The 114208-nt window shown below is 36.3% G+C and overlaps 11 protein-coding genes, 1 long non-coding RNA gene and 1 pseudogene across 20 annotated transcripts; 6 read left to right on the top strand and 7 right to left on the bottom strand.

The window, feature by feature from the left end:
* The first annotated feature begins 11705 nt into the window (after positions 1–11705).
* LOC121741830 (protein DETOXIFICATION 40-like) lies at positions 11706–25210 on the top strand. Its single transcript, XM_042134757.1, has 8 exons — positions 11706–13319; positions 13460–13603; positions 19086–19570; positions 20034–20090; positions 20253–20491; positions 23019–23137; positions 23708–23794; positions 24952–25210. Exons 1-8 carry the CDS (start codon positions 12999–13001, stop codon positions 25015–25017), a joined length of 1518 nt encoding a protein of 505 aa, XP_041990691.1. The 5' UTR covers positions 11706–12998; the 3' UTR covers positions 25018–25210.
* On the bottom strand, positions 17896–18030 carry LOC121742754 (annotated as a pseudogene).
* A 22358-nt stretch (positions 25211–47568) lies between the features above and the next one.
* On the top strand, positions 47569–51657 carry LOC121742497 (transcription factor GTE4-like). 3 transcript variants are annotated; one of them, XM_042135646.1, is made up of 6 exons: positions 47569–47872; positions 48020–49586; positions 49671–49716; positions 49803–49925; positions 50059–50129; positions 51307–51657. In XM_042135646.1, the coding sequence occupies exons 2-5, from the start codon at positions 48108–48110 to the stop codon at positions 50118–50120; spliced, it is 1710 nt and encodes a 569-aa protein (XP_041991580.1). In that variant the 5' UTR covers positions 47569–47872; positions 48020–48107; the 3' UTR covers positions 50121–50129; positions 51307–51657. The 3 variants fall into 3 exon arrangements, with proteins under 3 accessions (XP_041991580.1, XP_041991579.1, XP_041991581.1); XM_042135645.1 differs by having other exon boundaries at positions 47569–49586; XM_042135647.1 differs by having other exon boundaries at positions 47573–49577.
* A 511-nt stretch (positions 51658–52168) lies between these two features.
* LOC121742498 (protein trichome birefringence-like 39) lies at positions 52169–56934 on the bottom strand. 2 transcript variants are annotated; one of them, XM_042135648.1, is made up of 5 exons: positions 56653–56934; positions 56387–56558; positions 53136–53311; positions 52802–52960; positions 52169–52381 (listed from the first exon to the last, which is right to left on the bottom strand). In XM_042135648.1, exons 1-5 carry the CDS (start codon positions 56919–56921, stop codon positions 52318–52320), a joined length of 840 nt encoding a protein of 279 aa, XP_041991582.1. In that variant the 5' UTR covers positions 56922–56934; the 3' UTR covers positions 52169–52317. The 2 variants fall into 2 exon arrangements, with proteins under 2 accessions (XP_041991582.1, XP_041991583.1); XM_042135649.1 differs by having other exon boundaries at positions 52233–52374.
* A 5736-nt stretch (positions 56935–62670) lies between these two features.
* Positions 62671–66350, bottom strand: LOC121740834 (uncharacterized protein At1g03900-like). 3 transcript variants are annotated; one of them, XM_042133461.1, is made up of 9 exons: positions 66230–66350; positions 66016–66132; positions 65130–65161; positions 64886–64986; positions 64716–64788; positions 64583–64614; positions 63542–63632; positions 63281–63389; positions 62671–63200 (listed from the first exon to the last, which is right to left on the bottom strand). In XM_042133461.1, exons 2-9 carry the CDS (start codon positions 66124–66126, stop codon positions 62883–62885), a joined length of 867 nt encoding a protein of 288 aa, XP_041989395.1. In that variant the 5' UTR covers positions 66127–66132; positions 66230–66350; the 3' UTR covers positions 62671–62882. The 3 variants fall into 3 exon arrangements, with proteins under 3 accessions (XP_041989395.1, XP_041989393.1, XP_041989396.1); XM_042133459.1 differs by having other exon boundaries at positions 66016–66329; XM_042133462.1 differs by lacking the exon at positions 65130–65161 and having other exon boundaries at positions 66016–66321.
* Positions 66351–68000: 1650 nt separating this feature from the next.
* On the top strand, positions 68001–71383 carry LOC121810235 (ketol-acid reductoisomerase, chloroplastic). Its single transcript, XM_042211001.1, has 10 exons — positions 68001–68350; positions 68671–68763; positions 68948–69013; positions 69112–69252; positions 69462–69689; positions 69797–69914; positions 69987–70126; positions 70269–70436; positions 70519–70674; positions 70841–71383. The coding sequence occupies exons 1-10, from the start codon at positions 68075–68077 to the stop codon at positions 71207–71209; spliced, it is 1755 nt and encodes a 584-aa protein (XP_042066935.1). The 5' UTR covers positions 68001–68074; the 3' UTR covers positions 71210–71383.
* Positions 71384–72399: 1016 nt separating this feature from the next.
* On the bottom strand, positions 72400–75969 carry LOC121811180 (bifunctional riboflavin kinase/FMN phosphatase-like). Of its 2 annotated transcripts, none has more exons than XM_042211981.1 (10): positions 75665–75969; positions 75411–75597; positions 74975–75105; positions 74257–74326; positions 73872–73937; positions 73549–73703; positions 73384–73461; positions 73177–73289; positions 72777–72869; positions 72400–72633 (listed from the first exon to the last, which is right to left on the bottom strand). In XM_042211981.1, exons 1-10 carry the CDS (start codon positions 75747–75749, stop codon positions 72523–72525), a joined length of 1089 nt encoding a protein of 362 aa, XP_042067915.1. In that variant the 5' UTR covers positions 75750–75969; the 3' UTR covers positions 72400–72522. The 2 variants fall into 2 exon arrangements, with proteins under 2 accessions (XP_042067915.1, XP_042067916.1); XM_042211982.1 differs by having other exon boundaries at positions 72400–72624.
* A 782-nt stretch (positions 75970–76751) lies between these two features.
* LOC121811397 (14-3-3 protein 9-like) lies at positions 76752–79634 on the bottom strand. Its single transcript, XM_042212249.1, has 7 exons — positions 79394–79634; positions 78618–78924; positions 78435–78522; positions 77924–78033; positions 77688–77836; positions 77063–77121; positions 76752–76959 (listed from the first exon to the last, which is right to left on the bottom strand). Exons 1-7 carry the CDS (start codon positions 79464–79466, stop codon positions 76957–76959), a joined length of 789 nt encoding a protein of 262 aa, XP_042068183.1. The 5' UTR covers positions 79467–79634; the 3' UTR covers positions 76752–76956.
* A 1661-nt stretch (positions 79635–81295) lies between these two features.
* On the top strand, positions 81296–81742 carry LOC121810807 (protein AGENET DOMAIN (AGD)-CONTAINING P1-like). The gene has a single exon (XM_042211531.1). It carries the CDS (start codon positions 81296–81298, stop codon positions 81740–81742), a length of 447 nt encoding a protein of 148 aa, XP_042067465.1.
* An 888-nt stretch (positions 81743–82630) lies between these two features.
* LOC121741783 (phosphoenolpyruvate carboxylase 2-like) lies at positions 82631–87581 on the bottom strand. The gene is made up of 10 exons (XM_042134689.1): positions 87123–87581; positions 85962–86353; positions 85799–85883; positions 85482–85704; positions 85290–85393; positions 85107–85194; positions 84872–85026; positions 83784–84782; positions 83302–83688; positions 82631–83192 (listed from the first exon to the last, which is right to left on the bottom strand). Exons 1-10 carry the CDS (start codon positions 87285–87287, stop codon positions 82890–82892), a joined length of 2901 nt encoding a protein of 966 aa, XP_041990623.1. The 5' UTR covers positions 87288–87581; the 3' UTR covers positions 82631–82889.
* A 6535-nt stretch (positions 87582–94116) lies between these two features.
* Positions 94117–95902, top strand: LOC121741264. 2 transcript variants are annotated; one of them, XR_006037817.1, is made up of 3 exons: positions 94117–94392; positions 94480–94581; positions 95612–95902. It is a non-coding gene; the product is annotated as an uncharacterized LOC121741264 (long non-coding RNA). The 2 variants fall into 2 exon arrangements; XR_006037816.1 differs by having other exon boundaries at positions 95596–95902.
* Positions 95903–101378: 5476 nt separating this feature from the next.
* On the top strand, positions 101379–103426 carry LOC121742618 (trihelix transcription factor ASIL2-like). Its single transcript, XM_042135815.1, has 2 exons — positions 101379–102403; positions 103137–103426. Coding segments are annotated over exons 1-2 (945 nt in total). The 5' UTR covers positions 101379–101459; the 3' UTR covers positions 103138–103426.
* Positions 103427–108655: 5229 nt separating this feature from the next.
* LOC121811188 (protein LIGHT-DEPENDENT SHORT HYPOCOTYLS 10-like) lies at positions 108656–109796 on the bottom strand. Of its 2 annotated transcripts, none has more exons than XM_042211991.1 (2): positions 109101–109795; positions 108656–108800 (listed from the first exon to the last, which is right to left on the bottom strand). In XM_042211991.1, the coding sequence occupies exon 1, from the start codon at positions 109593–109595 to the stop codon at positions 109116–109118; it is 480 nt and encodes a 159-aa protein (XP_042067925.1). In that variant the 5' UTR covers positions 109596–109795; the 3' UTR covers positions 108656–108800; positions 109101–109115. The 2 variants fall into 2 exon arrangements, with proteins under 2 accessions (XP_042067925.1, XP_042067926.1); XM_042211992.1 differs by lacking the exon at positions 108656–108800 and adding an exon at positions 108873–108968 and having other exon boundaries at positions 109101–109796.
* Between the last annotated feature and the right edge of the window lie 4412 nt (positions 109797–114208).

Genomic DNA, 114208 nt, shown 5'->3' with positions numbered 1-114208 from the left:
AAAACGGTAATATGACCGTTTAAAAAAAAATTATAAAAATATATTTTTTTAAAAAAAATTAATTATTGCGTCATCGCTGACGTGTCCCACTCGCGGGCCGGCGAGTGGGAAGCACGCACGAAGCGGGGAGCGACACGTCGCCCGAGCGCGTGGCGGCACAAGCCGTGCCGCGTTCCGTGCCGTCGGCACGCGGAACGGAATGGGAACGGAATGGGAGCGGAACGGTGCGCCGCAACGCGTTTCGCGGCGAAACCGTTCCGGCGGAACGGCACGCGGAACGCCGGCGGCACGCGTTGCGGGTGCCCTAATGCACACAAGATAGTAATGCAATGTATATAGAATCCGAATATATTAATTTAATAAATTCAACGCCGAAAAGCCGCCTACAAACACTTCCCTCCAAATTAAATATTTCATATTTTTTTTGCCAAACTCAAAAAATTGGTTACTAATAGTTCCCACCCGCCAATCGCCATTGTCCATTTCAACATTCTAAACTACTTAATTAATAATTTAATTACTAAGTTTAGTTCCCTCTACTGAAATATTAGTAGTATTTCATTTTTTTAACAAACTCAAAAAATTCGTTACAAATAGTACTCACCCGCCATTTTCCATTTCAACATTCCAAATTAATAATTTAATTACTAAGTCTACTTCCCTCCACTCTAAATTTTTCAAATTTTTCTCCCCAACTCAAAACATTTCAATTTTTTTCCAAATTCCCTCCAATTACCAATGCCTATAAATTCCCCTAAACTCTCACTTTCTCCACCATCATCAAATCAATGGAGGTGAAGATTATTTCTTCATTGGAGCATGACAACAAGGAAAACATCCCACCTTTTTCGACATTGAAAAAGCCCGGCCCGAATGAGGGAAAGCCCAAATGCACATCGGTGAAGAAGATGAAATGGATCAGAAGGCCTTTGAGGGATGTTACAAATTTTTACAGAGCATCTGAATTGAGGGGAGTGGATTTGAAGCTGCAATCCCCTGTTTCAGTCTCTGTTTTCTCGAGTAGTCGAAAACGAAAGCTTGTTGAAGATGATGATGAGGAGCAGAGGAATTGCTCCAATATTTTTAGAAGAAAATATGGATAGATGGATCATAGATGAATATATGATTAATATAGAGAGATAGATTAGCTTATATAATTATCATGTATTTAAACTGAATTATTGGTTTGTGATTGATAAAGTAGCATTTTTGATTGAATATGATGAAATTTAGATTCAATTGTTGCATGTTTTGATTCATTTATACTTTTATTCAAAAAAAAGTCTTATTTTGGTATTTTGAAATGTCCAAAAAAATAGTCTTATTTATTAAAATAGAAAGTTTTCTCTCGTACGCTTTATCTTTTTTTTCTTTTTCTATCTCTTACTTTACAAATTTCTCATTAAAACTCGTGTCATTTACAAATAAAACTAATTTTTTTGGACGGAGGGAGTAGTATAACATAATTATTTATTTTGATTGATTAATTTAATTTGAGTTTAGTTTATTAGCATTTTATATTTTAAATACTCATAACTAGTAGTACGTGTTATTATGTAATTTTACTCCTATGCCTATAACTTAAAGAAAATGCCTTCAATCGATTTCAAATGATTACTCATTTTTATTAAATACTATAGAGTTTTTTTGGAGTAGTTTTAATTTTCCTCTGTGAATTGGGAATTTAGGCGAAATGCCAATTATTCAATGTTCATATCCTATTCCTTTCTCTTCATAAGACTCATGTTGTTTTTATTTGTGGGTGTTTGGTTTGGTAAATATGGTTGATAAGAGTGATAGGATATAAAAGAATTAAATTATTAGTATTGTAGTATAGTTTTGTGTGTCAATTTTAACGGATTATATTAACACCCAACAGTTAGAATAATACTACTCCTACCACTCTTTTTAACAATCAAGCGACAATTCATGAATTTGAGACTTGAAGTCAAACAAAATAAATACACTAATAGTTTTTTATTTTAGTATTTTTTTTAAAATTATATTTTGGATTGAAATATAATGAAATGTAATAAACTCTAATTTCAAGCTTGATAAAAAAAATTATTCAATTTACTGATTTACTAGTACATTTATTCAATTTACTGATTTACTAGTACATACTGTATTCTATATTACCCTATAATATTTAATTTTTTTTAGTATTCAAGTCAAACTCCATAAACATTTCACTCCAAACAACACAATCGTACAAAAATGTGCTCTTTCAATAAATAACAAAATCTAATCGACGTAACACTCCATAGTAGTAATAAAGCATCTGAACTCAACACATTAAATTAAAGAATCCAGATTTTCGAAATAAAATCCAATGGAATATTTATTCAATAAATTTACACCGAAAAGGCACCACCATTTCGGTGTAAATTTAAAAACTTGGCACCCGCCCTTTTCCATTTTTAGATTCCTATAAATAGTTTAATTACTAATTCTAGTTCCCTCCACTCACATTTCAATTTTCCCCCAAAACTCAAATTATTTCAATTTTTTTCCAAACTCCAAAAGCCCTCCATCATCCCAAAATGCCCAATTTTCATTCACAATTTCACAATACAAACCATAAATTTTCAAACTTCCCTCCAATTTTCAATGCCTATAAAATACCCCAAAACCCTCACTTTCTCACCACCACCATCACCATTGAATCAATGGAGGTGAAGAGTGTTTCTCCATTGGAGCATGACAACAAGGAGAACATCCCCCCATTTTCGTTGTCAAAAAAGCCCGGCCCGAATGAGGAAAAGCCCAAATGCAATTTGGTGAAGAAGAAATGGATCAGGAGGCCTTTGAGGGATGTTACCAATTTTTACAGAGCAACTGAATTGTGGGGATTGGATCCGGAGGTGCAATCCCCTGTTTCAGTCTCTGTTTTTTCGAGTAGTCGAAAACGAAAGCTTGTTGATGATGACGACGGCGACGATGATGAAGATCAGAGGATTTGCTCCAAGATTTTGAGAAGAGAATTTAGATAGATTGATTGCTAATCAAATATTTTATGTGAATTTATGATTAATAAAGTAGAATTTGTGATTTGAATAGAATGAAGGTGTGATTCCTTCCATGGTTTCATGTACTAATTCAATTAGCTATCAGATTCAATAAAACAAGATTTTTTTTTATGGAATTGACTTAATTTTTATGAAGGTGGGATTGATGTTTCGATGGTGCAAAAATGTGGGTTCGTCGTTTAAAGATTTGCCCGATGGACTGGATCCTCGATATCATGTTGCCAACCCGTACCATCCAAATGGCACGCGATGCTTCGTGCCTTCGTTGGTGGATTTTGCAAAGATTGATTTAGGGGTTGGCAAATGAAACAAAAATAAATTGGTTTTAAGACGAAACCTTATAAATTTATATGTAGACTGAAATTAAATGACTGATCCAGAAGTATATCTCGGTTTTTAAATTTGAGTCTACACCAGCAGCCAGGCCTCTCCGCTGCCATCCTAGTGCTCGGCTGCTGCAGCTCCGGCCCGATGACGAGAGTCGAGAGGTAAGTATATTTAGAGAATCAGTTGTTACAATTTACAAACTTACATACTTATATGTTAAATGTTTCACTAAATCACCCGATTTAGGGCATCAGATTTTGACTATATGTTAAAAACAAATCACTTAATTGTGAATTTTGATATTTTGAATGATGATTATATTTTGAATGATATCTTGGTTTGTGCCCGTTCTAATAATATATTTATTCATTCGAATTATAAAAAGTAATACTAATTCTGTCTATTATTAATAGTTTTGTTTTTTTAATTATTATTTTGGGTTTATATATCTACTAAAATTAATTACTCATCTTTTATTTTTGATAAATTTTCTTTCTAATTTGGCGAGGGACAAATAAAAGATACTTGGATTGCTTATATTCTTCTATGTTTTGAAATATCCAGTCTGGCCCAACTATGATGGACCATGTCTTAAAAAAACAATGACGAAGTTAGGAAGTAGGAAATGAAAGTAGTGCAATCAAATATAGTGAGAAATGCAGCATCAATCTTAGAATATATATAGAAGAGATTGTGCATGATGAGTAGTCACTTGCAATAGATGGCGGGTGAAGAATGAAGGTGAAACTCGGCGCCGCATCATGAGATTGACTGCAATTTCGAAACCCAAATTTAATGAAGTTTTTCGGTCTTTATGGGTTTGTAGTGCAGTAGGTCTACCTCGGCATCTAGCTAAACCTTATGGCAATTTATCATAAATGTGGTCTTACATATTAACTATTGCGATTTTGAAATATTGCTTTGGTGTAACAATGGCAATCGAGATATGCGGTGTTAACTAGCTATTGTAACAATATCTATCATAGGTAAAAATAGAAACTGAATATTGTTAGTTATAACTAACTTTCAAAGAATATTTCAAACTTTGAACTCATATAACTATCACGATTTAAACTATTTTTTCACAATAAATATAATCAAACTAAGATAATTTTATAAGGATTATAACGAGATCCTAATTGCATATGTTCGCATGATATAATTATTTTATTTGAATTTTTAATATTTTCGATAATCAGGTTAATATCAACACATAATACAGATAATGTCAATCTAATGCATGTATAATATCAATCAAATTTAGTTGAAATACTGAAGTCATTGAGTCGACATTTTTACTATACCATGTTGACATCACGAGAATTACGAAAACTACCATGTATAAAAATGACAGTTTTTTCTACATGACAATTTTTTCTACATGTGCAAAAATGTCATTTGATAGTAACTCCTAGTTTTTTCTCTTTCTCCTATGTAGATATCTACAATTAAAAATACTATATTAACTTTTTTCTTCTCTTCTATTTAACTAATTTTACATGAAAACATATTTATTTGGATATCAAATTTATACTATATATAAAACCTTTTCTATGAAATGAATAACAACAGGAAAAACATTTGCAATTTTCTTTTCATTTTATTTCACTTCTTGGTTATTACTCTTTTTATGCCTGATACTACTCTGCTACTGCATTGATATTCTCTTCACGTTCTTTGGAGAGCAAGACACTTTTTCATAAACTAGGGTTTGATACTTCTACTCACGAAGAGCTCCAAATTGATGTAGGTTCGTCGTTTCGCTCCGTTCCCAGTGGTCCTGATCCAATCCATGATGCCGACCCCCCCTTTTGCAATTAACCCTCCGACTGGTCATTCCATTCACGAAGTGTCCAAAATTGATGTAGGTTCGTCGTTTCATTATGAATCCAATGGATCTGATCCTATCCATAAAGGTGCCCCCCATGTGCCCCAATCCTCTCATGCTCCCAATGCACCTAAACCTCTCCCATGATGAAACATATTGAGTAGACTAGAGTATGAATAAAGGTAGTTGCTATGTTTCGATACTTTATGAAGGTCTATGTACTCTAGATTTGAAATAAACATATTTATTAAACAAATATTGTGACAATTGTTTGAATTCATTTCTAATTAATTCGTACGACATTGTAACACCCTAACTTTTTCCTATTTTTGTTATTAACTTGTCGATTGTTTTGCTGATTGTTATCAAATAGCCCACAATCTTTTACGTTTCTTGTAGTCGATTATGCGACCAATGTGAAATGTACGAATAGAAGTAAAGAGCGAAGCATGTTACATATGGATTACGGAGACGGAATTTGTATTTGGGCCTAAGCAATTTATTATTTTTGCTAGTCCAATTCTTTTACTTGAGAAAGCCATTTATCATGAGCCCAAAACATTTTTATTTCTTTCTTGTTGAGCCCATTGGAAGTTCACGTTTTTCAGAGGAATTAAACGCAGAGAGAGAGATGACCGATGTTTGGAAATTGGATTTCTAAACCAGTTCTTTTTGTGTTGGAGTTTTAATTTGGGCCAACAAGTAGTGTTAGCATAGAGAGTAGGCTCGAACTTATAATTAGTGTAATGATATAAGTTGTAAATAAAATAATATGTACAGATATTATGTTGCTTTAACTATTCCACATGTACAAAGTTCATATTTTTCAGCGATGGACCAATAAAAAAATAATTCATACTTTTCATGAACGAATAAAGTATCTAATTGCCTACTTTCCTTTTCAGGACAATGCACCCTAAACCCTAAACTAGGGTTTGATGTTACCCTAGATGAAATCTTGCCCCAGAACGATGTACGTTCGTCGTTTAATGTTGTGCCCACTGGACCCAATCCGCTCCATAATAGTTCTCCCAATGCACCTAAACTTCTCGGTGATCATTCGAGTCATGAAGTGCCCCGAGTTGATGTAGGTTCGTCACTTAGAAGTGTGTCTAGTGGGCCCAATCCTCTCCATAATGGCAATCCAGTACCCTCTTCTCCTCCAAAGATGAGAGTATGATAATCACAGTTGCTATGTAATAATGATATGTTTCGAAGGATTATTATGCTGAATTTGATATATCCATAATTGAATGAATATTATGACGTATGAATCCATTTCTAGCGACATTATAATCGAGCTTTAATCGTTACTTCAATAGAAGTCGAATAACAATATAGGTGTTTTCAACATTTTTATGTTTTTATTAATAAATGAACAAAAATTTAAAGGATGTGCCATGACCGACTCAAACCCAAAACATTTGGGGGTCCATACATTTAACCATTATACAAGGGAGTGCTTTCAACTGTCATTCGATCAATATAATTATACTCCCTCCGTCCCCCAAAATTCGTCACCATTTGACCCGGCACGGATTTTAATAAATGTAATAGAAAGTGGATTGAAAAAGTTGGTGGCATGTGGATCCTACTTTTATATATTAGTTTTATAATAAAATGTGAGTGTGAATGAGTTAGTGGAATGTAGAGTCCACTACCAAAAATGGTAAAAGTGAAAAGCGACAAATTTTTAGGGACGGACGAAAAAGGAAATAGGTGACAAATTTTCAGGGACGGAGGGAGTATATATTTGTCATTTAGAAAAAATTACAATCATTCTTTCGACTTTAAACTTATTAGTATTTTTTTTATTTTAGGAAGTTAGCACATTTTTTTCTCTTAACTTCAATCTTATTTTTTTTATTTTATATTTAATTTATTAATAAAAATTGTAGAATTTAAGTTCGTATTATATTTAAATATACCAAAAGAGGGTTCGGCGAGTACTAAAATGTTCAATTTCCACTCGTACACTGACATGTTATAATTTCATTTTGAAAGAGAGACCGTGCAAGACTGCACATGCATGTGGTGTACATGTATATACAATAATACAATTATCAAACTACATTTAATATAATGTGTTAATTAATTTGCCATCTATGATCTATCTATATACATGCATATGGTCTAGTTTTAGAACCTTTAAAACCACATTTTCACCTTAGAAAAAAAACGATTTTGATTTATGATATTCCTTTCTATGTTATCCCACTAGAAGTGATAAATTTTTATTTTTAACAAAAATAACTAATTTATTCTTTTTTACTTTATTTTTTTCATTCTTTTCTACTTTATTCTGTTTCTATTAACACAATAAATACCATTTTTAAAATTTTGTACTTAAAAGAAATTAATCACTTAAAATTTCGGACTCTCTACAAACGTTAATCACTCTATATATAATATAGTCTTTGTGTGTTTTCTTTCTATGGACTATGGGGGGGTCTTTATCTGCCACTAAAAATAATGCAACCACTTTTTATCTATATCTTTTCTATTTTAATTTTTTGTCCATTAAATTTCGTACCGTTCATTGTAAACTTGATAATGGACAAAGGAATATATGAAGCCAATTTTGACATCCTTGGCTATCGTGTAATGGAATTTATGATTGATTGGACTTGACGTGGAATTTTAACCTTTTGTAGTTTGGCTGCTGGTCAATTATTATATATGTATGGAATAAACAAAGAGACTTGGATTTCCTGTTTCTAAATTTTCTAATAAACTATTATAGAGTACTATATTTTTTCTAATAAAGTATTATAGAGTACTATATTTAGGTGTTTCGGATGTGAGGTTGGACATAGTGAAAAAGATCATCGTCAATGTTAGATTCCAGTACGTTGCACCATATGTAAGATAGTTGCAATTTAATGAAATTCGAATTTAATGAAATTTTCGAACTAAACCGGTTGCGGGAGGTTGAAATCTGATCCCACCTCGATCTGCCATTTACCCTATGCTTATTGATCATAAACGTGGTCTCACAAATAATCAACTATTATGATTTTGAAATATCACACTGGCATACTGCACTGCTGCACATGTGTGCATTTTGTTTGGTTTAATTCATAAGTTTGCAATACATGTTGGAGACGGTGTTAGAGATAGATCACTTGACACTATTTTCGCCAAAGAAAATACTACCAACTTAATTATTTGAACTAATTAAATATAATGAAGCCTTTTTGTGATTATCCTTTTGAGGAAAACATATTTTTAGTATACAAAATTGGCAAAGTATGAGAGAGAAAAAAAAGTATTACTAATTAATGGCTAGTAAGACTCATATATATAGTTAATAGAATAACGTGTAGTGAAAAAGCTTTAAAAAATATAAATGGACTAATTTTGAGAGACCGACCGAAATAGTAAAAAAAAAAGAACTACTACTACTATATAGCCCTATCCGTAAAAAATAGTCTTAATTGTGAATTGTATGAATTTTAATACAAAATTGATAAAGTAAAAAAAATACACATAGAAAAAATTGTTGAAGTTTTATAGGGAGAGATAAGAATTATCGTAAATAGATATCGAATAATTTTGATGGATAATTCAAAATGGTTACTTCGATCAAAATGGTTACTTACTCGTGGACGCGAAGTAATACTATTTTTTAGGACATTAGAGTTTAAAAAGTATAGAACAACAAAGAGACGTGGATTACTTGTAATATTCTTCCAACTAAACTTTCCAAGATCTCATGTTGTCATTGCTTTCTTTATGAGCTGGCATGACAAGAATGTCTCAAAGAATTTATGCCCAATTTGATCTAGTGTAGCCGGATAGGTTCATATAATAATTGCTTACTCTCTATTCCATGTTAATCGTTTCTTAATCATATTTGGAATATTTCAAAGTACAATCTTGAATAATATATTTTGGAAATTTGAATTTGTTGAAATTCAGTGTTATAACAAACGCAATATGTTTGTGTTTTATAATATCATAATTTATAAATTGAATTTACTAATATTATATGTTAATTTTACATGTACTAAGTACTAACATTATTAAAGCCAATATATATATTTCATCGATTAAATAAATATTTATTTTTCAAAATAATCTAAATTTTCGTCTCACAAGATAAGTTAAGATAAAGTAAATATCTTATTTCATCATATTCTGTAGAAAATAGAAAATGTAAAACAAAAAATTAACTTATGTTAAAACATTGGGATCAGATGGAGAAAATAGAAAATACTCCGTATATACTAAGAATAATAATTTGCAGACAAGCAAACAGAAAACATTGATGTCAAAGAGTGAAATAATAAAATAGAATACACAAAATTTTAATTCTAGTCATAGAAGCTGGAATAAATATTTATAATGGCTCTGTCTTTGTTGTATAAAGCAAAGGCCCACATAATTAATTTATAATGATCTTTTTTTCATTTTATTTTATATACCCCTATATTTTTAATAAAAACATCGAAAAAAAATAAATTTCTAAGAAAAAAACAAAATATGCTTATCATTCATAATATTTGACCTTGACTATAACACACTAAGAGCACCCGCAACGCGTGCCGAAACCGTTCCGCGTGCCGTTCCGCCGGAACGGTTTCGCCGCGGAACGCGTTGCGGCGCTGCATTCCGCTCCCGTCTCGTTCCCATTCCGTGCCGGGTGCCGACGGCACGTAACGCGGCACGGAACAAGCCGCCACGCGCCTGGGCGACGTGGCCGATCCCCGTGCGTGCGTGCTTCCCACTCGCCGGCCCGCGAGTGGGACACGTGAGCAATGACGCAATAATTATTTTTTTTTTATAAAAATCGAATTTTTAAAATTTTTTTTTTTTAAACGGTAACATTACCGTTTTTTTTAACTTTTTCTTAATTTTTTTAATTTTTATTTTTATTTTCTTATTCTATAAATACACCTAATTCATTCATTTTATACACAACTACACATCTATTCTTCCTACATCAACATCAATTTCTCTCCAATTTTCATATTCTATCTCTTCAAAAAATGTCCGGCGACGGCAATTACGGTGGTGGCGGCGCCGGAGGGTGGGATCTCAACGCGTTCGGCGATTGGGAGACCATGTACAACACACTTGGTGGTTCTGGGTCATCGACGCCGGGCACGCAGGGGTCGGCGACGCCGGGTGGGTACCAACCACCCACTTTCGATGTGGATGCCTACGCTCGAGGCTCCGGCTCGCGGCTTTCCCAGGGTTTGTCCCAGATTCGGGAGGATATCCCCGTTGAACCCACTCAGGGAGGAGGCCGAGGCGGTGGAAGCTACAGGGCTGCGTCTGAGGCACCCGAGGAGGATGAGGAGGAGGAGCCGGAGGATCTGGGCCGGCATCCCTACACCAACGAAGAAACAAAGGCGGTGTACACCGCCTGGCTCACCGTCTCATATGATCCCATCGTCGGCAACCAACAAGCCGCCAAGTGCTTCTGGGAAAAGGTCCGTGATGTCTACCACGAGACTAAGCCGAAAGGGGCCCGGAAGCGCAAATATACAATGCTTCGTGCTCACTTTGGCCGAGTCGATTTACAGGTCAAAAAATTCTGCGGGATCTACTCCACCGAAGCGGCGCACTACCAAAGCGGAGCTTCGGGCGCCGACATACTGAGGGCGGCTATGCGCGCCTTCCACCAGGACACCGGTGTACAGTTCAAATATGTTGATATTTGGCAGCTCGTCAAGGACGAGGAAAGGTGGGCCGGTGGTGTCCGCTCCAGCTCGGGATCAACCTCAAAGCGGACGAAGCACACGACGAGCGGCCAGTACTCGTCTGGTGACACCGATGCGCCCAGTGATCGTGGCACGCAGGAGGTTGGGGTTACGGCCGCCGAGTACGAGGGATCTAGCCGTGGGCGCCGTCGTCCGCAAGGGACGAAGGCGGCGAAAGCGGCTAGAGCGAGGAAGGGCCGAGGAGAATCAAGCCAGTCGGCCTCGGGATCGGGCTCACAAGGAGGCTCGAACACACTTATGGTGGCGTACATAACCGCCACAATGGCGGACACTTCCCGCTTCTCGTACGCCCAATACACGGCCTGGTGGAACGGAATTGTGCATATGGCAGGACTACTTGGTCTTCCCCCTCCCCCTAAACCTCGACCGCCTCCGGAGGATGATTCGCCGGCGGAGTAGTTTTTTTTATTTTCCCACGTTTAAGTTGTAATTTTTTTTAATATTGTGTGTTTTTTAATGAAGTATGTTTGTTTTTTAATAAAGTATGTTTGTTTTTTAATAAAGTGTGTTTATTTAATTTAATTTAGTTGGAAATAAAAATAAAAATTGAAATAGAATGAATAGTAATTTAAGGAACGGTTAAGGAACGGAGGGTTGCAGGTTCCGTTCCTTAGTTAAGGAATGGAGTAAAAAAGTACAGTGGGGCCCTCAAATAGTGGTTTAAGGAACGGTATAGGAACGGTATAGGAACAGCGTTGTGGATGGCCTAATTCTTTGCAGCCACTAGCACTTTAGCCACGTCATCTATATATATCCCTTCACCAATTTTGTGACATACTCCACAAATATGGGACCCTTACAAAACCAAGCCATGAACGAACCTCTTCTCCGATCCAAGACGCCGCCGCCAGCGGCAGAGACGGAAGCCAGCTCGGAGCTCGAACACCCCCTTTGCTCCGCTACCAAAAAGCCCTCTTAATCGAGATGAGGTACCTTTTTCGCCTGGCCGGCCCGGGTGTCATAGTCTATTTACTAAACTTCGTTACTTCGATGTCCACGCAAGTATTCTGCGGCCACATCGGAAATATCGAGCACGCCGCCGCCTCTCTCGGCAACGAGGGCGTCCAGCTCCTCGCCTACGGCCTCATGGTAATTTTAATTGACCCAACTAACACTATTTTTTTCTCGAGAAATATAATTTCTCATATATATGTGTGCGTTACACTAATAGTAATTTATTTATTTTACGTGGCATGAGACCGTCTATGTATGCTGGCCAGACACAGATTAACAATCTGAAATCTTATCATCTTGTTTCCAAAAAAATTTCTTCGATATCTTTAATCAGAAACAAATACCCCATATGTTATATTATTAAAGTTAATGTTTATTCGATCAATTATGTATTAATTTTCATTTTTATAAGATAAGTTAAGATTTAGAATATCTTATTCCATCATATACTCTGAAATCTAATTACAGAAAATTGAAAATGTGAATTAATAATTTTAAAAAGAGCAAATAAAAACTACTGGGATCCTGAAAATATAAAACATACTTTATCAATAGTAATTTTTTATGCATAATAATTTACACACAAGCAAACACAGAACATTGATGTCAAAGGGCCACATTATTTATTTAAATGAACTTTTTCAGTTTATTATATACTCCCTACATCCAACATTAAGTTCTATTTGAGTTTGATACGGATTTTAAAAATGAAAGTGGGTGAAATAAGATATTGGAAAATCAGACCCATTTTTATATACTCCATTAGTTTTATATGTGAATGGGATGTATAATCTATCATTCATAATAAAAGTGAACTGAAACTCTTAATCACGGATTGACTAAAATGGTAAACCGAAACGCCTAAAGGCAGACAGAGGGAGTATATTAAAATACTCCTATATTTGTAATAAATCATCAAAAATTAAATTTAAAGAAAAAAACAAAAAATATAATTTTCAAGCATGGCGTTTGACCTAGACTACATAATACTGCCTCAGACACATCAAAATTTAATAGCTTTAAATATTGCAACACAAAAATCCTTGGCAGCCACTAGCTCCATAGCCACATCATCTATATATACCCCTTCACCCATTTTGTGACACACTCCGTACCTCACAATTCACAAATATGGGTTCCTTACAAAACCAATCCATGAACGAACCTCTTCTCCACTCCAAGACGCCGGGAGCGGCGGAGACGGAATCCAGCTCGGAGCTCGAACGAATTCTATCCGACCCCACCATGCCCCCTTCTCGCCGCTATCAAAAAGCCCTCCTAATCGAGATGATGTACCTTTTCCGGCTGGCCGGCCCCGCCGTCATAGTCTATTTGCTAAACAACATTACTTCAATGTCCACTCAAATATTTTGCGGCCACCTCGGAAATATCGAGCTCGCCGCCGTCTCCCTCGGCAACGAGGGCATCCAGCTCCTCTCCTACGGCCTCATGGTAATTTTAATCGACGTGACACTATTTCATATGTGCGTGTCACACTATTTATTTTATGTGGCAGGCACAGGCTGTTTGACCATAACAACTGTACCGTCTCATTCGTTGAAGCTTACCTGATTATATTAATTTAAATATAGCTGGGAATGGGGAGCGCGGTGGAGACCCTGTGCGGGCAGGCGTACGGGGCCCACCAGTACGGGATGCTGGGGATATATATGCAGAGATCGACGGTTCTACTGATGCTGACGGGGATTCCGCTGACGGTAGTTTACGTCTTCTCGGTGACAAGAATGGCCAAAGAACATAATGTGCAGCAAGATGTAAAAGAAGACATTGTAACTTGAGGAAGAAGAGAGTTTTTGCATTAAGCTTTCATTAAAAAAAAAACGACTGTTACACTTTTGTCTCTATATATACTATGCTAGAGAACAACCTAGAACATTGGTTCAAACCCTAAGTCCCTGACAAAACAAGCTGTAAAATCTGAACTACATGACAATGTTCATTAAGAGAATAAGGTGTGGTCCATCCTTTTCCAGGTGCTGCGATAAAGCTTGTACCTGGACCAATCAGCCGATGCCACCAAACAGCACTTCCTTCCATGTAGGAGCAGCTAGCCTCGGCTCCAACGTGGCACAACTAGATATTATCTTTGGCATTGGATATGTAGCATCACAACTTCCCTTAGCTGGCTTCTCTTTAGCAACATCAGTTTGGATCACCATGTTAACACTTCCCCTCAATTCGATCCCAGACATAGAACAAATGCCAAGCTTGTTTCGAAGTCGGGAGAAGAATTGGTAGCCTAAAGGCTTGGTCAAGAGGTCTGCAATCTGATCAGTAGAAGGGACATACCTCAACTCAATTTTCTTTTCTTTTACCTTGTCTCTTATGAAGTGTGCATCTATCTCTATATGTTTGGTGCGTGCATGCAGCACAGGATTGCTTGCTAAGGCGATTGTGCTCATGTTATCAACCCAAACAACTGGAGTCTTTCCACAATCCACTTTCAACTCATTAAGTAAAGATGTTACCCAACCAACTTCACAAACAGCTTGAGCAAGACTCCTATATTCAGCCTCTGTGCTTGATCTCGAAACAATAGCCTGCTTTTTAGAAGACCAAGATATTAAATTCTTCCCAAAGTATACACAGTAGCCAGTGACTGACCTTCTATCATCAAGATCAGCTGCCCAATCGGAGTCTGAAAAGGCAGTTAGAGTGAAATCTGACTTTTGCATATGTAGGCCATAATCCACAGAACCTGCTAAATATCTCAAAATCCTTTTTACTGCTTTCCAATGTGAATCAAGAGGTGCAGCCATAAACTGACTCACCTTATTAACACAAAAACTGATTTCTGGTCTGGTAATTGTAGCATATTGAAGTGCTCCAACAGTGCTTCTGTAAAGCTTGCCATCCATAAAAGGATCTCCATCATCTTTGGACAACTTGAGATTACTCAACATAGGAGTAGGATAGGGCTTGCAGTCTTGCATTTGTACCTTGTTCAAGAGCTCCTTGATGTAGGCTGCTTGGCAAAGATGAATGCCTTGTGCTGTGTGAGTGACTTCAACTCCAAGGAAATGCCTCACTTCCCCTAGATCCTTTAAAGAAAAATGATGGCTGAGCTTTGAAATGACATCTTTGACAACAATATTGGAGGAACCAGTGATGAGCATGTCATCAACATAGATAAGTAGATAGACCGTCTCCTTGCCAGAAATCATGAAAAATAGGGAAGTATCTGCTTTGGATTGGGAGAAACCAAGAGATAAAAGTACAGACTGAATAGTTAGGAACCAAGATCTGGAAGCCTGTTTTAAGCCATATAATGCCTTGTTAAGTTTGCAGACAAGAGAGGGGTCACCTTGCTCAAAACCTATAGGTTGTCTCATGTAAATGTCCTCTTCCAAATCACCATGTAGAAAAGCATTATTCACATCAAGATGTGAAATGCTCCAGCCAAGAGAGATAGCAATAGAAAGAATTAACCTGATAGTAGTAGGCTTGACCACCGGACTAAATGTTTCACCAAAGTCAAAACCAGGTTCCTGTGAGAAGCCTTGTGCCACTAATCTCGCTTTGTGTCTAGCAATACTGCCATCAGCATGTTTCTTCAGTCTAAAAACCCAAGTGTTACCAATTAAATTCTTGCCTGGAGGCAGCTTGGTCAGAATCCAAGTATTGTTTCGCAACAGAGCCAAAAATTCCTCTAACATGGCTGCTTTCCAAATAGGAATCAACAAGGCCTCAAGAGCGGATCTAGGTATACAATCAAGAGAAATAGTGAACACTTTAGGCTTAAAAATGCCAGCTTTACCCCGAGTTGTCATTTGGTGAGATGGTTTGGCAGAAACATCAACAGCTGGTAACTGAGAAGATGAATGAGTAGATGTATTGATTGGTTGAGTGGAAGAAGATGAGTTGTGAGAGTGATGATGACCAGATGGAGCAGATATTGCTGGAGGAGAATTATGGGGAGAAGATGAGTTACCATCAGCAGGAAGGACTGGAGCAGTAGGAGAATTTTGAGGAGAAGAAAAATCAGCATCAATAAATTCAGCTGGTGAAGGTGACTGAGAAGTAGGAGAATTGACATGAGCATGTCGAGAGCATGGAGAAGCAGGTTGAGAGGGATGTGAAGGGAAAACTTGAGGTGGGACTGGGGAAAGAGGAGGGGAGAAGGCATGAGATGAAGTAGCTTGAGCATTAGTAGTCACTGACTTAGGAAGATGTGAGAATGATAGTTCATCAAAAACAATATCTCGAGTTATGATGAGCTTTCCAGATGGCAGCAAGGCTTTGTATCCTTTATGAGTGTTACTGTATCCAAGAAAGGTGGATGGAAAGGATCTAGGTTCAAGCTTATGTTTATTATAAGGCCTCAAAAGTGGGTAACATAGGCAGCCAAAAGGCTTGAACTCTAGATAATTTGGTTTTGTTTTCAACAGCTTTTCAAGAGGAGAGATATTCTGCAGAAGTGAGGTAGGAATTCTATTGATAATGTAGGATGCAGTGACTACAGCATCATCCCAAAATTTGTAGGTTAAACCAGATTGAGAAAGCATAGCTAAAGCCATTTCTATAATGTGTCTATGCTTTCTCTCGGCCAATCCATTTTGTTGAGGGGTATGGGGACATGAGACTCTATGTGCAATACCAAATTCTTGCAAGAGAGTGGAGAGACCTTGAAACTCACCTCCCCAATCACTTTGCAAGGTTTTGATTTTAACATTGAGCTGATTTTCAGCAAGAGATTTGAATTGCTTGAAGGCAGAGTAGACATCACTTTTGGATTTTAGGAGAAAAAGCCAAGTAAAACGGCTATAGTGATCAATAAAGGTTACATAGTACTTGAAACCATTTCTTGAAAGTACAGGTGATGGACCCCACAAATCACTATGCACTAGTTCTAATGGATTATTGCAAACTGTAACAGAAGCTTCATAAGGTAATCTGTGAGCCTTAGCAACACAACAAGATATGCATAGAGAATTTGATTTTATTGAATTATAGGGAATATTACAGTGCAGTAAAGCTTTCTTGACAGTTTCAAATGCACAATGGCCTAGGCGCTTGTGCCACAAATCTAGGCTAACTACGACTGAATTAGAGGAAGGTAAAGTAGAAGCTGAACAAACAGGAACATCTAAAGACTTTGAGCTGGTAGCAGGGACACTGCACTTGCTCTTATGAAAGGAGAAAAGATCATCTGGTCTGGATGTCTTGGTGTTGGAAGTATATTTATGCAGGAAGAAATGGTAAAGTCCATGGTCAAGAGTTCCCTTGAGAATGATTTCCTTGGTGCCCTGGTCCCTCACAAAACAAAATGTAGGATGAAATTCAAAAAACACTCCATTGTCTTTAGCAAATTGGGAGACACTAAGAAGATTTCTAGATATTTGGGGAACATGAAGCAGATTATTAATAAAAAGAGATTTGGATAAAGGGTTAGAGTTTGGCTTGAAAACAGAATTACCAACATGTTTAATCTTAATGCCTTTACCATCACCAAGATGAAGAAGTTTACCTCCATTGTACTCAGAGGCTGAGTTGAGATTTCCAAAATCATTAGAGATATGATTAGTTGCCCCAGAATCCGGGTACCAAGATGTGGATGAGGAGGCATCAACATTATATTCTGATGGAGTATACTGAGGTGAAGCAGTGTGTTGAATAACATTATGGTTCCTGGCTTGGACAACATTAGCAATATGATTCATCCGATTGAACCCTCCTTGGCCTTGCAAATTTGGATTTCTCACTTGAGGAGAAGTTGGCACAAAGTTTTGCTCAAAACGATGCCAACATTTATCAGCACCATGGCCTGGCTTTTGGCAAAGTTGGCAGATGATTTTGCCACCAGATCTTCCTCCTCTGCCACCTGATCTGCCACCTCTTCCCCTGAAGTTGAAGGATCTGCCTCCATCTCCTCTATAGTTTTTGCTGCTGTCATTTCTGAAGTTGCTGTTTGAGTTGATCCTTTGATTTTCAGCTTGTACAAAATTTGCAGTTGGGATGGAGCCTTCTGTGTTGATTGAGCTATTCTTCACAGCTGAATCTAGCCTTGTCTCAAAGCTCGTCAAAAGTGCAGAAACTTCTCGCACAGTCATTTCTTCTGACTTTGAAGTGATTGTGACTACAGCTGGGTTGTAATCAGCTCCCAATCCAGCAAGAATGTGCAAGATTTGATCTCCTTCAGAAACTTTGCAGCCTGCTGCTCCCAACAAATCACAACAACTTTTTACTTTGTTCAAGTATGCTCTCATTGAGAGTGATTCCTTTCTTATGGATTGAAGCTGCAGCCGATACTGCATCACTTTTGCCTTTGATTGATGGGCAAAACTCGTTTCTATGGCCTCCCATATCTCCTGGCTGGTGCTTAGTCCCACAACCAAAATCATGATGCTTTCTGAAAGTGAAGATTGGATCCAGTAAGCTATCCTCTGGTCCTGCATATTCCAGTTTAAATAATCTGGATTCACTCTTTCTTGAGTGGAGTTTGTTGAGGTAATGACTCGTGGTGGAGGGATCTGCTCTCCTGTCAGAAACCCTTCAAGGCCATACCCTCTCACAGCTGATAATACATGTTGTTTCCATATGAGATAGTTATCCTCAGTGAGCTTGATAGAGACTGATGTATTTTGTGGGAAAGTTTGATTTGCAAATAGGCTATAGTTTGGTGAGGCAGAGTATTCATTATCATGCTCACTTGAGCTATGGGATTCTGCCATTGATATGAAGAAGCAAAAGAAAAGATAGGAAAGGGGTGGCCTAGGATCAGAGCCTAGGCTCTGATACCATGACAAGAATGGCCAAAGAACATAATGTGCAGCAAGATGTAAAAGAAGACATTGTAACTTGAGGAAGAAGAGAGTTTTTGCATTAAGCTTTCATTGAAAAAAAAACGACTGTTACACTTTTGTCTCTATATATACTATGCTAGAGAACAACCTAGAACATTGGTTCAAACCCTAAGTCCCTGACAAAACAAGCTGTAAAATCTGAACTACATGACAATGTTCATTAAGAGAATAAGGTGTGGTCCATCCTTTTCCAGGTGCTGCGATAAAGCTTGTACCTGGACCAATCAGCCGATGCCACCAAACAGCACTTCCTTCCATGTAGGAGCAGCTAGCCTCGGCTCCAACGTGGCACAACTAGATATTATCTTTGGCATTGGATATGTAGCATCACAACTTCCCTTAGCTGGCTTCTCTTTAGCAACATCAGTTTGGATCACCATGTTAACACTCGGAGCCGATCCTGCTCTTCCTGGGGCAGGCGCCGGAGCTGGCGGCGGCGGCGGCGCTGTTCGTGTACGGGCTGATCCCGCAGATCTTCGCGTACGCGGCCAACTTCGCGATACAGAAGTTCCTGCAGGCGCAGAGCATCGTGAACCCGAGCGCGTACATATCGGCGGCGGCGCTGGTGGCGCACGTCGTGCTGACGTGGGCGGCGCTTTTCGTGTTCGGGTGGGGCCTGCTGGGGGCGTCGCTGGTGCTGAGCTTCTCGTGGTGGGTGATCGCAGGGGCGCAGTTCGTGTACATCGTGAGGTCTGAGAGGTGCCGGATGACGTGGACCGGGTTCAGCCCGGCCGCGTTCACCGGCCTGTGGGATTTTTTTAAGCTGTCGGCCGCGTCGGCCGTCATGCTTTGCCTCGAGACGTGGTATTTTCAGGTGCTGGTGCTCATCGCCGGCCTGCTTCCCGACCCAGAAATCGCATTGGCCTCTCTGGCTATTTGGTAATGTTTTTAGTATCATGAAGGAAGTGACAGGGTCGAAAAACTCTATTAAATTTTATTTTTAATTTATACTGGCCAACTACTTTTAAGGATAATCATGTTGATTTTTAATTGTGAAAATACCAATTTTTGTGTTAAAAAAGTATTTTGGACAAAGGATAATTAGTCGATGGATTTTTCATATATCATCTACTTTTGAGATAATTTGATTTAATTTTTGTGATGGCTATTTGATTCGTGTAGCAATCAGACAGACATATGTCTCTTTTATGATGATGACAAAATTGCTGCATAGATATGCATAAGTTCAAATCAGAGTAATCTTAGTAAATGTCTAAAAATAACTTTTATTTATTTATTAGTATGATATATATATATATATTCAATGAAAAAAAAATATACTAGCATATTATATTTGTTTAAATTCAGTATTTATAATTTTGTTATGGTTTATTAAATGCAGTGGGACGCTTCTTGGATGGGTTTTCATGGTGTCAGTAGGGTTCAACGCCGCAGTAAGGTTTGTATGAGATTGCATTTTTTATTAGTGGTATTTTTTTAAAAAATAATTATATATATTGGTTTTTTTCAATGTTAATTTGTTAAAATGCGTTGTGTTGCTAATATGTTTCTCTATAGCTATATATTTATATGCTTGATTATGTTTACTTTTGTATAATAGTGTGAGGGTTAGCAATGAACTCGGCGCCGGGCACCCAAGATCCGCGGCTTTTAGCGTGGTGGTGGCAACTGGAACATCACTACTGGTGGCGGTAGTATTTGCCATTGTCACTTTTTTCCTCCGCCACAAAATCAGCTATGCATTCACCTCGGGCGAAGTTGTGTCCAACGCTGTCGCAGACCTTACGCCAATCCTCGCTGGCGCCATCGTGCTCAATGGAATCCAGCATGTTTTATCTGGTAAATATTTTTAAATCATCTTAGTCTTGGTCATGCATTGAAACATAGTACAATTTTGATCACAACTCGCTAGCTTTGTGATTTCTATAGATGAATTTTAGTCTCAATCGATAGTATATTATAAGATGGCTATATGCATAGAGAAAAACGTTGTGCAACCTATTTTATATGAGCTTTTAAGTAAGAATTTCCTAAATTTATTAATCTATGTAAATAATATTTTTTTGGTTTTATATTTTAGTTTGATTTTAAAACCATAAAAATATTATTGAATAATTAGTACTACTATATAAATCCAAGCTCAATTTTATCTGTTCTTTATTTATTTGAAGTTATAAAAAAATAATAAATCATAGTATTAATGTAATTTTATTAGGCTAATAATCTAGATAACTTTTTTGAGATATTAGAATGGAAATAAATGTGTAAAACTAACAATGTGCATCATAATATTTCTCAGTTCTCTTTCTCTCTATCTATGGCTAATGCTGGCAATTATTTTTCAATAATTGAGTTAAAAATGTCTATATATAGAACCCTAGATTTCATATTCAAGAAAATGGAATCTATGTAGAGATCTCAATAATTGACACTTACATCATTAAATCTTAGACACTGAATTTGTTACTGCATTATATTATGTGTCGTGTGTGAGTGTGGAACTGCTCTAGTTTTAATTAAAAAATATATAAGCTTTTTTTTTCGATAAAAATATATATATATATATATATAAGCTTCATCACCTAACACATGGAGTACTTTTTATAAATTTAAAAAATGTCGCTTTCATTTACATTTATATAGAATCCAGAATTTCAGAGTCATTAAATTTGTACTAATAAATAGCTGAACCGTTATATTTGTCGGGGAATATTAATATCTTACTTTTATTTTGAGTACCCAATCCAGTATCTTATTTAATACTCCCTCAGTCAGATAGCACACTCGGGGAATCACACAGGATTTTAGGAGATGTTATTTTGTGTGTTAGATGGAGAGAGTAAATAGTTATATTTATATTAATGTGAGAGGAAACTTTTTCCAAAAAAAAGGAAATGTGACATATTTTATGGGACAAACTAAAAAGGAAAGGTTGACATGTATTATTGGACGGAGGAAATACGTATTAAAGACTAAAGCCATTATTCACCCGTGTACTGGAGTATTTAGTTAATAAACATGTGTGACATCCGGAACATAGAATTCACTGATTTCAAATCATGTATGCCTAAATAGAGTAATCAATCAGTAATTGAAGTATTTGACATGCATTGAGGTATGATACCACAACCACTTTTATAAAAAAAATTAATCTATTAAAGTGATAAAATAAAATAAACCCAATTGTTTATCTTATTTTTGTTATTTTTTATAGTGATTTTGAGTATAATATTTTTTATTGTTTACATCTTGATTTCGTTTTTTTTTGTTTTTTTTTTCTATTTTGAGTACTACGTAAATGGTACATGATATTTCACTTTCGCACATAAATGGTACCTGATCTTTATTTTATATCGTTTTTGGTACCTATAAATCACATTTTTGGTACCTGATGCAATTTTCACTCCAAAATACCCTCTAAACAAATTCATTTTTCCATTTGTGTCATAAATGATATTTTGGGCGTTGACAAAACTAGTATCAAAAGTGATATTATAATATCTTTTGTCATTCTCCTCACTCTTTATACTATTATTTTAATCAATAGTAATATTATTATTTTGATGTTATAAATTAATAATTAATTATTTTTAATATCATTTAAATATATTTAATCATAATTATAGTTATAATTATATTTAATTATTATAATAATATTATTGTTATAATAGTAAAAACTAGTAGTAATTAATAAATAATTATTATTATTTTATATTAAATTAATAACTAATTAGTAGAGTCTTAATCAAAATTTAAAATTGTGAATTGTATTCATAATGATAAAGAGTTGAATATTATTAGTTAGGTGTTTCAACCCTAAAATGAGTATAAATAATTTAATTAAAAATATTCAATTGATTTAATTACTTTAGATAATTAATTTAATTAGGTGTTTTGATATTGATTTATATTATGAATGCAATTAGATGTATGTATAAAACACTAAAAAGAAAGAAGAAAAAGAAGAGAAAAGAAAGAAGATGAAACATAAACTAGGGAGAAAAAAGAAAGAAGAAATGAATATAAAATACTAAAAAGAAAGAAGAAAATGAAGAAACAAGAAACAAGAATAAACTAAAGAAGAAAAAAAGAAATAAGAAAGGAAGACATATTTGGTTCTATTTAATTGAATTTCCAAAAATATCCTCCATAACAAAATAATCACATGTTTGATACCTAGGGTTATTTTTGTCATGGATACTAAAAACGATATAAAATAAAGATCCGGTACTATTTATGTAGTTCACTCTTCTATTTTAAACTACTCTTGTACAACTATTTGTAGCACGTTTTATTTTTGAATCAAACATATTAATTTTATTGTACAAATATTAACATATATGGTTGTGTTCATATATTTACGAAGGGGTAGCCGTTGGATGTGGATGGCAAGCATTTGTTGCATATGTAAACGTGGGTTGTTACTATTTTGTCGGTATCCCTGTCGGTGCAGTTCTTGGCTTCACTTTCAACCTTGGTGCCAAGGTATTATTCTACTCCACTTTTTATTGTTAGAAAATTATATAGTTATATCAAGATTTCTGAATTATGGAGGATTGTATGAAAAAAATGGATTTAATTTCGGTAGTGTCTTAAGAGTAACAGAGTTGATGAAATCGCGTGAATGAAATATAATTATAAGCTAATATTACACGTGGGGTAGGGGTCGACCCATCTCAAAATTTCATTCAATTCGGTTTTTGGAGTTGCGGTTACTCCACCACAACCCTTCAGATTGAGATTTATTTTTGTTTTTTTGTCTGTCCTTAGTTGCTTGAAGTGTTCAGGGAGTTTGAGCGCCTACCAAACTTATTTTTTTAAAATTTTATTTTATATAGCTTTGAAATTGATCCAAATTATACATGAATTTTTATGCAAAAACCACTATAATTATTTAAATTTCCTATAAAAAAAATACTTTTTGAATAAAATTTAGATAGCATTGCCCATAGTATTTTTTTTTCTGTGTATGCCCATGTCAACGCCTCTACCTTCTAATGTCAGCGACCCATTTTCTTTTAATCCACGATAATACTAAAAAAATTGATTTTGCAGGGAATATGGTTAGGAATGCTAGGAGGCACGGTCATGCAGACATTGATTTTGATTTGGGTGACTGCTCGTACGGATTGGGTTAAGGAGGTAATTAATTTTATATCATTGCATTGTTCCAAATTCTTTATAAAATGAAATCCTCAATAATAATCCAGTATTTGTCACGGTTTACACAAACAAATTAATCTTGAGTAATTTCTCTTAGTCCTAATTTTGATTTTTAAAAAATTTTCCTCTAATTTGTTGATGTGCAAGAGTCATAAATCAAAATTCTTGTTGAAAAAGATTGATTATCAGATAATTTCGAGATTACTTTTCCACAAAATATTTTTTCCCAAGTTGGTGAGTTTCATTATTGTCCTATTCTTTCATATAAATACAGCTTATTTCGATTGAACCTTTTTTCAATCAAATCAATGAAGCAAAATAATTTCTCATTGTCGTTTCTACTATTGAGATAGAAATGTCGACGTCACTTCCAGTTTATAGATTTATGGAGTACTTTATTGAATTAGGACATTGATTTCAAACTTTTCAAAATAGTGTCAACACAGTGTAAAATTTTAAAATTTTGATGTCAATCCAATGTCAACACAATATCAATACAATGTCAACACAGTATCAACCGTTGACACTGTGTTGATATTTTCTGTTGCTATTATTTTGTACTAATCTATTGACATTTTTTAACGATCCAGATTATGGTTTGGAGTTTGTACAATATTTAGAGTTCGCATTTGATTGCATTCCTATTGAATTATTTGATGGTTTCATTAAATGAATGGCACATTTACTATTTAACATGAAATTTCCTTCGATTGGAAATCACTATTATTTTTGGGGAATAATTATTTGAGTGTGACTTCTAACAATACTCCCTCCTTTACAAGGTAGATATCACACCTTGAAATTGTTGTTTAAAATTTTGTACAATTGATAAATATTTAAATAGAACAATAAAATCGTTGTTCAATTTTTGCCTCTAAATTATTTTGGTGAGAAGAATGGAGAGAAATAAATCAATAATCAAAATCTTTAATCAGAATTAGTGGGAGATGATAAGTATGTAATGCATTTGAACATTAATTAGAATATTAATTCATTATTATTTTCATGAATATGTGCTTATAACTTTATGACTAGCTATAATGTGCCTGCATAGTTTTATTGATTGTTTATGGTATCTTAGTTAGGGTTGGTTAAACTAATTGTCAATTTTGTGTTGAATTTCCTGAAATTTTCAGGTGGAGAAAGCTAGCGATCGAATAGATAAATGGAATAATACGATGGAGAGATTTTCAGTTGAATGATTAGATATATGTGATATATATTTTATGGAATATTGAAATTGGCACGTCAATTTGTCCTGAGGAATTAATTTTTTATGTTATGTACCACATGTTTATATTTGTAGACATTAAATTCTATTTAGTGTGAGGTTTGAACTATAAATTAATATTCATTTCTTTCGTTCCACAAGAATATACATTTTTCTATTTTAAATCTGTCCCACTACAATATGTATTTTTTTTATTTTAAATATTCTTCTCTCTCAAATATAGCGTGGCCTATAAACACCGATATAATAAATAGGAGTAGCAAATATGAGAAAGAGTTCGACATAAACACCCATATAATAAATAATAGAACGCAACAAAAAGAAACCTCCTACGACGGCACAACAACATTAAAAGGGGGGCCTCCCCAAGCCGCAACCTTGTCGAAAAACATCTCCTAAGCTAATGAAATCAAGCACAAAAATCGACATGGTGAGTAACAACCATTCTCAATTTCAACAACATAGTGGGATTAATAAGTTGATCCATGTTTCCCCTTTGAGAATGATGTAAAGTACTTCCAAATACACACTTGTATCTTGGATTCAAGAAAAATCAACCCACAAAATTTTGAACTATAAGACATATATATAGTGTTACAAATTTAACGAGTAGCAGAGTCACAGTATTTTTTTAATTTTATTTTAATGAGGATCAACGATGATTCCCTATTTATCCATGTGATAACTCAACCCCTGACTTATTGGATAGAGGAAAAGTGTCTTACTAACTGACGGAGGTTTAAGTCTTCTCGGAGCAGATCCTGCTCCTCCTGCGGCAGGAGCCGCAGCTGGCGGCGTATGCGGCGCTGTTCGTGTACGGGCTGATCCCGCAGATCTTCGCGTACGCGGCCAACTTCGCGATGCAGAAGTTCCTGCAGGCGTAGAGCATCGTGAGCCCGAGCGCGTACATATCAGCGGCGACGCTGGCCGCGCACATTGCGCTGACGTGGGCGGCGCTTTACGTGTTCCGGTGGGGCCTTCAGGGGGCGGCGCTGGTGCTGAGCCTGTCGTGGGGGGCGCAGTTCGTGTACATCGTGAGGTCGGAGAGGTGCCGGAGGATGTGGACCGGGTTCAGCCCCGCTGCGTTTTCCGGGCTGTGGGGTTTTTTCAAGCTGTCGGCCTCGTCCGCGATCATGCTCTGCCTCGAGACGTGGTATTTTCAGGTGATTGTGCTCATCGCCGGCTTGCTTCCCGCCCCGGAAATCGCATTGGCCTCTTTAGCTATATGGTAATGTTCTTTTTATCCTGGTGTGATATGACCGAAAAACTCTGTGAAATTTTGTTTCAAACTTAACATAGATATGCATATAGAGATATTAGTGCAGCTTGCGATCTGTGGGCTCGCCTAGGAATTTCTAGGCCATAAAATTACAGCCCGATTAACTCGCATTCAATTAGCTTGCAGCATGAACAGGACTGACACTAAATCTGATGGATTAAACTTAGGTGCAACTATTCTCTATTGTTCCATATGATTGATACTTAGTTCAGCAGTTTATGATATAAATGTAAACAAAAAATAGAGCCTTAAATTTTATAGTATTAAATATACATATACTTTAGATTTTTATAAATATGAGTAATAGATAAATAAAATTAAAAAATCATATTCACTATAAAATAGTATATTTTATTTTCGAAAATATGCTTCAAAATTGTTGTGATATGTTAATGTTTTATTTGATTTATACTAATCTTAAATTAGTATTAATCATGTTTGAATTTAAGTATATATATGACTAATTTTTGTGTTGATTGATCACTTGTGAATATTTATCGGTTGCAATCTGACTAGTTTGTATTGGATGATCACATGTTAATTTTATCATATCAACCTGATTAGCTCGTTGAACTAGTCCGAAATCAAACCTTTATGTTAGGGTTGAATATTTAGAATATGATAAAAAAATACAATCCAATTAGCCCAAACATGTCTAAAATAAATTTTATTTATTTATTCATATGAAATATATACTATATATCCAACAGAAAAATATTTATATTTCTTTTGAATTCGGTATTACAATTTTGTTGTGGTTATGAATAATTAAATGCAGTGGGACGCTTCTTGGAATGGTTTTCACGGTGTCAGTTGGATTCAACGCCGCAGTAAGGTACGAGTATTTATATGTATTTTTCAAATAATCACATTACTTGTTTTTTATGTATATTTGTTAAACTGCAATTAATTGTAGTAGTACTATTATGTTACCTTCTTCTCTTTATTATTTATGTTTGCTTTTGTATAATAGTGTGAGGGTTAGCAATGAACTCGGCGCCGGGCACCCAAGATCCGTGGCTTTTAGCATGGTGGTGGCGACCGGAACATCACTACTGGTGGCAGCGGTATTTGCCATTGTCACTTTTTTCCTACGCCATAAAATCAGCTATGCATTCACCTCTGGCAAAGTTGTGTCCAACGCCGTCGTGGACCTTATACCCTTCCTCACAGGCGCCATCGTGCTCGACGGGATCCAGCCTGTTTTATCCGGTAAATATTACTCCATTCGTCCCTGAAAAATATGAACATTTGACTTCTCTACACTATTTTCTCTCTTATTTTACTTTTTCTCAACTTTAACTATTTATTACTCTTCCGTCCTCTAAAAATAGAAACTTTCCTTTTAAAAAAAATTCTTTCTTTCTAACAAAGAGGCTCATTTTCCACTAACACACTTTTCTATCTATCTCTCTTATTTTATCAATTTTGCATTAAAACCGGTGTTGTTTAAAATGTTCCTATATCTAGGGGACGGATGGAGTATTATTTTTCTAAATGAGTGCAGAAAATGAAACAGTTTCTATTAAGGCGGAATTGGGGGACTTATTTTTAAAAAACCAAAACTCAATTTAATATGTTCTTCATTCATTTAACGTTATAAAAAAATTAATGAATCATATTTATGTCTAATATTTTTTGAAATATTTTTCGATATTAGTTCTCTTTCTCCTATACATGGCTAATGCTGGCAATTATATTTCAATATTTGAGGAAAAGATATCTATATATAGAATCCTAGGTTTCACTTTCGCATTTCATGAAAATGGAATCTCTATGAAGAGATCTCAATGATTGACACTGGGATGTGATCTTACTTCATTAAATCTGAGATTGTAAATTTGTTTTTATATGTAAATGTGTCGTGTGTGCGTGTGGAACTATTGTATTTTTAATTTAAATGAGTACACTTTTTTATTGTAAAATCTCGCTTTCATTTACATTTATATAGAGCCCAATCCAGAATTTTAATTACAGTCATTATAGTAAACAGCTAATGTCGAGGAATATTACTAATATTACTTATATATTTGCTAAATTGATAAAAATATAATTTCAGTAATCAGTGTACTATTTAATCAACATGTGTGACAACCAGAACATAGAATCTGTCAAATACACCAAATCAAAGACTTACCAAACAAGGATGCATGATTAGAGGAGAAAGATCTTGAATTGATATGTAATAAATGTGTAATACATAGTCTAGGAATAGATTGATCTATTACCATATTTACTTTGTAAACAACCCTACATAAAGAGGGATAGCCGATGGCTGAAATACATAGTGAAATAAACAAGAATTATCTTCTCCCAATAGCTCTCACTACTTAGAATTGCCCTATGAATCGCCTAACTCTCGATTACCATCTTTAAGATGGTATCAAAGCAGGTTTCTTCGGTCTTGAGACTCAGAGAAATTTCATCATAGTCTCGTATACCTTTCCCGGCCCGTTGAACCTGAAAAATACAACCAAGAATGTCAGAATCAGATAGTCCTCCAAAAACCAACACAGCCGTGACCCTATCAGCAGAACAATTTGCTGAACTTATGAGACTAAGTTTGTCTCAGAAAAATCAAACCCAACAGCCTTCATCTATGGAACCACTAGGCGAGGTGCGCCTGGGAGAGAAACTCAACGGGGATAACTACCCGTTGTGGGCAAAACTCATGAGCCGAGGGATCCGAGGGAAGGGTCTGGCTTCTCACATAAATGGAGTTACAGACCCCCCACCTCCGACGGACCCAAATTACAGCCGATGGCAGCAGCGGGATGATTGCTGCTTCAATTGGATCATCAACAACATCGACGCCAGCCTCGTAAATGAGGTATCCCAATACGAAATGGCATACGACTTGTGGGATAGTCTAGCCACGACGTATGGAAGCGGCGCCGACCAATTTCAAATCTCAGACCTGCACAGACAGGCGTATAGCATCAAACAAGGTGAATCCTCACTCGAAAGTCTCTGGCAAAAACTACAGGATCTCTGGATATCAATCGATACCAGGGATCCAAACCCAATGGAATCCCCATCAAGTATTGAAAAATATAACCAGCATATTCAAAGGCATCGATTATACCAGTTCGTGTGGGCACTGGACGATCAAAGGTACAGCAAGATCAAAAGAGAAATCCTAAATATGGATCTCATCCCAACAGCCAGAAAAGCATACGGGTTAGTCCGAAGAGAATCAGTCAACGACAAGTTACTCAACCCAGAGAGTAAGGAATCGGGAATCGGAGTAGGGCTCGCAGTACACGACCGAAACCGACTACCTCAACACCCGTCGCCTTACCCATCCAGGAACCAGAACTACCCGAAGGAAGAAGACAAAAGCAAGTTAATATGCAACCATTGTGGAGGGAAGAAACACACCAGAGAGACGTGTTTCCACATCCACGGGTTCCCGGAGTGGTGGGAAGAAATGAAGAAGGCGAGGCAGGCCCGGAATGCAGGCCGAACCAGCGGAGGCAGGGGAGGCGGAAGAGCCTCAGCCGCCATAGCTCATGACCGCGCCTCCTACGCCGACAACACGACGGGTGGCAGCGGCGGCAGCGGCGTCTCCGGAGGCAGTGGAGATATCAGAACCGAAGACAAACCCCCAACCGCCTCCGTGTCCATTGCTCGGACCTGGTCGGAAGGTAATGAGTCATCAATTCGAGGTATCACCGGCGAAATCGCCGTCGGAAGCGGTGAAAGAGGGGAAGAAGGAGCGGCTAGGGTTCCCACAAGGGAGAAGGGCACGGCGGCTAGGGTTTTATCAAAACCCATTATAAACAGCCAACTCTCAAATATCCCACATTCCACCCCCATAAAACTAAAAATACACCCCACACCCTCCTCTGATAATTATCCCACATTCAAAGCCCCAAACTCTCCGAAATTCCGAATTAACCCCCGACTTTCCCATATACTACGAACCCAACCCCACAAAACCAAAAATCCCCAAAAATCACCCCAAACTTCGACACTTTCACAAAATCACCCCTCAGTTGCAAAAACTTTACAAATAACACCCCAACAGTCCGCCATAGCTACATATCAGCCAAACATAACCTGTCATAACTCCTTCGAAGCCTTAGCCTGTTCCTCTACATCCGTTTCTGGCCCTAAGGACACTCACTGGATATTTGACTGTGGTGCCACTGACACAATCTCGTTTGAAGCCTCAGACTTTGTTTCAATTACCAATTCCAAAAAATCCTATGTCCAAACCGCCAGTGGGGACCTAGCACAAGTTATGGGGGCAGGCACCATAAATATCTCGCCAACTCTACGCCTATCTAATTGTCTTTTTGTTCCGTCTTTATCCCACAAACTATTATCCATTAGTCATGTGACTAAGGAACTGAACTGCAAACTACTAATGCAACCTCGATTTTGCATGTTACAGGATATCAAGACGGGGACGATAGTTGGGCGTGGCACTGAGCGAAGCGGACTGTACTATATGGACGAGATAGCCCAACAGAGTGCTGCATTGATGCTGACTCCCGGACTGACTGACAGACAGGCTTGGCTTTGGCACCGTCGGTTAGGGCACCCATCTTTGGGATACTTCCGTCTACTTTTTCCTAAATTAGCTAGAACTTTGAACTCTTTTCATTGCGATACGTGTGTGTTAGCTAAAAACCATAGACATTCTTTTAAGCTAAACAACACGAGAGTTAAAACTCCTTTTGCCTTAGTACATTCTGATGTTTGGGGCCCCGCTCCTATCACCGGGGGTCAAGGCTTTCGATATTTTGTGCTATTTATTGACGATTATTCCCGCATGACTTGGATCTATTTTCTGAAAAATAAAAATGAGGTGTTTGATAAGTTCGTAGATTTCTATACTCTTATTCAAACCCAATATAAACAAACCATTCAGACTCTTAGAACAGACAACGGGGGGGAATTTGTCAATACTAAAATGCAAGGGTTTTTTAAAATCAAGGGGCTAGTCCACCAAACCTCGTGTGCTTACACTCCGGAACAAAATGGGGTAGCGGAACGGAAAAACCGTTACATCCTAGAAATCACCCGAGCCCTCCTAATAGAATCCAAAGTTCCAAAAACCTTCTGGCCAGAAGCTGTAGCCACCTCCGTTTATCTCATAAATCGATTACCCACGGGCATACTTAGCTTCAAGACTCCTTTAGATACGTTTTCCCACCACTTTGAAATCCCATCATCCCTGTCCCTTGAACCAAGAGTTTTCGGATGCTCAGTCTTTGTTCACATCCCTAAACACGAACGGTCCAAATTTGACCCTTGCGCCCACAAATGTGTCTTCCTTGGCTATGGAAAGAATCAAAAAGGATACCGTTGCTATGACCCAAAGACCCGTAGGATACACACAACCATGAACTGTGATTTTGTGGAAGGGGAGTATTTCTACCAATCTAGTGGTCAGGGGGAGACACAAACTTCAGACGAGAATCAAAACAGTGACCTTCTAGATTGGCTACCGGATATTCAGATCCCAAACTTAGGGTCACCAGGGGAACCACAGACAGGGGGAGTGTCTGAGCCAAGCCCTGTCACAGACGTTGGTCCACCTGAGGAAGTTAGCAACACCGTCGGGCAGTCAAATCCGATAATACAGGACGACGAGCAACGTGACACCAACCCGCCGTCAACCCCGCCTTCGATTCCTGAGGTAAATAGTTCAGATTTCGATAATATACCTTCAGACGACACTAACCTTGATAGGGGAAATGATGAAGAATGTGGTACGAGTGGAGAAAATTACCCTTACGAGTTGCCCCCGAGGAGAACAAGAGGGGTGCCACCTCGACGGTACTCACCAGATTGGAAAGGAAGGAAGGCAAAATACGCAATATCTAATATTGCTCAAAGTCACCTATCAGAAATGGCCCGGGCCTTCGAAACTGCTCTATATGAGGAAGAAGATATTCCACAGTCATTTGAGGAGGCAAACAAACATAAACATTGGAGAGAAGCTATGAAGAAGGAAATAGATGCCTTGGTTAAAAATTGCACATGGGAGAAATGTACGCTGCCAAAAGGGAAGAAGCCAGTTGGATGTCGATGGATATTCACCATAAAAAGAAGAGCAGATGGTTCAATCGAGAGATATAAGGCGAGACTCGTGGCAAAAGGATACACCCAAGTCTACGGAGTTGATTATGAAGAAACATTCTCACCAGTGGCGAAGATGGAAACTGTACGAACACTACTATCTGTAGCCGCAAGCAAAGACTGGAATTTACACCAGTTTGATGTAACTAACGCCTTCCTCCATGGAGAACTAGAGCAGAACAATGAGGTATATATGGAGGTCCCACCAGGTTTCTCCGTAGAATTTGGAGATGGAGAAGTCTGTCGGTTGCGAAAAACTCTGTACGGGTTAAAGCAATCTCCCCGGGTATGGTTCGGAAGGTTCTGCCAAGCTATGTTCAAGCACGGATTCAAGCAAAGCCATTCCGATCACACGCTCTTCACAAAAAGGAGAGACAACAAGGTAACATGTTTGATTATATATGTTGATGACATGATTATCACTGGAGATGATGAAGAGGAAATCCAGAGGTTGAAGGAAAATCTCTTCAAGGAATTCGAGATGAAAGACCTAGGAGCACTGAAGTACTTCTTGGGGATAGAAGTATTGAGGTCCAAACATGGAATTTTCCTAAGGCAGAAGAAATACGTCTTAGACCTGCTGACCGAAACTGGTCTCCTTGAATGTAAGCCGGCAGAAACTCCAATGATTCCCAACCATGGTTTGAAGCTAGAAGAAGGAGCAGAACTCTCAGACAGAGACAGGTACCAACGACTAGTCGGAAAACTTATCTATCTCTCTCATACTAGACCCGACATTGCATACGCCGTCAGTATTGTGAGTCAGTTCATGCACCTACCTCAAGCTAATCACATGGAGGCCGCATTGAGGATAGTGCGTTATCTGAAAGGAACTGTAGGATATGGAGTATTCCTTGCCAGGAGGGAAGACTTGGAGATTGATGGATACACAGATGCCGACTGGGCAAGCAATCCGGTGGATAGAAAATCGACGGGGGGTTATTTTACTTTCATAGGAGGGAACTTGGTTACATGGAGGAGCAAGAAGCAGAAAGTGGTAGCCCTGTCTAGCGCCGAGGCCGAGTTCCGAGGAATGAAGAGTGGACTCATGGAAATCCTATGGCTAAGACGACTACTCACAGAAATTGGCTTTCCACCTACTCGAAAGAGTAAGTTGTACTGCGACAACAAGGCCGCGATTAGCATCTCAGAAAATCCCGTGCAACACGATAGAACGAAACATGTGGAAGTTGATAGGCACTTCATCAAAGAGAATCTAGACAGAGGCATCATTGAATTCCCGTTTGTCCATTCGGAAGAGCAATTGGCAGACATACTCACCAAAGCTGTTCATCCAAAGGTCTTCAAAGAAGCATTGACCAAGTTAAGCATTGGAGATACCATTGCTCAACTTGAGGGGGAGTGTCAAATACACCAAATCAAAGACTTACCAAACAAGGATGCATGATTAGAGGAGAAAGATCTTGAATTGATATGTAATAAATGTGTAATACATAGTCTAGGAATAGATTGATCTATTACCATATTTACTTTGTAAACAACCCTACATAAAGAGGGATAGCCGATGGCTGAAATACATAGTGAAATAAACAAGAATTATCTTCTCCCAATAGCTCTCACTACTTAGAATTGCCCTATGAATCGCCTAACTCTCGATTACCATCTTTAAGAGAATCCATTATTTCAAGTTCATGTATGTCCGAATCGAGTATTCAATCAATAATTCAAATTCGAAATTTATTAAGATATGCTACAACAACCACTTTAAGTTAAAACTAAATTTGTTCTATAATAAGGATAAAAAAATCTCATGTAGCATATTAACCTTCATAAATTTTTTTAAAAGGTGGAATCTCAATTTAACAAGGGTCTAGTTGCTACTATTATTTTATTTCCGCTGTTTTTTAGTAGTTTCGAATATAATATTTGTTAATTGTTTATACACTTTTCTAGTTGATATTGCTAAAGCCATTATCAATTATCTGAATTGTCTTCTATTTCAAGTTAGTTGATATATTAATGTTAAAAAGTTACAGAAAGAAAGAATAAAAAACAAGAATATAGTAAAAGAGATAAAAGAAAGAATAAAGAAATAGGAGGATAAAATTTTTGAAAAAAAAAATGAAATAGAGCCAGTAGCTTGAGATAGCCCAAAATAGAATATAGAGGAAGTAGCTTATTTCCATATTAGAGATAACACAATATCAGTTAATACTTTTTTTTTCTGCATCCTCCATTTGTCTGTACTTTCTTGGCTTCACTTTTAACCTTGGTGTCAAGGTAATTAATCAGTAATTTAACTTTTAATATGTTTTTAAATATTAATATAAGTTATATGTTTATATCCCGAGATATCAAAATTTATATGTTGAGTGGAGAGCACATTGTCTAATGGTGGTTGGGATGAAACTATTCAATATCTTGTGGGATTTATGAAGGAGCAATGAAAATCTTTCAGCGAAAATATTTATATATCTACTATAACTACATTTATATGAAATGATGGTACTATGTGTAGGGTTGGGGTCAGGAAACTCCATTAAAACTTCATTAAATTCGGTCTTTGGATCAGTTGATGATCCCATGGTACGGTTGCTTCTTCACAAGCCTATACGGTTGGAATTCGCTTGAGTCATTAGTAGCCGATACAGTTCAAGTGTTAAGGGCATTGAGTCCCTCCCAAACTTATTTTTTTATTTTTTAATAAAATTTTAAAATTATTCAAATTTTATAAAAATTGTTATGCAAAAATTTCTATCAATTATCTGAATAACAAAAAAATTATTTTTGAATAAAATTCATAAAATATAGTTCCTAACTCGCTCATGTTTTTCAACCATTGCCCACAGTGCCTCTAACTTTCGAGCGCCGATCGACTATTTTTTTAAACATGTTTGACTCACGAGTTTCGTTTTTGAATTCACGAATATTTAAAATTTAAATTGCAGGGGCTATGGTCCGGGATGCTAATAGGCACCCTCATGCAGACATTAATTTTGATTTGGGTGACTGCTCGTACCGATTGGAATAAGGAGGTAACTAATTTACATTAGTGCATTTTTTAATTTTGTTTATAATAGAAATCCTCGATAATAATCAAATATTGGTCACAGTTTATGCAAATAAATTAATCTTGAGTATATAATCTTAGGTTGAAAAACTATCCTCAATATTGTTTATGATAACAAGAGTCATTTATGATCTTACGATAAATTATTGTTCAGAAAGATTGATTATATATGAGATAATTAATGTGAAATTACTTCTACAAAAATAAAATTTTCCAAGTTGGTGAGGTTTGAGTATTGTTCTACTCTTTCATATAAATACAGATACATAGGTGTTTTGTTGTACTCATAAAGTGGGGTTCGATTGAACCTTTTCTCAATCAAATCAATGAAGCAAAAATAATTTCTATTTGTCGTTTGCTTCTACTATTGAAAAAGGTAAGTTTAGAGTGTCCACTATGTGACCGCCGCGCCTATAGCCTCGGCTGGGGCGGTCTATAGTGCAGGAGACGTCCGCCCCCGGGGAGGACGAGGAACAGTGGGGCGGCAGGCGGCGGACGAGCATCAGGCGAAAGAAGGGCGAGGACACGTCGGGCGTCCTTTCGCCGCGCCTATAGGCGCGCCGGCCATAGTGCCCGGTGGTAGGCGCGCCGGCGGTCCTCGGTGCAATTTTTTTTTAATTACCTCTATAAATATCACTCTCCACCACCTATTTTTTCCATCATTTTCACACAATCCCTCCATTCACTATCTACACTTTCACTCTAAAAAAATGCACGGTGGAGATGATGAATCACCCGACTCGCAGGAATCGGGCTACGGCGGCAATCCTTCACACCCATCGGGATATGGCGGCTATCCTTCTCAGCCGTCGGGATACGGCGGGGCTCCGTCCCAGCTGTGGACTTGGAGTCAATCTCCCCCGCCGTGGGCATCGAGTCCAACCCTTCCTCCATCTCAGTCGTGGAGGTCTTCTCCAACGCCCCCACCTTTTCAGCGGAATCTGAGTCGCTCCGCATTTGGAGATTACAGACTCAACCTCGATGCGCTTAACCAGCCGCGTCCGGAGTCCCCTTTCCAATCCAGCCAATCGCCTTTCACCGAAGCAGATCAAGACGCACTGGATACTATGATGGGTCTGCTCAGTTCCGACGTCCCGGATACGCCGGCAGCACGGGTGGCAAAGCCTGTTCCGAACGGCGAGGACAGTGGCGTCGGCGGTAGCGGTGGCTCTGGCTCCAAACGGGGCAAGCTCTACACCAAAGCGGAGTCAATTGCCATGGCGAGGGCGTGGGATGCCATCACATCGGACCCCATAGTGGGCACCGATCAGACTGAGGGGAGCTTTTGGAGGCGCGTCATGATGGCATACGACGAGTTCAAACCCGTTGGCGCCGATAAGCGCGACCAAGAACAGATCCGCAAAAAATGGGGTAGGATTCTGCTGGCTACCAAGCGGTTCGCGTGCATATACCAAAACAACCTTCTCCAAGCTGAGAGTGGCCGAAGTGGGACAGACGTGATGGCCCTGTCGATAGGCCAATATCACACGGATGGCTGGCCGAAGTTCACAATGTGGGAGGAGTATCAAATCCTCGCGGATTGTCCGAAATTCAAGGCCATTTGCGCGCAAGAGGTCAATACAGCTCCTGGTCCGAAGCGTACAAGGCACAACCTTGCCGGGGACTACAGCAGCGGAAGCGGCTCGCACTCGTTCGAGCAGCCCGACGAGCAAGTCGAAGAGCTAGCCGCTACACACACTAGGTGAGGACGGCCCCCGGGACAACAGGCCTCTATCCGCAGCGCCAGAGGGGCTAGAAGTGCCTCCCGTCAGCCGTCGGCCGCGTCTGGATCTCGTATCCCCCAGCTCGCCCCAATCCCACAGCACATGGTGCAAGGTCCCCACGAGGTCTTGAGGGATAACATAGATGTGCAGTTGATGCAACAACTACAAGACGTATGCAGTAAATACGTAGCCACCGATGCCCCGTACGTCAAGAACATCTACAAGAAGCTCATCACTCGGTATGAGCGTCGGCTAGGGTTGGCTGATGACGCTCCTGGGGAAACCGCGGCCAGCAGCAGTGAGGGAGGAGGAGGAGAAGAAGAAGAAGAAGAAGAAGAAGAAGAAGAAGAAGAAGAAGAAGAAGAAGAAGAAGAAGCCGACTCCGACACCGAGTAGACGGTGGCGGAGTTTTTAGTTGTATTTTATTTTAAATATTCATTGTATATTTTTACCCTTTTGCAATACAACGAATATTCGACCTCAATTACCTCGTTTTCTAATTGTTTATATTTTATAATGAAAATTGATTATAAAATTTGGGGGCTATTGGAAGTGTCCACCATAGTGGCGGAAACAAAAATTTGGGGCTATGGACAAAAACTGGGGCGGGGCTATTGGGGTGTCCGCCTTATAGTGGACACCCTTAAAGCTCGGCGTCACTTCCGGTTTATATATTTTTATTTAATAAATTTTCTGGTTTTCTTAAATGAATGACACCTTTACATGTAACATGGAATTGCCTTTGATGCCCGCAGGGGCGTAGCGCAGTTGGCAACGAAGGGGCAGATCTTGCTGCAATGAGCTTGGGTTTGAATCCCACTGCTATCGTGTAGTTGCTTCCATCTCTCAGGCACAAGTGTGAGGCCTTGGGAGATGGGCTTCTGGCAGCCAGTAGATTAAGGATTCTCCCTTAACGGGCTACTGGGTACCCTGATTGAACCCCCTCACATGATGTCGGGCGAGAGTGTGGGGCTGCCGCCCGAGTGTGGGGCTGCCAAGGCGACGGAATCGCCTTTTGCTACAATGGAATTGCCTTTGACTGGATATCACTATTTTAGGGAGGGATAATAATTTGAGCGTCGTCGCCTTTTGCTACAATGGAATGGCCTTTGACTGGATATCACTATTTTAGGGAGGGATAATATATTGAGCGTGACTTTTAAGTTTTTAACCACCACCCCAATAAAAAGCTACAAATATGTTAATTGACTTGTAATAAATGGATATATATTGGGATAATAATAGAATGGGAGAGTCATTTTCTATTACTAAATTGTGAATATTTATGTGATTGTATATGTGAAAAACAAAATACTAGTGTATTAGAAGTACCTTTTAGGCTTGTTTATTTAGGGTAAAAATTACTAGCAAGTTTTGTATGCGAAATATAAAATAAATACTCCATGTAAATGCATTTGAATATTATTTAGAATATTTATTTATTAGTATATTGCGGTGCATAGTTTGATTGATTGTTTAATGGTATCTTAGTTAGGTTGGTTGGTTAAACTAATTGTCAATTTTGTGTTGAATTTCTGGATATTCTCAGGTGGAGAAAGCAAGAGATCGAATAGATAAATGGAATAATACGGTGGAGAGATTTTCAAGTGAATGATCAGATATATCTATTTTTGTAGGATTGAAATTGGCATGTCAATTTGTCTTTAGGAATTTATTATTTATGTTATCTACCATTTGTTTATATTAATTTCTAAACATCATGTTTTGTTTACTTTTATTTATGAGGTTTAAACCATAAATTCTACGTTACAATTTACAACCTTAAATTAATATTTTTATCCGATCTCAACTCATATAAAAAAATAAAAAAAAGTAAAAGCTTGACCAATAATGGATTACAAAGAATTAGGTATAAACATTGAAATAGTAGCACATTTATAAGATAGAGTTGGAGACTAATACCAAACACAACACAAAATAAAGCTCCTACGACAGCACAACAACATAAAAAGGTGGCCTCCCCAAGCCGCAACCTTGTAGAAAAACATCTCGTAATAAGCAAAGGAAATCAAGCACAAAAAACCGACATGATGAGTGACAACCATTCTCAATTTCAACTACATATTGGGAACAATAAGTTGATCCATGTTTCCACTTTGAGGATGATGTAAAGTAATGTTGTAGTTGAATTCCAAATACTTACTTTTGTATCTTGGAATTGAATAAAATCAATCCACAAAACTTTGAACAATAGGACATTTATATATTAGCAGCGACGGAACTACATAGGGACAAGCCCCCGCTGGCCAGCCCCAGACCCAGACTCTCCATTACATAGCCGTCCTCCGATCAGTCTCTGCCCCAAGAGCCAGCAAATACTGCCGCCCGATTTTTTTAAATTGAAAGTAGAATTAGGAAGGAGAACACAAGATTTGGGCGGCAAAGTGGAGAAGAGGCCGAGAGAAGTATGCAAAAAGAGGAATTATGGAAAGAAGGAAGAGGAATGGCGAGAAAGATGAACAGGGGAGTGCAAAAGATCTGTTTTCTTATTTTTTTTGGATATATCTCTAGCATTGGAAGAAGGAAAAATATTTGACGCGTTAAATGGTATAAAAATTAATATGTAGTCCAACACTCCATCGTATAAAATACTTTCATCATAATTTAATTCCACCCTTAATAATTAAAATCAAATCATCAGAAACTACATAATTACTCCAAATAATGAAAAAAAGCTTAGTTCCAAATAATCTTAAATTTACTAAGATAAAGAGTACTCCCTCCGCCAACTAAAAATGACTCACTTTCCTTTTTGGTTTGTCTCATCCAAGATGACTCATTACTATAAATGGAAACTGACAAACTCGTAATTATAGTGTCGTGATTGGTATGTTGATGCGCCTAATTGTTGAGTTTTTGTGCTCAAAAGTGTGATTTCCAGCCAATTACTCTATGTTTCGGAGTTCACGTGTTTGTTGAGTGTTTCAGGCAAAAATAGGCGAAATTGGAACAAAAAAAGGGTCCACCCGGTCGGGTGAGTATATGTGGCTGAAAAGCCACCCGACCGGGTGGAAAAGATAAGCCGGTTAAAGACCAGAAACTACCGGGCGAGAGTGACCCGGCCGGGTGAATTTCCTTTGTAATAATTCCACCCGGCCGGGTGGAAACTTTATAAGGCGGAGACTCCAGAGAGTTTCACCCGGCCGGGTGAATTTGCTGTACAATAATTCTACCCGGCCGGGTCCGATGAACTGGCGATTTTTAAAGTCTCCAGACGTGATTTTTGAAGGAATAAAAAGAGGCAAGAGCTAGGGCACTCGTTTTTCATTGAATAGCAGCGGCGAAAATACACTCTTTCTCTCTCGGAAGCACTCTTGGAAGAAGATTGAAGATTCAAGCTTCGATTCCTCCGCCAATTGTAATCCGTATCATGAATTCCGTTGTTTTCTTTAGTTTTTATTTGTTTTCTACCTTGAACATGAGTAACTAAACGCTTTATGTGGGATTCTTGGTGAAGATGCATTGACTTATAGTTTCAATCCAATTGATTTCGTTTTTATCTTGCTCTTGTAATTATTTGATTTATTCTTGTGCTTTTCCTAACAATTGCTTGATCACCAATTGGGAGTGTAGGATTTCTTAGAGTAATCGGGAGATGAAATAATTAATCTTGAAAGAAGAGTAATTCACACCTTAATTCAATAGAACTCGGGAGAGTTGAGGTTTTGAGTGGAATCCGTTATCTTATCGATCCATTGGGAGTTAGGTCTAAGAATTAGAAGGGGACTTCAATTATTACACTTAATCTACAGGTTTCTCACCTCGGGGGGGGTTTAATCTACAACTGTGATTGATTCAATAATTCGAGAGACTTTAAATGGTAAATCGATTTCAATTGGGTTAGGCTATGAGTTGTGCATCGGATCCTTGAATTCTGCATATTTCTCCACCATCTTACACAGCTTTCTTAATTGCCTTCGTGTTTAAGTGTTCTATTTTATTCTCCGAATTTACATGCTTTTAGTAGTTGTTAGTTTCAAAACCAAATTTCTGATTGTCTGGATAGTAGTTGAAGTTTGTTCGTGGTACTTAGGTTTACACTTAATTATCTCTGTGGGATACGATATACTCTTGCTTGCTATTTGCTACGATAACCCCGTACACTTGCGGGTATTAATTGGGTAAAATAAAGTTGAGTCAGAAACACATTTTATCTCTATTTTATCCCTATTTTATCCCCTCTCTCTTATTTTACTTTATCTAACACACAAAATAAAACTGCATAAAACTCTGTGTTGTCCAAGGAAGGGGTCATCTTCCTTGGGATGAAGGGAGTATTTATGAAATTTATTAAAATAGATTTGTCATTGGTGGATAGAGCATATAAAATTGATAGTAACAAACTTTTTTTACTACAATTCGTCTAAGAAAATTACTCCCTTTGTAGTAGATGCGTTTCATTTGAGCACTTATTTTTTTTAAAAAAATATACTAAATAGTTAAAGTGAAGATAGAGTAAAGTAAGAGAGAAAATAATACTCCACATGTCTCATAATAGATGTCACACTTGGAAGATGACACATGATTTTAGGAGACGTTATTTTGTGTGTTGAGTGATGAGAGAAAATATAATTTTATAATGAATGTGAGATGGAACTTTTTTTCAAAAGAAGAAATGTGACCTCTTTTGTGAGACAAACTAAAAAAGAAAGTGTGACATCTACTATGGGACGGAGGGAGCATAAAAAAGAGCATTCTTTATATTATTCTCACTCTTATTTTACTTTTTCTCTACTTTAATTATTTATTATCATTTTTTCAAAATGAGCCGAAAATGAAATGTCTCTATTGCAGAGGGACGGAAGGAGTATTATTTAATACTTTTTAAAATTGTAATGTTGTTATATATGAAATTATATATTTTACTATTGTTATAGTTATTAAAATTTTCAGCCCCGGCTTATTTAAATTCCTGGTTCTGTCACTGTATATTAGTGTTTAATTGCAGTATCATGGGTGGCTGGTAGCAGTTCAAAATGCCGAATTTAATGAACTTTCCAACTTTCATGGGCTTATCCATCCTCCTATCTCATTTGAAACTGTTATTTCACGGTTTTATACTCCCTTTGTTCGCGAGTAGAAGTCCTGTTTTTTCATTTTGGTCCGTCCGAGAATAGTAGTCCCGGTTTATAATTATTATAATTGGTAAAGAGGCATCACATTCCTCCAACTCATTTGACTCATATATCATTTAAAACTAATACTATACAAATGAGACATATATTTCACTAACTTTCATCCACCTATTTTTCTTAATATTTCTTAAAACCCATGCCAAAAAGAAATAGGACTCCTATTCGCTGACGGAGAGAGTATCACTTAGTTATCACACCATTATGTTAGTGTTAGGATAATCATGCTTTTGATTTTGTGTAAATCTCCATTTTATGCGGTGGAACTTATCCTTTCATGACGATCTTATACAAGAAACATAGAACTAACAAACTATTGGTCGGGTCAAATTGATGTTAGTATAGACAATTATCCGAAGAAAAAAATATTGCTATTATCAAAATAATAAATTCAAACGTATAGAAACAAACTAAAACAAAAGGAAATAAAAGAATAGAACAAAATCACGTTCTATCCACTGTGCAATGTCCCTATTTTCCTGCTATTCTATCCTATAAATACCATGCAACAAATAGAGCCACCATCCATGCATCTTCATTAAAATTCATTTCTCTTAGCTTTATCTTCCTCCATTTTCAAATTAGTCAATGGCTTACTCTAGATTGATAATCTTTTTCTTCTTCTTCTTATTCCTCTTTTTTACTTCATACGGGGCGGTTGTGGCTCCAGCCAAGCTCAATAACGAACATTTTGGGCGAAAAATGGGGTTCACCGCTGCTGAGTTCAAGCATTACTACCAAAAGAGATCACTTGGGACGGTTCATGAAGATAGAGCCGTCCCTGGTGGCCCTGATCCTCATCATCATTATTCTTTGTCGCCTATGAGTTATACACCATATCCTTTATTATGAATAGTGTTTGTTTTATGAGTCGATATTGACTCATGATATACACTTGTACAAAAATTGTAGTACTTGGTTAATGTGTGTCTTTGGTATATTAATGTTGTTTGAATAAGATATGGTCGAGGGCATTGTGTTTTATGGTATTTTTCATGAATAATTTTAGGAAAATGTTCGAATGAGAGTCATGCTCTCATGAAGTTGATATTTATAGATTCTATTTGCTTAATAAATTCACTTGTATGATCTTTTTTGATGTTGTGGATGAAAATGGAATACCATCTATGACAAATATATATATAAATAAAAGCACATCATGATACTTTGATTTGGTAAATGCAATAGATAAGATTGATGTGAATCATGTGATTAGAGGATGGTTAACTAATTGATAAAGGTGAACATAGATAAATTGAACGTACATAAGAGCATGCACAAGGGAGAGCAGACGCTCGTCCGTCCGTGCCAGCGGCGCGGCACCGCTGTCCGCCGCTGGCACGGCCCTGCTCGATGCATCGAACACGTTCGTGCCAGCGAGCAGGCGACGTGGCACCGTGTGATTGGCCAACGGCATATCCGTTGTAAAATCATTTTTTTTTATTTTTTTAAAAATCGAAAATAATACCCAAAAATTAAAAAAATTATTTTTCCAATCCCAAAAAAATGGTCATTTTTTGCCCATTTTTCTGTTTTTTTTTTATTTTTTATATTTTTCCCCCAAAATCATCTATAAATACACACATTCATCATCCATTTTTCACATCAAATCATCTCTCATTCATATTTTTCATACAACTTATCTACACCTTCATCTCTTACTCAAAACCTCAAATGGATTCCACCATCTCATTGCGGAAGCGGAGTGCGAAAAACAAGAATACTACGAACAACATCGTGCCGCTTATGAAGCATATGTCGCAGCGAATACCCCTGCCCCTCCTCCTCAACCAACTAGATCAACTCGCCGCTACATCCATCGTGACCGGGAGGGAGCCCACGAAAGGCTCGTTGCCGACTATTTTGCCGACCCGTCGCGGTTTCCGGAAGATTACTTTAGGCGTCGTTTTCGCATGTCAAAGCGCTTGTTTATGCGTATTGTCAAAACATTGTCCGCCCGTGTTGAATTCTTCCAAACAGGTCCAGATGCAACCGGTCGGCAAAGTGTCTGGCCGTTGCAGAAGTGTAAGTGTGCCATCCGACAACTCGCTATTGGGCAAACGGTCGACCTCTTCGATGAGTATTTGCATATCCGTGAGTCCACTGGAATCCTTTGTCTTAAACATTTTTGCGAGGGCGTTCGTGCAGCTTTCGGTGATGAATTCCTTCGGGCACCCACCACCGATGATTGCCAACGGTTGCTTCGTCTTCACAAATCAGTCCATGGTTTTCCCGTAATGCTTGGCAGCATTGACTGCATGCATTGGAGGTGGAAGAATTGCCCGACTGCTTGGAGGGGGCAACACTTAAGCGGCCACAAAGGCGGCGACCCAACACTTATCCTTGAAGCGGTCGCCGACTACTGCCTATGGATTTGACATGCATATTTCGGTGTTTCCGGATCCAACAACGACTTGAACGCGCTCTATTCTTCACCCCTCTTCAATGATGTGTTGAATGGTGTAGCACCGGTGATCGACTTCACCGTCAACGGAAATGTATACCACATGGGTTACTATCTCGCCGATGGTATCTACCCAAGGTGGCCGACTTTCGTAAAGACGCTCAGCAACCCGCAAGACCCGAGACGGGTTCTTTTTGCGCAGCGTCAAGAGTCTGCGCGGAAAGACGTCGAAAGAGCCTTTGGGGTCCTTCAAGCCCGATTCAACATTGTGAAGGCCCCGGCTCGGCTGTGATACGTGAAAAATATCGCCGACATCATGTACACGTGTATTATCTTACACAACATGATTATAGCCGATGAAGGACCGAGGGCGGCTAGCTTCTACGACCAGGATGAAGCCGGAAGCTCAAGCGTGAGGTCTCCCCCACGCCGAGGTGTGCATACGACGGTGGGTGAGAGGATCGAAACTAGGCACACAATGCGCGATACCCGAACCCACGTTGAGCTACAAGAAGACCTAATCAAACACATGTGGGCGAAATTCGGCCACGAGTAGTGGGTTTTTTAATTTTATGAATTTAATTATGTAATTTTTAATTTTTAGGAGTTTAATTATGAAATTTTTAATTTTTAGGATTTTAATTATGTAATTTTTATTTTCTAGGGGTAACATCCCTAACCGTATAAATTGCTTAATTTTGCATAATAATGTATTTTATTTTTTTAATACATATTCGTCACATAAATCGAATATATAGCTAAGCATATATTATATACATAGGTGACAAAAAAATGATATATATATATATATATATATATATATAACAAGAATTTATTTAAATAATATTTCTTATATGCACTAAGTATATATACTTACTTCTCGTACAATATGTACATATTTGTATAGCTTTTTGCACAAGTCTATGAAATCTTTTAGTTACTAAAGTTTTGTAAATAGTATACTGTATACTTATAGCTAATGCTTTAAAAGAATAAAATTGGGGTTTTATACATGTGGAATGGAGTACACATGTAATTAAGGGAAATGATGCATGAAAGTTGTGCTTAGGTGTTATTAAAAATTAGTCGATCTAGCCGACTTAAGTTTCTGTATGTGTATATATATCTTAGAGAGGAAGGAGGGAAAAAAAGAATGCAAGGAAGTTTTAGAGAAGGAAACCAAACTTTACTGAGTACAGTTTTAATAAGATAAGCGAATGCAAGATGAGTTTCATGAATTTAATTTTTATATACGCTCACACTTTTATAATCGAGGGTTTTGGACGGGAAGCATGAACAAGTGCCCAGCTAGTTAGATATCTTATTATAAAGGTGTGTATAAATCACACATTTAATTTTACATGTTTTATTTGCTTCCTTGCTAGGTGTTAAACAAAATGAATGATTTGATTATATGATGTGATCCAATATGATTATGTGTTATTTGATATAGATGGTGGAATATGATATGGATATGTGATTGATGCAATGGATACGATGTTGTAAATGAATTATATGATAGAAATATGTAATTGATGTTTTACATATGGTATTGAAAGTACATGAATCATGTGATTAAAGAGGATCTGTGACAGCCTTATACTGGATCTGAAATTTTAAAGGGACCTATGAGTCCAAATACAGAGGGACCTTCGGGTCAAATACAGAGGGACCTTCGGGTCAAATACAGAGGGACCTTCGGGTCAAATACAAAGGGACCTATGAGTCCAATTACAGAGAGACCTTCGGGTCATAGAGGAATCCCGGGCAGATACCAGGCTTGACTGTTACAAAATAATAAACTGAACAGAGTGGCATATGCATATGAAAAGGAAATGGTTTGTTATTAAATTATGTTATATATTGTTTCTGATTATATGTATTGATAAAAGAATATCTTGATGTTTGTATCATGTGAGATTGAAGGTGTAAATTTATATATACTGAGTTGTGGCTCATATAAACCACTAAATTTTTTAGGAATAAGATAACAGTAAAGCTATGATTGACGTGGGTCATAGGAACTCCACGTGTTATCAGGTTCGGCGGCTGACGCATATTGGCAACCTTCTTCTCCTCATCTTTTTGCATGTAGATAAATGTATAGTATATAGAGTGGTGAGAGGGTTCCACTACTTTACAGGATATTTTGAAATATGTATCGGATAAGTGTTGGTTTGAACTTGTATAATATGGGTGTTCTATGAATTACTATGAATTAGACTTGTGTATTGATTGCTTTTATGATAATGGATTTATTTATTATAAGAGTATACGTCAGGGGGGTTGAAGTGTGACACTAGGATTTTAATTATGCAAATTTTAATTTTTAATGTATTTTGTAATATTATTCCGGGTATTTTTTATATATTTTAATTTTATGGAAATGTTTTTATTTAAATTGAATAATGGAATGGTCGGACCCTTGTGCTCGTCCTTGCGGAAGAGCACAACTGTGGGTGTTGTGCTCTTGCCTAAGAGCAGACAGAAAAAGTGGGGCCTGGCTCACAACCGTGCTCGTTGGCAAGAGCACGGTTGTGGGTGCTCTAAAGCTCCTAAATTCTGAATCGTATTGAACCGAATTTTTTAAACAACTTTTATTAATAATTATAACGTTCCTCTGTAAGTGGCTCTTATTGTATTTTATAAGAAATTAATTTATTTACATTTATCAGTATTATTAACTAACCTAATTTCAAATGATAAACAATGACAGAATTAGATAATCAGAATGTGACTAAAGTTTTCTATAATAAGTGGAATCATTCAAACTAGATTAAATTAGTAAATTATTTGATCAAATATTCTTCTAGTCAACGCAATGCAATACCGGACACAACTCTAATTCCTGACCCCGAATCTGCGGATTCCCCACGCGCCACCACCGAGCGTGGGACCATCTTGTCCCGGGTGGTCAGGGTTCTATTCAAGAAACGCCCCATAATCTATCCCAGCCGTCCATCTTCAATTCCCAACTAAAACAATACAATCGAAGCCGTTAAAAGGCCCGTGATTTCCACGCTCTATCTATCCGCGTGGACTTCCGATTACTCGCTCACCTCCCTTCTTTCTGCAGAGATAAGGGAAAATCTATGTAGAGTAAAGGCAGACCTGCAAAGAGGGGGAAAAAATCTTCGAAAAGGTATGTTCGAAACCCTAATTAACTTCTACTGATTACGTTTGTATACGGCGGTGGCTAATTGTAGTAGAAACAGAAGAAACTGTGTGTGAATTGAACGAGCCGAGCTGAGTTAGTGTGTGTTTCTCCATGATTATGTGGATTGACTAGGGTTTGATTTCGCGTTGAAATTTCGAGAAATTGAGCTGGTGTGTGATCTGTGTGTCTCTCTACGATCAATTGGCTGAGCTTTGGTGCAATGTTGGGGGGTGGGAATGAGGGATCTGAGGAGGATAAGTTGATGGAGCGTAAGGTTTACAGTAGGAGGCCGTCGTTCAAAGGGCTTGAAAATAGTCACAGCAGTACTAATTTGTTGATGGATCAGCAGCAGCAGCAGCAGCAGCAGCTGAAATCTCAGGATATGGTTTCGGATGGGTTGAATTCTGTGAAAAGGATGCCTAATTCTGGTGTTGATGTGGGAGGGCCTCTGAGGCAGGATAAGGTTAGGATAAGTCTGTCGAAGAAGTCGAAACGTGATGCTTTGGAGCTGAGGAGGAAGCTGGAGAGCGAGAGGGATATGGTGCGGAGCTTGATAGGGAGGATTGAGTCGAATGAGGGGATGGAGAATGGAGGTAAAGGGTCTGATGGTAGAGATGGGGATAAGGTGGGGACGCCTCGGATGGTGAAGCCGTTGAATCCATTGAGTGTGTTGGTGAATGAGAATAGCAAGCCGGGGAATGATGTTGTGGAGAAGGAGAAAAGGACTCCAAAGGCAAATAAATTGTACAGAAATACAGATTTTTTGCTTGCAAAGGACAAGATTCCGCTAGGTGAAAGTAACAAGAAGTTGAAGTCGAACGGGAAGAAGGGTGGAGGAGGAAGTGGGGTGGGGATGGAGAATTTCCCCAGTCATATTTTGAAGAACTGTAATGCGCTCTTAGAAAGATTGATGAAGCACAAGCATGGTTGGGTGTTTAACAAGCCAGTTGATGCTGTTGCTCTTGGTTTACATGATTATTTTGAAATTATTCGAAACCCTATGGACCTCGGTACTGTGAAAGGAAGGTTAAATCAGAATTGGTACAAGTCCCCGATGGAGTTTGCTGAGGATGTCGTGCGTACGTTTCAAAATGCTATGACGTATAACCCAAAGGGGCAAGATGTTTATGTGATGGCCGAACAGCTGTGCAAAATATTTGAGGATAAATGGGCTCCCATAGAGGCTGAGTATAAACGTGGGATGAAGCTAGCTGCTGATTATGATGTGGGGCCACCAACGCCTACATCTCGGAAGGCTTCTCAGAAGTCTAGGGAACGACCTGATATGAAAAGACCTTTAGATAGACCTGCAATGGGCTCAAGTGATCCAAAAAGAAAGAAACCAAGTAGTGCTCAGTCAGGCAAGGTTCATGCACCAAAGAAGCCAAAGGCAAAGGATCCGAATAAAAGGGAGATGACATATGATGAAAAACAAAAACTTAGCGTAAACTTACAGGAGTTGCCTTCTGAGAAGCTTGAAAATGTTGTTCAGATCATTAAGAAGAGGAATCCGTCTGTTTCTCAGGAAGATGATGAGATTGAGGTTGACATCGACAGTGTTGATACGGAAACCCTTTGGGAGCTTGATAGGTTCATAACAAATTATAAGAAGAATTTGAGCAAGAACAAAAGAAAGGCAGAAATTGTCAGCAATTTAATAGCTAGTCAAGAGCAGAACCCCAATGAGAAGGTAATTAAGGTACTTTAATATCTCGGTTATTTTTAGCGTAGGCCTTAGAAGATTTTGATTAATGCATTGCATCTTGGTGTTTTTTCTTGGCAGGTTGCTACCTCTGTTGTAACGGAAACCCCACAAGCAAGTAAAAGAGGTAAAGGTTTCATTGAGTAAAATAGAAGTTTTGAACGCTTCCAAATTATTTATACCTGAATACAATTGTCTGCTCGTAATCTTCAGCCAATGAAGAGAAAAACGCCTCACCTCCTGTTGAAGTAGAAGAGCCAGAGGTAGAGCGTAGTGATAAGAATCAAGGAGCCATCCAAAAAAGCTCTAGCTCTGACTCGGGATCTTCTTCAAGTGGTACTAATTGACAGCTATCTTTTGTTGTTTCGTACACAGCTCATTTCCATGTTGTAACTTGTAATGCATTTAATGCATATTTCTTGGATAGATTCCTCAAACACATTCTCTTATTATGATTATATTTTTATAGATTCCGACGGAGAAAGTTCTTCAGCAGATGGCTCTGATGGCGAACACTCACCTAAGAATTGAATCCTTGAGGTACTACAATGTTCCGTTATTAAGCGTTCAACATTCTAGCCTTTGCAGATTGTGGTTTAACCTTTCAGATAGCATCCCTTTTCTTTGATGCCTTCTTATCTGTGTACTCACGTCTATTTATTCTGATAAAACTTGAATAAATATAATTTTTAGAAGATTGGGATCTTTGTACGATTCAGAATAAAGGGATCTTGGGAGGAAATTATATGCTTGTAAAAACATTCCTAAAACAAACAAATATCTTTTACATGTGGGCATACTTAGAAAATCTTGCTGCCTTTATTACACACCCCTCTTCTGCAGAGTTCTTTTCAAATTTTGCTGATCTTGCACATTAAAGGAAATGCCATTTCAAGCACAATATATACGCGTTTTCTCTAGTCCGTAGCCTGTTATTTACTGTATTTTATAGGAATTGAGAAGCAAATATGAATGCCTATTGCCTAGTCTAGAATAATATTATTTCTTAATCCGTGGAAGTATTAGCATTCCCTCTACATGTCATCTCGACTTTTGTTCGCATATTAAACTGGTTCACACCTTGTTTGGAGATTCAAAAAGTTGCATTTCCTAAGTAGTTCTATATATCTACAAAATCAGCATTACAGTATCTTTATCTTTTGAAGATTAGATGGCTTGAGATGATAAAGTAACACGTTGGCCGATTCTAGAAGTTACTAAGAGAATTGAGCTGGCTGGATATATGGCGGAGTGCGTATGAATACAAAATCATAAATGACCTCTAAAATTGAAATAAATTGTTTATAATGTTTAAATGAACTCCAACAAAAAGATGAGGGCAGTAGAGACAAAAATGTTTAAAAGGATTTGCCATCAAGCTATATTGGTTAGAATTGGTAATCATGATTGTTATTGTTTTTACCTTTTCTGTGTAGAATAAAAAGTACCCTCATAGAATTAGTTACGAATGCAACATGAAGTAACAATCCCTGAATATATAGATGCATATTGTGGTGCCAGCTAAAATAGTGTGTATTCGAACAATTATGAGTAGGTTGAGAAATATCAGTAAATGCATTTCAAATGTCTCCTTGACAGACATTCATTAGGCTCATTAACATTTTCTTGTTCTTACTCCGGAGGCAAGACTAGAAGTACCTTGGTTTTCTGAATTGGTTTATTCTCAACTTAGATTTGCTTTCCATGTCAATTGCAGATATTGGCGAATCTCGTGCTGACAATAAGGCTAGTAGTGTACTTGAATGATAGATGCACCCTTTGACTGTTCGTTTGTGGATCCACAAGGAATTCTTGGTCATTCGTTCAATTTGTAAATACTTGATAACTGTGGATTTGTCTAAGTAGATGTGTGTGGTAATCATCTTCGTCCCGTAGAGGTACGTTGCTGACAGGTAGTTGTTTGTATGATATGAACTCTTGATCTGTAATTACATGAAAGCACCACCGTCCTCTTGTGTAAGTTGTGTACGAACCAGACGTTCATGTACGTTATTTGCAGATGTCTGTGATAAGTTCCAATGGTGCCGGTTAGTTTCTCTTGCCCGAATCCTCTTCGTATCTATGTCATGTCTAGTAGTTTTTGGATCCTCTATTTCTTGTGTTTTTGCCAAGAGACGCAAACCTATGTTTTGTTTATCAGCTGAGCTGTGGTTCGTTGTCTTCTATTCAGGAACTAGTCATAAAAACAGAGTGATAAATTATCAAATACAAAGAGCAGGAAATCGAATCAAACTAGATAAATTTGTAACCTTTCATTTCACCAGTTGAGGCAAAACATTGAACTAGTTTACATTCAAACTATCACCACCATTCTTATTAAATTACTTTCACAACAAATCTATACTCTAAAATTAGAAAGAAAGAAAGAAAGAAAGAAAGAAAGAAAGAAAGAAAATGAATTTCCTCTCCTCTATCAACACAATACGAACCAATTAAATAAAATACGACACTAAAACACGATACGAAAACATCGGCCACAGCCCTCAGCCAATGAGGGCCGTGTAGAGGAGCTGGTTCCACGTGTCGGGGAGGCCGGGGAGACACCAATGGCTGCAGTCCAAGCCATTGTGGAGGCTATACACAGTGGGGTGTGCATCTTTTCTATAATGAGAGAGAAGTGTGATATCAAGCAAATAAACAGGTTTCTTGATTCGGCTCAGTACTTTGTTCACTACAACTGCAGCTGGTGGTGTGTTTGCTGGATACTTCAATCCAAAGTATGGTTGTGTCTCACTTTTACATGATTTTGTTGGCTCATTCCAATCTTTTCCCTTGTAATATTTTTGGTCGAAGATTAGATTTCAATCAGTCGTGAATGCAATAAAAGATGTTACACTTCTGAAATAGATGATCTGGCTTTAATATGCTCATTTATCCCGACCGATGTTTTAAACGGGCTTGCGGTTCAATCTATCGGATCAGTTTGACCGCTGGTCGGGTCAAAATACTAGTTGGTTTTCCGGTTCAAGATTAATCAATTTTTTTCATTGGTTTTTTTTTTTATGAATTGGAGCGGAAAATATGTCGATTTATAGTCGAACCTGTCGGTATGTCTCTATTTCTAAAATATGTCCTTTCACTGTAATAGTGTGACTTATATTCCACTACCAATTTTTATACATGTACTTAATAATTCATAAGTGAGACCGAGTGAGTAATAAATTAGTGTGAAAAAACAAGAAAGTTCTTACTCATAATGTGTGGGAGAAATTCCTTGAAAAAAGACTTTGGGTTTTGAAGGATCTATGTTTCGATTGATCCATCTTGCCCAAGTAGTCAACCCTTTGTAGTATGCTATCAGCCGATTCGTGTCCTTGTATAATTTACCTCCTTCCTCTATGTAATCCCATCTATATATTCATACAAATCAATTTAAATTAAATTAAACGTAACATAGTTTTGTATATGAAATTTTTTTTTTTTGTCACTAATCAGAATTTGATTCAATTTTATAAATTAATTAACTATTAGTACTATCTTTTAATCGAATCAAAAAAAATTTCACAAGCGATAAAGAAAACGTACGGCTGAGAACTTCCTGTGTGGGTCCACCAGTGCCACGTGTTGAAGATCAGAACGTCCATTCCTAGCCAAGCGTCGCCGTTGCGGATCGAGTCGAGCTTCAAGACCCGACCCACGTTTTGGGTCTCCATATCAACTAGGTATGGGGTACGGTACAATAGCAATTTTACCCCATAATTCTGAATATGTTTCCCATGAAATATTATTTTAAAAACCATTTTTCTATATTTCCAAAATAAATAATTGAAGTGGCAATTTGAAAATTCATCTTAATTGGCAAGAATAAAGAATAACGATAAAAGTACATAAATTGTTCGTATATAATGCGTCTAGATTTTAAATGGAACCTAATTTATTTTATTTTAATCGATTATACTCTTTATTTATTTATTCTAACTAATTATATTATTTTTTATTAAATTGTCTCTATTGTATATTAAAAAAAATTAAAAATAATAAGATTTGATTTTAATGATTTATTATAATTTCATAAGTACATAACATGATTTCAGTTAATATGTAAATAAGTATGCACATATTCAATGAAAAATTTGCAGATATTTAATTTTAAAATTTTGTCTTTATCTAATTAGTCCTATCCCAGAAGGATAAATATGTAAGGTAATAATTTATTCGATGTCAATTAATAATCATGAACCGATTTATTTATAAAGTACTTAAAATTCAATTATGTATATAAGACACATAATTTATGTACATTTATCACTACTCTTATTTGCTTAAAGTTGATTTTACTAAAGTCGTTAAGAAAAATAATTTGGGCAATTGATATCCAACTCTTCTAAAGGAAAATTTGACAGGATAAAATATGTGGATCAAATTATGTTCACTAAACTAACCTTTATCGTACAAGTAGTATTTAATTGCACAAAACATAAAATTAAGCAGAAACGAAAATAAATTTGAACAAAAAAGTCTACACATGGACCACGAATTTTGGGTTTAATTGAATTTTAGTTATGAATTAATAAGATGATTAATGAATAGTTAATGTTAGTATATCTATAACTTAATAGAGTCTAATTATTCATTGATGAGTTAAAAAATAACACTCTAATAAACTCCTAAGCACTTATGTACAAAGGATAATGGATCACTAAACTTGCATCAGCCAATGGCTGATCCAGAAAATAGAACTCGTGGGATCGAATACAGTGAAAAGGTCATTACAGGACTTCGGAACTCTGAGGCTTTGACAACCCTTCAAGTCTAAAGCTCGAATTAGCTAGAGTGACCTCTCTTATTACGAAAGATTTAATTAAGAACTAGTATGTAATTTCAACTTATGTCGTCAAAATTTCTATTTCAAGCTTCCGAATTAATGATTGATAGTTGATAGTTAGAGTTGGACCTTAAGCTATAATCTTAAAAATATTATTTCTATACATAATAATGAAAAAAATATATTGATATATCCCAAAGTGTTCTGGTCTAACTCAAACATAAAGCTTCGATTTTAGAAAACGACTATAGTGTGTAATATAATATAGTGTATATTTTTCAATAGTAACATTATATCCCTACAAAAATATTGCACAACCTCTACAAAATGCAACCCCCCTCCACCAATACAATAGAACTCATCAAATTTTATTTACAAAAGGGAATATATATATTTGAATTTTAAACTAACCATCTCAGAATCTCCTACAGTATATTTTTTAGTCATAAATGAAGGGTTTGTATTCGAATAAACAGAAGTAACATCAGCATTAATTTCGAATTAAAAAAATCGAAGCAGAAGTAAAAAAAAATGAATTTAATAAAATGTACTTACTCAGTCGAAATAATTGTAGTACTCCACTATTTATTGTTTCAAAATTATGGTGTGAACTATAATGAGGGGGGTGAGACTTTTTGTTTACTACTCCATATGATATACTCTACTAATTAGATTTTAATTTGTACAATAAAATTTAAGATTTTGGATTTTAATAAATTATTGTAATAGATCAACTAAATAGTATTTGAGCATTAAATTGAATTATTAAATTTTGTAAAAAGTTTCGTGTAAGGATCATTTGGTTCTCTCTTACTAATAATCATATTGACCTTTATTTTTAAATAACGAAAAAGATTTGGACAAAGTGGAGTTCGGTAAAATCAATTATTGGCTGTCAATTTTTTCAAAAATAATCATCAGCTCATCACATAAAGTCCTCATTTGATTTTCAGTTATTCAAATTACGTTATCTTGATTGATACATATATATGCCCAATTATGCAAAAATTTCATGATGACACAATTTGGTATATATTTCTTGATTTTGGCATGAATCGTCAAACATATACTCCATAAGCAATCAAATTTTAATTGCTTTTATGATGGATTTTTAACCTACCCTTTTGTATTTTTTTTATATACTGTTTGAACTAAATAATATGTCATCGTCAGAGTGTATATGACAAATACAAACAAATTACATTTGCTTAAGTGTAAAACGACTTAAGGGGAAGATGGAAATTATTTTTTCAATATCAACTTATAAATATAATATTCAAACAGAAAAAAGAGAAAGTTGGCTATGTTAATCTAAAGTTTGGAATCAATCCAAGCCCCTTGGCCTAGCGGTAAAGGGTGCTGGATACCGCCTCCATCCTGGAGGTCTCGAGTTCGAACCCTGGGTGGCCTAATTTGTAGGTCTCGAGTTCGAACCCTGGGTGGCGTAATTTGTCTTTCCTCCTTGTTATAGGAGTTGATTTGTATGGCGTAATTTGTCTTTGGCCTAATTTGTAGGTCTCGAGTAATTTGTCTTTCCTCCTTGTTATAGGAGGTCTCGAGTTCGAACGCGTAATTTGTCTTTCCTCCTTGTTATAGGAGTTGATTTGTATGGCGTAATTTGTCTTTGGCCTAATTTGTAGGTCTCGAGTAATTTGTCTTTCCTCCTTGTTATAGGAGGTCTCGAGTTCGAACCCTGGGTGGCGTAATTTGTCTTTCCTCCTTGTTATAGGAGTTGATTTGTCTTTCCTTCATATTTATAGGAGTTGATTTGTAATTTCCTCCTTCATATATATGATATAAATATATGAAGTTAATTTTAAAAAAAAAAATCTAAAGTTTGGAATCTTTTTCCTTTTGCTATTATAAATCTAAAGTGTAAAACGAATAATCATTTGTCTATTTCTCTTGATTTTATATTAACGTTCGCTTTTGTTTATATGTTATTTTTATTTTATTTTTCATGGATGAAAGTAAAAAAAAAGGATTGGTAAATTAAAGAGAAAAAACTGACCAGGAAGGCGAGTTGACTCAGTCCTTGGCGCTCAATTAGTGAAGTCCTCGCGTTGGGAACCCACGCGTGAATCATACAACTCAGCGATTCCCACATGTTCAGACTCAGTGAGTCGCCCACAAACATGATCTTCTTCCCCTTCATCCTCTCCAGAAATTTCAACCCATTAAACCTGCAAATTTTTTTCCAATTTCAAACCAAAACCAAAACCAAAATCAAAATCGCCACCGATCTCTCAAAATTCAGCAATGCCGGCGGAATTTGACCTGGCTAGGTTGCATGAGGAAGGCTGCCACCGGTACTTGAGGTAGCTCCGATCGGGGCGGTTGTATTTGAGGCAATTGAATTGGTCGTCGATGAAGGGGCATTTGGAGAAGTCGTAGAGCGGGTAGGAGGCGTCGTAGAGCCACTTGCCGCGGAAGATGTTGCATCCGGCGGCGCCGGCGAGGGCGCGGCGGGTGGTGTTGAGCTCCGCGGCGGCGGAATTTGGGGCGAGAGAGGAGAAGAAAAGGAGTGCTAATAATAGCAGCTCCATTTCTTCAATTGGAGTTAGGAAATTTGAACGAGAGAGATGAAGGCTACTTATACTGTGCATTTTTAAAGTGGGGGGTAGGTGTTTGGGGTAGGGGGTAGGGTGGGGTGGGGTGGGGTCAAAATCGTTAGTTTACCCCGATCATAGTTACAAAATTCTTGAATCGGAACCGAACCGGTAGAGTTGGTATGATTACTCCAATTCAGCTGATGATGAAGTGCAATTTAATTGGTAAGACGTTTCACTTTCATCCACTAGGTTGGAGGTTCGAGTCATCATGTAGATAAATAAAGAACAATTATTGATCCTCGTTTAGAAAGAAAAATGTGGTTAATTTCATGAGAGATGGTTATGGTTCTAGTTCTAGTTCTAATTGCTATAGGAAGTTATGGAACTAAAACCAAAACAACCGATCTTGTTTCAGATTGATGAGAGGGTTCCGATTTAACCATACATTCGGTCGAAATAATTATCTCTAAAGTTTTTTTCGGCCGAAAAAGCAAAAATGTAAGTTTGCAACACGCTAAGTTGATGGTGATGGACCAAACTATAAGAATATAATCCCTATGGTTTAGAGTAGGTCGATTGTCCTAATCAAAATTTTGGTGCGGTCTCACTTGTTAATAGAATTAAAGTGACATGCATAATTCCTATATTATTTTTCACAATTTACAATTTTGGCTTTACATTAAAAATGTTGAGCTCGGTTTAAAATATTGATATAAAATGTTATATTATTTAGATGATTATTATAATCATATCAATTAAAAAAATATAGTGTGTGTTGAAGTACAATGTAAGAATTAGATTCATGTAAAGTTGAGCTTTTTTGGTAGATAGCCACTTTCATTTTTCTAAAATTAGGAAAAGGTGCAAGCAATTAATGGATTCCAAACTTTGTTTTATTTAATGAAAATCACTTTTTAACAGAAAAAAGTGATGTTATCAACGTCATGTATACGTTTAATCAATTTATTTCTTGGTTAATTAATGGTAGATTGGTAGTAAAGAATATATGATATACGTGAAAGGTTTCAAATCAAAATTAAATTAATAGGAACTGAGAGAATTTTTTTCGATATTTAGATACGATGGGTGCGTGTATTTTTTTTATTGGTTGAATAACATCATAGTTCCAATCTTATATGGGTGAATTTTCATTTAATTTCATTTTTTTAATAACAAGCTTTAATAATAAAAATGATTTTGTAGTATGTGCATGCATTCACAAATATAAGCAGCGATGAATATGTCTCTTTGCTAAATATGAATGAAATAATTGAGTAATACAAATTAATCACATAAGAGGAAGAAATTTCATTTTTTCCGAGTGCAAGTAATTTTATTGTGAATGTAGTGACTCTATAAGTTCTTAGTATTTTTAATGTTTTTAATTTTTTTTAATAAAATGTGTTTTGATATTAATCAACTTGAATACTTATATATCAACAGTGCTCAACAGCTAGTTTATAGTTAATCACTTTTTGATAGTATGCCTATCTATATATATAAGTTAATGAATGTCACATGATGATAATGATATTATAGTATATAGCGTAAATAATAAATTAAAGCATGCTTCTTTGCTTAAAATATTGTTAATTATTTGTATCATTGCAGATTTGCAGTTCTGCTTGTATATATGGTACTATTTTCGTCTTATTAATGAATTAATTCTATTTTATAGTCTTATTTTGACCGAATTATGAAATGTCTAGGCTTTTAAAGTACACCCCCAAACCTCCTATCTTTAAAAATAATTGTATATATGACTTGGGACATTTTTTTCTGATATCGAAAATTTAGGCCATTTTGTCACATTAAAATAAATTTAGGCTATTTTAATTCTTTTATATTAAAATATGATTTCAAAAAAATGGATGGTTATGTGTCAGCTACTCACTTGTCACGTGCTTAGCGTCTTGCATCGATGTGCTCAACGCCTAAGCACCCATGTGCGTGCTTAACCCAACCGCTAACCACGCAGATGCAGATGCTTTGAAGGGATGACTTGCAGTGGCTAATGAAAGTACTAGTTTTAAATTAAATTAAAATACTATAAGAATCTTTAAGGTGGCATGTAATTAGAACTGTGTTTGAATTGCAATCTATGAAACTGAATTTGAAGTTAACTTTAAATTCACTTTCGTGAAATTCAAATTCTAACTCAATGCTAATCCTATAGTAGTACAAAATATCCTAAATATATTTTGAATATTGTCAGGGGATGAGTTATTATAGAATCAATGTTAATTCAAAGGTTATCCATCCTCCGACAATATTCAAAATATATTGTCCCATAAAAGATGGATAAATATATTTCGAATATATCTAGAATCAAAATCGAATCTTCAACAATTAACCTTGAATTTTATTTTTGTCAAATGAAGTCACATGCATAACAAAAGGGATAGGATGGAGAGTTAATAAGTCATGAATTGACACAAAAATCTTCAAATTACTATTGTTTTTTTAGGGAATTCAAATTACTATTGTTCTTTTGATTTTTCTTATTTTGTCGCTTTTGTGAATCGGATATTTTTGGCCCCAAGATTTCAGGGACCCATTAATTCTCAAATAAAATGTTATACTATCCCAGATAACGACTTTCAAATATATAATTCATTGGTTAATCATCATGATGGTTTTAATTCTTCTACATATTAATTCTCCAAATTTTATATTTATACGTCTCCATCAATATTTCTAAATTTTCTAACTGTCATCGTGAGAAATGATTGTTAATTAGGTGGCATTTCATTAATATTTCACATATTATATTTACTATTTGTTTTATTTATTGACCACACTATACCTAGTAGTACTCCCTCCGTCCCACAAAAGATGTCACACTTGTGGGACGGAACGAGATTTTAGGAGGTTTTATTTTGTAATAAGTGGAGAGAGAAAATATAATGTTTATATTAATGTGATAGAGAACTTTTTTCTAAAAATGGAAATGTGACATCTTTAATGGGACAGACTAAAAAGGAAAGTGAAACATCTTTTATGGGATGTAGGGAGTAGTATATATTAATAGACCTAAGACTCAATAAAAAAAAACATGCTACTAATTACTAGTAGTAATAAACTAGAATTCCACAAGAAATCAACATAAATTATCACAAGAAATTAATTTATGTGGAAATTTATCTGAAATCTGAAATATGTGAATGGAAAGATGATAGAGAAACAATATGAGTGCAGTATGTCTTGAAGTCTAAGCATTGGAAATGGCCGACAACATGTGATGAATGTAGCCATGTTTCCATGTGCTATTAACATGCATGCATGGATTAATTTTAATTAAAATCAATCTTGATTTGTTAACTGCAGATTATCAAACTATTGCAATTTAATTACCACCAATTAATTACTAAATTATGATGTATGTGATGTCAAATATCAGATCCTCCTAAGTCCTAAAGGGACTGCATTGATTCGATACTAATATTAGAAGCCATAATTATTGTATACATTTATCATTACTTCACTCTTTTGACAGAATCCTAATAATATTTTATTTTTATTTTTCTGAATTACGGAACTCCAATTGATATTCTTGATTAGCACTTTCTGTTTCATGCAAAAATGACTTCTTTATAGTTTGTTGCACTCTATTGATATTCCTTGATTTGCATTTTCTATTATTCGTCCGTCATTCATTGCTACTTGCTAGTAACGCCCACGCCAGACGTACCGCATCACTCTTCTAATACTATCGGCGACCTTCTTTGTTTTGTATTCAATTCCATAAGTTCTATTTTCTTTTCTACTCTATCATTTGATGAATTTGATGAATCGGTTAGGTGAGAAGCTAATAATATACATGACATAAATTAACCATCATGTTCACATTACGAACACTAATAATATTTTTCGATTATTTCAGCATGATTACAACCAATTTTCTACTTCTAAAGCAACAAAAAGCTCATTTCAATTATCAATTTGACACAAGTTGTTAAGTTTATGGGGTAATAAAGAAGTGATAAAGAAATTTTAATTGGACTGCATGCACCTATATATAAAATTAATTATTTCCACCAAAAGAAAAAATGACTCATTGGCTCCTTTGCAAAGTTGTTATGAAGGTCACTTCTACAACAAGCATAATTAATAAAATCTCACAACTTACACTACAATATTTATTTGGCAGTATCTTTTTGTCCTGCCCAAAATAGCATTAATTATAATATAAGCTTGTAAAAAATTCTAATTGGCCACATTAATTTACCTAACTTTAAATAATAAAAGGGACTCAACTACTTGGAGCCAACTCAATCATGGGTTACTCTATTTCTATGGATGAACAAATAATCAATTATGGATTGCTTAGCTTAAAATTACTTGATTGGTAGCAAACTTTTAAAGATTAAAGATTAATTTAAACTTCAACCACCTTCACTTTTTGCTAATCAGGTAATGGTTGAATTATAACATTTAAAACAAACCATATTTTTGAAGGCTTTGATATGTAATGTGAATGTGAGCAAGCAAAACAAAGAAGTCGAAGTGGGAAATAAGTTTATTATTTCTAGGAATATTCTCTCTTTTTTATGCCTAAAATTATGGCATAATCCATTGCTGTGATTACTGCAAGTCAGTCTCTATAGATTTTCATAACCTGAAAATCATGAAGCCTATTCACAAAGCAACTAAATGATGGCTTTTAAATTTGGAATGTCCAAATTGTTTTGTTCTATATTAGTACATTAATTAAAGTGGCTCTCATATTTTATATGACACTCTGTTTATCACTACTTATGTGAAGGGGACCAGGAACGTCCGGAGCTCATCACCGATGACATCATTGCTTAGGGCATTTAACGGTGTGAGAAATTTGCGCAATCCGTGTGTGCATAAACACGCACAACGTGTCATACACCATTGTATCACACGCACAACGTGTCATACACCGAGTAATGTGTTGTTTAACTATTCCAAAATTAGAAAATTCATTGAGTACTTTTCAAAGACGAACTAATAATGAAATAGTTCATACTTTTCTTATAAACATGAGAGTAAAATAAAAAAATGAAATAATGAGTACTGAACTTTCAATTATTGAATTAAAATATTCTTTCACATGTATCTCAAAAAATTGATTTATTTTACTAACTATGAAGATAGTAAAATTTAAAACTAAATATGGGTCAACCTATGAATCTCGGGTTAATTTCGGATCAACCCTGTTGGGTTGCAAGATAGGGTCATTCGGGTTTGAATTTTTTCGGATTATAAAATTTCAACTCTAACCCTCTCGAATTGTCCGATGTTCTGGCCAACACTCTCTAGCAATGTTATCAATCTCGTATGGCGGCTTATGGCGGTTCACCTAAAAACCGCCACAGGGATATGACGGTCAATAATTAAATAAATAAATAATACTTATATATTTATATATAATTCAGAAATTAGAAAATAATTAAAATATAACATCTAAAACACTTTAAACAATTAATAAAGTATAAAATATAACTCTAACCTCCATGTTTCTTGCATAATGCCCAATTCCTAAGTACAATACACACGCAATGTTGTCAAACGTCGGATATGGCGGTGCTATGGCAGCGACATGGTGCTATGACGTTTCCACCACTGAACGCCATGCCATAGCGCCATGGCGCCGCCATATCCGCTATTTGATAACATTGCTCTCTAGTCTCTACATACACAACATATCAGTTATCATCTATCAATAACTAAGTACACAAGCAGTGGTGGTTAGTAAGAGAAGCTAAAAGCAATATATAAAATGCACCTCTTTGATAAAGACAAACGAATATTCACAACAAAAGACTTCCACACACACACAAGTACCAGTAGTATAGGAAGGCGAACCACACCGTAAAGATCGTGCTCTCTCAGGATTAGCTGGACGAAGCTCCGATAACCAAGTTAAATGTAAAGAATAAGGATTGGTATTATTCAAGTACAAGCAAACCTCTCTTAGCATCCCCACTACCTGGCTGCTTGAAAATCCCCAAAATCATCATCCGGTGCATTGTGTTGTTCTTTCTTCTCGGTGGCTTTTGCTTCTCCTTCTTGATGTTCTTCCACTCCAGATGATTCCTCGTTCTCAAAAGTTTTTCCAGGGCTAACTCTCAGGGTAATGCCTAATGGAAACTTCTCCGAAGCATCAACGGGTGAGAGGGGTGGGGTAGGAGGAGGGAGCAATTTGATACTTACTGCACCTTCTTTGTTTTTACCCTTATCGTCCAAAATGAGATTACTCAATTTCTGCTCGAAAAACTTGGATCTTTTGCTGCCACCTTCTTTCTGTTTCGAAGAAAAAGAGAAACGGGATAAGATGAGCATATGCAATTGTTATAGAGTAATAATGGATCATGACATCTTACTTTCTTGAGCTGAAGAACTAAAGTCTCCCCATCCTTTAAACTATAATCTACTGAAGAATGCTGGTATTGGTGCTCCATCTCTTCTGCAGTTTTCTTCTTATTCAGATACCTATAGATTGAATAAAATAATTCAATAGAGTCTCGGCAGCAGAGAGTTTTAAGGCCATTGTACTTTAGACAACAGCAACGCAGGGCCAAACCGCTCTTAAGTCTTAAAACATGGTTACTAAAGGGAAGGCAATATAAAAGGAGATGAAGTACTTCATATGGTCATGAAGAGCAGCTTGGAAGTCATATGCTTCTGATCTTTCTCGAAATCCTATACCAATGAAAGCATGGCGAAGGCGCCCATCTGCATGAATCGTAATGAAATGGTATCAATTCTGTTTATGTACACATGAAAATAAATAGATAACAATTAGTTTATATTAAAAGCTAACATTGAAAATCAACAATGCTATGCAGTCTGCAAATGATAGTCACAACTTAAGAAGGGAGAAAGAACCCAAATTGTCAATGATTAAGGAAACATACAGATGAAGTGAATCAACCACTCTTAAAGATTCAGAGCAATATGATTTTGCAATTCTTCTAGCCCTATATGTGCCTTTGTAAGTTGGAAATGTTAAAACCTGCTATATGTTCATTTGGAAATTGTAAGTAATGTAAATCAACCCTGATATATGGTGGACCTTTCAGTAGGCTAACCAGATTAGCACTTAAATGGCGAGTGAAACAATTCGTATAGGTTGAACTAGCAAAAAAGTTTGGAAACTTCCTCGAGCCAGATGCTATGAGGTAGCAACTATATATACCTGTCGAGCATGTCTAATATTGTCACCTTCAACATGTGTGAAAATGATTTAAAAAGATGAACAGGATATCAGGCATGTAGTCAGGCTATTAATATAGTAAATCGCATTAGTAACTTAATCTGACCTTGAATGTATGTTATGTCCCCAGGTGAATAGCGCACAAAGATTCTTGGTCATATATGACCTCAATCCCTACTGCAATGTCTATTATCTATTCTGATGCAGAAACACAGGACCAGACACAAGTAGTTGTAAAATTCATAACAGTAGATTGCATAAACAGTGTTCAATTAATCATACATAAGGTACTAATTAGCCCGTAACTCAGCCCAAATTTTAGTTGGTTTTCTATAGGTTATATCAACAACCATGGCATTGAAAAAGAAAAGAAGAAACATAATCACTTATTCAATGAAGATCCAAACTCTGATCATATAAAGAATAACTATAGAAGCTAATATTAGAAGATTGAAGTTCTGTAAACTACCAATATTCTCTTCAATACGAAGAACGAAATATCTGCAAAGGAACCAATAGCAGTCTTATAAGTTGAACCACATTGTTTTAACATTAACAATATTTCTCAAGCAGGTGGCTTCAATTGTGACCAATTTCTTTACCTGCTGCTATCAATAACAGCCTCGACAGGATGCAGTTCCCCTTCTCTCAGAAATGCCCGAGCATACAGCTCACCTGTTACATAGACAATAGTGATTAGAGGAGACAGAAACTAGAAGAAAATGGATAGTTAATTAACACCGCTACCCAGTAGAAAGTCAGGAAAATTCACCTGTTGTCTTGTCATCCAACCGGATAATGCATTCTTCTCCTTTACTAATAACTTTCAAATTACCTTCCCACGTCCATTTATTGACATCCCATTCATCAGCCCTACAAGAAGAAAGAATTTCATTTTTGAATTATTCCATCCATCAAATGAGTGCTGAGCAATTACATTATCATTTCTAATTCATAAGCTGTCTTCTAAATCAAGATTATGGAACTGCTCATCAACAAGTAGTTTAGGGGGAAACCTGTAAGAAGCTACAGATTTCCGTGGAGGTATCTGCGATATTATAACCGGAACATTAGAATATCCCCAAGAAAAAACAACAATTGGACAACAGAGTTTATGCCAAAGTAACTTAGAAACCAAAATAAAGCTATAAGTGAAATGTTTTCAAAATGAAATGCAACATCTTTAAGATTAACTGTTGTTGGAATTCAGAGTGAATTTCAGGAGAATATTATAATGCCCGAAATAGAAACTGGCTTGATTTTCGTGTGGAATTAACAGCATTGCAAATTTGAAATGCAACATTTGCTAGAGAGTTTTGGAGTAGTCCTTCAGCCAAAGCAACTCAACCCCAGCTCATCAGCGTATGTTAATCAACGAGAATGTGCGAGTAGGATATCATTCCTTTTCATCCAGAACATAATGCAGTTACATTTCCTAATTTCTAACTCTAAAACAACTAATAATTCTTAATTTGATCCACTTTTTTCATTTTGGGCACAAATAACCATAAAAACTACTATTAGCTGTATTCATTCAACAACCATCCACAGACAAACTGAATTTCGAAACTAGTTAAGACAAAACTATCTTATCTCCTTCGTATTGCAGATTTATTGAATATAATAGAGTTGGCAGCTCTTGAATATTTCAAGGATCGCTTAACAATGCAAAAATAAGAAAGAAACCTACTAACTCATTCTGTCGATCCACAACAACTTATTCTCAAAACAACACATTATTTAGCCATAAAAAGAGGTGATTAAACACATACAATAAAGCAAGCAAGATCACACACGCAGAATTTCTACAATTCAAATAGAAAAAAAAACTCAAACAATGAGAGGATAAGGACACCAAATCAGCAGACGCATTTCTCAATCGAAACAGATATTGGGAATTACCACGTAAACATAGCATTCCGAGACTTGAAACAGAACCAGCTCAACTGCGTCTGTTTCTTCTTCTTCTTCCACTACTCTCTCTTTTTCTTCTGTAATCTTGTCTTTCTCCATATGATCCTTTAATCGATCAAAATGCAATCGCAATTAATTATCCAAATGCAGAATATATCCCCAATTGAATTCGATCGTTTTAAAATCCCAATCAAAATTTAACCTAATTGAATTGAATTTTAGAGGAATGTTGCTACGAACAAGCAATCGTCTTCGAATTTTAGTTCCAAAAAAATGTTTGAGGACAGGATTGGAATTTTGAATATTATGGTTTGCCTTCATAGAATTTTGTAATCTTTGGAAAATGAAGGGAGTATATTTTTTGTCAATCCTTATTTTACTTTTGTATTTTTCTTATAATAATTTTAACACTTTGTTGTTTTTATTATATGGAAATGTTTTTCTTTATGATAATCGAAAGCGAACAAGGATATGAATGCGGTTAAGGATCTATTGATATTACCGTCGGTCTATCAAGGCTGAAAAACACATTAAATTCTGTCTTTAGAATTTTGTCGATTTTAAGGGTTTTATTTTGTATGGATGGAAGTGCAAAAATTAGATATGACTTACACCAAATTAGAGTGAATTATTGGTATATGGTTAGCACAAACAGAAACATACCTATATAGAAATACATAAATTAAAGGCTATCACATTTTTATTGGAAAAAAACTAAATAGAAAAGCATTTTAAAGGAAAGTACAAATGTTTGGTAAAGGTTGGTTTGGTTTGTTTATTTATTGATTTGTTTATTTTTGCTTCAACTTGAGTGATTCTTGGCATAAAGTCTTTATACCTTATCAATTATTGCAAGGAATTTAATTTCAAATATTACACTTTCCATTCAATGCACATGAAACATTTTTTTTGTTTAGGTAATTAGTAAACATGTTGCATGTGCATGTACTAAAAAGACATTTAACAATTGGGCTAAGTCCAGTCAACCATTTTAATTCAGTTGGGCCTTAACATTAGGTTCTGAATTTATGGATTTCGATTACATGAGATTTTTTTTTTGGGTCAAAACTTGAATATTCTATTCAGTTCTAATTGATTTTTTAAAACTAAGAAATCCAAAACATCAGACTATATTTAAATATATATTAAAATAATAATAAAAAATTAGAGTTACTGTACTATTTTTTTTTTCAAATTTTCGTTTGATTCGATTAAGAATTTAGTGGTGAATTTTTTGAATCAAATCAAAATCTCAATGATTACCAACTTTTTGTGCTAGTCTCACGTGTAGGATAGACACGTGCGCCGCCGAGTAGCCGTGTTGGTGTTTGATTCTTTATTTTATTTCCGTACATCAACTCTCTACGTTGAAGATTATTACTACTACTATAAAATATTACGAGTAATTAATTTGTCCCACGTATATTTTTCATTTCATTATAGTTTGATTGATTAGTCTACTTCACTATAGACGTCCACCTAAATAATAGAGACATTTCTTTTCGGTACGAAGCTTAAGAACAGTGTTACATGGTTACATGGATAGTGAAATAAGTAAAAGAGATGAAGAGAGAATAAAGTAAAAATAAAAATTACTTTTTACTAAAAATAGAAATAACTCAATTAACTTGAAACTTCATTAAATAGAAAAATGACTCTATCTATTTCCACATATGTAGTTTTATACAAGTATTAAAATATGTGTTTATTAATTATCTCAATTTAATGCTCAACCTTAATAGTGATTCGAACTTCAACCTACTCCCTAAGTTTTTTAAAAAATAAAAATTATTTTATTTTTGATTTATTTCTTAAAAGTGGAAATTTTCTATTTTAGAAAATGAATAATCCACTAATACTAATTACATTATTTTTTTTATATTTCGTCTCTTTTATTTAACCTTAGATTAGAGTAGAAACATATACCCATTCTATTCCCATTTCCACTATATAAGGGAATGTGAGCTGAAACACACAAACCCTATCTCACTCATCTGAGCTCACATTTTCTCTCACTCCTTCTCGCACTCGAAAAGCCACACGTACTATGGCGGCCGCCGCCCCCACCTCTCTCTCCACCTCCCCCACCTCCACCGCAGCTCTCAATCCTCCTACCAAAGCTCCGGCCGCATCCCTCGGCTTCCTCTCCACATCCTCCCCTTCTCTCAAGCCGCTCCGCTCCGCCGCTTCTTCCAGAGCCACCACCGGCTCCGCCTCGGCGGCGCGGATGGTCTCTGTTCCCGCTATCAAGCCTCAGGAGTCTCTCGATTTCCAGACCTCCGTCTTCAAAAAGGAGAAGGTCAACCTCGCTGGTCACGAGGAGGTATATGTTTAGGGTTAATTGCCAAATGTGTGTGGTGGATCTGGGGGAAATGTTATTGAGAGGGTTTATGCTGTTTATTTATGCTCCGATTAAACAAATCTGAGATTGATTAATTTATTACGCTTGGTAGCTATGTAGATATAGATAGATCTGCTCTTTTTCTTTGTTAATATTTAATTTGGATTAACAAGTGAGTAATAAATAATGAATAATGAGCTGATGTAGTAAGATGTTTGTATTAAGCTATTACTAATCTGATGATTATTTAGAGTTTGAATTTGTGTGATTGCTGATGCTGTTGTATTGGATGCACTATGCAGTACATTGTGAGAGGAGGAAGGGATCTGTTCAAGCTGTTGCCAGATGCATTTAAGGGAATTAAGCAGATTGGGGTGATTGGTTGGGGCTCTCAGGTACTTTATTACTACATCACCTGAGAATGTTGGTGATTATTGAGATATTTTGTCTTATCCAGCATCTGGTATTTGTTAAGTTGTCTTGTTGTGGCATTTCAGATAATTTGCTTTTGCTTCTCTTTTCAAGAATATACTGTGTTTATTCGTTGTTGTTATAAGTGAAGTCTTGTTTTTGGTGTAGGGACCTGCTCAAGCACAGAACTTGAGGGATTCTCTTGCTGAAGTGAAATCTGATATTGTTGTTAAGGTAATTTTGTGTTTTTTTTACTTGACTCATTATGTGGATGAGGCATGTTCTGATCTTTTTTGAAGTGAGTGATTTATTTTATGTTGACTTTCATGTAGATTGGTTTGAGAAAGGGTTCTAGTTCATTTGCTGAGGCTCGTGCTGCTGGGTTTACAGAAGAAAGTGGGACACTTGGAGACATATATGAAACCATATCTGGCAGTGATTTGGTGATGCTCTTGATATCGGACTCAGCTCAGGTGACAATTGCCTTGAACCTTCACTGAGGCCTTTGATTAAATCCTCATTTTATGTCAACTACTTAATTCGTCTGGCACATCTTTTTTCCGAGTCTTGTGTGGCATTGTTATGATGCTCATAGAAGTTTATACCAATCAATTTTATGATTTGCCGTATGTGTTTTTCTTTGTTGGAGGTGTCTTTATTCTTAATTTGTTCAATGTTGCAGGCTGATAATTATGAGAAGGTGTTCTCACACATGAAACCAAATAGTATCCTTGGACTTTCCCATGGGTTCCTGTTGGGACATCTGCAGTCCGTGGGTCTCGACTTCCCCAAGAACATTAGTGTAATAGCTGTATGTCCCAAGGGGATGGGTCCCTCTGTGAGAAGGTTATATGTGCAAGGGAAAGAAGTGAATGGTGCTGGTATCAATTCAAGTTTTGCTGTTCACCAGGTACCCATCTTGTTTATATGTGTTTATATCCAATGACAGGATTTATGTATATAGGTTACACTTTGTTGTGGTGTGAATGTTTGACGTGTTCTCTTTATTTCTTGAAGGATGTTGATGGCAGAGCTACTGATGTTGCCCTTGGATGGTCAGTGGCCCTTGGTTCACCTTTCACTTTCGCCACTACCTTGGAGCAGGAGTATAAAAGTGATATCTTTGGGGAGAGAGGTAAGAATGTCTCCTGAGGTTACTTGTGCCATGTTGGCTCATAAATTCTCTAAATCACCTTTCGATCATCAGGTATTTTGCTTGGTGCCGTGCATGGTGTTGTTGAGTGCTTATTCAGAAGGTACACTGAAAATGGGATGAGTGAAGATCTTGCTTACAAGAACACAGTTGAGAGCATTACAGGGACAATATCGAAGACCATATCAACAAAGGTTAGTCAAAGTGTCGATTTGTTTTTGAATCTTCGTCACCCTTGCAATATTTTGCCTCAAGATGCCTGAAGATTACTGAATTTCTTTGTTCTTTTAATTGCTCTTTTTTATTGAACTAATTTGCTTTCTGAAATTGTTACAGGGTATGCTAGCAGTCTATAATGCCTTGGATGCACAAGGCAAAAAGGACTTTGAGACAGCGTATAGTGCTTCGTACTATCCCTGCATGGACATCCTCTACGAGTGCTATGAAGATGTGGCCAGTGGCAGTGAGATCAGGAGTGTTGTCTTGGCTGGCCGTCGATTTTATGTATGTCTACCTCATTTTGATGAGACCAGTTGTGTTTCCTATTTCTTCAACCGATATTTATCAGTATGTTTTTCTCCTTCAGGATAAGGAAGGCCTACCTGCCTTCCCTATGGGTAAAATCGATCAGACCCGGATGTGGAAAGTTGGTGAGCGTGTAAGAGCCCAACGCCCAGCAGGTGACTTGGGACCTCTGTATCCTTTCACCGCAGGAGTCTTTGTGGCATTGATGATGGCCCAGGTGCGTTGTCTCTTTCCAATCGAATATTCATTTCCCCATTGTATATGAAGCAAGCTTAAATGATTTGGCGTCAGAAATCTATGGTGGTTATGTGAATTTATTCTGTTTAGTTGATGGTTCCTCTAATCTAACTGAATGTTCTTAAATTTGCTTTTGGACAACTCAGATTGAGATCTTGAGGAAGAAGGGGCACTCATACTCTGAAATTATAAACGAGAGTGTGATCGAATCCGTGGACTCATTGAATCCTTTCATGCACGCTCGCGGTGTATCATTCATGGTTGACAACTGCTCGACAACAGCCAGGTTGGGATCAAGGAAATGGGCCCCAAGATTTGATTACATCCTCACCCAGCAGGCCCTTGTAGCTGTGGACAACGGCTCCCCCATCAACCAGGACCTCTTGAGCAACTTCCTCTCGGATCCTGTGCACGGCGCAATCGAAGTATGTGCCCAGCTGAGGCCCACCGTCGACATCTCAGTGCCTGCCGATGCGGATTTCGTCCGCCCAGAGCTGCGACAATCCGGCAACTGAAGACACAGCAAGTCTTCTTTCTTCTCTTCTCAGTTTGAGCTGAGCTGCACAGCCTAGTAAGGCTGCTCTGGTTGAACCTTAGGATCCTGTTTTTCTTATTTATGTTCTGTATGACGGTATGGCATAAGGTTGTTCTGCTAGTTGGTAATAATATGATGGTGTTTGTTGTTCTGATTCCTCTAAGTTGGTTTTATATTCTTGAGTTTTATATTTTGAGTCACAACTCCAAGATCGAGATATTATAGGAATCATTAGCCCCAAAAGGGCTTAATACGATCAACAAAAAAGTCAATAAGGGTATTGAGTCAATTTACAACAAATTAGTAGTAATTAACTTTTGAAAAAAATAATTTTAAAACGCATATAACTTTCTCAATTTAAATTATTTTTTCTCACAACATATATCAAATTAAAGATAATTTCATAAGAATTCTAACGAGATCTCACTTGCATATGTTTACAATGTCAAAATTTGAAAAAAAATTCAAAAATTTTCAATTTTTTCGTACAATAACAAATGTCAACATGATATATAAAATATGTCAATATACTACCTATAGAATATCAATATAAGCAAAGTGTTAACATTCTCAAAGCATTGTGTTAACATTCTCAAAGCAATGGTGTTGATATTTTCGAAACATTATATTGACATTTTCATCCAAAACCATAATTTGATATTTTTTTTCTTTTTCGATTTAATTAATAAAAATGAAAATTACACGTGGTAAATTGTGTTTAGGTTACTAATTGGTTCAATATTGTTTTGACTGTTAAATTTTAACGACATTATCACTTTTTTGGACCAATTTTTGACCATACAAAGTAGCAGTAGTGTCTATCAAATGTATATCACTACTTACATCGTGCCGTGGAACCTGGTCTTGATTAGAATTAGTGTCTGGATATGGAATTCTTATACATTTATTAGATTTTTTTCTCATCAGATACTTTCTAAATATTTATGTCTACTGAAATATTTATACCTTGATAACACCTAGAGACGATTTAGGTGTTTTTAGTGATTGTGTATGTGTTACTATTTTCTAACATATCTCATAGCAAGTGTAATCTATGATGAAAATGCTATAAAAATAATACATAAAACAACTTACAAATTAGAAAAATTAGGAAATAGACACATCAAGGTCCTCTATGATTAAATTAAAAAGAAAATATGAAACGATCACTTCCAATTATTTGATCCATTTTATTTGAACTAAAAAACATGGTTTTATAGACAGGAATTTAGAAAAAGTACATAATATTCACCAAAAAGCAGAAGCAATAAACTAAATCAGCAGCATCATTTTTCAACATTCAAATAATTTATGGGAAAATTCAGGCAAATCTAAAGCAGCGTCAGCTGTCACTTTGTCTTCATCAACAACCTCTGGGCTGTTCAACATATTCCCCTGCATCAACTATTTCGAATGAATGATACGATATCAGGTGCTGAATTAGAATTAGAAGCAAGCATGGATGTCTAGTGGAGACTTGAAACACGAAGACATCGACAAGTGCCAAACTAAAGTAGCAAGTATATCGAAAATAAGTTTATTTTTACCAGACTGCATGATCTTCGTAGGTAGCCCACGAGCAGCAACTGTATCTCATTGTCGTGACTTGCAACATGATCTCCATCGAGCAGACATGGTTGCTGCGTCAAAAGAAGCCACACGGAGGTGTTAAGAGGTAGACTAAATTACAGAACTGACATGATCTCGAGTAATGGGCAAAATCTTGACCAAGATCAGATTAAAAGCATATTAACTAGAATGTGACAGGAACCTAATTAAATATCATTGAGGAAATAAAGTTATATATGCATCTGGCTTCTCTATCTGTGTAGAAAGTATGAAGAAGGAACGTATTAAGTATTAACGGGGAAGCTCTGACGAAGTATATGCATGATCCAAATGCTATTTAGAATTACATGTCAAAAGAAGATGACTAAAAGTACTCACGATTGTTTTCTTAGAAGAGATGCTGATTACAGCCTTCGAGACCTGCCCATCTAATTTGGCCCAGCCGATGTATAGTCCCCATATTTGACTCGGAATGTCAGACAATCCATTATCTGGACCACAATGTTTTCCAAAGTTGTAGAAAAAGGTTATCGAAGAATAAATTAGATATTGGAAAGAGAAGGTAAATGAAATTAAGTGTTCTACCTGAGTGTGCCTGAAAAAGCCCGTTGCTAAGGACACCCGTGAGAAGAATGGGTTCAGTAGGCAAAGCATTATCAACCCCTGCAATCATCAAATCAGAAAGTCATGCATCTACTCAAGCAAGGGATGGGAACGGGGGGTGTATTTGACGAAAGCAGGAGACAGTACAATCATCAAACTCAGGAAGACCCCAATGTTCTGGTTGAAAATCTAGGAGTGAGTGCAGTATTGAGTCAGCAATTGAATACGAATCAGATTCATTTTCAAGCGATGGCACGGCTACGACCTTCATGTTAGCAGCCTTTCCTGCTTTAACACCCACACTGTGGAGGACAAGATGCGGGAAAAATTAAAGCTTCTTGTACAGAAAAAAATATATGTTGCAGCAACAAAGTTAAAGTAAACTGTGGCGAAAAATATAATGTGGAGAATAGCTGGATTTACGAAGGTGCAAATCTTCATGTTTATTTATGATGCAATGGTGAACTTACACAGAGTCTTCGATCACAAGACAACATGAAGGATCCATTTCCATTCTCTTTGCAGCTTCAAAAAATCTGTGCAGTGGCAACATTGAATATATATTTAATTTAAAATACAAGATAGAAAACCATGTTTAACAAAATACAACGGTATAACATCAGAAATGGTATAAACTCATTTTATACTCATAAGAGATTCTACAGTATTTAGTTTCAGTGGAAGTCAATTCCATCTATTCATCTGGAAATGAATGATTGGAGTAAACTAACAAGTATAACAAAAATGAACAGAGAGAGGGGAATTTGAGAGAGATAAAAATCATATGTAACCACAACATTAAAAAATTAAGCAAAAGCAACAAGCGTATCACAAAAAATGCAAAATCTGTCTTACAAGTCTGGAGCGGGCTTCCCTGATTTCACCTCATCACTTCCAAGAATGACATTGAAGTTATCCTTCCAACCTATACACAAAAATATTAAAATGATATTTAGGCAGAAACTAAGGAAGCGTCTCTCCACTGAAAAAAGGTAAAAAGAGGGCTTTGAAATGACAATCAGTTGGTTAGGTTCAACAGGGCAGGACTACACATATTCTCCGACAAAACTAAAGAGCCAGTGTCACTAGAGACACCCAAAATAACCAACGTGGAGACTTGATAGTGAGAAAAAATACACAACAGCTTGAGGATACCATGGCAGAGACAGGTTCAATATTTGGACACATATAAGCACCATGTCCCAGTTTACTTATCATGAACAGATAACTAAGTTTAAACTGGGAATTTCTGATTGACTAGTATATTCATGACATGGTACTCATATTTCCAACAGTAAAACGGAGAAAAAAAACTGTATATTAGCACTATTCTCCGGAGTCTTTGGGAATTAATTGATTAAATTGCTCCCCCATTGTTATTTTATACTACAAAAATGGCCTGAAGAAGTAGTAAGTGGACAAAACTGTAGCAACTTGTTATCAACTCTGAATGTTAGAACACAGCAATGACCATTAATATATAGGGTCTTCTAGTTCTATGTAAAATGTGATATCATGAACCATGATTAGGTTATTAGGTAGACACAACAGCAAAAAGAAAGTAACTGGCTACCATCATGGTGAGATATTTTCCCCTCGATGTTCTTCCTCAAAGAATTTGACGCGAGTCCAAAGGGCACACCGTGCTTGTGCAGATGTCTCATGAGGCGGTTAGCACCAGGAAGTGGTTTGGCCAGTAGCCACCTACACCGAAGAGATCACAAGACAACATCATTGAGACATCCAATGCAATCTTCTCCATAGACAATAAAACAAGCTAAAAACAACAACAATTACAATAAGCGTCACTCTACCGAAAAGCATAGACAGTGAGCTTTTCCTATACAATTAGAACTAATACTCCCACAAACACACATGCCGCTTTCAGATGTGTTGAATTAAGCTAAACAGTAGTATCAAATCACTCAACATAAAACAGCATACTTATAAAGACAGGATTTTTAGAACTGATAATTGCATTTGACCCTAAAATCGAAGCGAAAACTCACGTTCCCTGGTACATTGGCAAGATTTCCTTCACGTATTCCTCGGTGGTGAGAGGGAGATCATAGTCATCCACAATTGTAAGAGACGATTCCTTGAAAGTCATCCCCAATCTCTTCCTCTCCTTTTCACTATCCTGCACCCTCCCGTATTTCGCCAAGAAATTCTTCAACACATTCTTCGTAACATCCTCTGACACACAGAAACAGCATCAATCAATCCAACAATGAAACCGAGAGAAACGGGAAGAAATCGATACCTGTGTTCAAAAGGGTGCCGTCCAAATCGAAAATGACGGCGGAAATTTGGGGATCGGAGCTCGAATTTTCCGCCGCGGAGCCCATAGACTGTGAATGCGGTTTTGTGAGGGTGTTGTGTGGATTGGAGGAGAGAGAGAGGAGGAGGAGCGTTGGGATTGAAATAGAGAGAGGGATAGATTCTCATCGCAATAGGGTTTATGGTGGCTGGAGAATAGAATTGGTATGTGATTGAGTTCTATGTGAATTCAACATGGAAGCATTATTCTAACTGAATATGGAATTCTGGATATAGAATTGTTCTTGGCATATGCCACCTCTTTCGCATATTCATGCATTAGTAGTAGTAGTACTAGCCTACTAGGAGTATTATTTTAATTGTATTTAAAATTATAATAATAAATTATATCTTTCAAATTTTAAAAGTCAATTTTGGAATAAAAAATTATGATTTAAAGTTGACATATTATTTGTTTTAGAATAAATATTTAATTGTAAGAGTTACCTAACGACTCAATTTCGACTAAAAATGTCCCATGAAATATCCAGACCAAATTGCAAGAAGGTGTTGAAATATTCCGGGCAATTTGGAATGAAATTGCTGTGGCATGATATTTTTAAGTAAAAAATTAATGTTAAGGACTATTCGGCACATGAGATATAAATTATCATATGTGATTGAGACATTTTTATTTAAACGTTTAATGAAATATCAATATTTACCGATTAATAGTATTAAATGCATTGAATACGTTTTCCAAAAAGATGCCTATTTGTTTTGCATGTATGAGAAAATGGATTAATAAGTTAAATTACTCAAAATCAATTTATATTAGTCTGTCATACCCCTTCCCCAATTTAGTTGATATATTTATTTTAAATGAATAGAGAATAAAATAAAAACGAGAATGAAAGAAAGATAACAAAGTTTTTGTCAAACAACTAATTCAAATAGCAACTTAGTTGGTTAAACGTTTCCTTCTTCCAACTAACGGGTCCGAGATTCAAGTCACCATGTTCAAAACTACACCGAAGACATGTTAGTATGCAGGAGAATAATTGAAATGAAAAGTTTGGTGGAGACGAAAATAATGATATGTTGAGTTAATTAGGCTAAGGTAGTCACTAAAATTAAACCACCTATACGCCACATCAAATCCCACAACAATAAAACAAACCACAAGCCAACAGCATCATTCACAACCACTGAACAAAGTATCAATACACAAACATAAACACAACGTATCTACTTCGACCCCATACAAGCATATCTCCTCGACAAATCACCGATCGTTCACTGCAATGTACATATAAAAAGAGTGCAGTTGGGACCCGGGCGAACAGTCAATTTGTAAGTGTAATAACTAAGTAAAAGGGGATGGGAGAAAAAAAAAACGCACCTTAGCAAGTGCACCTTCGCCTCCTGCCTTGGAGGCAGCATCCTGCTTTTGTGCTTCGTCTGCAAGCAAGGGATAAGAGATTACATACTTTCAGAAGAACGAGAAAGAATCTTGGAGGATGAGTGCCCTAAGGTTTTTCGATAATTTTCCACAAACAAGTGGCAGGCAACAGATGTTGTCACATTTGGTAAGTTTCTGCTTTAAAATATGATGGAAATCCAATGGAAAGAATATGCTTTGAGAAGGGTTTATTCTTGGATGATTATGCATAGTTCTCTTATTATAATTCATAAAGTCTTCATTATTAATGATGCACTTAAAATAATATAACAGCAGCACATCTTAAAGCCTAATATGGTCAACCTCAGCAACGCATGTAGGAAATTCATAGCGTAGAGATATGAAAAGAACAAATAAAAGGAACATCGGGAATAGAAATGACATGTTATGTTTTGGCACCAAACATTTAGATGTGAAAATTTCAGAAGATCCTGAGTTGCTATGAAGAAAGTCAACTGGAAAGGAAATGAATATTTGCAGAGCTTTACGTCTTTACTCATTAAAATTAAACAAAAACTAATATATTTTGTTTTCGCTATTTCTAATGGCTGTCATGTAAGGTTACCTCCATCCTCTGGAATGTCAGAGGTCCACAGTGTGAGGTTGTCCCTAAGCAGTTGCAGAATTAAGGTGCTATCCTTGTACGATTCTTCGTTCAAGCTATCAAGCTCAGAGATAGCTTCATCAAAAGCTTGCTTTGCAAGATGGCACGCCCTGGAACATATAGATAAGGAAGTTGAGATGAATTTAAAAGTGACTGAATATTATCTCAGAATCAACAGTATTGCTGAGAAGACATACCTTTCAGGGGAATTCAAAATTTCATAGTAAAAGACTGAAAAGTTCAAAGCCAGCCCCAAGCGAATAGGATGCGTTGGAGGCAGTTCCGTCTCAGCAGATTTAGTAGCCAACTTTAACCAAGTTCAAAGAAGAATAGTAAGTATATAACAAAACTGAAATAGGTAGGTTATTATGCCAGTAGAGTCAGTATATAGATTACAACTAGAAATAGTAAGTAAATGAACAAACAACATATAATATTTCATTATCATTTACTGCAAAGAAAATCTTCTTCAGATGCACTTTAAGATCCAGGTTATCACAACTAAAAAAAATCAGGTTATCACATATTGAGATTAAGTTATTAACCATTGTTGTATCAATTCTTGGATCATTTGTAAACAGAAACATCACATATGACAAACAAGAATCAGTAAGCATTACGAAATCCTATCCTTCCTTTGGGGGTGGGGTTAGCTTGGCGGAAACCTTATTCATAAACTGTAAATTGATAAAGAAACCCAACATATACCTCATATGCTTTCAGTGACTGATCAGCAACGTCATTCCTGTCATTACCTGCCTTAAATTCAGCCAAATACCTATAGTAATCCCCTTTCCTGAGAAGGTGAAAGACACTCAAGTTAGCAGTAAAAAGGACAAAAAACTAAAAATCATAAATCCATAATTTGTCAATAACAGAGTAACTTCTTACATCTTATAGTAAAACACAGTTGATTCACCAGCTGTGCAGGAAGGAATAAGATGCTCATCAACGACAGTCATGATATCACTACAAATATTAGTGAGCTCTAACTCAACCTTCTGGCGGTACTCCTTGATCCGCTTAGCATTCTGCTCATTTCCTCTGGACTCTTCCTTCTGCTCAATCGAAGATAATATTCTCCATGAAGCTCTTCTAGACCCGATCACATTCTTGTACCCAACAGATAGCAAGTTCCTCTCTTCGATTGTTAACTCCACATCCATTTTAGCCACATTTTTCATTGATTCCACCATCTCTGCAAAATTACCCCAATTTTTCAAAACACCAGCCAAATTACTACGTTAACTTCTGTTAAATCAAAACAACGTAAAACCAAATTCTCTAGATCAGGATTATCAAAACCAGAATCAGTAGAGCTGAACAGGTAAAACACTATCCAGTTATTTAAAACATAAATTAAAACTTGAAACCCCTAAAACCGAAAAAAAAAAGTTCGCTAAACACTATGAGAGATGAATTTAGAGCTCCAAATATATACTATCAGAAAGCATTTAAGCAGAAATTTCAACCTCCATCCTTCTAACATAGCTGCAACAACATCAAGCAAAGCAGTATAACAAGCAGAAGCAAATGGTTTACTACTTCAAGCTCCCCAAAAATTAGAACAGAGTTAAGCAAAGCGCAAGCAGAGACGAGATCGATATTCATGCTAAACTAATCGATCCATATAAAGCCAAACTTAGTCCGAGCCAGGGAGGGTTTACCGTCGTATCGCTCAGCTTGCTCGGCAAGTTTAGCGATGTAAACAGCGGTTTCGCGATCTGAAGAGGAAGCCATCGCCGATCCAAAGGCACTCGCTCTCTCTCTCTCTAGGTTTTTTGACACCTGCGGATTTATTTTGAGAGTCGATTTCCACAGCAACAAAAGGGGAAAGTAGGAGTAGGGGAGAGTGAGGAGAGAGATAGAAAGTGGTTGGGAAAAATTTAGAGAAATGATTGATTGACTGACCAACTGCTCCCTCCTGTGACTTTTATTCAGTTCCCTACGGTTTCTACGCTACTTTCGTATACTCCGTCCAATTAAAATTTTGCGATCACAAGAGATAGTCACATTTTCTTTTAGACCGTCCAAATAGGAATAGCCCAGCCATAGCCTAGCCACTGCTACATCATCAGCACTAAAAATCCTCCTGGCACATCATCAAAACAAGCAAATAGCCCAGCCATAGCCTAGCCACATAATATCCACATCACTATTAACAAATATATACAAAATGAAATAATTAACAATCACACAATATACGAAATTTAATTTACGAGACATATACGGGAAAAGTTTAATAATAATATTAAAATTTTAAAAAGTACAATAATTTAAAAAAATACATTAATTTAAAAATAAGTGGTGCGAATAAAAATGACGAACAAAGTGCGTATATATAGTGTTTCGGGAAAAAAAATTTAAAATTTCGCGCTAGGCGGTGCGCTGGGCGATCCCGGCGCTGCAATAGCGCCGAGCGGACCGCCCAGCGCCACGCGACCGCCCAGCGCTGCGCGGTTTCTCTCTCCATTCGCCCGCTGGGCGACTGCAATAGACTGCCCAGCGCCGGCGCTCGGCTGGGCGGCATTGTGGATGGTCTTATGGAAAAAGTTCTATCTCACATTAATATAAATATATTATTTTCTCTCTCTATCTAACACATAAAACAATACTCCCTTCATCTCGTACTACTCGCACGTTTCATTTTCGGCACGGAGATTAAGGAATGAGTGTATAGCAAAGTCAAATATTACGGCTGTAGGTGAAAATTTTTACTAAAAATGGAAATAGTGCAAATAACTTGGGACGCCCAGAAAGGAAATAAGTGCAAGTAGTCCGGGACGGAGGGAATATCTCCTAAAATCTCGTGTCATTCTTCAACTATGTCATCTACTATGGGACGGAGTGAGTACGAAATTTTAGAAGTTGTGGATTAATGTTATTAATTGGGGAGAGAAATAGTAGGTGTAAGTATTAAATTGAGAAAAAAAGAGAGTTTAATTAAAGAAACAAAAAAGTGATTGATTGTATTAATTAGAGAGAGAAAGTTACTAAAAATAAAAATATGTCATCTTAGTTTAGACAAATAAAAAAGGAAAGTGTGTCATCTTAGCTAGGACGAAGGGAGTGCTACTCTACTACTACCTCCGTTCCGGCTAAGATGACATATTTCTTGGTCGGCATGAAATTTATGAGTTATTGGTTGAAATGTTTAATTAGAGAGAGAGCTTAACAACAATCCATGCTAATATATGCTATAAATACAATATGTTACAAAAATAGCACCAATCCACAAGCAAAAACGATAATTGGAATTTACAATCAAACCTAAAATTTGTGTTGAACTTAATTTGCTGCGTATAATAATTTATATTAATTCTTAATTACTACGTAATACGAAAACTAAATAAGGCAAGTTTACATATAAGTCAGTTTCCATTTATTATATCTTACCATAAATTAAAATCTCCCAAACCCTATGTTTACTTATTAGCCAGTTTCCGTTTATTATAGCTTACCATAAATTCAAATCTCCCAAATCCTATAAATACCCCTCTCTTCTTCTCCTCCTCTAAAATCAAAATCAAAATCAAAATCAACTTCAATCAAATTCAACAACTCTAACGATGCCGTCAATTCGTGTGAACTTCAATCCGCAGCGCTTCCGGCGCGGCGATCTGGTGGAGGTGGCTAGCGCGCAGGAAGGCTTCGTCGGCTCCTACTTCGAGGCGACGGTGGTGGCCGATCTGGGGAAGGACGGTTACCTGGTGCAGTACCGCACTCTGCTCAAGGACGATTTCTCGGGGCCACTGCGCGAGGTGGTGAGCGCGGCGGAGGTCCGGCCGCGGCCGCCGCCGGATCCGGCGGAGAGGTACCGGGTGTACGACGTGGTGGACGCGTTCGACAACGAGGGGTGGTGGTGGGGGAGGATCACCGGGAGGAGCGGAGACAGCTATTCGGTGTTCTTCGAGACCACCGGAGATGAGATTTTTTATCATAAGAATGTGCTGAGGACTCATCAGGAGTGGAGCGATGGGAGATGGAGTTTGGCGATGTTGATTCCGATTGGTTGATTTTATCTTGGATTAAACAAGATGATTACTCTTAATTTTGCTTCTGTTTGGAATTTGGATTGAGAATTGGCGGAGTATATATATATATGATGTTCATATGTAGGTTTATGTTTTTGATCGTGCTATAATTTGATTTTAATGAATATTGTGAATGGAAATCGTTGATTCTTTTTAATTCTTGAATTATTACTTGATTATCTTGATTCTTGTTAATTACTCTGAGTTTTTTTTTTTTTACTTTCGCTTGTGAATTGGCTGAGTATAGTTTTTTGTTTGAATAATTGGCGGGCATATGTAGAAGTAAAAGGGGCTCAAGCCCCCTCAAATGTAAAACTAATTTTATAATACTTCAATTCATATCAATATAAAAACAAACAAATAAATGAATTTAACCACTTGTTTATTGAAAAACAGTTCAACACCGAAGCAATCTACTTGATTAGTACTAATTTCTTGGTAAAAAGAAATCAAATGTAACCTAATTTCAATTTAATTGGAGGATGGCAAAACTATTCTACGAGGTTTAAAGCATACCTATTTACTATACATTTTTCTCAAGACAAGAGCACGTCATAGTTTTTATACATTTTTCTCAGTTCTTATTTTACTAATTATTTATTGTTGTGTATATCATAATTAAATTCCTATATAATTAATTATAAATACAATTTTCATTAAAATTACATAATTAATAGCTGGAAATTGTATAATTAAAAGTTGAAAATGGTCCGATTTTTGCCATGCATGTACAACGCCGAGGACGAGTGGCGCATCGCAAGCTTGTGTTTTCACATAGCACAATGTGCGTGCACAAGCGCGATGAGGCACACAATACGCATGCATGCTAGACACACCGTCGAAGATGCCCTAATTAATTAAGCTGCTACATAAAAGTAACATTTCTGAAATAATTCACAAAGTAGTGTTTTGGGGACAATTATTATTGGCCTCAAATAATCTAAGTTTGCTCCTCAAATTAACATCAAACACCAAAAGTTACAAGTTGATAACATAAAAACACACACCAAGTACTATTATCATCACTACACTTATTTCTTTTCTTCAATGCCTTCTCTCTTCCCAAAAGTGGGAAGGGACAACAATCAAGCAAAAGAATCATCTCCCAACTCAGCCACGGCCGCCCCGACTAGCCGGTGTTCTGCAACCCGGCTGCGATACCCTTCATGGTGAGGATGAGCGTGTCCTCCAGTCCCGGGGCATACTCGCTCGTGGGGTTCAGCTTCACCAGCTCATCCGCCGGCTTGCTGGTGTCCATCTCCATGATCTCCTTCGACAGATGCGGGCCCACCTTCACGCTGTAGGTGGGGTCCCGGATGCGCTTCAACGTGTAGATCTGGCACACGTTGAGGACCGTGATGTATGGGTCACGGAGCCTCAGCCTCTGCCTCAGGTAGGGGTCTCCTTCCAGGATCTCCTTGTGTCCAGCAACCTGCGAGCGAACGAGTGAGTATACGCTCGTTTCTCGAAGCATCGTGCTCGTTTCTTGCAATCAAGAACCTTGCAAGTGTTTATAAACAATGAGAGGATTCACATCTCACCTGAAGGATCATGTCCTGAGTCGCTTGATAGTTGGCGCGGAGCTGCTCTCCCAAGGCCCAAAGATCCTCGGAGACGAGGAGCTTGTCGCACAGAGCACCGATCTTGGGGTCGCCCTTGGCGAAGACCATCTCGATCAAGTCGATCGTCACTCTAAAGAACGGCCACCCGTTGTACATGTCTCGTAGCATCTGCAGATTCTTGATGTCTTTGCGGATTACCTCGTTCATCGCAGCCCCAAAACCGAGCCAGACTGGGAGATGGAATCGCGTCTGTGTCCACGCAAATATCCACGGGATTGCTCGGAGGGACTCTATGCCACCACTCGGTTTTCTCTTAGACGGACGGCTCCCAATGTTCATCCGGCCATACTCCAGCTCGGGCGTCGCCTGAAGAACAACAACAAGGCCAACGAGACGCGAAGGAGGTAAATGCAAGCTACACGTTAAGAGAAACGACAACCTAACAAAGCATTAGTACTTACGAGACGAAAGTATTCAACGAATCGAGGCTCTTGGAAGACAACTGAGCGGTATTCTTTCGTGGCGATAACAGCCATCTCGTCCATGAGGACGCGCCACTCGGGCTTTGGGGCGATCGGAGGGTGCATTCCATGCTCGAGCGTGGCAGCGGTGAATCTCTGGAGCGTTCTGAAACACAAGTGCTCCTCTCCGAACGACTGCTCGATGACTTCTCCCTGAACCGTGACACGGAGAGAGCCATGAATGGTGTCCGGCGGCTGAGACAATATGGCAAGGTGAGTCGGCCCGCCTCCTCGTCCGACAGTCCCTCCTCGGCCATGGAACATCGTGAGCTTCACCCCGAATTCCTTCGCCACCTTGATGAGCTCCTCCTGAGCCTTATACAGCTGCCACGCAGCAGAAAGCCGACCAGCGTCCTTCCCCGAGTCCGAGTATCCGATCATGACCTCTTGCTTCCCGTTGATCCTTTCGCGGTACCAATCTATGGAGAAGAGACGAGCCACGGCCGCAGGAGCGGCCTCAAGATCAGCAAGTTTCTCGAACAGGGGAACCACTCTTAGAGGGGTCTTGACGTGGCACTCTCGTTGCAAAAGCTCGACGGCGAGCACATCAGACGGGGAAGTCGCCATCGAGATAATGTAGGCGCCAAAGCTGTCCGAGGGGAGCTCAGCAAGGACGTGGAACGTGTCGAGGACATCGGCGATCTCCTCTGTTTTCGGAAGGTCTGGGCCGAACAACGGACGCTTGCCGCTGAGTTCAGATAAAAGCCACTCCTGACGGCGCTCCTCGGGCCATTCCTTGTAGGATCCGATCTCGAGGTGCCTCGTGATAGCATCCAGAACATCGGTGTGCCTATCCGACTCTTGCCGGATGTCAAGCCTCACGAGCGATAGTCCAAACGTCGAAACTTGTCGTAGAAAATCGAGAAGGCTCCCGTCAGCAATTGGTCGATCACCGGAGGCACAGAGCGATCGGTAGCACAACTCGAGAGGCTCCAGAAACTGAACATAAAACACATTATATTTCAAAACCACAAATTTATTTTCAAGAAACAAACTGACCATAAAAGAAGTTTTTTTCATCAGCAAACCTCTTCTGTGTTAGTGAAGGTAAACTCATCAGGAATATCGGATGTTCCGTTTGTAAGCAACTGGCGAGCACGTTCACGAGTGTGAGAGAGCTTGTCCCTCACGTCTCCGAGAATAACACGATAAGGCTCATTCGCGGGAACTTGCTTCCAAAATTCTGATGAAAAGAGTTCAGAAGAGACAAGTGAGTTTGTTATCGAGCAAACAACAAGTAATCAATCAAACATATTAGCATACCGATGTAATGTTTAGCGTCCCTCTTGGAAGAGCTGTGGAGTTCTTCTGCACGCACGCGGAGTTCATCGCTGCAGCGCCACATTGAAAGCTAACGAGGACAACATACAGAAGGGTCGTGGCTCGTTAGAAATTCGGAGATTTGAAGATGCTTAGCTGATAACTTTTTTAAGGCCAGTTTCTCACCTCGAACATGAGATCTTCGATCTGTGAGAAGTATAAGTTAGCAGCCATCATCCTAGACAATAAGCATACATCTCTTGTAACTTCGGGAGTCACCCGAGGATTGCCTACAATCACGTAGCGTTCATCTCCGCTTCGACTCGTGACATTTCAAAATGTAGCTACAAACAGGAAAGTAAGGAAGAAGGGCGATACCATCGCGATCTCCACCCATCCAGGAGGAGAATTGAATAAGAGGGGCGTTGTAAGGAACGCGCTCGTTTATCCCGATGTTCTTCAGAGCAGTGTCCACACGTCGCAAGAATTTTGGCACTCCCTTCCATATGGTCTCGTGGAAGTAACTCATTCCAGCCCTCATCTCATCTTGAGGAGTCGGGGGGTTTCTCCTGATCTCGTCAGTACGAAATGCAGCTTGTATCTGAACAAACCCGCAAAAACAAACATGTTTAGAATATGTTCGCTTTCGCTAGATCATTGCAACTATAAACAATGTACCATTAGCAGTGAGTTACCTCTCTTTGCAATGCCTCGTCAAGCTCCTGCTTATCATCGGGGGTGATGTCCTTTGCGTTTAGCTGAGTCAAGCAGTCGCGAATCCTGGGAAAAGTCGAATACGTTAGCGCTCTCGCTCTTCCTACTCAATCAAATCATACTAGATCAAGCTGTGTGACAAACCTTGCGTGTTTTTGAAGCAAAGATCTGCGAACAGACTGAGTGGGATGAGCGGTTAGGACCAAGTCGACAGTTTGGTTTTTCAAAGCCTCAAAAACTTCTTCGGGCGTCTTGTTCAGCTCCTCAACCAGCCTCTTGAGAGTCTCCTCGATGTCAGATTCAGTCGTTGCAGAGGCCTCATCCGAGAAGTCGTTCTTCTTCAGCTTATTCCTGCGTCTGTAAGCAATCTGGACCTCCTCAGCAAGGTTGGCCAAGTTGAGCATGTGGGAGAAAGACTTTGCAATGACAATGGAGTCCCCTGCATCCAAACTCGTGAGGACTCGTCCCAGCTCTTCCAGTTTCTGAGGGTCGCGTTTGCCTTCATACTCAGCAGAGATCTCGTAGCAGTCCTGAACCTGGTCCACATTTCAATACCAAAAACATATGCTTCAGCAAAACGTCGTAAACATAGCTGCAAATTTCGTACATTCCATCATCTACTTAGACCAATGACAGCAACCTCAAACAAAGAGGGCTACTTAAGAAGGCAGTAAGCTCCCAAGAAACCTATGTTGTACCATGAACACGCGTTCGATTTGACAAAACCTCAAACCGATCCAAAACAAGCACAGCAGTAATTTAACAACAATCAACTGCATTATCTGAAAAGGTCTCTCCAAATTAATAAGTTTAACCACATCCCATCATCTACTTATACCAATGACCGCGACCTCGACGAAGAGGGCTAATTCAGAAGGAGTAAGCTCAGCTCCACATTACACATGAACACATGCTCAATTTGACAAAAGCCTAAATTTCAAACAGATCCAAAACAAGCAAAGCAGTAATGTAACAACAAGCAACTGCATTATCTAAAAAGGCCTCTCCAAAAATGTAAGTTTAACAGTATCAATTTTTCACCAATATTGACCAAAAACTACACTATCTAAATAAACAAACAACTCTACAAGAACTAATCCTGACTTCAACTTAGACCAACTGGAAAAGCATATACATTCAACAACTTTTCAAAGTCAAACCATAAACAAACACAAAAATTCCCAAAACATAAAAGCAATTCACAAAAAAATTCCAATCTAACACAACTTACTTCACAGTCCACAATCAAGAACAGCAAAAACCAACTCAAAATCCCAAAAAATGGACAAAAACAAAGCTCCATACCGTTTCTCTGATCTCCTCTCCATGCAAGTCTTGAAGAATATCAAGAAAACGGTCCAAGAGAAGAGCATCATACTCCACCAGCTTATCATCCTCAGACACCTTCCCGGGCGCCAACAGCCTCAATTGTGCATCAATCGATGCCATTTTCTCTATCTTCTTACTCATCCTTCTCTCTATATATATAGCCTCTCAAGTAAAGATTCAATCTTTCTCCTCTCCCACCTGTCTCCTACCTCTCAAATCTCAATTCAAAGCGGGAGAAGCTAAAGGGACACGGGAATTTTGAGTGGTTTAGCGTAGACAAGTGTCACGGATGATCGAATTTGCAGTTGAGATACGAGAAGAAAAGTCACGAAAAAGAGAGGATGGTTTCAAGCAGAGGTAATGGTGGAGATCCTCTGGTTTTATAGACAAAATCTTTTGCAATTAGAAATATGGATTCGGATTTTTCCGGAGATTAAGGAGTTAATTAGTTATTCTATGACTTTCAACGAGAATTTTCAACTGCTTCGACACTGGTGCTGTCTCTTTTGGAATTTTTAAGGTTTTTTATGCCTTTTTATTCTTTTCTTTTTTTGTGAATTTATCGCAATGAAATTAAATACAATCAAAATAACTACTTTTTCGAGACACGTGATGTGTGACGCAACAAATATTTATTGTTGATATTGTTTACGGATCCTTCTAGATTATTGATTCTCATAAAAGAATTCGTGGGATCACCAATTGATATTAGAAAAAGGGAGTGAATATTTTTCTCTCAAATACTTGAAAGAAGGTGATAAACCACTACTAATGAGATTTATTTATTTAATTTAATTTAATTTAATTTAATTTAATTTAATTTAATTATTACACAAGCAAATGCATTGGATCTGGGTATATGGGAGGGACTCACATGACAACAATGATTAATTTCAATGATTAGTAATGGTGTGACTGCTGGCATGTGTTATACCAGTATTGATATGGAAAAGCTAATTAAAAATAGAGTAGTTTACTTTGGATTAATAATGCCATTAAATATATATCAGTGGTGTGTGCTTATTAATCTTGATCTCGGTTGTCATCTTGTCATGTTTGGGAAGACTCAAGTATAATTAAAAAATCTAAACTAATTAGTGAAACACAAAATGGATGTTCACGTTTATGTCCATTTTCTCTATAGTTTCAAAAAATTAAATAAGATAAAAATTATTCATTGACTTAGTGTATAGGGAGTAGTATTATATTATAAATATGGCTAAAAATTCAGATAATATTGACCTTTCATATGTGGATGCCTAACAAATGAACGGCGTTGTACTTCATAGCATCGAAGTATCGAATATTGAGAATATGGATCTTTCATATGTGGACATCTTATAGTTACACAACAAAGAAAATATTTGTGACAACAAAACAAGAAATTAAGTGAAGTAGGGAATAGAGTGATGAAGAAGAAGAAGTTGTCTTTACAATAGCATGAGAGGTCAATTCTAACGTTTAGCCCTTGAAACACTTTAACATCTTTAGCTTGAAGAGGCAAACAAAATTTGGAAATTTGCTTTTCAAGAATCCATACAAAATTTTTGCTAGTCATGTAAACTAGATAGAATCCAATTACATGCGTGTGGTGCTCAAAATTTCAATACATAGATACTCCTAATTAATATAATTGTTGGTTTGTTCTAATGTGAGAAAAGTAAAGAAGACAAATCAAAAGAGGTTGAGAAATAACTACTAGTATAAGGGATATTGTGGTTGAGTAGAAGAGACTCACGTATTCTCAACTATTGGCCGTCGATTCAATTTTTCACTTTTGATATGAAGCAACCTTAATCCACTTTTGAGCTGGCTACAAATCATTAAGATGATTCATAACTAAAAACACTTGTGGAAACCATGGTTTAGAACAAAAGAAGAGGTTGAGGCACATCAAAAAAGACCGAGAATTACAAAATGGTGAAGGTATTAGTGTTTGGAAACGCTATAGTTAATCAAACCTCAAACTTAATGGATGAAGGAGAAACGTATTATCGACTAATACGCCACTTAGAGCATCTACAGCGGTTGAGCGCAGCCGTCCGTCCGTCCGTGTCAGCGGCGCGGCATCCGCTGCGCTCTTGCCGCTGGCACGGCGCTGCTCGATGTATCGAGCACGTCCGTACCAGCGAGCAGCCCACGTGTCAGACGTCCATTGGCCAATGGAATTGCCGTTGGCAATTTGATTTTTTTAAAAAAATGAATTTTAATTAAAAAATCCGATTAAAAATAAAAAAATATTTTCCCACTTCCCAAAAAATTATATCCGTTTTCTACCCACTTTTAATTTATTTTTCAAATTTTTTCCCAAAAATACACATTTTTATCTATAAATACCCCCACTTCCACACCAAAAATTCACACCACACTACACAATTCTTATCTAAATTCTCTCATTTATATTCTTACAATTCTCAATCTTTCTTTCACTCACAACAAAAAAATGTCCGGCTCCGGCGATCACCCATCCAGCTCCCACGGTTGGAACCCCGATTGGTTCGGTTCACAACCATTTCCTAGTCCGAAAACGGAATATTCGGCCCCTCCTCAAACCCAAGGTTCGCAAGTTCCCGGTGGCTACCGGCCTTACCCGATCGACGACCAAGATGCCCCCGAAGGGCAATACGGGTGGACACCCGAACCACCTGTACCTAGAGCGGGAGGGAGTGGCCCCTCTCAAACTCCTCCTCTTCCTACTCGTGGTGTCCGCATCCGTACACTCCGGGGGAGATGGAAGAATTATTCAAAGCGTACTTGTCAATCTCCGAAGATCTGGAGGTTGGCACGAACCAATCCAGTGACCATTATTGGTGGCGCATCTGTCGCCGGTACAATCAAAACCGGCCGGCTGGAACAATCGAGCGCAATGAGAGTATGGTGCGCAATGCTATATACAGAGCCAACGAAGAAAACCAAAAGTTCCAGGGGTATTACCTCCAGGAAGAGCGGTCAGCGGGGAGTGGCCGGAGCGAGCTTGACATCATCAGTTCCGCCTTGGCGACATACCAATCCATGAACTACAAGCCGTTCATGTACCTCAACATTTGGCAGGAGACGCGGGCGCATCCGAAGTATGGGGGAGACGTATCATCCTCCTCTAGCTCCTCCTCCAAACGGTCGAGGTCGGTATCCCTATCCGACGTCGGCTCCGAGGATGTGGCTAGCCAGCTTGCCAGAGTTAACTTGGGTAGCCCCGACGCCGGCCCGAGCAGTTCCCAACGCCGGCCGCAAGGAAGGAAGAAGGCGGCAGCCAACCGCCCCCGCTCCCTATGTGCCACCTCAACCCCCCACCAACTCGTTGTGGGAGATTTTGGCCCAACTCAATTTGGCCGATAGGTCAACTATGACCCCCGAGCAACTTCGATCGCATGTGGCAATGATACGGGGTCTCCAAAGAACATTGAGGGTAGAGCCGAATGAATAGTCATCCAGGGGGTAATTTTTATTTTTTAGGTGTTTAATTAAGTAATTTTTATTTTTTAGGATTTTACTTATGTAATTTTTATTTTTTAGTATTTTAATTATGTAATTTTTATTTTTTAGTATTTTAATTATGTAATTTTTAATTTTTTTGTAATTTGTAATATTATTCCGGGTATTTTTAATGCATTTTAATTTTGTGGAAATATTTTTATTTAAATTGAATAATAGAATGGTGGGACCCTTGAGCTTGTCCTTGTGAAGAGCACGGATGCGGGTGTTGTGCTCTTGCCTAAGAGCAGGGAAGAAAAGTGGGACCGGGCCCACATCCGTACTCGTTGGCAAGAGCACGGATGTGTATGCTCTTAATCATCAATTCCTTTATTAGTACATTTGAAGCTAATAACTTTGTAGTACATTGCACAATAGTACCTCTTAAAATGAAGACGCAATGAATGAATCCACCTAATTGATGGTAGCATATACCTAAAGATATGTTATAGGCCTAATAAAAATATAAAATCAATTTATTCTGAAAATATGTCATAACCTTTGACAAGCAGTCTAATAGTCTAAGTGTCTAACCAGGAAATAAATTGAGTATCCATCAAAAACAAATTCTACAATATAATTCTGGATGAATTCATCGAGTGTAAATAGTTTAAAGTATGATGTAAATGGATAAGAATGGAAGTTTTTTTAAAAAATAAAGGATAGGATGAAATTATAATTTCACAATATTATTTTTTTAAAATCTCAAATGATGTTATTTGAAGTCTCTTTTTTTGAAAAAAAAATCTGCAGATAGGGGAGCGATCATATATATTGTTTCTGATCAACCCAAAAACTATAAATCAAGCTCTTTTGACGGTCTGTGGACGAACGTAGTCATGCTTTAAAAATATATAAAAATAAGCAGTGGCGGACGCAGGATTTTAATGGTGGAGGTTCCAAAAATAATTTAAAAATAAAAGTAAAACATACTTCATATTTATAAATTAAATCACAATGTATAAATATAAAAGTCAAAATATAATCATATCATAACACTTCTATTCTTTATCTTTCATAATCGCTGCATAATAGTTTTATTAGTAACATTAACAAATAGTACTTCTTCCGTTCCTCTGTAGTAGAGACATTTCTTTTAGGTACGAGATTTAAGAAAAATTGTTTTAAATGAGTTAAGTAAAAGAAGAATAAAGTAGAAAGGAAAAAGGTAGATAGATGAAGAGACAGTAAGTAAGAGAGAGTAAAATACTTTTTGCCAAAAAAGGAAATGACTCAACTAAAGTGGGACAACCCAAAAAGGAATACGACTCAGCTACATATGAACGGAGGGGTACATCATTTTCCATATAAGGAACAAAGCAATTTCTGTAACAATTGGTTTCCCATACTATTACGTAGAGAATTCTTGATGAATTTCGTCGATTAGTCACAATTTTTCCATCATTTCACAAATGAATTTCATTATTTTATTAGTACTTTTCTCTCATTGTTCTCTGTCAATTAGTCACAATTTCTTTCACTTTTAATTATATTCATAATTTTTTTAATAATAGAAGCAATCAATATAATATAATGAAAAAAATACTTTGTTCAAGAATAAAAATGTTTTAAACAAGAAGGAGAGATAGAAAATTAGAGAGAGAATAGGATACGGTGCACACCAATTGGAGTAGATTGTGCAAAATCTGCCGATTATAGTGAAGGGTAACACTAATTAAATATTAAATAATAGTATTAATTTAATTTGCCGATTGTGCACCCCAACGTCTCTTGACAAGTCCGCCACTGGAAATAAGTACAAGGAGTTAATCTAAATAACTAAAAAAATACTCAAAATAGCGCTTACAAATAGAAAATGTCACGCCCGCATTTTCTAAGGATAGAAAACACGGTTGATCGCGACTAAGGGAGGATTAAAGAAGCGGGGAAGAAAGGGGAAAACAACACAACTCAACCATAGCCCGAAACAAATGGGAATAGCTCGAATAAAATCATAGTATCTCAACACTCAACAACTCAAAAGAAACAATATTTAGTGGAAGCATTTCGAGAGTAGAATAATACTATGTATGAAGTCACAACATATTCTAGATATTTGATAGACATTCTTCACTTTTATGCTCAACACCCACCGCGCTCGTCACTGCTCAACCTGCACATTTTTTAAAAAGAAATGCAGAGTTGAGTACTTGATGCACTCAGTGGACTCATGCCGAAAACATTTTATAAAAAGTATTTATCATGCCACCATTGAGTGACCTTGGGGTTTTAACTTTAGAAATGGCCCAAGACACTAAAATCTTTTCCATTGTAAAATTCGGTTGATCAACCATTTTCCCATAGCTATCTCCCATATCTGATCCATTGATGACAAGGAATGTGGCCACATTCCAAGTCACTAGACCGGCCGACCCAAAAGACGGCTCACGATCTCCATAGGTGTACACTAGCCTGAACAGAGACTCACTCCCTAGACATACCTGAATTCGATTATCCATTGATGGCAAAAGCCACATCAGATAGGTTCCATAGAATAAAACAAAACACGGCATGACAAATATTCATATCATTTTCGCATAAAAATATACTTAGAGCATTGCCCATATTTAAAAAGAAAGCCCACAGTAAAGCTTTAGTTCGAAAGCCCACCTCGTTCTCTTAATATTCTTAACTTGAAAACTCTCACTTGCCTTACTCGCTTGCGAAAGAAACTCTTTTGAAATAAAATAACAAACTCATCAAACTCAAGAAAACATCTAATTAGAATACATGCATCCTACGTGTGTGCTCGTATTATTCTTAATTCTTTCCTAGAGAAAACACATATATAAAGTCTTTATACTTTTCTGATTTAAAACATCGCCAAAGAAACAATCTGCCCAAATAATAAATTCCGTCTATGACTAAAGCATACAACTAACTAATATAGTCCACTAAAGAAAAGTCAAACCAACAAATATACTTAATACTCCCAACCCACTAATATAGTCCACTAAAGCATCTAAAGTCTTAACTTGAAAACTCTCACTTGAAAACTCTCACTTGCCTTACTCGCTTCCGAAAGAAACTCTTTTGAAATAAAATAACAAACTCATCAAACTCAAGAAAACATCTAATTAGAATGCATGCATTCTACGTGTGTGCTCGTATTATTCTTAATTCTTTCCTAGAGAAAACACATATATAAAGTCTTTATACTTTTCTGATTTAAAACATCGCCAAAGAAACAATCTGCTCAAACAATAAATCCCGTCTATGACTAAAGCATACAACTAACTAATATAGTCCACTAAAGAAAAGTCAAACCAACAAATATACTTAATACTGCTCCCAACCCACTACACGTATATACTCCCTATCCAACACATCAGTTCCAACTTAAAATATTAGACCAACCCAAAAACTAATTGGTAAAGCCCATTTCAAAAACATCATTAACCCAAAGAAAAGGAGAAGAAAACATGTATCCTCCCATTTTAAAACACGCATACCATCCACTTCTATTTTAACTTATTCATCAGATAATGAGTAACACAATTTAAGTCAAATACTCCCTTTTTTTTAGAAAAACACACGTACAGCATCACATTCCATCTTAGAAAAAAAGACCCCAACTAATATTCATTGTTTTTTAAAACCATGGAACAAATACCCCCTTCCAGATCCGTCGTTTTCCCTTCCCAAAAACACAACAAGCATTGAAAAGAAATTAGAGTTCTGTCACGTCACAGGGCTGCTTCTCCGTCGCCGCCACTGCTGTCTGCCGTCGTCGCTGCGGAAGCCCCAGCAGCCGCTGCCCTCTTTTCCCAAGCAAGTAAGTCCCTCCGCCTTTCCCCAATTCATCCTAATTCTATTTCTCCAAATCGATTTTGATTTGTTTCTCGGATGATTAAATTTTCAGTTGAGACAAAGGCTAAACTTAAAGATTGAAACTTTGTACCGAGCACGATGATTCAGAATTATCCTAAATGAATGCAAGGAATTCAAGGCTGGGAATTGATAGGTGATTACCTTCTTAGGCGGCAGAAAACTCTCTTCTCCAACTCGGTTCTTTCTCTAAATTTTAGTTCCCGATTTTTCTTGGTATTGAATTTATGTGTAGAGAGATCGTGACATTGATTGGATATATATATATATATATATATATATATATATATATATATATATATATATATCTCCGTCCCATTAAATATGCAACATTTGAGAATCGGCACATGTTTTTATGTAGTGTTGTTTTGTGAGTTAATGAAGAGAGAGTAAAGTAAGAGAGATGAAAAAGTAGAGATAGAGATGTTTCCATTTTAGGAAACGTTTCATTTTTAATGAGACAAACTAAAAAAGAAAACGTTTCATTTCTAATGGGACATAGGGAGTATATATATAGGCAAAACTGATAGATATTGATGGATTTGGTGGTTGAAGAGATTTTAGGGAGTGGAGATATGTGAAAATAGTTTGGTGATAGGGTTTTAAAAAAATATTTTTGACTAAGTAGTTGACTATAAATTTGGAATAAATAATTAATTTTTTTCTTTTTTTTTACGGGGTATTATAGAAAATCACATACTAGTATTTCTTATTACAATCACACAATGAAAAAAATCAAATAGCCTGAAAAGTGGTAAAGACAACATATGGGAATCGAATATACTCCGTAGAATATTACGATTCATTGGCTGCCTACTAACCTCTAGAAAGATTTGCAATACTATTATTTTTATTTTTATTTTTATAGATAGTTTTTTTTAATTATGTACTTCTGATTTCTATGACTAACTTTTTTTTGGCCGATCCATTGCTAATAATGGTCGCAACATCTCATTTATATTTTCTATCACAATCTTCATCAATGTATACAAGTGATAAGCGATAAATGACCTTGGAGGTAACAAAAACAAATGTTAGCCATCTTTCGATGCTTTACCGATTTTATACCGAAAACACATTCTAGATTCGTATTAATTCAATCACAACATATACCACATCAAAGAGATGATTTACCAACCTCCGTCCATAGCTTTTATTTGATGTAGGGTGGAATTCCACGAGTTGATGTTTCCCTTAAAAGCTGCGGTTGATTTTGTCGTCTCTTTGGCCTATACTTTTCGGATTCTTTCGATGGAGAAGAATATGATAACAATGTCTTTTCTGTATTCCTTCTTCGTATATAGAATTCTGTAGAGATTTCTGTCATCGTCAAATCTAAAATCTGATTTGTTTATATAAGTTATATGCAACCTTTCACGAAAAGTTGCATCCGTTCACTTATACCCTTTCATGTAAAACCCATCAGATTTTTCTGTAGACTTTATTTTACAGCTTTCCATCTTCTATACACTTTAATGTACACATATTTATATCATCTATCCAAGGCAAGAGAAGAGGGTTATCAATACACCCGATTCTAATTCTTTAATCGAAACCGATCCATCACAGTATCGTCTTTTATATTAGAATCCAACTGATATGTTTGAACTTAATCTTTACTATTAAACCAATATCTACATAGGTCACATATAAGAATAAATATTCCTACAACAAATACTATATGAATTATGGAGTAAAAAAAATGTAAGAGGTTTTGAAGAAGCCACGTCATCTAGAAAGCCATTGTCCCCCTTGTCATGTGAATGACATACAAAGTCACTTATTACTCATCAAAACTTTATATTGCTTTAAAATAGTGTTGAGAACTTCCTAAATTGAGCATAATTAAACACGTTGTAGACAAATTTTCAATTTTCTATTTTCAAAACATTAACAATTAGTTAGCTAAAAATAATTATATATATGCCACATTTTGATTAAAAAAAACCACTATTCTAAAACTAAGAATTAGCAAGTCTAACGAAGGGGAGAATTTTAATTAACTAACAATAATTATATATAGGACAAATTTTGAATGGATTTTGTTCTTTGTCGATTTTTGCTGCAATGCAACTTTAGAAAGGGTCGTGTATGGAGAGCGTGTTCTCACTGATATGTTCTTTTCATTTAGAGAAAGTGCGAACCCAAAATATTATTTGGCTTTTAGGTGGTTGTTGATTTTTTTTAAAGGAGGATCGACGATGGTTCCCCATCTACCCCCCGAAGTGACTCGGACTCCCGACCTAACGGTCGAAGGTGAAGCGTCTTACCACCGAGCTGCGCTTCGTTGTCAAGGTGGGAACCAACGGGTCCACCTACCTTTCCCCTAGCACGGGTCCAGCTTTTTCCTTCCCCTGGCACGGGTCCAGGCCACCAGCCTCCCCCGATGCCTGGGTCTAGGCCAGTGAATCCATAAGCCCCAGGGAAAATTAATCCCCAATATGCGCCTCCCAGAGGTCAAACACGTGACCTCCAGAATGGCGTTGTATCCTTGCCTCCCTCCTCAACCACTTGAGCTAGGGGGCTTGGATTGGTTGTTGATTTCTGTTGTCACTTGATTGTTTAGCTCTTCCCCTTTTCTTCCATCATGTCTTGGCCTCTTGGGTTTGTCGGGGTGTGATACAAGATACTTGTATCGGAACCCCTAGCAGTCGAGAAGATCACTAAAAATACTGGCAGATCCAGCTAAGAATAAGGGTGCAACTGTACCTCTAAATGTGCTCTTATTGTGTTATTGATATTAACTTTACATAAACGCAAGTGGTCTAACGGTAGAGTGGGGATTTATCATTTTTGTTCGGATTTTGAGTAATTGTGTGTTTGTAAAAAAATACTTATATATTATGTACCTTTGTACAATTCAAATTTATCTCGCGTTGAAGCTTTGTATTGGGCCTAGTTTTTTTTATTTCAAGCCCAAATAATATCTGGCCAATAAAATTGGAGCGGGCCTATATTGTCAATGAGTATTCATAGCGCCCGTTCAAAGGAAATATACTCAAATAAATGGGAATGTTACATCGAATTTGTCAATTTTTGTTCATATTAAAAATTACCACGAGCTCTAAAATATTGAGAAAAAGACCAAAACTTGCAATTTTAAATTTATACTCCTATATAGAGAAACATTATGGCACGTGCTTGATGTGAAAATCATTTTGGTTTAGTTCATCCTGGTATTATCAATAATGTTATTTTCTTGGATTCTAACACCTAAAATTTATTATTAACGTCATTAATTCGATAAATTACATACAAATTAAATCTCGAACTGATCATTTTCTCAATAACTCATAATAAATAAATAAAATAATTTATCATAGTTTTAATATGATCGCATAGATAATAAACTGTTAAACCTTATATATAAGAAATAAACTAAAATATTAGTACAATACATGAGTAGAGAGGGAGATATTTTCAAAATATTGGGGGAGCTGATTTTCGAAAATAAGCTTATAATGGAATATATCAGGATCCAAGGAAATTTGAACATGCTTTCTCCTAATAGACTTTTCTCTTAATTAAATTAAGTCTGATTTATTCAACGTATAGGAATATTGATTAGTAACACTATCATTATCAATTTTAATTAGTGAAATAGGAGTATGAATTTCTTTTTTATTTCATTAATTTATTTTATTTAAGTTATTCTATTTGCATTAGTAATCAAGCTTGTTAATGTTTAGCTCAATATAAGTAATTTATTCGATAAGAGTGCTAGAACAATGAAATCATTATATAGGAAGTAGTACTATTTGTGATTTTATTTGATAAGAGTGCTAGAACAATGAAATCATTATGTAGGATGCAGTACTTATCTACTTATTTGTGATCCAATTCAATGTTATATGGAGTATGACACTGTATTGTCATCTAAGGTAGGAAGTGACTTTAGATCGACGATAGAAATCATTTATGATGTATTGTCCACGTCCACGTCTATGTAGTGGGGGTGAGCAAAAAAACCGGAAACCGAATATCCGAACCGAACCAAACCGAAATTTTGAAATTCGGTTCGGTTATTTCGGTTTTTCGGTTTGGTTCGGTTTTGAAAATACAAAAATTTCGGTTTTTCGGTTCGGTTCGGGTGAAGAAAAAAACCGAAAAACCGAATAACCGAATTATATATATATTCTATTAATTTAATATATTATATTATATATAATATATAGTATATTCTTTTAATAAATTCTACTATATTATATATATTATATGTATTATTAATTTTATATTATATATAAATATTCTATTAGTATATATAAAATAAAATAAATTACACACACATATATATATTAATATTATATTTTTTTTTCTTGTTTTTTGGTTTTTTCGGTTTTGTTCGGTTTTTTCGGTTTTTTAAGTTCGGTTTTCGGTTTTTCGGTTTTTCGGGTTCGGTTCGGTTTGGATTTTGACCTAAATTCGGTTTTTCGGTTTTGGTTCGGTTTTGACAAAAAACCGAACCGAAACCCGAATGCACACCCCTACTATGTAGGTTGTGAATATTGTTAACTTAATGTATAAGATACCGACATAAAAAGATTTTATGTAACTATAAGTATTGTAATCACTCTACAATGTAGTAATCAACAACAATAATAAAAATTATGCAATATAAATAATTTCTTATCATTAAAAGTGAAAAAGTAAATATTCACAAATACAAGCAATTTAAAACATAATTTTCAATAAATACCTTAACATCTACTACAATTCACATATATATTTTTATATTTTAATTATAAAATTTTATTCTAAAATTTTGAAATTAATAGGGGTCAAACTCAAGACCTCCCGGTGAACTTACCAACAATTCTACCACTACACCACAAGGACTTCTTGGTAGTAATATGAACATAAATTATTTTCATATGTTAAACACGAAATATTTATCTATATAAACTAATAATTCGTGTTTAATACGTATATATGTATATTAAGAATATGTGATTAATTATATTAAAAGTTTACTACTATTTGATTATATACTAGGAGTATTTACTAAATATATGTTTTTAATTTATGTTTATTCATATATCTTTGTGTATAATATTATTTTGCCGCATTACTTTTTGAAAATAATACTATGAACTTATTTATTTTTATGCATAAATATTAAATTTTTTATTTACAATAACTTACTACTAGTATAATTTATATATTTAATTATATTTGTTGATAAAAAATTAATAAAATTATATCATTCACTAAAAATATATTCTTTTTAATTTTATATTCTTTTAAGACAATTCATTTTAATTTTATATATTCTTTTAAGAAATTGTTAATTTTAATATATTTCTTATATTTTAATTATACTTTTACAATCACTAATGTTTTATAATATAGGAGTTTATAATTATACATAGAGTTTAATACTAGTTTTTAATATTGTGTATTATAATTTATTATTGTATTTAAACTTAACGTCATTAAATATTCTAATATAGTAGTACAAGACTTGTTTTCTATAATAATACTATTAAATGTATAATACTATAATATTTATTGATAAAACATTTGATTAAATTTTATTATTTACTACTAAATAAATAAATATATATATAAACAGTATTCTGGTTCAACCAATGGTTCGACCAGTAAACCGGTTGAACCAGTGAACCAGTAATGACGACGGTTCGCTTGCCGGTCCGGTTTTTAAAACATTGAAAATTACAATTGGACTTGGACACATGCCTTACCTCCTAATTTTTGGCGACATATATACTTTGTTCGTTCAAAACCACCAAAATCTAAATATTACTACCAACTAAGAAAATATCAGGTCATCTCAATAATTGGCTGACCTAATTTGCTAATTCCGGCTAAAATCGAATAAATGTGCAAAAATGGCATAAAATTTTAATAGTAGTAGTAGTACTATTTTTATTACCTATGAGCTTAGTGCACAAAAATTAACATGAGAAGATTATTATTAAATCAAAGTTATTCTTTTGTATTTTTCTTTGACGCAAAATTGTCTTCACCCTGATAGGTAGGGTATAGCAAACAAAGCATACACAAGTTCATAAATCGAACCCAAAAAAACTTAGTAAGTATTCTCTCAGTCCCATAGTAGATGTCACACTTGAAAATTGGCATGAGATTTTAGGAGGTGTTATTTTGTGTATTAGATGGAGAGAGAAAATAGTATGTTCATATTAATGTGAGAGATAACTTTTCTAAAAAAGGAAATGTGACATCTTTTGTGAGATAAACTAAAAAAAGTGTGACATCTGCTATGAGATGGAGGGAGTATAATTTTTTAGGCTTAAGAACTTGTTCAAAATTAAATCAATGTTTAATAGGTTTTCAATATATATTAACTTCAAATCTTCCAACAAATTCTTTAGAATGATAATTATTTTTTACACTCAAAATGCAACATACACTCAAAATCGATTTACATAAAACAAGTCATTCATCATTTAAATCACATTTTTTCAATAACTTTGGATGGTACATTAACTTTTTTAAATTGGAATATAAAATCATAAAATTTCAAAATTTTCTCAATTGTTCCACTGTAATTAAAATTGATGTAACATAAAATCACCTTGTTTCATATAGATTGGTGTTACTTTGTTCAAAATTATCCCATCATATTTGATGTTGTCAGATTGACTCTAGTGAGATAATTGCAAAAATATTACTACTACTATAAGTTATGATTTTATATTCTAATTTTAAAAACTAGATCAATATAAACCAATGATTGCGATTTAATATGATAATTATTCCTTTAATAACAACCTTTTACTATCTTCTTAAATTTAGTTCGTTCGGATTAAAAAAAAGAGAAAAAAAACATGGTTTCCATGTCAGTAGTTGGAACATGCCACGGCATAATTAAAAAGAAATAAAAATAATAATTTTATTCGGTTAAATAAAGAGGCTCCAAATCGGTCCCCCAATTCTAAAAAACCCCAAATATTTACACATACCCCTCTTTCAAAATTCTACCGCACCGCCACCGCCAATTCCTCCGCCGCCGCCGCCGCCGCCGCTACAGCCATGTCCTCCCCCCGCCGCCTCCCCTCCGACACCGAAGATCCCGCCCCTCCCTCCCCCGCAAAGCCCGATTCCCCATCTCCGCCGCCGCCGTCGAAATCCGCCGCTTTCCCCGGCCGCGAGGATTGCTGGTCGGAGGAGGCGACGCGGACGCTGATCGAGGCGTGGGGGGCCCAGTACATCGGCCTGAACCGCGGCAATCTCCGGCAGCAGCAGTGGCGCGAGGTCGCCGACGCCGTCAACGCCGCCCACGCCACCAAACTCCGCCGCTCCGACGTCCAGTGCAAAAACCGCATCGACACCACCAAGAAGAAGTACAAGATCGAGAAGGCCAAATCCGTCCAATCCAACGGCCGCTACGCCTCCTCCTGGCCCCACTTCCACAGCCTCGACGCCCTCATCGGCGACTCCTTCTCCAAATCCGCCGCCGGAAACAAAAATCACCGCCGAAAAATCTCCCCGCCGCCGGAGATCTCCCCATCTCCGTCCCCGTCCCCGTCCCCGTCCCCGTCACCGGAGCCGATCTCCGGCCACCGGAAAATCTCACCGGCGATTAACCGGAGCCCCCTGCTGAGGCTTCCGTGGTCGGTGCCGGTGGGGCCCAGGTCGAAGCGGTCGGGCATGGGCGGCGTCACCGAGCGCAACTTCTCCGTGATGGCAGCCGCCGCGGCCGCGATGGAGGCCGGCCGGGACGAGGTGTATGGCGACAGCGGCCTCCCGTCGGCCGCAGCCAAGAGGAGGAAGAAGGCGACGGAGAGGCGAGACGGGTACCGGATGTTGGCCGCGGCGATAATGAGTTTGGGTGAAACCTATGAGAAAGTTGAGGTTGCGAAGCAGAGGCAGATGGTGGAGTTTGAGAAACAGAGGATGCAGTTTGCTAAGGATTTGGAGCTTCTCAGAGCTCAGGTTCAACTTGACAACCTCAAGCACTTCCCCAAATATTACTAGTATGTTTCTCCTCTTGCTTAAAAATATCGTTTTACCAACTGAGTTGCACTTTATCGTTATGCTTCTGTGCAGTATAGGTCCATGAATATGAAAAAAATGTTGTTGCTTTTGATGTAGTTGATTATGTGCAAGTCTAGGCTTTGGATTTCTTTCCTATGGTGGAAAATGTGAATACAAATAATTAATTCCCTTTGAAGCATGAAATAGGATTAATTGAAATTGTTGGATGAATTGTGGGACACAAATAAACATACCTTTGCTGTCTTATTTATACAACTAGAGGCAGTTTAGTGCTAAGAATAAGGTGTTGATATTCCCTTATTTTGGATCAGTCATTCTCTAATAAATTGCACATATTACTCCTCGTCATTTCTCGTTGGAAGTCACATTTGGTTTCGACACTAGTTTTCATTGTGTGTTAGGAGTGGAATGTAATGTGAATCTCGCACTCTCACACTAGTTTGTTGTAGAATGTGAATGAGATGAGCTAATAGCTCGTGTGTCCCAACAATCAAAAATCGAATGAACGAGATTTTTACTAGTGGACACACCAAAAAAGCATCTAACAGGGGACAAAAGGAGTATCTCGTAAATGAACTTTTACAGCGTTACGATGTGTTTCTTCGTCGGATTCGACTCCCTTCAAGGTTACATTGGTGGGATTCGAACTCATGATGCACGATTATTTCTGTCTAGAAAATGTTCTTACTATTTTTATTTTAAATTTGACAGACAGTTAATTGAAGAAGTGGGAGAAAGATTTGGCAAAGTGATGGGCTGATGATCCTTTTGGAAAATACAAGTAGCTGTTCATCTTAGTTAGTAGCTAATATACGTACAGGTTTTGCTAATTTTAGATTATACAGTAATCTATAATTACTGGGTTTGGTATGATGAAAAACTATGTTGGTTGAATACTGTGAAATGTTTTTTTTGTGTTGACTTAGCCCACTGGAATATTTATATTGTAATGTAGCTACGAATGGGTTTGGATATCTATATCAAGCTTTAATTTCGATGAATTTATTTCTCGTGATAAAATCTGAATAGATAGAAAGTTTATGTATTGTCATACTACTCATTATTTAAAGTTTGTGTGCAATTTTGAAAATGACTTGAATGGCAATTACACTAATTACATCATAGTATAAATTTAGAAATTGGGCTTGGCAAATAATGCAAATTTGCTTAAGGGATTTTTTTTCTTTCAGATTTAGGTCAAATAAATGCAGTCAAGTTAAAACTTAAAAGTGTCAACATTTTGGATCATGAACATTTCTATCAAAATCAATCTATAACTAAGGGACCTAAAATCAAATAGTACAATTTGTAGGTAAAAACAAACTTCATAGGAATACCATTTGCGCCAATTCTTGCTTGAATGATAATCAATGAACTTTCAATTTTTTCTATTTAATATTTTGCCCCTAAATTGAAATTGATGTATCAAGATAGAGATTATGATCTCATTTTGCAAGGAAGGAGTAGAGTCTATTACCCACATTATCTTCCATGCAAACTCTCAGGTAGTCTTTGGTATTTTTGTTGTGAGCGCTAGAATCTCATTTTTTTGCCTTATAGGAGAGCCAAGGTCGTGCTTCCTTACTTGGATGGATTCTCTTTTCGAAAGGTTGACAAGAAGATGTGGTTGTCCATGTTTTATGTCATATCACGGTCGATTTGGTACCTTCGAAATAAGGTGATTTTCTAGAAACTCAACCCCAATTGGGATATGGAAAAGAAGCGTCTATTTTGGCAGCTCAGTACGTGGATTAGAGGTTGGTGTCCGACCTTTGTCCTTTGATCCTTTCACCTAATCGTTTTGATAAATACGTAAAATGTGAAATAAAGAAAATTAATAAATCATCTCCCCACTCTAGTACTCTCCCTTCCTTTTTTCTGCCCCTCTTTTTCTAGAATTCGGTTGTCAAAATAGTATAGCATTGAGCATTTTATTATCCATCATAGTATTCTATTTTGCTACATCTGTTCTGATCTTAGGGCAACTTGATTTCATAAAAAAAGATAAAATATTCATATTTATCAATTATAATTCAAATTTTAAAAGAAATTGAACCAACCAAAATTATCCAAAGTTCATAATTGCAATGTTAATAATCTCCTAACTTAAAAAATATGATATACACCAATTTTGAATAGTTTTTATTTTTATTTTCCTAAAAATTGAATTACATCCAATGATAGAACTTGCAAAAGCTATTATATAATTATGTTGTCTAGCCCAACATTTTTGAAAACGCGAGAGAGTAAATAATAGTACAAAATAGGCCAGGACATTTGGGCCTGTTGAAATATGTTTTTATCTTGGGTAATCATAGTCCACAAAGCTATTTCTTTATAGGCCCTTATATATTGGCTTTAAATTTTTTTCATTGAAAGTAACAATAGATCCTCAATTTGAGTTCAATAGGATTGATAGTTTATAATCAAAATTTCATCATATATTTTAAATATTATAATTACAATATACTACAATTTTTTCAGCAAAGTTCGTCCTACATATATCGATAAGGAGGCATAAGCCGACTCGGTGATATAATTATAACTATATAGTTTTATTGATGTGATTCGAAACAATTAAGTAATAAAAAGATAATAACGATGTTTAAAAATTTTAAGTGCTGTATGAAATTGCAAATTCGTGGGTAAGCGTTGAGTTATCCCAATAATATAATTAACCCTAAGTAACATCTAATAAAAACAAAATACAACGTACACCTACATATAAAAAATTGTGAAGGGCCGAATGTTGTAACATTATAACATGGCCCAATATATTAATTTGTCTTTTAATAGTGATTTTTTAAAAATATCTATAATAATTAGTCAGTCTCTTTTATTTCAATTTGTCACAATGTTATTATATTTCAAAACTCTTCAAATTAAACAAACAAAACCATAAGTTATTGGTTATTCATACTAATGTTTATAATAGTTATCGATCACTTAGTCCTACCAAGTAAAGTACAAGTTGCTCGATACGTACTCGCTAATTTTGACTATTATCGAGCACAAATATGCTCGGTCACTCATCCACTTTTCCACTTCTTCGACTCATTTGATTGTGCTCGGTGCATGGTTATCCAGACAAGTGCTCGTTAGTTGCTTGAAAGTTGCTAAGTGATCAACGAGTGGCATCATTACTCGCTAATGACCGCCTTTTTATAGTGGACAATGTGAAGACTTCCAAGTTAATTCTAGTCATTTTCACACACATAAAATTGTGGATATAAATACAACACAAACCAAAATATGCAATACTAATGAAAAAAAGAAAAATCAAGGGACATGTCTACTTTTTTACCGGTTAGAGCAAATTTAGTATGAAGTTCATTTGAAGTAATTTATCTATTATATCTGAAAAATAGTACAAAGCCATGCACTCATTGAAATAAATTTTCAAAGTGGGAATAATCAACCTTATGAAATTCAGGACGTTTTGGTTTTGGATTACAGGGAAATTGAAGCATTAGGACAAAATTGAATAATTGAGTTGTCCCACAAAATCTAAACAGACAGAGGGCAATCTACTAAAGATCGATGTAAAGACAATTAGGCATTCAAATTCTAATTTATGAATTGTCCTAGCTCACTTTTATAGTTATTGAGTAAAGAAAGTTATTATTAGTGGGGGATCATTAATATTATTGGTGCTTTTGACAACAGAATCTTAAGGTGTGATTAATTAAAGGAATAATTGGTCCTAAGATTGTAAACTTTGGACTAATTTTGGCTTATCTGATATTTTTCAAAATTTAAATGAATTCGCGAACTTTCAATTTTTCTTACTATATTTTTTAACGATGAAGAGTTATGTCTTAATCGAGCTGGTGTGGCTTTTCACAACAAAATCTCTAAGTTGTTTTGAAATTAAGGTCAATTTACAACAAATTATTATAACTAACTTTTGAAAAATATCCCATAACTTTAAAACACATATATTTTCTCGATTTAAATTATGTTTTCGCACAACATATATCAAATTAAAGATAATTTCATAAGGATTCTAACGAGATTTCACTTGTATATGTTCCAATGTCAAAATGTGAAAAAAACTTCAAAAAATTTCAATTTTTCCGTACAACAACAAATGTCAACATAATATATAAAATATGTCAATATAATACATGTAGAATATCAATATAAGCAATATGTTAACATTCTCAAAGTATTGTGTTGACATTTTCAAAGCATTGTGTCGATATTTTCGAAACACTATATTGAAATTTTCATCAAAAACCCTAATTTGATAGTTTTTTTTTATCTTATTCGATTTAATTAATAAAAAAAAATTACACGTGGCAAATTTTAGACCACAAGATTTCTAAAATTCTATGGTCTTAAATTAGTTGTAGTTAGCAATTAAATGATGAGTTAGCAATTGATCACTCCATCACTCCGCTACCCCTAAAATCATGAACTTTTCTATGATCCTAATTTGTTAAATAACTTTCGACATTTGAATGGCAATTTATGAAGTTTTGATTTTCTTTACTCATTTCACGGCAAAAACTTTTGAGTAAATAGAAGTTGAGGAGGCTTTTATTGTAGTGTTCGATTCATTAGACAAGATAATGATAATTACAATATAGAATAAGTCACAATGAGGCCAGTTTTAATTTTCTAGAATTAAATTAGTTACATAGGTGAATATGAGGTTGATAATTTTGAGCTACAATATATTCTTGACGCTGTAAAAATGGTTCAAGATACAACTTTACTAGCCGAACTTTTGCGAAAAAGACAACCGAACAAGATATAAAAATAGTCATGACCTCCAGTAATATGTAAACATGGCAGTCGATCGCCCCTATGTGTAATAACATATACTCTCTCTGTCCCATTAAATATGCAACATTTGCTTTTCGGCACGAGATTTTATGTAGTGTTGTTTTGTGAGTTAATGAAGAAAGAGTGAAGTAAGAGAGAAGTAAAAGTAGAGAGAGTATTGTTTCCATTTTTAGAAACGTTTCATTTTTAATTAATGGGACAGATCAAAAAGAAAAACGTTTCATTTCTAATATGACAGAGGGAGTATGTGATAAAAATAGACATGACTTATAGTCACAAGTTTTATGGCAATTGAACGACCCCTATGTGTATTAATATTGATGAAGTGCATAACTAATGGGAAAGACTTGACCATGTGCCAAGTTCGGGTTCGGAGGTGTGCCAAATGCTAAGGACTGCACACCACGATGTCGTTTAATTTAGTTTGTTCTACGTTTTTGTCTTTGTTGGCATTTTAAATTTGTAGCTAGACTTTGATTTCACCTTAATAATTCATTATGGAAAAAATAAATTAAAATTTCATGATTTTAGCTACAAATATCTCTTAAATAAACAATATATATGTATGATTTCTCGTACACACCCAATGGCCAATGATGAGAAATGTGCATGGTCAAAAATACAATATCTTTTGATTTGATTGGTTTGTTGCATATCACCAATTAACAAAAGTAGATGAAGTATATTAATAATTTATCTAATACTATGATATATGTGTCCCATTCTTGATTTAATTAACATATACCACTTACCCTCTAACACGATTGACTATTTGTGGGGGCAAAAGATCTGCCACAATCTCAAAAGATGCTCACGAAATGGAAGGCTGACATGAAAATACTATTGCTACTCATTTTTGGTGGGGAATCTTACTACATATTAGTACTATGTGTGTGTATGTGTGTTTTTCTCCCTTTTCTTTGATGATCGGTTGAAAATTTTTGCCTGCATAAATTTGGACAAAGTCATCCTTAAAAATGTAGTACTTTATTTCACCTGAAAAATTGACGGTTTTGCAAGAAGAGTTCATGTTCATGTTTTAGGGTTTCTTGATTTCATTTTAATTGGCTTCCGTTTTTCTTTGAATATCGTAAGATTTCCAAGATCGCATAAACTAACATCATCAAATATATATATACTGCATAAATTAAAATATTTTGAAAACTGCATAAATTGATATCATCAATAAAGATACATTCTGATTAGCACTAGCTAGAATGTTCGATGTAAAATGAAATTCACAAATGTAATCAATATATATCATTGATTTTGACATAGAAAGTGAAACACTGAATCAATTTTGCATATATTTGTAAAAATGTTACTTAACATATGTCACAAATCAAACCAGAATTCGTTCCAAAAATTAGCTTATAAGAAAGACGCTCATTTAGTCTATAAATATTATATGTTACCTTACACGATCAATATGAAACAAGTTTTCTGTAATTAATTAATATCAACGATTTTAACATAAAAGGTGAAATATCGAGTCATCTACAAATTAATCGACTCTACATATATTTGAATACTCGCGAACAATACTCAACATATATTACAGACCGCACAATAATAGAACTCATCCTGCAAAAACAAAAAAAAAATTATCAAGAGGAGAGATAGTTCATTTAATGCATAAATCTACCTGTACGTTGCTTTACATAATCGATATGAAACATGTTTTCTTATAGTCAACGATTTTGGCATAGAAAGTGGAACACCAAGCCATCTGCAAATGAATCGAATTCGAATCTACACATATTCGAAAACATACAATCGGTACTTAACATAACATATGTTACAGACCAAACAACATAACATAACCCATCCCCAAAAAATCAGCTTATTCAATTTAATTTATAAACCTCACATCAGTTGTCTTACACAATCGATTTCTTCTCACGACGAAGAAGTTGACTGATCATCACTCTTCCCAGCACCACACTTCTTCTTCTTCTTGAAAGAAACCCCTCTGGCCTTTGCCTGAAACTCCTTCACCTCCCTGAGATAAACCCTAATTTCGCCGCTGGCGAAGGGATTCGTCTCGGGGGGGCCGCCGTGCTCCTCGTAGGCGGCGCGGAGGCGCCCCACGAGGGCGTCGAGGCTGCCCCACGCCTGCCTGAGGGGGCAGGTGCAGGGCGCGGGGGGCTCGGGCTGCCCGTAGAAGACGCAGCCCAGCAAGTGGACTTTCGTCTTCCCGAACTGATCCAAATACCGCATGAACTCGAGCACGTGGGCGCTGGTGCAGCGGTGGAGCTCCGCCGGAGGCTGCTGGCTGCGGAGGAACTGGCCGAAGGTGTTCCAGTCGCGGCGCTTCTGAGACTCGTAGCGGCTCGGGGCGGAGGAGGGCTCGGATGCCGGATCCTTGCCGCGGTCCATGGATGTTTTGAGGGGGTTTGTTTGTTTGTTTATTGAGTGTGTGTTGTGTGTGTGTGTTTTGATTCTAAATAGGGCAAGTTTGGAGGGGAGAGGAAGAAGGAAGAAAGGACTATTGAGTTGTCATGCAATGGGCCACCAAATGTGTTGCTTTCTGATTATCTTTTCTCCATTAATTTCGAAATGGTGAATTTGGGGGAATTGGGTCTTTACACATTTGATTTTGATAATGTGGTGGTGAACCCAATTGGAGAATAGTGAAAAACTATAGATGTGTGTCAACGTAGTTTTTAATGATGTGTAGTTGGTTTATTGTTTTTTTTTCGGACGAAAATAATAGGAGTACCCATGTATCTCGAACGAAGTGAAAATGTATGATTTTTCTCTCGTTTTTAAACGTTTTCTCATGTATTTACACGAACCATGGTCGTCGTTCCACCTTAAACCTGCCTACGATCATCGGTCGCTCATCGATCCTTCTTCATCTCACCTTCGTACCGGGATTACCAGACATGCGTAAGTATGACAAATTTGGTATAAATTTGGCCGAATTCATACAACACTAGTCAAACTTGCTTAATAGTATGAATCACAAGTTAAAGTTTGGCATGTGAGGTATGAATTGGTTAGTGGTATGCATGAATTCAAAGCTGACAGTAACAACGACAATGCTAGCGGTAACAGGATAATGTCGAAGATGAAGATAAGTGAAGTAGGAAGATATAGTATTAGAACGAGGAAAAAAACATAACTAACTCAAAGGGCATTTTTAATCCAAAAATAAATAATCAACTATATATTGTGTTTTTTTATATTTTCTATTATGGTTGTGGCCCACAATTGTTTCAGTTTTACTATAACCTAGGAGTATTTACAAATTTACCATGGAGTACTTCTATGTTGGAAATCTGACTTATAAGAAGATGACGTGGAGTATTTGAAATAAAGAAATGACATGTAAGATGCAAACCATAGAGATCATTATTTATGATCTAGCTATTCTCTGTCTTTGACCCTTAATATACCAAAATCATGAGCGATCTAACTTTTTAGCATCGAAGTTAGAATAGAAACTAATTGTATGTTGTTGTTCCTGAAAAATTGATGAGAAGATGCAACTTTGTGCTTTGAATTTTGGTTGAGAAGTAGTATAATTATTTGAAATTTTAAGACTTAGAATGTACTACTATCACTGATAGATATGAATTGCTAGTAAAAGATAGTACTCCCCAAATTCTAGGATTAATATTGTATCTCCTTTTCATACAATTAAATACAATAAAATTTCAAAGATGAATTGAGAGACACAAACAACCAGCATCCTCGAGTAGTTGTGAAGTGGTGCTTGAGGAAATGTCAATACTCATGATCCCCATTCCCCACTGGCTTGTACGATAATTTCCCACTTGTCTGCCAATGTCAATAGCAATATATAACTATATGTGTATTAAAAACACATATACATGAAAATACCAAAATAAACCTACCAATATGAAAATATATGAACTTTACTAACTCCCACTACTATATTACACTTTTTTGTCATAAAATGAAAGACACAAAGAACAAATAAAACTAAGCACACATAAACAGGACATAATTGATCAAAATTAACAAGTTCAAGATGGGCACACTCTGAACAAAAGACAAAAATTAGAACAGAATAACAGGTAACAACAAAGTTGAAGAACCACAGCCCTCCGGTGGTGAGGGATACGAGTCCATAATGTCACATTTGCGTCACCCTTCAAGAAGAGGCTCGGTTCTTTAATTTTGTCCGGTCCTACTAATTTTAGGTAAGTCCTCATATTGCCCATGTGAAAATGGAAACTCCGAACACCACCCTTAATCCACACCCTTATAGCCTTCAAAAGATTAGTTTTTTTCGCAGCCTCCAAATTATTACACTTTAATCTAATTTTAACAAAAGCTCACGTTTAGTTAAAAACTAGTATTACACCCGTGCGTTGCACGACTTATTTTATTTCTCTCATTGTAATTTTAAGTTGGGAAAAAATTTAATTGAAACACATATACATTTATATAGTAAACAAACATGTTATGAAAAATATAAGCAATTAATGTGACAATATAAAAAAAATTGTCCATTACACAGACAAAATATATATAAAATCAAACATTAACAAAAGTTAACACAATTACAATTTAATATTTCATATTTTATACATTTTGTAAAACTTATTTGTAAACAACATTAACAGAAAAATCACAAGTGTCATCACCATCTTTGTTACAAACTAAAATCTTCAATCATTTACGGTCGAGAATTAAATTGTGTAATAACCTTGTCGGGGTCAATAATCACACCAATTATATCTACAAAAAGAATCTGAGTCGATAATAATAACAAATAATAATAAAAATAATAATTATGTAATTGCCAAAGCAGTAATTAAAAAACGTATAAGTGGTTTTTGAATGAATTTCCAACGTGATTAGATTATGAATGCCATTATTTTACAATTTCCAACTCATTGAATAGGTTATGTATATTACTGCCGTTAACTTATATTTCCATTAATTTTATAACTGCCAACTAAGTGAAATTATCAACTAATTATTTCTCCACACCAAAATGACGTGTTTGGTATTAAAGGTTATGTAACCGCACATGTGATTACAATTTTAAAACATGAAATTTATAAGTATTTAAATTTAAGTCCTAAACTCATAAATATTTCAAAAGAATGCAAAAATTCGCATTTTATATTTGTATACATATCAAAACATTAGTTATGTAACATGGTGTAACTTTAATAACAATAGACAAAAAAAGTGAAAAAACTCTCACGTTTATTGAAAGTAATAATGTTAATAAATAAAAGTAAATATTTATGAATAAATATTACAGTGTGTTTAAATAAATGAAAATTTTTAAACTTAATTATAGACTGTTTATTGTTCTTAATATAAATCTGTTTTTTTTTTTAAAAAAAAAAAACCAAAATTGGGGCGGTTTTGACCATGCGCGCTGACCTTATTTGTATTGTCACATTCAGAAATGGCGACCTTATCCTACAACCACGCATTTAATCAAGAAAACTACCGATCATCAGCTGAATTATATCTACTATAATAATAGCTGTAAAATTGTACATTGACGATGTTAAACGGTGTCGTCTATTAGTGAATAAAACGATGTCGTTTGGTTGAACAACATCAACAATACATTACATGTAGGAGACACGATCTTTTTGCCATTAATAATTGGAAATAAAACCAAACTACATGATTTTTCCATCTGATTTTTAAAACTACGTAATGAAACATAATATAATCAAATTTCATGATTTTTTTGCAATTTGCACTTTATCTTTTTAAGCGAGTATATTAGTAAAACTGAGGGTTAGGAATATAATTATCCATTGAAATATTTTGATTTTGGGCCACATATTGGTTCTGACCCAACTAAAATCACTCAAGCCCGAAAATAATATCTTAGGCCCGCATAAAGTAAAAACCCATGAACACTATTGGCCCAAACTTTTTTTTTCATAAAAGTCCATTCTCACTACTCTCCAACTCAATAAAGCCTTTAAGAATCATTTCCATTTCTTAAGCCCAAAGAGTATTACCTAATTGATAGCTAATATAACAAATTTTAATTGAATTCTAGAATTTTTCTTGAGACTTAAAACCTGATCGTAGAGATCATAAACTTTATAATCATTGTCGTTTTCTTATGTCAATTCCAAAAAAAATTGACACATTATATAAGTAATATAAATGTAAATTTTCCGAATGTTGGAGCCATGCGAAGAATAGTGAACCGGTGAAACTAATAAACTAAGACATTACAATAAAGTTAAATGACCATTCATATCACGAACTTTAGCTGAATTCTCAAATATTTCCAGAAGCTTAAAATCAGATCGTTCAAATTATGCATTTTACTGTTGTTGTTGATTTCCCGCTTGACGAGTCCGACCATGACATGTCCAAATTAGTTCCTATGTAGACATTATCTCAAGGACATATATATTTATATACAAATATATATAGGGAGAGAGAATGAGAGGATGATTGGTTGAAAATGTGGAGTGAAATGGGGTGAATGAGATGTTAGAGAAGAAGTGAGAGTAATCATTCGAAAACATTGACAAATCTGGTTGGGCCCTTTCATATCCAAAACCTAATCCTAAAAGAATCCTCACTGTTAGGATAAGGCTTCCAATGCTTTAGATAACTACAAATATGCATCAAAATACTTATTTCTTCCTCTCTCTCTCTCTAAATTAAAGAATTGGTCGATTCAGATATTTTCAAGATAAAATATAGTATATGTAGATATGTTATGTTCTTTTTAGGGAACTCTCAACTTTCATTTTCTTCTTTTCGAAATCCACAACTTTTATTTATTTATTTTTCTATTTCTTTTTGGTATATATAGTACAAATTGATGCTTCATTTTTTTTTCTATTTCTAAATAATGATCGAGTGAATTCGCTATATATAAACACGAGCAAATAATTAAAACATGTTAATGCTAATATCTAGAGTGATGATGATATATGATCATATTATGATTCTCCGTACACTTTTTGGAAAGAGTTAATATAGATGAAAAATGTGAATATATTTTATTACTTTAATTT

This window comes from Salvia splendens, chromosome 7 (genome assembly GCF_004379255.2).
Source record: "Salvia splendens isolate huo1 chromosome 7, SspV2, whole genome shotgun sequence".
NCBI lineage: Eukaryota > Viridiplantae > Streptophyta > Magnoliopsida > Lamiales > Lamiaceae > Salvia > Salvia splendens.
Note: the sequence above shows the minus strand (reverse complement) of the source record. Positions and strands in the feature narration are given on the sequence as shown.

Bases quoted from the DNA above. Each gene is read 5' to 3' on its own strand.
- LOC121741830 (XM_042134757.1), top strand. From the start codon at position 12,999: ATGGGTTCCTTACAAAACCAATCCATGAACGAACCTCTTCTCCACTCC. The intron at 13,320-13,459 runs GTAATTTTAATC...ATTTAAATATAG, and splicing joins TCCTCTCCTACGGCCTCATG to CTGGGAATGGGGAGCGCGGT. The intron at 23,138-23,707 runs GTATTATTCTAC...TTGATTTTGCAG, and splicing joins CTTTCAACCTTGGTGCCAAG to GGAATATGGTTAGGAATGCT.
- LOC121742497 (XM_042135646.1), top strand. From the start codon at position 48,108: ATGTTGGGGGGTGGGAATGAGGGATCTGAGGAGGATAAGTTGATGGAG. The intron at 49,587-49,670 runs GTACTTTAATAT...TTTTCTTGGCAG, and splicing joins CCAATGAGAAGGTAATTAAG to GTTGCTACCTCTGTTGTAAC. The intron at 49,717-49,802 runs GTAAAGGTTTCA...CGTAATCTTCAG, and splicing joins CCCACAAGCAAGTAAAAGAG to CCAATGAAGAGAAAAACGCC.
- LOC121742498 (XM_042135648.1), bottom strand. From the start codon at position 56,921: ATGGAGCTGCTATTATTAGCACTCCTTTTCTTCTCCTCTCTCGCCCCA. The intron at 53,312-56,386 runs GTCAGTTTTTTC...AAACATATTCAG, and splicing joins TGAGTCAACTCGCCTTCCTG to AATTATGGGGTAAAATTGCT. The intron at 52,961-53,135 runs GTACGTTTTCTT...ATGAATATATAG, and splicing joins CACACAGGAAGTTCTCAGCC to ATGGGATTACATAGAGGAAG.
- LOC121740834 (XM_042133461.1), bottom strand. From the start codon at position 66,126: ATGGAGAAAGACAAGATTACAGAAGAAAAAGAGAGAGTAGTGGAAGAA. The intron at 64,987-65,129 runs GTTTCCCCCTAA...TTCTTCTTGTAG, and splicing joins AAATCTGTAGCTTCTTACAG to GGCTGATGAATGGGATGTCA. The intron at 63,633-64,582 runs GTAGTTTACAGA...CGATTCATGCAG, and splicing joins TCGTATTGAAGAGAATATTG to ATGGGCGCCTTCGCCATGCT.
- LOC121810235 (XM_042211001.1), top strand. From the start codon at position 68,075: ATGGCGGCCGCCGCCCCCACCTCTCTCTCCACCTCCCCCACCTCCACC. The intron at 68,764-68,947 runs GTACTTTATTAC...TTTTTGGTGTAG, and splicing joins TGATTGGTTGGGGCTCTCAG to GGACCTGCTCAAGCACAGAA. The intron at 69,915-69,986 runs GTAAGAATGTCT...TTCGATCATCAG, and splicing joins TGATATCTTTGGGGAGAGAG to GTATTTTGCTTGGTGCCGTG.
- LOC121811180 (XM_042211981.1), bottom strand. From the start codon at position 75,749: ATGGGCTCCGCGGCGGAAAATTCGAGCTCCGATCCCCAAATTTCCGCC. The intron at 73,704-73,871 runs GTAAGTTCACCA...TGTCCTCCACAG, and splicing joins CTTGTGATCGAAGACTCTGT to TGTGGGTGTTAAAGCAGGAA. The intron at 73,462-73,548 runs GTACTGTCTCCT...TGATGATTGCAG, and splicing joins TCTTCCTGAGTTTGATGATT to GGGTTGATAATGCTTTGCCT.
- LOC121811397 (XM_042212249.1), bottom strand. From the start codon at position 79,466: ATGGCTTCCTCTTCAGATCGCGAAACCGCTGTTTACATCGCTAAACTT. The intron at 78,523-78,617 runs GTAAGAAGTTAC...TCACCTTCTCAG, and splicing joins ACTGTGTTTTACTATAAGAT to GAAAGGGGATTACTATAGGT. The intron at 77,122-77,687 runs GTAACCTTACAT...CCTTGCTTGCAG, and splicing joins TGACATTCCAGAGGATGGAG to ACGAAGCACAAAAGCAGGAT.
- LOC121810807 (XM_042211531.1), top strand. From the start codon at position 81,296: ATGCCGTCAATTCGTGTGAACTTCAATCCGCAGCGCTTCCGGCGCGGC.
- LOC121741783 (XM_042134689.1), bottom strand. From the start codon at position 87,287: ATGAGTAAGAAGATAGAGAAAATGGCATCGATTGATGCACAATTGAGG. The intron at 85,195-85,289 runs GTGAGAAACTGG...TGTCCTCGTTAG, and splicing joins TCGAAGATCTCATGTTCGAG to CTTTCAATGTGGCGCTGCAG. The intron at 83,689-83,783 runs GTAAGTACTAAT...GTTGTTCTTCAG, and splicing joins TCGTTGAATACTTTCGTCTC to GCGACGCCCGAGCTGGAGTA.
- LOC121742618 (XM_042135815.1), top strand. From the start codon at position 101,460: ATGTCCTCCCCCCGCCGCCTCCCCTCCGACACCGAAGATCCCGCCCCT.
- LOC121811188 (XM_042211992.1), bottom strand. From the start codon at position 109,595: ATGGACCGCGGCAAGGATCCGGCATCCGAGCCCTCCTCCGCCCCGAGC.